Below are 122,072 nucleotides of genomic sequence, written 5' to 3' on the forward strand. Positions count from 1 at the left end.
GCGTAGATTTCATTTATTTTCCTGTAAGGACTCCTTTTCTTGCTCTTAGTCGTGCTTTTGTGGGCCATCTTTCCTGTCTGACGTTTTCTCTTTTATTTTCAAGCAGGAGAGATGATAAAAAAAAATACTTAACCATCATAGCATATGATTGATCAATCAGAAGAGATACCAGCCATAAACAACTGAAATAGCACTCCTTACAGGTTCCTTAACCTGAGTCTCAGTTTTTTCCCCTTTGAAATGGGAACGAGACCTACATTACAGAGTTGGTGCAGTGACTCCAAGAGATGTTACTTATAACGAATGGGACCCATGGAAAAATATGTTGTGCACAGAAGCTACCATTATAACCTTGCACTCTTTATCTCTGGGTTCATTTCATCTACATATTTTATACATTCTGTGATGCTTATGTTTAGTTACATTAAGCATATTTTTTTAAATCCTATACTGATTTCAGCAAGTATTTGTTTTACTACCAATTGATCTATCTGGTTTATTAGTTGAAATGTCCTTTTATCTCCTTAATCATCAACATCTTGGATTTCCTGAAATCTTCTTACATTTCATGAGGAAGTTGTTTAAAAGCAGTTGTGATTCTTTTTGGCCATGCTGGGTCTTTGTTGTGGCACATAGACTTTCTCCAGTTGTGGCTCAAGGGCTCTAGAGCACATGGGCTCACTGGCTGTGGCCTGTAGGCTTAGCTGCCCTGTGGCGTGTGGGATCTTAGTTCCCTGACTAGGGATCAAATCCATGTCCCCTGCACTGGAAGGCAGATTCTTAACCACTGGGCCACAGGGGAAATCTTTCCTCGTTCTTTTATGTACGTAGACAGTAGAATCAGACAGGCCTGGGTTTGGATCCCAGTTCCCCCACTTACTGTGCAGTTAATTGGTGTCCATTGTCTGCGTGGCTCTCTTTTCCTTCTTATTGTTTCTTCCTCCAGGGTAGGACTTTCTCCTTGAGTCCAACTCTCTGTTTTTTATTGTCCTTGTTTCCTTGGAATTATTCTCCAAACCTCCGTGAGCAAACAATATGAAAAACTTTAAAAATTCCTATCCCAGCTGTTTTCTAATTGACTAAAGGGAAGGCGACAGCTTGCTAGAGATATCTTTGAGGTTTCTGAAGAGGAGAAAGGGACCTTGTTAGGAAGCAGACCACAGCCGCCTTCCTCCTTTATGGTGGCAATGGTGTGAAACCCAAGATGCTTAGGATGGAGGAGAGAGTGATCCCTGGCTGATGGTGCTCCCTGCCCCTCCCTCTTCAAGAGTGGACCCCATCCAGTTACAGGATGGGATGCTCATCTTTGGGATAGGATTGGGAGAGGTAGCAGTTCCAAAGGGGCTGCCATCCTTAGCTTGAGTTGGCTCAGCATACTGCTTCCTAGAAGTAGGATCCATTCAATTTAAGGGATGGAGTCATCGAGGACAGGTCTTCATTTTACCCCCTAGCACAAAGTATTGGAGAAATTCTTATTAGAACCTAAGCTATTCTTGACTCTTGTCTACCTTTGAGGCCATCATGATTTTTTGTTCTTGGTTGAATGATATACTGATATTGAGGAGCCCTTCTACTTAATCTGATAACTCTCTAGACATTTGTGTTTAAGACTAGAGGATTTTGAACAATGGGGTGAAGGCAAGTGTTGAAATCCAAGTAGGCAAGTGTAATGTAAAACAGAGCTGCCTGCTCAGTACCCATGCAGCCACTCCTTTATCTGTGGCAGACATTACTAATCGATCACCACATTCATTCCTCCTCTCATCACACGTGGCCTCATACCCTCTGCCCTCAAAGTCCTTAAAGAAGCCACTACCAACCTAAGAGCTGGCACAACAGAGGAAAGCTTGGCCAAGGATGTCATGCTGAGAGAGGGAGGCAGAGGTGGCAGAGGCCCCTCAAGGCTTAACCAGTGTGAATAGCCCTCCCCTGTTCAATAAACGTGTAACCCAGGAGGGCATTCTGTGGCCACAGGTGGCCTCCTTTGGAAAATGATCCTTCTAGCTGCAAAGGGAGTTTTTATCTCTCTGCAAGGGAGGGGGTGGACCACACTCCCCCAAGCCTGGAGGAGCAGTATGTGTAATTTGACTCCCATTTCCCCGTGCTTAGCTATTACATAAGCTTCTTTAGAAGACTGGCTGGTTTAGCACCGTGACTGTGACTGACTAATGTGTTCGTAGACATCATGTCAGCTTTGCATGTGCCCCATCTTTGACACCTTTGTTCTGTCCCCTGCAGCCTCCCCCACACTGGCATTCTTACCCATACGTATGTGGGCCTCTCTGTGGGTTCAGATTCATGGGGAGAAGCTCAGCATGGAAGATGGGTGTGTTCACAAGTTTTCCTTCGCCCATTTGAGCTGTGGCTTCCTTTGAAGTTTTCTTGGAGCTGAGTCTGAGACAGCTGTTTCACCTTCGCAGGTAGAAAGAATCTAAAATATCACCAATCAATATCTATTTGGAATGGTTCTTCCAGGCTAGGCTCGTGGGTACCAAATGCCGGGCAGCAAATATGCATGATAGAGTCTTCCTCCTAATAGAGATGATCCCTCTGCCAGGCTGGATGTGGGGCTCACTGGACCAGTCCCCCCTCCAGCCCAGTATGGACTTTCTCTCAGCAGCCTCATGAGTGGCCACTGGAGTTCTCGGTGGCAGGGACCCCAGCATCACACCATGGCTGGACTTTGTTGAATTTCTGGTGTTGAGATGGTTTTTCCTCATTCCAGGCTAATCCTACTTCTTCCTTCTTCTTCTTTTCTTTTTTTTTGCTGTGTCCCTCCCCATATGGGATCTCTAGTTCCCCATCCAGGGATTGAACCTGTACCTCCTGCAGCAGAAGCATGGAGTCTTAACCACTAGACTTTTAGGGAAGTTCCAGGGTGATCCTTCTTCACTTTGCCTATGATCACAACTCTGCCCTCTAGAGAACAATGCTAATCCTTTCATTCATGGCTTTTATTAAGGCCTGGTTCTATTCCCAGTGCGGTCTCGCCAGTTCAGATAGAGGTCATCTGGGCTATTATCTCAATGCTGGACATGATTCTCTTCGTGAAAGAGAAGAGCATCTTCAGTGTGCTTTAGTTGATTCAGCACTCTGTTCTTGTTGAACTTGTGGTTTTAGAGTCCTGCCGTCTTGCCCTCTCCTCCACCCTTCTCCTCCAGTTCAGTTCAGTCGCTCAGTCGTGTCTGACTCTTTGTGACTCCGTGGACCGTAGCACGCCAGGCCTCCCTGTCCATCACCAACTCCTGGAGTTTACTCAAACTCACGTCCATTGAGTTGGTGATGCCATCCAACCACTCTTCCTCCAAGGTCTTGCCAAATCAGGTTGTAGTAAATGGGCTTGAATACAGTGACAAATGAAGGCCAAGCCCAGGATCACCACTCCGAGGTCTGAATGAAAGAGCCCAGGTGGGAGAGGCAGAGCTAAGGAACAGACGCTTGGAGACCCGCGTCCTACAACAGATTTTTAAATCGGAATGTCTGTCTAGGACACTGTGCCCGCAATCTAGAAGGTTCATGACAGCAGGAGTAAAACAGAGTCTACAAAATCCCATGAGAATGGAGTTGGTGGGAAGGACAAAGCTAATAATTTCTAATTCAGATATTTGGAGCACCAAGGGCCCCAGAAGTCTCTTTGCTCACGCCTACAGCATCTTTATACTGGGGGGTGGGGTGGGAGTGGGGGTGAGCAGGAAAGAGGAAATGACGCTATTATTCAAAGCAGTGTGTTGTGGGAGGGCGGGGGTGTGTATCCTTTAGGAGCGAAAGTGGGTCCCAAGTGAGCTCGGAGGAGGGAAAGCCAGTGCAGTGTTTTGTTTTCCTTTTCCCCTCGTGCTCAGTGCTGCAGGAAGCGCGAGGCGCAAGCACTCACGGCCTTCCTCCAGGGTGCTGCCAATATTGTGTGGAGAAGAATAGCTGAAGAACAAGAAAAAAAAAAAAAAACGTTTTCTTCTAACAGCGTGAACTTTGAGACACCGTCTGACTCATGCTTTAAAGTCTCTTCAATTTGAATTCACCTTCCTTCATGTTGTTTTTCTCAAGGCTCTAGGCTCGAGTCCACATTTGTGTCAGGCAGCCGCTACCCTCAACTGGAGGCGTTGCAAGGCCTAGGTCTCACCTCAGGGGCTGGACTGCGGTGGCAGCCTGGTGTTGACCTTCCCCAGCCCTTCTTCAAGGCCAGTCCTCAGCTTGGGTCAGAAGACCATAAATGGCCCTTTTAGAGGAAGTGGAGGTGTCTGGTGATACAGCCTAGCAAGAGACCACTCGTCCTGCTTCAGGCAACATCGCCTCCTGGGGCTCCCATTCGTGTATCCCTAAAAGTAGCATTAATATCTGTTAGGGTACTTTTGGCTACAAGCATCAAAATTCAGTTCAATTGGCTTAAAATAACAGGGATAAAGTCCAGAGGTCCCTAAATTAAAGGACCCTGTCTCCTCTGACTCCCAAATATTGGCTTTATCCAAAGGCCTGCTTCCTGCATGGCTGGGGGCAAGATGACTTACAGCGGCAGCGGGGGTTCACACTTCCAGTTCATGGGCGCTCATGGGCTTTGGCCAATCAGGGCCCAGCATGGAGTGGTACTGGGGGAACTACAGAAACCAGTACCAAACTGAGCCTTTCCATGGGCCCATGCTTTTCTTCCTCTTCTTGTTTTTTCAGAGACGTGTCATCCCCCAAACAGCATTCCTGTAATAGCCTTCTTTTCACTTTGGAGGAGGGGAGGGGTTCTGTCGTGCACCCCCACCTGGCCCCCAATCCCCCCCACAGGCTTCCTCGCGTTTGCCCTCAAGGCTCAGCTCTCTGGAGCACAGCCCTTGCTTCTCTCCATTGCTATTGACCAACAGGTATCAAGTTCAGCTTTGTCAGACAGCAACCGGAGGCTGAATCGAGGCTCATTCTAGTTGTCTGTTCTGGCCTCACTGAGAGTGACGGGCCTTGCCTTCAGACGTGGGGCTGTCCACATCAGGGTGTTTTGGCTCATCCACCCAGACTTCACACAGCTATTGGTTGGAATAATTAAGTACCCTACCCTATTTTTCCCTTGCTTCTGACTTCTCTTCTTAAAGCGCACACACTTCCTGGATGACCTCACCCAACCTGGCCTCTGTGGACCCCTTCCCCTACCCGCCTCTCCAGCGCAGACATTTGGTTGTCTTGCGTCCCCCATGTGCTCAGTTCTCTGCAAGATGGTCCATCTGGGTGCTCCTGCAACACTCTGGGCTCAATATGTCTCCATGGAGCTGGTTTTCCTTCAGATGAGCTCCTTCTTCAGGATCCCCTTTAAGAGTTGAGGATTGCTGGAATTCCCTGGCAGTCCAGTGGTTAGGGCTCCATGCTTCTACTGCTGGGGACCCAGGTTCGATCCCTGGTGGGGGAACTAAAATCCTGCATGCTGGAAATTGCAGCCAAAAATTAAATAAAAACTCCCCTACTCTTAGAGAAAGAGTTGAGGCTATTACTTCTCTCGCGTCCTGGCAGTTTCGGCTGTGTCCCCATCACCAACCAGGGCTGTCTCTGGAAATATGGGCAAATACACTGGGTCTCACAAAGGGGGCCATTCCACAGCTCATAGGAGCCAGTACTTCTGCGGGGTGCCCTAGCACCCAGGCCAGTGCCCTGCCTTGGGGGCTGCCTGGCTGCTGTGTTAGCAGCACTGATGGCAATTCTTTAATTAGATCAAGCAGGGTTTTCTTGGATGGGGGTGGGAGGAGGTGTGGGTCTATTGGGGGAAACTAGGTCACCTGAAAACCAGCAGTCAAGAGGGAGCTGTCCTGGAGCCCCAGCTCCAGGGAACCCAGAGGGGCGAGCCAGTTGGGGGCTGACAGAGCAAAGTCAGAGAAAGGTGCCCTGGCCCCCTTTCTTGGCCCTTGGGAGACACCGTCCTCAGGTTTCTCCAGGGGGCTGGGCAACTGCCCTTAATTCCTTTACTCAAGCAGACTCTCCAACCCAGGGAAGGCATAGGAGTGAGTGTCTCCTGTGTGCATGGGGTGCTCCACCCTGGGGCTCAAGGAGGGAGCACTATACTGGGAGTTGGGCTCAGGATTCAAGTTACTGCTCAGTCTTTGTTTCCTGTGAATGTGTCCTCCACTCCCTTGTACCTCTGTTTTGTCATCCATCCAATAGGCAGGGACCGTCCCTGTCTTTACCTTGCTGTATCCCTAGCTGTCTGGCATGTGACAGATGTTCAGTGAATATTTGTCAGCTGAAATAATGAGCTCTTAAGAGGGCTTCTTTTGTCAGATTGTTGTTATTGAGGATCAGTGACCAGGTGAGGGATTCCCAAACGTCAGTCACAATTTTTGCCAGCATTAAATGCCATCATTCTTTAATTTTTCTTTGCTACTCCCTTGCAGGATTTCCAAGGGAAATGAAGATTTATTTAAAAAGGAAATTTTATATCACCACCATAAATAAACAGTTACTGTGAAACCAGATCCACAGGGGAAAAAAATCACTGTCATTACATTCTGTTGTAAATACTCTCGCTTGCCCAAAGCTATGAGCCTGAGGCTGACTTTCTCTTTGTTTATAAGGAAATTGACATGTTATAAAAATGTTAAAGATCTATTAGCACCCAACTGATAACTTTCTTCTAAAGAAAAAATTGATAGATTATTAAAAAAACAAGTGAAAAGGAGGTAACTTGCTGTCTTTGAGTCTGGAATGGGTTCTCTTTCTACACTTAGGGAAACACCTGGCTGGGACAATGGCTGGGGAGGTTCTTAGAAAAGGATTAAAGGCTTTAATAGAGTGATTGATGTGACTATCCCTATCTTCAGTCTTAGCGTGTTTTTCAGTTCAGTTCAGTTGCTCAGCCGTGTCCGACTCTGCAACCCCATGAACCGTAGCACGCCAGGCCTCCCTGTCCATCACCAACTCTCGAAGTCCACCCAAACCCATGTCCATTGAGTCGGTGATGCCATCCAACCATCTCATCCTCTGTGGTCCTCTTCTCCTCTTACCCTAAATCTTTCCCAGCATCAGGGTTTTTTCAAATGAGTCAGCTCTTTGCATCAGGTGGGCAAAGTATTGGAGTTTCAACTTCAACATCAGTCCTTCCAGCGAACACCCAGGACTGATCTCCTTTAGGATGGACTGGTTGGATCTCCTTGCAGTCCAAGGGACTCTCAAGAGTCTTCTCCAACAACACAGTTCAAAACCATCAATTCTTCTGTCCTGAGCTTTCTTTATAGTCCAACTCTCACATCCATACATGACCACTGGAAAAACCATAGCCTTGACTAGATGGACCTTTGTTGACAAAGTAGTGTCTCTGCTTTTTAATATGCTGTCTAGGTTGGTCATAACTTTCCTTCCAAGGAGTAAGTGTCTTTTAATTTCATGGCTGCAATCACCATCTGCAGTGATTTTGGAGCCCAGAAAAATAAAGTCAGGCACTGTTTCCCCTGTTTCCCCATCTATTTGCCATGAAGTGATGGGACTGGATGCCATGCTCTTAATTTTCTGAATGTTGAGCTTTAAGCCAACTTTTTCACTCTCCTCTTTCACTTTCATCAGGAGACTCTTTAGTTCCTCTTCACTTTCTGCCATAAGGGTGGTGTCATCTGCATATCTGAGGTTATTGCTATTTCTCCCGGCAATCTTGATTCCAGCTTGTGCTTCCTCCAGCCCAGTACACCATTCTCATGATATACTCTGCATATAAGTTAAATAAGCAGGGTGACAATATACAGCCTGACATACTCCTTTTCCTATTTGGAACCAGTCTGTTGTTCCATGTCCAGTTCTAACTGTTGCTTCCTGACCTGCATACAGATTTCTCAAGAGGCAGGTTAGGTGGTCTGGTATTCCCATCTCTTTCAGAATTTTCCACAGTTTATTGCATGTTTTGACGCTTCCCAATTAGTAGGTGATCAGTGAATATTCAATAATGAAGAAATGGATAACCATCTGTGTACAGACTCTTACGGCTGACAGAAGATGTACAGAATACTCAGGCTGATCTGACATCAGTGGAAATTTTATTCTTCAGTGAGTGATGGAGAATTTGCCACCTCCAGAGACAGCTGCTGGACCACAAGCCCTGGTTCGGTTGCTTGTGGGACAGCTCTGGAGGCCAGGTGCCTGTTTTTGGGTGCACACCACCACTCCCCTGTACGTTGATCCTGGTCCTTATTGAGGAGACTCACAGACTGCCTTCCCTTGTGCATATTGGACCTGTGGATATTTCACCTGTGACCACAGGAGTTAATGGTGGTGGTAGTGGTGTTGGTTTAGTCACTAAGTCGTGTCCAACTCTTGTGACCCCATAGACTGTAGTCTGCTGTCTATGGGATTTCCCAGTCAAGAATATTGGAATGGGTTGCAATATCCTATTCCAGGAGATCTTCCTGACTTAAGGATCGAACCTGTGTTTCTTGTGTCTCCTGCATTAGTGGGCAGGTTCTTTACCACCGGGCCACCAGGTAAGTCCTATGGGAGGTAGCAAGTGATGCCAGTTAGTGACGGAGGTCAGAGGGGAGTAATGGGAGGTAGTGGGCACTATGGAGAGTGAGATGTGCCCCATCTAAACCAGGCAGTCCTACTGAGTACCAGCTGATCGTTGCCACGTGAGCTCGGCTTGGCCAGCTACTGAGATGTTTTAAGGAAGGCTGAAAATCTGATTTTGGATATCAAATCTTCAAATTTTAAATATTAGCAGTGAATGACAATACCATAAAATACAGTGTGGACCCCAAACCAACCAAGCAAACAAACAAACATGATGTGGACCGTGGGGGACTTCTGCTGCCTGGCCTTGAACCACAAGTTACTCGCTGCTTCCTCCAAGACTTCTCTTCCCTTGGGCTGGGCAGCCCCATCCACCTCTGGCCATGTTTTTATTTTATTTTTTAATATTTATTTGTTTGGCTGCATCGGTTCCTAGTTGTGACACACAGGATCTTGATCGCATCATGTGGGATCCTTTGCTGCTGTGCATGCGTTCTCTAGTTGTGGCACGGGGGATCTGGAGTGCTCAGGCTTCAGTAGTTGCAGTCAGGCATAGCCGCTCCACAGAATGTAGGGTCTTAGTTCCTAGACCAGGGATTGAACCCACGTCCCCTGCATTGCAAGGTGGATTCTTAACCACGGGACCACCAGGAAAGTCCCTCAAGCAAGGTTTGGGTGTGTTGGCTCCCAGAATTCCCTTCATGGCGTTCAGCCCCTCTACATGCCTTTGAACATTGGGAAGCTCCATTTCAGCTTGTGTCTGCCCTCCTCAGCGAGTGAACTCCTGCTCATCTTTGGAGATTCAAATCAATTGCCTCCTACTTTGGAGAGCCTTTCCTGACAACCCCAGCCAGAATAACACATCCATTTTCTAGCTGTGTGGTATTCGGTAGGTTAATTAGTCTCTCTGTGCCTCAATTTCCTTATCTGAAATAGGGATCAGAATAGTACCTGGTCTCATTAGGTCTCTCATTAGGTCATCAGAAGGATCAGGTTAATTTACAGGTAGATGACACCATGACAGACCAGTAGACGTGGTGTTTCCTAGAAGGCAGAGCTGATTCTTGATCCATCTCTGAACCAGGACTCATCACAGGGCAGGTTTCACTGTTTGATTCTTTGAGGAAGTGGGGAAAAGTAAATAGGTGGTCCCTTAGCTCCCAGTGAGTTCCTGCCGTCATGATGATACAGCATGGTTGTGAATTCAACTCCTCTGAGCTCCTTACTTTTAAAAAGGAGTATCTATCTAAGTGGCTAAAACACTGGGCATGCCAAGTTCTGGCAGAGAAACTGGACCACTCATAGATGGCTGGAGGGAATGAAAAATGGTACAGCCACTCTGGAAAACAGCTTGACAGTTTCTTATAAAACTAAACATGTAATTACTGTACAAGCCAGCAGTTGTACTCTTGGGCATTTACTCTAGCGAAATGAAAACTCATGTTCACACAAAAACCTGCGCGTGAATGTATTAGCCCCAGGCTGGAGACAACTTAGACGTTCTTCAGTGAGTGAATGAATAAGCAGACTGGGGCACATCCATAAAGTGGGGGTTGTTGGTGTTGTTCAGTCGTGTCCAACTCTTTGTGGCCCCATGGACTGTAGCATGCCAGGCTCATCTGTCCATGGGATTCTCCAGGCAAGAATACTGGAGTGGGTTGCCAGGCCCTCCTCCAGGGGATCTTCCCAGCCCAGGGACTGAACCTGCATCTCTTAGGTCTCCTGCTTTGGCAGGCAGGTTCCTCACCAACAGCACTACTGGGGAGCATTACGTCACAGCATGGGTGATCTTCGTTGCCACCCTGGAGCTTCTTCTCTTCAGTTGCCTCATGGGGGCTTAGTTGCCCTGTGGCATGTGGGATCTTAGTCCCCCAACCAGGGATCAAACCTGCGTCCCCTGCATTGGAAGGTGGATTCTTAACCACTGGACTCTTCAGAATAAGGTTCCCAAAGAGCTTGTGTTTCTGTAGGTTTTATCTGTCCATATTTACCAAGGTATAAATCAATACAGAGACATTTAAAATACAGTACTCGCTCCTTTAAAAATAGCAATAAACCCCTTCCATGTTATAACAATAAACTCCCGTGTGTGTTGTAACAATAAAACAACCTTATATGAAATTATAATATGACCACCAAAAGTAAGGATTATTGTATGACTGTGATGGAGGTGTTAACTAACAGTTGTAATCATATTGCAATATTTAAGTATGTCAAATCAACACGGTTGTACAGTTGAAACTTACACAATGTTATAGGTCAATTATATCTCAGTTAAAAAGAAATAAGGAAGGAAGACAATAAAATAGGGGCGAAAGCATTTGGGAGGTGGGACTGGGTGACGTCATCAGATTGGAGTTTTGAGTGTGACGCCTGTCCGTCTGTGCCTCTTCCGTTCCCTGTCACAGGCCCCAGCATGCCGCCCCAGCCTCGCAGGAGCCCGCATGCTGCCCCGGCCCCTGGCGCGCCGCGCTAGCCCCCAGCCAGGGCGCAGGGAGGCGCGGAGGCCATGGCCAGCCACGTGGACCTGCTGACCGAACTGCAGCTGCTGGAGAAGGTGCCCACGTTGGAGCGGCTGCGCGCCGCCCAGAAGCGCCGGGCCCAGCAGCTGAAGAAGTGGGCGCAGTATGAGCAGGACCTGCAGCATCGCAAGCGCAAGCATGAGCGGAAGCGCAGCACGGGCGGCCGGAGAAAGAAGGTGTCCTTCGAGGCCAGCGTGGCTCTCCTGGAGGCCTCACTTAGGAACGACGCTGAAGAAGGTAGGCCACTCCTGGGCCGGATTGGTGGGTGGCCGCCTGGGCCTCTTGGATTCTGGGTTCTGTGCTGTGGAGGGGAGAGTGGGGTGGGTCTGGCCCTTTGGGCAGCCCCAGGCATCTTAGGAGGTGGATGTTCCTAGGAAAGGCGCTGGAATCTGAGACTTTTTTTTTAGACAAGAATGCCAGCCTTTGGCTAATACATACTTATTTTCCTTCCCTCACACTAATACTGACTGCCAACCTATGTCTTGTATATTACAGTTCCAGGTACAGTGGTGAACCAGTTGGATCTGGTTTCTCTCCTCCAGGAGCTCAGTGCTCAGAGGACCCTGCATTTCCTAAGCCCCTTCTCTGTGCTTGGAAACTGGTCCCTTTTATTGGGTCTTCACTGCAGAGGTAGATGGGTTAGACAGGGGGAAAACAACATAAGTACTCTGAGGTTAGATGACCTGGGTCCCAGACTGGTTTTGTCATTTATTCCCGGGGTGACCCTGGCAAGTAGGCAAGTCTCTTCAGCTCCCTGTACCTTAGTGTCTGCCTCTGTACAATGGGGCTAATAATAGCATCCACCTCCAGAGCTTGCTCTGAGCATTAAAGTAGAGAATACCTGTAAGTTCTTGACATGGTCCCTCATACTGTGTGAGTGATTGCTATGTTTTATTTTATTATATTATTACTATGTTTTATTATGTACATTTATATAAAATGATGATTATATAAAAGTATATTTATATAAAGAGTGTCCAGAAAGTCTAGAAACAGACAGATGTACACAATGTTGTCTGGGACATTTCCAGTCTGTAAAGCAAATGAATAAATAAATATGAATATATACATACATTCATATAATCTGTTTCCAGATTTTTTGGATACCCTGTACTTGTTATGTTTTATTTAATTCTGTTATTATTATATGTCCTAACATCCAGATATCATAATGCCCAAGAGGCAGGTATAATAATACCCATTTTACAGATGGGGAAACTGAGACCAGTGAGGTTTGGAAACTTGAGCAAGGGAGGAGAGCCGGGATCGGAACTCCCAGAATCCAGGCTCTTGTCCCTGTGGCTTCACAGCCTTGTGGCAGCTGTAAGCTGTAAGAATGAAAGGAAGCTCTGTGGTTTGGCCGAAGCCCTCTTCCTTGAGCATGCTCCAAGGGCTCACGCCTGCTCTCTCTGCAGCTGAGATGTGTCCACGCATCCTGTGTTGCCTTTGGTAGGTGCTGGTGCCTCCCTGAATATGAATCCCCTCTGCCTGTCCTTGGAGGGACCCAGCTGTGTTTCTTGGGTCCCTCTGGTCTCCTGCCTTCCCACATCCTCCAGACAGTTGGTGCTAAAGCAGCCAATGAAAGAACGGAGGGGTGGAGGCACTTACCACACTGGTGGGTATTAGGGCTTATGTTTATTGCCCCTTAGATTCTAGAACCCTCTGAGAAGCACAGGTCCCTTTCTGGCCTGGTTACAGAGCGCCCTGGGACTGAGCAGAGAGGCGTCCCCAGAACCCCTCAGCTGCAAACAACACAGCCAGAACCTGGAGTGAGCAGCCCCTGTGAGAGAGGCATGAAGTGTCAGGCCTGGGGGACACCGCCCTGCGGGGCTTCTTCCTACATGTCATTTACTGGGTGACTCGGCAGGTCCCTCCCACTCAGTGGGCGGTACATCATGATGTGTGATTTTTGTCGTGGGCGGCGGTGCATCAGCCCTCCTTTCCCACTTGTCTTCCATTCCCTTCTCCCCTGAGCCTCGTTTCCCTTTGCGGAAGAGGTTTTTCAGAGTTTCTGTGAGCTGACGATGGGGATCCAAGCAACATCCACCACCCCGCCCTGGTGCACTCCCACTCGAACAGGTTAGAAAGAGTGCTGGGCTTGGGTCCAAGGATCAGAGGCCCCTCAGTCCTTCGGTCCTGTACGTGACCTTGAAGAGCTTGTTTCACCTCCCTGGGTTCTGTTTCTTAATCTATAAAAGGGGTTTTGAATACTTGCCCTCAAGGCAGTGTGGAAAGAATTAGACAAGATCCCAGATGTCACAGCTCTTTGAAAAGGGACCCTGAACCTTGCACCAGTAGGGTGATCATTTTAACACATTTTCCCACTCTGTGTGTGTGTATGTGTGTTAAACAGACTTTAGTGTTTTTAAGAATGCAAATACATGCTTCTTATAAAAACCAAACAACATAGAGTTATAAAAGTCCTTTCCTTCCTCCCTCCCTCCTTTCCTTCCTTCCACGATGGATGTATTTCCTTCCAGGCATTTTCTCATTTACCTGTGTTTGTAGACTTGGTGAACTATAGAGCTAGTTTCCGACTTTTGTTTGCTTTGTTTTTTATGTAACTGGTACATACTAGATACATTTTTTTTTTTCCCCACTCAATAATATGTCTTGGAGGTGTTTTCATGCCAGTACAATGGAATAATATATCTGCATTCTTTTTAACTGCTTCATAGTATTCCACAGTATGGATTCACCAGCATTTTTAGCTAGTTTCTTTTTGTTGGCACATAAGTTTTTTTTTTCCAGTAGTTTTACATTTGCCACAGTGAATGTTTTGTGCATACATGCAAATGTTTATCTGGATATTAAATTTGAATGAGAAGAGTGCTAGATCCTCCCCCCAGCCCCGGGCTGGTCCCCTGGCTCTGGGCAGAGCCAAGGGAGAGTGGAAGGCCAGAGCACTGTGCCCTGTGGCCTCGCTTTTGGGGTGCATTGAAAGGTGCCCCTGGGGACCACAGGTGTCCGGGTTTTAAGCGGGGTGTGGAAGCTGCTAGCAGGCATTCTCACCAGACTATGCTCAGCTTTCTGGCAGCACAACTGAGCCCGATGCTCCCAGCTGACTGGGATAGCTTCTGTGTGCTGGTGGGGCTGCCGGTGGGGTGGCTGCTGGGGCATTAGCTCCCAGTGGGATGGGAGTGTGGGGTGGCAGCTCCTCCGCTCCCCTGAGCTTGCAGCAGGGGCTGAGTCAACCTCCTCCGCCTGCCAGGGTGATGTGAGTCATTCCTGGAGTAAGGCAGCACTGAGGAACTCACTGACTTTCTTTCTCTAGCCCTGCATCGCCTGCAGGTTAATGTCCAGACACCAGGGACACTCTATGGCCTCCTGAGCCCCATTCTCAGCTTCCCACTGCTGGGTATCAGTTCACGCTCCAGCCACCTCCAGCTCTTCTGGCCTCCGCCCCACGCCCTGCATTCTCTTACCTTTCCACCTTGGCATATGTGGTTCCTTCTGTCTAGAACATTCTTCCACTAACTAACTCCTACACCGTTCAGGTTTGGGTTCCTGTGTGACCTTCTTGGGGAGCCATCCCTGATCCCTTTTCTGGACCTTTTTCCCCATCACTTGGTAGAGCAGTAACTCCACACCCAGCTGACATTTACTGAGAGGTGAGAAGCATAGTCTTTGAAGTTAGTTATCCAGGATTCTCCTCTCAGTTCTGCTGCCTACTAGCTAAGCAACCTGGGAAAGTTCATTAACTCCTTGGTGCCTCAGTTCCCCATCTGTAAAAATGAGGATGATCTAATATGCCTGCTAACCCTGTAGGATTACACTGGGTTGATATATGTGGGAGTGGTATGGTAAGAAGTGTTTATCATGGATATATAATTTATCTCACTTATATGTGGAATCTAAAATATGACACGAATGAACTAATTTACAAAACAGAAACAGATTCACAGACACAGAAAACAAACATGTAATTACCGGGTGGAAACGGGAGGGGGAGAGATAAATTAGGAGTTTGGAATTAGCGGATTACAAGCTACTATATGTAAAATAGATAAACAACGAGGTCCTACTGTATAGCATAGTAAACTGTAATGGCAGAGAAAATGAAAAAATGTATATGCATAACTGAATCACTTTGCTGTATAAAAGAAACTAACACAACAGTGTGAATCAACTATTCTTCAGTTTTTGGAATTTAAATGAGGAGTACATATGATGTAAATTGCTACCTTGCATTATCCACTATTCTACACTGAACACATTCTTCTATTTATGTGTTTATTTGGGCTTCCCTGGTAGCTCTTCTGATAAGGGATCCACCTGCAGTGTAGGAGACCTGGGTTTGATCCCTGGTTTGGGAAGATCCTCTGGAGAAGGGAATGGCTACTCACTCCAGTATTCTTGTCTGGAGAATTCATGGACAGAGGAGCCTGGCAGGCTGCAGTCCATGGAGTCGCAGAGCACTGGACACAGCTGAGAGACTTTCACTTTCACGTCTTTATGTGTTTGTTTTTGGCTTCACTGCTGCACACGGGCTCTCTCTAGTTGTGGGCAGTGGGGGCTACTCTTTGTTGCAGTGCTACACGAGCTCTAGGTGCTTGGGCTCAGAAGTCATGGCACACGGGCTTAGTTGCTCCATGGCACGTGGGATCTTCCCGGACCAGGGATCGAACCCATGTTCCCTGCATTGGCAGGTAGGTTCTTAACCACTGGACCACCAGGGAGATCCATTCTGCAGTATTGATATGCCACTGGTAATCCATTCACCAGATGCTGAACATTTGGATGGTTTCCATTTGGGGTTTTGATGAATAATGCTGCTAAAAACATTTGTATGCAAGTCCTTTTGGGGACATTTGTTTTTATTTCTCTTGGGTAGTTACCTAAGAATGGAATTGCTGGGTCAGATGGTAAATCTATGCCAAAGTTAAGTTTCTTAACTTTTAAGAAACTGCCAAACTGTTTGGCAAAATGGCTTCACTGTTTTACATTCACAGACCTCATTTTACAGCTGAAATTGTACATTGTATGAAGCTCTGAAAGGCTGTGTCACTTGCCAAGATCTCATAAGTTTGAAGTGTCAGACCTGAGACCTGAACCCAGATCTGTGGTCCCTAAAGCCCATGGTTTTAACCACTGGGTGGTCCTGGAACCTCTTGCTTTTGTTTTTTCTAGAAAATATGAGAATGATTCACTTGTGGTTCTGATCTGTGTCTCTGTGGGCCTTAAGGCCCCTCATGTTTTTGCTGTCCTCTTGGGCCCTTACTATTGGTGGGGGGCGGTCCCTGAATAACCTTTTCATCCCTACCTGTAACTTCTTTCCATGGCCACATGAGCCAGCCTCTCTTGAAACGACCAAACATTCATGAAATTGTCAGGGCTTCTGTTCTTCCCTCAGAATGTGTAGGGCTTTCTTTAGGGAAACCCTGAAAAAAACACTGAAGAAAAAGTTGAGTGATTCTTCTGCAGCCTGATTTTAACTCTTCAGCTATTATTCTCATGGTAAAGGTTTTCAAGCTTCTTTTTTTAAAGAGTGGAAACTTTTCTTTAAATAAACTGTTGTGCAGAACCCCAATATGTAAAACACATGAAAGAACTATTCTGGCTGAGGAGGTGGGGGATGCTGGCTCCTCTTCCCCTTGCCTCCCTCTCTGCTCCCACAAACCTCTCCCCAACCCCCAGCTGCGTTGGCGGACATCTGGGCCCCGCACACCAAGCTTCAACCATTGACTCATCTAAAGAAAATGCAGTTTGAACTTTCACTTTTGAATGATTTTGCAAAGGGAAGTTTCTTTTCACTTAATTATAAAAATAATGCATCCTTGTTTGTAGAAAAGTTTAAAGGGACAGAAAAAAATTAAGAAGAAAATAAAATCACTTATCCTTCCACTGAAGAGCAACAGTCATTGAAATATCAAAAAAGATTGTTTTGTTATTGTTTTATCCGTCAGAGTCCTATTGGAAACAAAAGATGCTCTCGCATAGAGTATTTTGAGTAAAGTTTAATAAAGAAGCAATTTGCAAAGAGTTTAGGGCAATAGTCTTCAAACATTTTGGTCTCAAGGCATGTTTATGTTATTAATAATGAAGAACTCTTAAGAAATCTTATTTAAATGAGTTTTATATCAATATTTACCATATAGGAAATTAAAACTGAGGAATTAAAATAAATGTGTATTCACTGACTAAAACATAAACATTAGCTGTTGTACTAGTTATTTATTGTTGCATTGCAGATGAGCTCAAAATTTAGAAACTTAAAACAGTTTTAAATATTGGGATTTCCCTGGTGGTCCAGTGGCTGACTTCGCTCTCCCAATGCAAGCAGCCTGGCTGTGATGCCTGGTCAGGGAGCTAGATCCCTCATGCCACAACCAAGACCTGGGACAGCCAAATAAATTAATTAATTTTAAAAACTATAAGAATTAAAAAAGATACATATTTACTGTCTTAGTTTCTGTGAGTCAGGAATCCAGGAGCAGCTTAGCTTATGTGGTTCCAGCTCAGGATCTCTCATATGTTTGTGATCACCTCAGGGTTTAACTGGGAGAAGGCAATGGCAACCCACTCCAGTACTCTTGCCTGGAGAATCCCAGGGACGGAGGAGCCTGGTGGGCTGCAGTCCATGGGGTCGCTAAGCGTCAGACACAACTGAGCGACTTCACTTTCACTTTTCACTTTCATGCATTGGAGAAGGAAATGGCAGCCCACTCCAGTGTTCTTGCCTGGAGAATCCTAGGGATGGGGGAGCCTGGTGGGCTGCCGTCTATGGGGTCGCACAGAGTTGGACGCGACTGAAGCGACTTAGCAGCAGCAGCAGGGTTAACTGGGGCTGAAGAATCCACTTCCATGATGGCTTACCCACAAGGCTCTTGGCAGGAGGCCTCAGTTTCTTGCCATGTGAGCCTCTCCCTCGGACTGCTTGAGTATCCTCTCAACATGGCAGCTGGCTTCCTGCAGAGCTTGTGATCCAAGAGCTAGAGCAAGGAGGGAATCACAGTGCCTCTTATGACCTGCCTGGTAAGCCACATACCATCCTTCCCTCACATTGTGTTCATTAGAAATGATTCACTAGGTCCAGCCTACACTCAAGGCGAAGGGGATTAGACTCCACCTCTTGAAGGGAGGAGCATCTGTGGACATGTTTTAAAACCACCACACACGTTAACATAAATCTTTTTATGAAAAATGATATTTTCAAAACAAAAAAAGTAGTGAGGAGAGTAGCCTAGTTTTATGCTTTTTCAAATCTTTTAAAGGTCTGGCTTAATAGAAGACAGCTGGATCCTTTCATCTGCTTCTGAATTCAATCTGTTCTGGTATGTTATTTTGGTGGAAGTAAATGAAGAAAGTCTTACCTCATACAGATATGGAGTTGGAAAAGAGTGGAAATATTTTACTTGCCTTTTCAGATAAATGTGGGTATTCTTTGAAACTTCAATCAAATGCAACAGGTAGTAGTTTCTCGATGGCTAATTGCAGTAATTTCTCGATGGCTAACTTCAGTAATTTCTCGATGGCTAACTTCACGGGAAATAGATGGGGAAACAGTGGAAACAGTGTCAGACTTTATTTTTTTGGGCTCCAAAATCACCCCAGATGGTGACTGCAGCCATGAAATTAAAGACGCTTACTCCTTGGAAGAAAAGTTATGACCAACCTAGATAGTATATTCAAAAGCAGAGACATTACTTTGCCGACTAAGGTCCGTCTAGTCAAGGCTATGGTTTTTCCTGTGGTCATGTATGGATGTGAGAGTTGGACTGTGAAGAAGGCTGAGCGCTGAAGAATTGAAGCTTTTGAACTGTGTTGTTGGAGAAGACTCTTGAGAGTCCCTTGGACTGCAAGGAGATCCAACCAGTCCATTCTGAAGGAGATCAGCCCTGGGATTTCTTTGGAAGGAATCATGCTGAAGCTGAAACTCCAGTACTTTGGCCACCTCATGCGAAGAGTTGATTCATTGGAAAAGACTGATGCTGGGAGGGATTGGGGCAGGAGGAGAAGGGAACGACAGAGGATGAGATGGCTGGATGGCATCACTGACTCGATGGACGTGAGTCTGAGTGAACTCTGGGAGTTGGTGATGAACAGGGAGGCCTGGCGTGCTGCGATTCATGGCGTCTCAAAGAGTCGGACACGACTGAGCGACTGAACTGAACTGAACTGAATTGCAGTGTGGAATCTGAAACTGTTACCAATTTTTAGCTTTTCTTATGCTCTTATTGATACCTTAAAATCCATTGGTTTGTCTTATATTTTGAATGACTATTTTATCCACACATACTTTTTAAAAAAAACATAATATATTGATCTGTTAGAAACTATCGGCTCACTTTTTTAGATACGATATCAAAAGCACAAGCAACAGAAGCAAGAGTAAACAAGTAGGACCATATCAAACTAAAAAGCTTCTGTATAGCAAGAGAAACGACCACTAAAATGAAGAGACAACCTACAGAATGGGAGATATATTTGCAAAATGTATATCAGATAAGGAGTTAATATCTAAAATATATAAAGAACTTTTACAACTCAATAGCCAAAAAGCCAAATAATCCAATTTAAAAAATGGGCAGAGGACCTGAAAAGACATTTTTCCAAAGAAGATGTAGAAGTAGCCAACAGGTACATGAAAATACACTCAATGTACAAATCATCAGGGAGATGCAAATCAGAACCATGGTGGGATATCACCTCATAGCTTTTCGATTGTCTATTCATCAGATAGATGAGAGATTTATCTGTTGGTAAGGATGAGTAGACAAGGGAACTCTGTGCATTGTTGGTGGGAATATAAATTGGCGAAGCCACTATGGAAAACAATATGGAGGTTCCTTTAAGAATTAAAATGCTCAGTAAAAATAAATAAATAAATAAAATGTAATTGTTCTCATAGAAAAAAAAAAAAGAATTAAAAATAGAGCTTCCATATGATCCAGCAACCTCACTTTTGAGTGATCTGACAGAGATCACTACCTGGGAGAGATATCTGCACAGCAGTGTTCATTGCAGCATTAGTCACTGTAGCCTAAATGTTCTTCATGAATGAGTGGATTTAAAAACGTGATGTATATCATTTGATCATAAAAAAGAAGGAAATACTGCTATTTGCAATAACATGGATGAACTTTGAGGGCATTATGCTAAGTGAAATGTCAAAGCAAGATAGATACTATTTGATACTACCTATATGTGGAATCTAAAATAACCAAACTCAGAAATGGAGTAGAATAGTTTTTGCTAGGGGCTGGTGAGGGTGGGAGTCAAAGGGTATAAACTTCCAGTTATAAGATGCATAAGCTCTGGGGATCTCACATACAGCAGGGTGACTGTAGTTAGCAATGCAATATATTTGGAATTTGCTAAGAGAACAGATCTTAGATGTTCTCACCACATACGTGTAAAAAGGACAATTTTGGGAGGTGATGGAGAAGTTGGCTAACCTTACTGTGGTAATCATTTTGTAATAAATATGTGAATCAAATCAACACATTGTACACTTAAGCTTTCACAATGTTATATGTCAATTATATCACAGTAAAGCTGGAGTTAAAGAGAAAGTATTGATTCAGTGAGTTATGTGCATCTTCTAAATGTTGACACATTTCACTATACAATGTAAAAAATTTTTATTTTCTAACCTATAACAAAATACAACCTGCAGAAACCCCCCAAATCACCATACTGTACATTGGAAACTAATGCAATATTGTAAATCAGCTATTGCATATTGGTGCTAAGTGCTCATCACTCATTCATGTCCAACTCTTTGTGGCCCCATGGACCGTAGCCTACCAGGCTCCTCTGTCCATGGGATTTTCCAGGCAAGAATGCTAGAGCGGATTGTTGTTTCCTACTCCAGGGGATCTTCCCGACCCAAGGATCGAACCTGTGTCTCCTGCATAGGCAGATGGATTCTTTACCACTAGTGCCACCTGGGAAGCCCAAACTACTTCAGTAAAAAATTTTATATATTTAACACCCGTCTCACCAGAAGATTCTTCAATTACTGGGAAACTATGAGGTCATGGCAGTGATACAAGTTTTACAAAATGCTAATTTTTACCTGAAAGCTAAAATTCTGTCATTGGCAATAAACAATAACAGTGAGAAAAATCTCTTTGTCCGTTTTAGAGGAAAAGACTGATAACCATTGTTTGCAAGTCATTCTTTAAGTGAAAATGGTGATCCAGGAGAGAAAGGACTAGCTTAGTACACAACTTAATCCTCAACTAATGTGGGTCCTACTTCATGCATACTTCTCATTTTGACATGCAGAATATTTATAAAAAAACATATACTCAAGGTTGCAACATAATAAGATTAGTACATTTATGGCATCAGCAAGGACATTTAAAAGTGAAATGTATTGATTTTTTTTATTGTGGTGTGTGTTTCGTTTTTGTGTTTTTATTAAGATTTTTTTTTTCAAAGCAATTTTAGGTTTATGGCAAAATTGAGGGTAAGTTACGGCAATTTCCCATAGACTCCGTGCTCTGCCCCTAACTGCCCACAGCCTCCCCCATTATCAACCATCCCCCACGAGAATAGGACATTTACTACAATTGGTGAACATACACTGACACATCATAATCATCTAAAGTCGGTAGTTTATAGCTCACTCCTGGTGGTGCACATTTTATGGGTTTGGACAAATGTACCCATCATCATGGGCTTCCTTGGTGGCTCAGTGGTAAAGAATCTGCCTGCCAATGCAGGAGACATAAGAGACTCGGGGTCAGTCCTTGGGTCGGGAAGATCCTCTGGAGAAGGAAATGGTAACCCACTCCAGTATTCTTGCCTGAAAAATCCCATGGACAGAGGAACCTGGTGGGCTACAGTTCATGGGGTTGCAAAAGAGTTGGACATGGTTTAGCAACTAAACAACAACATGAAGCAATGAAGACTATCATGATGACTAGAACAGTCTGACAGAGAAGACGATGGCACCCCACTCCAGTACTCTTACCTGGAAAATCCCATGGACGGAGGAGCCTGGTGGGCTGCAGTCCATGGGGTCGCTAAGAGTCAGACTTGACTGAGCGACTTCACTTTCACTTTTCACTTTCATGCACTGGAGAAGGAAATGGCAACCCACTCCGGTGTTCTTGCCTGGAGAATCCCAGGGATGGGGGAGCCTGGTGGGCTGCCATCTATGGGATCGCACAGAGTCAGACATGGCTGAAGCGACTTAGCAGCAGCAGCAGTAGAACAGTCTGACGCTACTGAACTCGCTCTATTAAAGGCACTTTACCCACTGTTGCTTTTGCACCATCAGTGCAAATGTCAACACAGGGAAAAAGACGAATAACACCTTAGTGCTATTATGAAAATGGTTTTAACCTGAATACCCTGAAAGAGTCTTGGGGACCACTTTGAGGTGCATTCCTTATGTACCAAGGAATGGTGCATCACTCTGGGGCTAGTAAAAGTGGGGGTGATGAGCCCCCCAGGCTTGAAAAGGCCAAGAAATGAGACCCTACTTACATCTAAGGAGGTATTTTGTGAGGAGGGCTGCCCAACAAGAGCAGTAGCTTCCTCCACCCACTGCAGCTGCACTCCAGTCTTCTGCCCATGCTTCCCATTACCAAACCAAACCAGGAAGCAGGGTGCAAGGAAGTCTGTGATGTGGTCCAAGTGGGTTGGCTTCCCCAAGCATGAAGAAGAATGGACCTCGGGGGTGGGGGCGTCGCATGGGGCGTACTCAACCCAGTTGTCTTCACTCTATGTATCTGCATACAAACACAGAGTGAGTAAGCGTGTGTTTACAAAATAACTTTCACCGTAGCATTTGTCTGCTCAACAAAATTAGGCACCTTCTCTGTGTTCTGAAGAACCTAAGCAAGTAGTGAGATAAATAAGGGCTGGGATGGGAGGCCATGTATATGCTATGGTATCAGGGTGAGCCCCTTAGAGGAGGTGATTTGGGCTGATTTTTGAGTGTAGAGAAAGAGGGAGTCACATGAGAATCTAGATGAAAGGGGTGGGAATGAACTTGCGGATGGAAAGAAGAGGGGATGCAGAGAGGTAGCCTGAAGGACATTGACCCCAGTAGACTGTGGTAGGATGTGTACATTTAATTGGGTGGAGATGAAAAGCCGCTGGTGGGTTTTGACAGGGGGAAGCATGCGATGAGATAAAGGCTGTAGGAGTCTATTCCTACGGGAGCATGAGTCGGAACAGGGAGGCCGCATCACAAGCTATCCCAGGGGCTTAGATGAGAGCCTGCAGCCTGGCCGTGGAGATGGAGAAATGAAGAGGTAGAGCCGCTAGGATTTGTGTGTCACGTGATAAAGGGAAGGACACGCAGGTGACCCTTGGTATTTGTCTTGAGCTTCTAAGTAGATGATGGTGCCATGTTTTGAGACTGGAAAGACTGGGGTAGGAGGGAGGTGAGAATTTGGAGAGAATCTAGAGTTCTGCAGAGTTACCCCAGTTGATACCATTTTAACATCCAAGTGGTCATCTTGAGATTTTAAAAATTTGGGGATCACCAGCTTAGAAATGAAACCTTTTTAAAGTGAAGGGATTGTCTGAGATCATTTAGGAAGCAAAACAGAGCAAAGAAGGGGCCCTAAGAGAAAGCCCTGGGTCACCTGACTAGCCAGTTATTCATCTAAGAAGAGAACAAAGGGGACCAAGAGCCATCTGGCAGTGAGGAAGAAAAAAAACTGAGATGATGTGACATCTCAGAAGACTAAGGAAGGAAGTATCTTTAGAAGAAAAGTCTATCAGCTGAGTCAAATGTTGCTTAGAGGTCAACTATTTTATTCTGTCTTTATATAGTCTTTGGAAAAGATATTTTAAATGACAACCTCATACATCCTTGTCTGAATGTACCATAATTTATGTAACCACTCTCCTATTATTGGATTTTGAGGTTGTTTCTAATTTTTGCAACTGTAAATTATGCCCTGGTGGTTATTATTGTATAAAAGTATTTGGACACAGCTTTTGATGACTTACATAGGGTAGATTCCCAGAGGGTCAATAGATTCAAAGAGATAAACACTGCAGAACTTCAGCGTAAACTGCTTTTTTGGTCACCAGAATAGTTATTATCAGTTTATACCCTTATCTTCACGGCATTCCATCACTTCATGGTAAATAGATGAGGAAACAGTGGAAACAGTGGCTGACTTTATTTTTCTGGGCTCCAAAATCACTGCAGATGGTGACTGCAGCCATGAAATTAAAAGACGCTTACTCCTTGGAAGGAAAGTTATGACCAACCTAGACAGCATATTAAAAAGCAGAGACATTACTTTGCCAACAAAGGTCCATCTAGTCAAGGCTATGGTTTTTCCAGTGGTCATGTATGGATGTGAGAGTTGGACTGTGAAGAAGGCTGAGGACAGAAGAATTGATGGTTTTGAACTGTGTTGTTGGAGAAGACTCTTGAGAGTCCCTTGGACTGCAAGGAGATCCAACCAGTCCATCCTAAAGGAGATCAGTCCTGGGTGTTCATTGGAAGGACTGATGTTGAAGCTGAAACACCAATACTTCGGCCACCTGATGTGAAGAACTGACTCATTTGAAAAGATCCTGAGGCTGAGAATGATTGAGGGCAGGAGGAGAAAGGGACAACAGAGGATGAGATGGTTGGATGGCATCACTGACTCAATGGACATGGGTTTGGGTGGACTTCGGGAGTTGGTGATGGACAGGGAGGCCTGGCGTGCTGTGGTTCACGGGATCGCAAAGAGTCTGACATGACTGAACGACTGTACCCTTTATCAGCAGTGGGTACCAGGCCTGCCTCTGCATTCTCCATCAACGCCAGTCAATAGCACTGAAAAGACAATTTGATGATGTATTTGATATATGAAAATTAGTTCTGTGGTCCTCATATGCATGTAATTGAGATTTTTAAGGTTAAATACCTATATATAAGGGACTTCCCAGGTGGCACTAGTGGTAAAGAACCTGCCTGCCCAAGCAGTAGAAGTAAGAGATGTGTGTTTGATCCCTGGGTTGGGAAGATCTCCTGGAGGAGGGCACAGCTACCCATTCCAGTATTCTTGCCTGGAGAATCCCGTGGACAGAGGAGCCTGGTGGGCTACAGTCCATAGAGTCACAAAGAGCTGGACACAACTGTAGCAACTCAGCACACACAGCATACCTGTCTACAAGCTTACTGGTCATTTCTTCCTTTCTCTGTGTATATTTTTGTCCATTTTTCTACTCTTGTGTTTCTTTTTCTTCTCGATTTTGATGATGGTGTGTATGTTTGTGTGTGAGAGGACAAGGAAAGGGAAGGAATGAAAACAGAGGAGATGTCGACTCTGGCACGTGCGGTGCAAATATTTCCTGCACTGTGTGTGTGTTTGCTTTATTATTTTGTTTATGGTATATATGCTTTATGCCCTGGAGTCTTTAATTTTTATGTAGCTAAACTATATGATATATTGCTTGTTTCCCAATTATTTTGTTCTTTGATTTTACCCCTCTAAAACAAGGATCAGAAAACTATGGCTGGAAAGCCAAATCTTCCCACCATCTGTTTTTGTAAATAAAGTTTTATTGGCACACAGCCATAGCCATTTGTTGACATGCTGTCTCTGGATGCTCTCACAGCACAGTGGCAGAGCTGAGGAGTTGCAGCAGAGACCATAAGGCCTGCAAAGATGAAAGTACTTACCCTCTGGCCCTTTACAGAAAAAGTTTGCTGACTCTGGCTCTAATGTGTTTCCTCATCTAAAGATGTATATTACCCTCAATGTTTTTCTAGATGTTGTGGCCTCGTTTAAATCAGTTAAATATGTAATCCTCCTGGAACTCATTTGAGCATAAAGTAATAACTGAAAAGTCTGCCTATCTCAATTTTGTTTCCAAAGAATTATCAAATGTTCAGAATCTTTCCCTTCCCCATGAGTTTGCCATGCCCCCCTCATATTCGAAACTGTTATCTGTGAAGAAGGGTGACTTTCCAAACTGTTTATTCTGTTCTAACCAGCTGGTTTTGTGCCAGTTACACACTGTTTTGATCCTCGTAGGTCTATATTGTGGCTTAATGTGTGATAGAAAAGTCCTTCTTCGTATGACTCTTCCTTTTCAAAATGTTCTTGGATATTTTTGCATGTTCGTGTAATACTGAAGGCTTTTGGGGTTAGTTTTCTGCCCACAGCTCAAAAATAGATTCCTCCAAAAATTGATTAGTGTTATAAATGGACACAGGGTTTCAGCTTTTCAAAATAAGAGGAGTTCTGGAGATGGATGGTGGTGAACATATTCAATACTACTGAACTATACACTTAAAAATGGTTGAGATGGTAAATTTTATGTTATACGTGTTTTACCATGAGAACAAAAACTGAAGAAAAAGAAAATTATCCAGGAACTAATGGGAGGAGAGAAAGAGACATTATTGTCTGTTGGGTACAGAGGTTCAGTTTGGGAAGATGGAAAAACTTCTGGAGATGGATGATGGCGCTGATGATTGCACAGCGTGAATGTGCATAATACCACTGAACTGAACACTAAGAATTGTTAAACTGGTAAATTTTATGTTATGTATATTTTACCACAATTAAAAAAAATTTTGGGGCTAAACTGGTATCTTTGTCATAATGAGTTTTTCCAAGCAGATGAGTAGTGCGTGCCTCTGTTGGGAAAATATTCTTTTCTTTCCTTTAGAAAAGCTCTAGGGTTTTCTTTTTTTTCCCATGTTAAGTTCTGTTTATTTCTTGAAAGGAGGGCTTTATGTTTGTGTATATTAACTTTGTATCAAGCCGCTTTATTGAATGTCTTAGTCTCAGTTTTTTAGTAGGTTCTTTTGGGGTTTTCTATGTAGAAAACTATATTTGCAGATAGTAGGGTTGTCTGTTTATCCAGACACTGTTCATTCCAGGGTTTCATTGAGCCTGCCCTCCCTGAATCCTCTCTTCCCATCTCTTCTCCCCCTGACCATTGTGAGGTATCACTTTGAGATTTGCAGACACATTCTGCTTTGTGTCTTTCTTGAAGTCTGATTTGACTCACCCTAAGGTGAATGGCGCTATCAGTTTCCTCATTCAGGTTGAGTCTGTCTGTTAGTATGACCTAAGTTTCCATTGGCTTGTTGGACAGCCACTGTTGACTCATAGTGAGTTTATGAGAAACTGAAACTCTCAAGTCGGAGTCTCATTAGTGAACTTACATCTTCCCCATCTGGTCCTTATGTAATTGATTAAAAAAAATAACTGTTTGTTGAAGTGTGTTATTCATACAGCAAAGGGAAAAAACTGGTTGCATTTTCATATGTTGAGCATCCCTATGTAACCAGCACTGACTCAGATCAAGAGGCAAAACAGCAGCAGCACCCCAGCAGCCTTCCTGGACCTACTGGTGATTTTCAACTTTGAAATCAAGGCTCTATGTTTATCTTGTTGAGTTATTTTATTTTATTTTATTGGCTATGCCGCGGGACTTGTGGAATCTTAGTTCCCCGACCAGGGGTTGAACCTGGGCTCTCGGCAGTGTAAGCAGAGTCCTAACTACTGGACTGCCAGGGAAGTCCCAAGCTTGCTGAGTTTTGAGCCCATAATCCACCCACTCAAATAATTTGGATGTCTTCAATGATAAGAGACAAGAAATCCAACTCAAACTAACACATGTATATATAAAACTGTCAAAAAGTGTCTCTGAGTAGATGACTGACAGCAGTTTGAAGTGTATATCCTACCTTTTTTGAAACTCCAAGGGGAATTATTTCTCCCAATCATGTCCTAGGTTCAACAAGTCTCAGAACTGAATCTCATTGGCTGAGATTGGCTATGTACTTACCTTTATGGCTCAGATGGTAAAGAATCTGCCTGCAGTGCAGGAGACCTGGTTTCAGTCCCTGGGTTGGGAAGATCCCCCGGAGAAGGGAATGGCTACCCACTCTAGTATTCTTGCTGGAGAATTCCATGGACAGAGGATCCTGGTGGGCTACAGTCCAAGAGGTTGCAAAGAGTTGGACATGACTGAGAGACTACTGCTAGAGCTTGAGTGTAAAGCTATAATTGGTCTGATCTGAGTGATATGTTCACCGCTGGAGTCAGCTCTTCCCAAAATACATGAACTGGTACTTGGAGGTTTGCTGTACCTACCCCAAGGAAAATTGGAATGCTGTTACAATAAGGAGGGAAAACGGATGTAAGCAAGATCATAGTTTAAAAACATGTCCACTTCCAATGAAATATTCATCAACAATTTCTATTCGATGTTGTTCATAAATGCAATGAGCATTTGCATTCTAGATCAGAAGGGTCCAATAGAACTTTTTTTTTAATGCCTTGTCCAATATGGCAATTGCTAGTCATATATGGCCAATGAGCCCTTAAAAGGTGACTAGTGTGACTAAGGAGCTGCTTCGATTTTAGTTAATTTAAAATAATTTAAGTAGTCAACTGTGGTTAAGCTGGAGGCTACTGTATAGGACAGTACAGCCCTTGACCATTTTGTCAAATCCTTGACAAAAATGTTGAACAGATCATGGCCAAAGACAAGAGCCTGGGGGCACAACCCCAGAGGCTGCCTTCCTGTTAAGGTTTCATGGTCAGTCATTACCCATTGGGGATATTTGTTCAACTGAAATGAGCTTAACTGTACTGTTATTTGTAGTTGGTATCTGGGAACAATAGAATCTACCTTCCTTTCCTACACTTAGGTGGAAGATGAGGTCTCTCTGAGAATTAAATAACAAAACATATAATGAATCAGAGTAAGAAATTCATGCACAAACATTCATGGAATACGATCTGGACATCTTCAGCCCAGCACTAGTGGTCGATAGTGAATAAGAGACCCAGCCAGGCCATGTTGGAACTGAGCCTAGCAAAGTCACTTTGAAGAAAGCGCAGTATTAACATGCTTCACAGTAGATGATATTATAAAGAGAGCTTTGTCAAGAACAGATGCCTAGATTATTCTAAGAGAAATAAGTAAGAGAAAGATAAATACAGTATGATATTGCTTCTATGTGGAATCTAAAGCAACCAAACTCACAGAGACACAGACTAGAAGGGTGATTACCAGGGACTGTGGAGATGGGGAAAACAAGGAGAAAGAAAAAATGAAAAACAGTTTCCTCTCACCTTTTAAAAATGTAATTTTGGCAATTTGACAGAGAGACTTGCTTATTTGTCTGACTGTTAAAACATTTATTTGTTTGGCTGCTCCATGTCTTAGTTGCGGCCAGTAGGATCTTTGATCTTCATTGCAGCATGCAGAATCTTTAGTTGTGGCATGTGGGATCTAGTTCCCTGACAAGGGATTGAACCCTGGCCCCTTGCATTGGGAACATGGAGTCTTAGGCATTGGACCATCAGGGATATTCTGTCCGATTTTTAGTAATATCAATACTTCTGTGCAAAGAGAGAATGCAATGTGTTTTTCAATGGCAGGGAAGAAAAAAGACAAGCCAAAGCTGATGTTGCTACAGATTGTTACAATTTATTTCCTTCATTTTACAACATTTGCCAGAGAAGTTATGATCTTGACACCCTTCCTAGTTTGCCCAAGCCTGTTTGAAAGCTATTATCCCATTCTCTTCAATATATCTCTGTTAAACTAATTTAAACTGAATGTCATTAAAGTAAAACAGGGAAGCATCATAGATAAAATTTATGCCCTGCAAGTACTGTTGTTGTCAATTCAACTTAGGTAGATATGTTAACAAACAATAAGCACAAGCTCATTTTTTACATTAAAAGCTTTAAATACCAATATAATAGTGTTTACTTATTTGAAGAGTGTATATAGACATTTAATATGGGGAATCACTGTTTTGCTCTTATCATAATTTTAAAGTGACAAAAAGTTCCAAGTGTAACAGTGAATCTTTAAAACAATTTGTATTTTATTGGGTATCATTGATTAACAATGTTGTGTTAGTTTCAGGTATACAGCAGTGATTCAGTTATACATCCATGTTTATCCATTCTTTTTCAAATTCTAACAGTGAATCTTTTTTTTATCAGCATATATACACACTTTTGGGGCTTCCCAGGTGCCTCAGTGGATAAAGAATCCGCCTGCAATGCAGGAGACACAAGAGAGGTGGATGCGATCCCTGGGTCAGGAAGATCCCCCGGAGAAGGGAATGGCAACCCACTCCAGTACTCCTGCCTGGGAAATCCCATGGAGAGAGGAGACTGATGGGCTACAGTCCACTGGATTGCAAAGAGTCAGACAGGACTGAAGTGACTGAGCATATACACACTTTCAGCAAATATACAGTTTTGTACTTTCTTCCTTTTCCCCTTTTTTGTTAGTTTGATTATATTTGTTTGTATAATTTCATGTCCACTGAATCCAATAATAAAAACAACAAGGACTTCCCTGGTGATCCAGTGGCTAAGAGTCCGTGCTCCCAGGGCAGGGGGCCTGGGATTCTATCCCTGGTCAGGAAGCCAGATCCCACATGGCACAACTAAAGATTTTGCATGCCCCAATGAAGATGGAAGATCCCATGTGCTGCAACTGAGACCCAGTGCAGATAAATAAATAAAGAACAGATGCCTAGGAAAAAAAAAGGAGGCTAGGGGATCATTTGTGAGCAATGAGATCTAAATGCTGTCCATAAGAGAGGACAATGTGAGCAACAACTTTGAAGATTGCCATCTTGTTGCTAAGGACAGTTTGATTATGGAAAAGGAGATTTCAACCCATGTTGACATAATGCCATTAAACGTGATGATTCTGTATCTCCTTGTGACCTTCTGATTATAATTTGGTGTGCCAACCAACCAAGTCTGCCTACAGACACGGAGTGAGTTGATCATGCTTAAATAAATTTCTGGCATGCAAGACAGTTCTCTTTATCACATGAAACTGGTATTGTGGCTTTATTCAGTAGCTTTATATGCTTGGATAGTGTGAGTTTACCCTTGGAAGAAGAAACCACTTGTAGTAGGCTGATAAACCAAGGTGATGCCATTCTGAGGGATTCATCCAATTTGGTTCTCTCCTGGAACCTTCTTAAACCCAACACACCATGGCACTCAACCAGTATTTCTCCTGGTCATTGATAAGGAGTTATATGAGATGCTTATCAAGTGCTCAGAGAAGTCTAGACAGTTCCTAATATTGGCATTTTTCCGGCTAGCAACCCTGTGGAGGAGATAAATGAAGTAATTTCTAGCATGATTTATTCTTGTTTGGCTTCTGGGAACCAGTGTTTCTCTTCTAATGGAGTGAGAAAATGGTCAGTATTTCTGTTTACAAGACTCAGAGGCTCTTTAAATGCCAAACTCTAAGTCCTTCTCTCAACAGTCACCAGCGCCAAAGTACCAAACATGGAGAGGCAGGTGGGATTTGAAAAACAGAACAGTGTTCCAGAATCTGCTCAGAGTATTGCATCATCCCGTGTATTCATCCCATGATTGTGCCAACAAATAGAGCTGGTCCCACTGCCCCATCCTGTCTACCATATTTGATGGAGGAATTTGTGTCTAGAGCAGAGGGGAAGACTAAGACAGGATAAATATGAAACCCACTGAGTTTGGGAAAGGGAAATGGTCCCATTGTCATTTACACAGGAAGAGTCAAGTGAAACCTACATCTTGATGGAGGAGTCAGAATTCCAAGTCCTCAAAAGAAACCCTAGTATACAGGCTTTTTGGCTTAAGGACTCTTTGGGATCCTTGGGCACCACAAAGAGAGTACTGATAGTCCTCTGAATGAGTCACCATCAAGAACTATGCTGTATTGGTTGGCTGTTATTGTATAACAAACTACCCTGAAACAAACCACCTAGCAGCTTAAAATAGCTTATTATTTCTCAGTGACTCTTGGGATTGATTGAGCAGTTCTTCCCAGTCTTGCCTGGGTTCGTGAGACTGCAGTTAGTTGCCTGGTAAGCCAATCCTTGGGCTCAGCTATGATGGCTGGGCTTCTCTCTTCAAGTGGTCTTCCTCTAGCATGGTGGTCTTGGGGTTCCAAGAAGGCGAGCTCGAAGCATTTATCAAACCTTTTCTGGCATCGTGTTTGCTGATGTCTCATTGGCTAAAGGAAGTCACATGGCCAAGCTCAGGGTCACTGTGGGAGGAATCTAGATAGCCTGTGGGTACTAAAAGTCATGATTCATTGAGGGCCATTATTTTTTTTTAATATAAATTTATTTTAATTGGAGGTTAATTACTTTACAATATTATATTGGTTTTGCCATACATCAACATGAATCCGCCACAGGTATTGTTACAATCTATTCCATATTCTAGACTTCACTTTGCTCTAGACTGGAATTCAAGCAACCCAGTGTGATTACCCTAGGCAAGGATCAAACACTGTAATGGACTGTTTATTTCCCTGGAAATATCTGGGATATGTTGGATAGACCAAATGCAGCTACCAGCGTCCACTATCTGGGAACCATGGGTCCTGGGTTGAGTATACCAAGTATGTGATTGACGTGGACTCAAACTGTGTGGCAGTCATAATTCAGCACTGGGGAACAGTGGTTATGCCTATTTAATTTTATTGCTTATTAGCTGCATAGCCATGACAGTGATTTATGTGATTTCATAATATTATGTTGAACCCCCAGTAATTGAGGTTAAAGTCTGGATCGATGTTGAAACAGAAATAGGAACAGAAAAATAATCATCAGCCAGATGGAACAAATTATTAGTTCACAAATATAGTGTGCTCAATAGATAAAATCTTTCAAAATGTGGATGGCATAGGGGATGTTGAATCAAAGGAGGGTTTTTGTGTGAAAGTTGAGAAGCTTTGCAGAGAGGGAGGCAGACTTCAGAGGTTAAGAACGTGGAGTCAGACAAAACTAACTTTTAATCTCTCTTTTGTGACCTTGGGTGAGTTACCTTAATCTCTTTGTGCTCAAATTCCCCATCTGTAAAGTGGAGAGAATAATGACTGAGGCAGTGGGATTGGGAAGATTCACTGACATAAAGGCTGGACAGCGAGCATAGTCAATGTCACTATTAGTATCATCTACCATTAGCTTCAGCTTTTTCTTTTTTCTTCTGCTCGCCCATGCTGCCTTCAGTTCAGTTCAGTTCAGTTCAGTCGCTCAGTCGTGTCCAACTCTTTGCGACCCCATGAATCGCAGCACTTACTCTCATTTTCTCTATCTCTGTTGACTCATTGCTAATCTCTTATTAGTCATTTACAAGAGACTATTCTGACTGTAGTCATTTTACAGTTTCGTATAAAAGAGTTACCAAAAAAATGTTTTACATTGATTTTCATTGTAAGCCAGCGTCAAGTGAAAGACTTTGACCACTCCACATAGTGTAACACTTAAAACCTGCTTGCATGAGAGAACCCTTTCAGAGTCCCTAAAATGAAAGGACTTGCCCCCTGAAGAACTTCTGTCAGGCCACTGATGGAAACCATAGCATTCAAGGTGCCTGGGATTTCCTGATTTCTGTGTGTCATCTCTTAACTTATTTTGCTTGGCTTGAGCCATTTGAATGTTTAAAACCCATCTATAATTACAAAACTCTTTGGAGGGACCTTAAATTGGTTTCTATACATTTCTTTTTCTAACCTTTTGTAGTTAATATGATCTGTTCCCTTGTTATTAAAAAAAAAAAAAAACAACCTTTAGATTATATCACAGAACTTCCCCCAAGTTCCTTGGCATCTACCATTTTGTCAAGGATAAATGGTGGCCAACCTTCATCTAAATGGGCTCGGTTTCTACATAGTCATTTCTTCCGGCTCATGACTTTCTTCTCCATTTGCTGCCCACGGATGCTGAAAATAACTTGTTTTCTGGCAAGCTTGGGATGAGGTTTCTTATGATTTAATCAGATTCATAATGAAGCTCTCCCAGCTTTTAGGAGAGAGCATCTTGAACTGCAGGATGCTTAGGGGCAGGGCCCTGGTGAGGAGGAGGAGCCTCTTGTTTCAGCATCCCACCTGGAACCAGGAGAGCTGCTCCAAGGCTATACCAGCCAACCCGCCAGCGTCTTCCTGTGTGGTGGAGACACCTGGCTCTGCTTGGCAATGTTCCAAGCCTTTGTACCATGTGGGCTTTGCCTTCCCACTCTCTGTAGTCCAGACCAAAGGGCTCAAAGATAATAGGCAGGAAACACTCCATCTCTAAACATCAACTGCTTGGTCCAGGAAGAGACAGTTTCCTGCAGAGAAGAGTATATATAGACTAGGACAGATTTGTCCCGATGAAAGCCAAGATTCCCTTGATTGTTCTAAGCTTGTGTTAAGTCAGAAGAATATAACTCGAGATAATATGAGGGTGAAAGGGGAACTGGGGAGTGGCAGGGTAACTGGGGCCTGAGTGGCCATCTGAGTGGTTGACTGAGAATTGGATAATGAAGGAGTAACTGAGGGAATGGGAAGTAGCAGGAGAGAGGGGAAGTGGCTGAGCAATGAGGGAGTAGCTGGAGGATGTAGCTAAATGGTGAAGGTGAAGCACGAAGTGGGAGTTACCATGGTGGAACAGTAACAGGTCCCAGACCTGAAGTGGGAGCAACTACTATTGGTAGCCCCATTTTACGGATGGATAAACTGAGGCTTAGAAAGGTCTAATGACTTCCCCAGGTAAAAGGCAGAGCCAGGACTGTCTGACATCAGAACATGCACTCTGTCTAAGCCTTGTGCTGCAGACATGGATCATACCTCTTGTGGAGTATTTATCCCTCTTCAGGAGGTTAGTCCTCCCCGTTCACCATTTAACTTAGCAAGATCTGGGCTGGGAATGAGGGCTCAGGGAGAGCATCCAACTTGAGGAAGGAAACTGAGAAACAAAACAAGTGCCCACGGCCCCCACCTGCTGGTGGACGCAGCCACCCAGCAGCCGGGTTCTAAACTGATTCCCAACGAGGTCTGTCTGAGAAAGCCACAGTTAAGCACTAGTCTCACAGGGCGCATCCACCACTGACAATCAGATCTCATTTGCACTGAGACATTTATAGTCCATGGTGAATTTCCATCATCTGTATAGAATGAGACGTAGGAAGAGAAAGCTCCTGGATTTGGGAAATTTGTCTCTCTCTCTTCCATCCTTTCCGGCACATCTTGAGACAGATACCATGTCAAGGGTCATGCCTAGCCGATGTTTTCAACCAGGCACCTGGAAAACATTATGTGGCAATAATTCCAGCCTCCAGAAAAAAAAAAAATTACTCAATTTACATTTGGGTCCTAAAGAGCCTATTCTTATTTCATGAAAACAATGCAGTCATATCATATCGTATATGACGTGGTGTCCTATTGCTGTCTCCAAGATAAGCCACTCACTCTGGGAAGCTCTTCTTTGGTGAAATAGTTTTTCACTTAAAGAAGCTGAAGGTTAAGTTCTAATTAATGGAAGGGGTTGGGTTTTATACAGATTGATCGGTAGGTGGGTTTAGGGGCATGTCAAATACACCATCTTTGTCTCTGCAGCTGAAAATATATTCATAAAACCCACACAACTCTGTAGATTTCTTCAAACTCCATTTTTGGCAAGTATATTCTGGTCTTGGTGTGCTCCGGCTAATAAACAGCTTCTGACTCATGGAACTCAGTGACTGATGATGGCATTGACCCGGGTGCCTGTCAGGGCACAGCTGATGGGGGCCCCAAACCCCCCAAGTCATTTCAACACAGTCTCTCCTGGTGGCCATGGCTTGGGGACTATGTCTTGTCAGCTCAGGCTGCCATAGCACTGTAACATTAACCAGATGGCTTAAACAGCAGAAATTTATTTTCTCACAGTTCTAGAGGCTTGAAAGTCCAAGACTGAGGGGCCAGCCTGGTCTGCTCCTGGTGGGAATCCTCCTCCTGGCTTGTCATTGGCCACCGTCTTCCTGTGCCCTCACATGGCAGGGAGAGGGAACCAGCAGACTCTCGTGTATCTTAGAAAGGCACTAATCTCATCATGACAAGACCTCATTTAAACCTCATTGTCTCCCAAAAGCACCACCTCCAAACACGCTGGAATTTGGGGCTTCATCAGATGACTTTGAGGAAGGGCATGGTTTAGTCCATGGTGGGCACATTCAATCGTCAGGCCAGATGCCTGGCTCTTTGGATGCTGCTTGGGTTTCCTGCAGTGTTGGAGAAGCTGGTGGGGATTCCCTGGGCCATGGGAGAACACAGAAGACACTCGAGGCTGCAGGACATTTCACTGCTGATTGGGTGAGCTTTGGGGTCCCTAGATCCTGGCTGACTTAGGATGTATTATATCATTTTTTTAAAGGTAAATGTGTATTTAAAAAAATAAGCTATTTATTTATTTTTATTTTGGCTGTGCTGGGTCTTCATTACTGCGAGAAGGCTTTCTCTAGTTTTGGTGAGCAGAGGTTACTTTTTAGCTGCAGTGCACAGGCTTCTCACTGTGGCAACGTCTCTTGTTGCAGAGCATGGGCTCTAGGGCGTGAGGGCTTCAGTAGTTGTGATGCATGGGCTTCATTGCTCAGCAGCATGTGGAGTCTTCCTGGACCAGGGGTCAAACCCGATTCCCTGCATTGTCAGTCAGATTCTCATCCAGTGGACCACCAGGGAAGTCCAGGATGTATCATTTTGAGGGGAGAACTTCGATCAAAGGGAAGGACTTAAACCTTATGTTATTGGGCAAATGAATGGGCCTGGTGGCTGTTTGGGTCATGAGATTCGAGGAGGGAGATATAATTCAGGTCCATAAAACCATGGAGACGGCAGTGGGCTTGTTCATCAAATCCCTGAAATTACTCAGAGCAACTGAGGACCCACACATCACGCACGCTGAGCAAGTTACCTTTCCCATCTGCACCTCAGTTTTTGCATGTAGATAGTCACTATGATAATAATAATAATAATTTCTCTCAATGAAATTATGAAAATTAAATCCAGCTGTGTTTGGAAGTGCACCTCGGACAGTAATTGGCATAAAGTGTTCAAGAAGGAGTAATTCCTTTCTTTTCTGCTGGGTGGTACCAGAGGAAATAAGGATGTTTTATTCAACAAAGACTTCTGTAAAGAACCAGTTAACTCCACTCTTAGGTATTTACCCAATAAAAGTGAAAACATATGTCCGCACTAGTACTTGTGCACGAGTGTTTGTAGCCACAGTGTTTATCATAGCCCCAATGTGGAAGCAAGCCAAGTGTCCATCATCTGATGAGTGGACAAACAAAATGTGGCCTGTCCATACAATGGAATGTCCTGCCGTGAAGAGAAATGATACATGCTGTCATGAGGATGAACCTTGAAAACATGCTAAGCGAAAGAAGCCAGACACAAAAGGTCATGTATGATTCTGCTCACAGGAAATGCCCAGAATAGCCAAATCTGTAGTGACAAAAGGTAGAGCAGTGGTTATCTAGGGCTTGGGGTGGCAGTGGGGAATGGGGAGTGGCTATAACGGGTATGGGGTTTCATTTAGGGGTGATAAAATGTTCTAAGATTGATTGTGGCGATGGTTGTACAATTCTGTGGGCGTGTGCTCAGCCACTCAGTTGTATCTGACTCTTTGCGATCCCATGGACCATAGCCCACCAGGCTCCTCTGTCCATGGGATTTTTGAGGCAAGAATACTGGAGTGGGTTGCCGTGCCCTCCTCCAGGGGATCTTCCTGACCCAGGGATCAAACTCGGCATCTCCTATGTCTCCAACATTGGCAGGCAGGTTCTTTACCACTAGTGCCACCTGGGAAACCCCAGCTTGCCTAGAATCATAATGTTGCGAAGAGACAGAACATGAGTCTGAAAAGTATCTGGTTCTTTCCATCATCAAGATCAAAGGGAACATGGGATGAGAACTGGGGCTGGTTTGGCAAGGGGGTGGGGGTCACGGGGCTCAGGGAGACAGAAATGAACGTGTGGGAAACCTACACCCTCACCCAGTGTAGTGGGGTCTGCTTTGCAGGAGTCCACAGTCATACAAGGAGTTGAACTTGCCAACAGGGACCTTTGGGCTGAGGCAGAATGAAACTAGCTAAGGTTCCGCTCCACAGGCCAGAGGGGAAGTAAGAGGTACACCATTTCTCTGTGGTCAGACCAGGATTGTCTCAGGACCAAAAACTCGGGGAACTTCTCTATTTCCACACCTTTTATAATCTGTGCTGTGGTTGATAAGGACAAGAGGCAACTTGCAACCAGAGAGACCCTTTGATGCTGTGCTGTCCAGGGGATCTCTGTGGCTGGGAGGCTCCAGTCCTTAGCCAGGAGAGTCCAGAAACTCTCTACTCCATGACTCAGAGCCACGGCAGTCTCTAAGGGCCAGAGGAGCAATGAGAGCCAGATACCCCTATGGTTGCCATTTCCTACTCTAGGAGGTCTTCTCAATCCAGAGATAGAACCTGAGTCTCTTGCATCTCCTGCAATGGCAGGTGGATTATTTACCACTGTGCCACCTGGGAAGCCCTGCACCACTCTTTAGATATAGGGGGGAAAAAATCATTGAATTGTATACTCGAAATAGATGGATTGTGTGGTGTATGGATTATACCTCAAGAAAGCTGTTTAAATATGAAAAGTTGGGGTGAAAAAACCTTGTTTCTATGGTTGTGGAAACAGAAGCACAGAGAGGTGAAGTAACTTGCTGGAAGTCACACAGCTAGCTAGTGGCACATCTGGGCACTGAACCCGGCATTCTGAGTTGTGCCCTCATCGCCACACTAAGCTGCCTCCCACTTTGCGGTAATCCAGACTGTGCATGATAGAGGGGTTCACAACCCCTCCCTGGCTTGGAAGACCTCCATGCTCCCCCATCCGTCTCACAAGGGGCCTTCTGGGTGGGCTGTGTCCAGGAGCAGAGCAGAGGGCTGTAGGTCACCCTCAGTTGTTGCTGTTGTGCTTTCTTGGTGGGAAGATGTGCAGCTTGTACTCCTGGTTTTCTGGGGAGGCAGCACCTGTAATTCATCTCCATTTCCCGCTCCTGCTCTCACAACCTCCTCTGTCAGCTCTCACTTTGCTTTTCACCCCTCGCACCTGCAGCCTCTTAGAATCTCCCCAACTGGCCAAGAAGAGCCAGCCTGAATCCTCCGCTTGCAATCTCCCCCCCGCCAGGCCTAACAGTCACTGTGGCCCCAGGCTCAGATGATTGCTCTCCACTGAAAGTTCCAGCTTAGCCGGCTTCCTTTGACTTTTGTTACTGTTGTCCAGTCGCTCAGTCATGTCTGACTCTTTGTGACCCCATGGACTGCAGCACGCCAGGCTTCCCTGTCCTTCACCATCTCCCGGCGTTTGTTCAAAGTCACGTCCATTGGGCTTCCCTGGTGGCTCAGACGGTAAAGCGTCTGCCTGCAATGCAGGAGACCTGGGTTCGACCCCTGGGTCAGGAAGATCCCCTGGAGAAGGAAATGGCTACCCACTCCAGTACTCTTGCCTGGAAAATCCCATGGACAGGGGAGCCTGGTAGGTTACAGTCCAAGGGATCGCAAAGAGTCAAACATAACTGAGCAACTTCACTTCTTTCTTCACGTCCATTGAGTCGGTGATGCTGTCCAACCATCTCATCCTCTGTTGCCCCCTTCTCCTCCTGCCTTCAATCTTTCCTGGCCTTTGAAGTCCTCCAAGACCGTTTGGAGCCTGACTCCTTGTCAGGCTGTCTCTTTTGGACAAGCCCATGAGGTCCACCTTCATTGTATCCCCACTGGTCAGGGCCCTGAGCCTTAGGATATGTCCACAGGCTCCTGCAATATGACCATGTTGAGCGCCGACCCCAGAGGCTCACCATGCTGACTCAATTCACAGTTGTGTCAGACTCCATGGCTCCGTGCAGCCCTCTCAGCCTGGTGGGCCACCGAGGATGTGCTGTGAGATTTTCCCATGAGCCAAGAGGCTGGACAGCACATGGCGGGAGGATTTGTGAGTCAGCCAGGCCTGAGGTCCAGCCCTGACTCTGCCATGGCCTCTGGCAAGTCACTCTATCTTGCTGAGCCTCAGTTTTACTGTCTGTAAAATGGGGTCACTGACAGGAAGCTGTGAGGTTTGAAGAGGAAATGTATGTCATGTGTGTGGGCACATTTCCTGGCGTGCAGCAAGCCCCTGATAAACAGCATCTTTCTTTATTATGAAAATATCCCCAGCCTGTATCTGGGCCATGGCTGCTGACTTCTTTTGAAGGCCTTGTATAGCTCTACCCCTTAGCCTGGGCCTTCTAGCTGGTAATTTTTAGCCCCCAAGATGCCACTTTTGGACTTTGTATTGGGCTGGTTTGTTCTCTTCTCATTGGTGAGCTCAGCAGGTTCTGCTCTCAGTCCCAGAGGCCTTGACTCTGAACTGTCCATGATACATGGACATGCCCCGCCCTCCCCACCCCCACCAGGTATGCTGTTAAACTCGCCCCGAACCTCTGAGCCCAGCCTTATTGGGTAGCTGGGGGCCTGGCCTCTCCAGAGAGGAGCTTAGTACCCTGGGGTGGGCTGGGCTGTTGGAGGGTCAGAGCTCGGTCAGTGACCTGAAGCCAAGTCCCAGGGTAGGGAGAGTGTGGAGGCTAGATGTGTCTGCAGAGATCCAGGTTCTGAGATGCAGATGGAAGTGGGCGTTCCTGGGTGACTCTGAGGGACGAAGAGTCTCTGACCCAGTTTGGGAGCTCCTGGCGCACAAGTCGATTTACAGACTGGCTCATTCCACTTAATTAGCCTGGCCTCCTTCTGGCTGGGGAAAAAACACCGTTTAATGGGGTGGGTTGGCCTGAAATCATGCCGGTGGCCTCAGCCCCCCTCCCGCGGGCTGTCTGTCCCTTAGGCTCTGTCCTCTTAGCCAGGCTGGAATTCAGGATGGCCCGCCTTTCGAATTTGGAGCATGAGACAAATCCTACCCTCATCTGACCCCAGGGAAATACCTCTGCGAACTGGCAAGAGTGAGACGACCTTGGGGCCTGGGGAAGAAGCAGGAACTTCGCCCCAGCACACCCTCTCTTCCTGGGCATCCACCCCCTACCCCAGGATGCTGACCTCTGATGGACACCTCCCCCATGCCCTGCACACTGCTGCATCCTCTGGCACATCACCTGGTACCAAAGCCCTTGGACTTCACAGGTGAGGAGAGGGAGGCTCAGAGAGGGCGTCTTTTGCCCAGGATTCACACAGCTGGAAGACAGCGCCTGTATTCTTCCCTCCAGAGCTTCTGGCTTCTAGTATGATTCCAACCTGGTCCCCGTAGAGCCCATTTCTATTTTGAGGGCAGCCCTGAACTTGAACTTGGGTAAACTCCAGGAGATGGTGAGCGACAGGGAAGCCTGGCGTGCTGCAGTCCATGTGGTTGGGGAAGAGTTGGACACGACTTGGCAACTGTATAAGAACAACAACGTCATCTTTCAGAAGCCCGTGAAGGCTTGATTCCTGCTCCTGGTTTCTCAGGGAGGGTGATCACTCAGGCTCTGGACTCCTGGGGGGAGAGAGGAAGTTTCAAATCCTGGGTGTGCGGTCCATTCGAGTGTGTGCCCAGTGGGAAGAGGCGGGTCCATGGGTTCTAGCACTTATTTGCTGGGTGAACTTGAGCGATGAACGTGACCCCTCTGAGCCTCTTTCCCTGTTCTGTAAAGCAGAGGAATCTCAGTAGGTATCTCGGGGTTCTGGTGAGGATTAAGTGAGATGATGTATCCATTGGGGCTTCCTTCCTTGGTGGTCCAGGGGTTAAAAATCTGCCTGCCAATGCCGTGGACGGGGGTTCAACCCCTGGTGTGGAAAAATCCCACGTGCCTGTGGGCAACTAAGCCTGTGCACCACAGCTGTTGACCCTGTGCCCTAGAGCCCATGCTCTGCAACCAGAGAAGCCCTCGCAGTGAGAAGCACACACACCACAACCAAAGAGTAGCCCCTGCTCGTCGAAACTGGAGAAAGCAAGCCCATGTGCAGCAAAAGATCCAGTGCAACCAAAAATGATAGATACATTTTAAAGAATTATTTTTAAAATGACACTTCCAGTGCCTTCCACTTAGTAAGTATCCCACAAACAGGACAGTGGCTCACCAGTGCTCTTACAGAGAGCTTCTGCAGACCTGACACAAAGCGCCGGTCTGTTTGCTTTCCTCTTACTCCGTGGATGTCCAGGGTGTGGGGCGAGACTCCTGTTTCCCCCTCAGGGAGGGCACAGTGGGACATACAGGGGGCAATCTGGCATGGAAGTGGGCGTCCCCAACCCAGAGCCCAGCTCTGCCTGGTTATGTCAGGAAGCCAGGCACCATCTGTAGAGTTATAGCACCCCATGATCTGGAAGCTACTGTTTTTCTTCTTAAAGAATTATTTTATTTATGACTGTACTGGGTCTTTGTTGCTGTGCGGGCTTTGCTCTAGATGCAGCAAGCAGGGGCTCCTCTCAAGCTGTGGTGCTCGGGCTTCTCATTGCGATGGCTTCTCTTGTTGCAGAGCCTGGGCTCTAGAGCACTGGCTCAGTAGTTGTGGTGCGTGGGCTTAGTTGCTCTGCGGCCTGTGGGATCTTCTCGGACCAGGGATCGAACCTGTGTCCCCTGCACTGGCAGGTGGAGTCATCACCACTGAGCCACCAGGGAAGCTCTCTCTTTCTCTCTCTTTTTTTTTAACTGAAGTAAAATTCATATAGCATCAAATTAACAATTTTAAAGTGGGCAAGTCAGTTGCATTTGGTGCAGTCACAATGTTGCACAACCATCACCTCTGCCTAGTTCTAGAATATTTTTATTGCCCCCAACCCAGCACCCATTAGCAGTTGCTCCCCAGTTCCCCTTCCCCCCAGCCCCTGGCAAAAAAACCAGTCTGTGTTCTGTCCCTATGAGAAGTGAAAGTGTTTGTCACTCAATCGTGTCTGACTCTTCTGAGACCCCATGGACTGTAGCCCTCCAGGCTCTTCTGTCCATGGGATTCTCTGGGAAAGAATACTGGAGTGGGTAGCCATTCCTTTCTCCAAGGGATCTTCCTGACTCAGGGATCTAACCTGGGTCTCCCACATTGCAAGCGAATTCTTTACTGCCACCAGGGAAGCAAACCCCTCAGTCCCTATGAATTTGCCAATCTGGACATTTCGTGTAAATGGGATCATACGACGTGTGAACTTTGTGTCAGCTTCCTGCCCTCAGTATACATGTTGTATAATATGTCAGCATGTCATTGCTCTTTATGTTTGGATAATAGTCCGTTGAATGGATTTGCCATATTTTGTTTCTCTGTTGATCAGTTGATTGAGAAACTGCTGTTTTTGAAAGGGACTTGAGGAGAGGGCAGGACTGGACCCAGAACACGCACAGGGACAGGCATACACACAAGCTGCACCCTCCCTAAGGCTGATGGTCGAAGGGCACTGTGTGGTCACGGGTCCTCAGGCCTCGTCAGCACGTTAATGCTCAAACAGTCAAGCTGGTGCTGATGGGAGAGACAGAGGAAGTGGTTCCAGGGCGTGGAGATGGTTAAAGATCCACCAGGCACAAGAGGGTCAGCCCTCTGTGTGGTCCAGCCCGGGAGTCACCAAAGCTCATGGGATCAGATTCGGGGCTCTGGAGCAGGACAGTCTGGGCTCACATCGTGGTTCCTCTGCTTTCTGGGTGACCTTGATTTCTTGTGCCTTGGTTTTTCTTTTAGTTAAATGGAAATAATGACATTATGGAGGAATAAATGAAGCCTGGCTTTAACACATGTCCAGCACAGAGGAAGTCCCATGAACAGAGGAGCCTGGTGGGCTGCAGTCCCTGGGGTCGCTAAGAGTCAGACATGACTGAGCGACTTCACTTTCACTTTTCACTTTCATGCACTGGAGAAGGAAATGGCAACCCACTCCAGCGTTCTTGCCTGGAGAATCCCAGGGACAGCGGAGCCTGGTGGGCTGCCATCTGTGGGGTCGCACAGAGTCGGACATGACTGAAGTGACTTAGCAGCAGCATCAGCAGCAGCAGCACAGAGGAAGTTTCTAATACATGTCAGCTCTCAGCTGTCATCATTCTTGGATTATGTCTGGTGATGTTTAGCCCTAAAGTTGCAGGCTTGTGGCTGTGCTGAGCCCCTGACTGGGTGGGTCCCTGCCGTGTACTCTCACGGAATGGTTCCCTCTGTTTGAGGGCTTGTCTGGTTACAGCGCACCCCTGTGACCCCCAGCAAGGCAAGGGCTGAGTCTGGTTTGACTCAGTCCAGTATGTACATCTGACAAAGGCCTGTGAACAGCTGCACGCCTAGGGCACTTCTGCCGCAACCTTAGGAATCCAAGGCCCCACCCCAGGGGTGAAGCCCATGCCTCGTCATCCTGAGATAATTTTAAATTCACCCGCAGACTGAAAATAATAAAGAGATCCCTTCTACCCTTCACCCAGTTTACCCCAATGGTGACAACATCTTATAAAACTGTAGTGTAATATCACAAGCAGGAAATTGACATTGATATAATCCATCAACCTGACTGAGATTTTACCAGTTTTCATACTCTCATTGATGTGTATGTGTGTACTTAGCTCTTTGCAGTCTTTAAAATCACAGATGCATACTTGTGTGACCACTACACACACGGTCATACACACAGAATTTTAAAATATTGAAGACATGTTGAAATGATACTTTGGAGCTAGTGGGTTAAAGAAAATATATTATCGAAATTTCACCTGTTTCTTTTTCAATGTGCCTACCAGAGAATTGAGCCTGACATATACGACCCGTATTGTTGTATTTCTACTGGACAGTGGTGATCTAGAGCATTACCGTCACTCCAGAAAGTGCCTTACCCCCTTGCCCAGCCGGTGCTCTCCCTAATCCTAGGCAAGCACTGCTCTAGTTGTTTGATTTTAGTGTTTGTTTATTTATGGTTGTGCTGGGTCTTCGTTGCTCTGTGGGCTCTCCTCTAGTTGCGTCGGGCGGGGCCTCTTCTTTGTTGCGGTGCTCGTGCTTCTCAGGGCAGTGGCCGCTTTTCGTTGCGGAGCACAGGCTCTAGGGTGTGCATGCTTCAGCAGTCGCGGAGCGTGGGCTGGTAGTTGCAGCTTCCAGGTTCCAGAGCGCTCAGTAGTCGTGGCCCATGTGTTTAGTTGCTCCAGGGCATGTGAAATCTTCCTGGACCAAGGATTGAACCCGTGTCTCCTGCTTTGGCAGGTGGATTCATTCCCATTGAGCCACCAGGGAAGCTGTTCTAATTTTTTTTAAAAATATTTATTTAGTTATTTGACTGTGTCGGGTCTCAGTTGTGGCACGTGGACTTATTTAGTTGCTCCGTAGCATGTGGGATCCCAGTTCTCCGACCAGGGATCGAACCCACGTCCCCTGAATTACAAGGTGGATTCTTAACCACTGGACCACTGGGGAAGTCCCTGATTTTTTTAACAGGTTTGTTGTAGTTTTTATTTTGGTTTTGACTCTTTTGAAGTGAAATCCACATAACATAAAATGAAACGTTTTAAGGTGAACAATTCAGTGGCATTTAGGACGTTCACTGTGCTGTACAACTATCCCTCTGTGTAGTTCCAAACCCTTTTCATCCCCCCAAAAGGAAACCCTTCCCCATTAAGCAGTCACCACTCACTTCCCCCTCATTCTAGCTTCTGGCGACCAAAAATCTGCGTTCCGTCCTTATGGGCTTACCTATTCTGGAAATTTCATTTAAGTGGAGTCATGCCATATATAACCTTGCAAGTCTGACTTCTTTTCACTCAGCATCATGTGTTCAACATTCACCCTCAGTGTCTGTACTTCATTTCTTTAGTGACCTAATGTATGTACACACTTGGGTTGTTTCTACATTTTGGCTTTTTTTTTTTTTGCTTTTGTGGATAGTGCTGCTATGAACATGAGTGTGTATATATTTGTCTGAGTTTTTGTTTCCAGTTATTTGGGAGTAGAATTCTTCCCTGTTAGCTCAGCTGGTAAAGAATCCGCCTGCAATGTGGGAGACCTGGGTTCAATCCCTGGGTTGGGAAGATCCCCTGGAGGAGGGCATGGCAACCTAGTCTGATATTCTTGCCTGGAGAATTCCACAGACAGAGGAGCCTGGTGGGCTAGAGTCCACGGGGTCACAAAGAGTTAGACACAACTGAGTGACTAAGCAAAGCACATGGTAATTCTGTGCTTAATTTTGGGGGGAACCTCCAGACCCCCTTACTTTCCACAGCAGCTGCACAGTTTTATGATCTTACGAGCACTGTAGGAGGGTCCTCATTCTGCTACATCCTCACCAATACTTGTTACTGTCTGCTTTTTGAGTATAGCTGCCCTGGTGGGTGTAAAGTGTATTAGTTTCGCTTGTTCTAGAACATCATGCAAATGGATGTTGGAATCCATTGCATGGAATCCATGGAATCACAGACTGGACTCTTGGGCATGAGACCTTCCTTCTCTCAGCTTGTACATGAGGAGACGGGACATGTATGATTTGAGTGCCTGAAATTTCCTGTAGTGTTCCATGGCGTATCTTAAAGGGGAAGATAAGGTTCTTAAAGGCCAAGGTGGCAATTCACTCCCCTACAGTGAAATTCCTTGCTAGGAAGGAATAGGTGCTTTGCAAAAGAGAAAAGGACTGTGACGTATTTAGCAAAGTCAGTCAGGGGCATTCTCTCCAAAGAGGTGATCTTTAGGAGACCTGAAGGATAAGAAGGAGCCAGCCATGTGGAAAGATCAAGGTTGAGCCAGAAGAGAGCATTTGAGACAGAAATAACAGCATAAAGGCTTTCCTGGTGGTACAGTGAGTAAGAATCTGCCCGCCGATGCAGGGGACACGAGTTTGAGCCCTGATCCAGGAAGATTCCACATGCTGCAGAGCAACTGAGCCCATGCACCCCGACCACAGACCCCGCACGCCTTGAGCCTGTTTCACACCAGAGTAGCAGCCTCTGTTCTCTGCAACTAGAGAAAGCCTGTGTGCATCCACAAAAACCCAGTGCAACCAAAAATAAATAAATACTTAAAAAAAAAAAATCGCATAAGCCAGAGCCCTGGGGAAGGGAAAGCCTCTGGTGGTTCAGTGTGAGGTTGGGAAGGGTTGGGAAGCAGTGGGAAGGCCTGAGGAAGTTTACGGCTGGCTGCAGGGTCGTGTTGCAGCGGCCATGACCTCGTGTGCGCTGAGTGGGTCCCAGGACACGAAAAGCCATGCCCCATGCCAGTCTTCTTGCTGCCTTCTCAGCTCCAAGGGGCAGCTCCTCTGGGATACTGTGGCTCCTCCCAGTGTCTTGCAGCCTCTCCAGTTGGAGGGGTGGAAAGTGGGGAGGGGTACAGTCAGAGGCAGCTGAATCTGAGATTCTGGAACCTGTTACTCCCACAGTGTTTCTTGCCCAGGGCCCAGAGCCAGGCTCAGAAGCCCGGGTCTCACTGACCCGTGTGTGCTCTCATCCTCCTGGACTCGTGGTGGCCGGTCAGGGTGAGCGAGGTGCAGTGCACGGCTCTGCCCACCTCGTGCCCTCCCCTCACTGGACAACTTGGCATTAAAGCTCCAAGCCCAGATTCTCGTGGAGTGTCCAGAACAAAGTGTACTGCATGTGGAGTCCTGGCCCGGGGACGTGAGGGCACCCGAGCCCCAAATGCAGGAGGAAAGCTGACTCTGGCCCTGAGTTTGAACAGTCTCTGGCATTGCCCTTCTTTGCGACTGGAATGAAAACCGACTTTTTCCAGTCCTGCGGCCACTGCTGAGTTTTCCAAATTTGCTGACATTGAGTGCAGCGCTTTAACAGCATCATCTTTTTTTAGGATTTTAAATAACTCCACAGGAATTCTATCACTGCCACTAGCTTTGTTCATCATAATGCTTCCTAAGGTCCACTTGAATTCGCACTCTAGGATGTCTGTCTGGCTCTAGACGAGTGACCACACCATGGTGGTTATCTGGGTCATTAAGACCTTTTTTTGTATAGTTCAAGGATATCTTTGGAATTTGGCTTCCTTTAAAATGAAATGGGAAAACTACACCCAAGCAAGCAGATATGGAAATTAAAGAGGAGAGGAACTTCCCTAGGGTCACCTGTGGGTCAGTCTGCATTCTGAGCGTTGATTTATCCATTCAGCAAACAGTGTTGGTGCTTACTTTGTTCTCAGTCTTATGGTGAGAGTCAAGAGCAGATGTCCAATAACTGTTTGTGGAAAGAAGGACAGAGGAGAGAGGGAGGGGAGGGAGAAATCAAGGAAGGAAGGATGAATGGATGGACAGATGGACAGAAATGCCCTCACAGAGTCTTTAGTCCTGAAACTAATATTTACAACCAGCACAGTGCTGGTCAAAACAAACAAACAAAAAAAAGTGAGCCGCATACTTAATTTCAAATGTTCTAGTAGCACCTTCAAGTAGAAAAGAAACAGGTAAAATTAATTTGTATACTTTAACTCAATCTATTCTTTTACCATATAATCAATAGAAAAAATTATTGAAATGTATGTTTTCCCATCTTTTTTTGGGGGGGGGATAATAAATCGTTCCAATCTGGTGTGCATATTACCCTCACAGTGCCAATATTTCAATCTGGGCGGTGCACACCTCGAGTGCTCCAGGGGCCCCTCGTGAAGGGTGACAGGTGGGTGGAAGTGCACACTGCTTCCTGCAGGCACTTAATTCAGGCTCAAGAAGGGTGGTGCATTCAGTCACATATTCGTCGACTCATTTCACGTTCGCCTTGTGATTGTTGAGCCTCTCCCGCACTGACGTGAGGGCCCAGTGAGGATCTGGCTGGTGGGAGGAAGGGAAGAATATTCCAGACTGAGGGCAGGGCAGGTTGCAGGCTTGAGGAGAGCAGGACTGATGTCTGCCATGTTCTCTGCTCTGTGCTCACACCTAGCACGGAGTTGGTAGCCAGGGAATATTCGTGGTGCTGGGGTGGAGCCGGGAGGAAGAGACACTGGGTGTTTCTGGAGCATGGGAGACACGGGAAGGAATGGGGAGACAGGAGATGGAGCATCAGGATCACTGGAGGCAAGTGTGAAACCGCTGAGCGCCCGGGCTTCCCCTAGAACTCCTGATTCAGTTTTTCTGAGGTAGAGTCACAGGATTTGCGCTTCTCGCAAATTCCCAGGTGCTGCTGCCACCACTGGGACCACACAGTGAGAATCACTGGGCTGGCTCCTGACAGTGTGGAGGCCATGGGCAGCCGTGAGAGGTTGTTTTTTTTTTGAGCGTGAGAGAAGCACATTCAGGTCTGTGATTTAGGAAACTGTGCAGCCGCTGTCTCCTCTCCCCTCTCTCTCCAGCCAGGTCATGGGTACCCTCAGCCCAGGAAGGTGCCTCAACACCTGCTCCCAACCTCACACAACAGAGAAGATGCGGTTGTGCCTCCAGAACGAGACAGAGACCCAGGTGACGTCTGACGTGTTTTCAGCCCTGTGGGTGGAAATAGAAACTCTTAGTCAGCTGTAGGGTTTACTGAAGAATTTCCCTGGTTAACAGAAATTTGACTGATGGGGAGGGGAGAGGGCACAGATTCTAGGGCACCTTGGAGGCCTGGGCTGGTGGCTCTGTGGTTCCTGCTCAGGGCCTCTCATGAGGTTGTAGTCAGCATGTCACCCAGATGCCCATCATCTGAGGGCTTGACTGGGGCTTGAGACTCTGATTCCACGATGGCTGCAACGTGGCTGTTGGCAGGAGGCCTCAGCATCTCATGATGAGGTCTTTCCAAGGCTGACTAAGTTGTCCTCACAGCATGGCAACTCCTTCTCCAGAGCGAGTGGCCCAGGGAGCGAGATGGAGCCTGCGGTGTCTGCTGTGACCCACCCTCGCAGGGCGCATGCCCTCCTGTGATGACACATGGCAGTCGGTCCCCTTCTGTGTCTGAGGCACCTGCACAAGCGTGGGAACCTTAGGAGGAAGCCATGCGTCCTGGGGACTGGATGCCGCAGCCACAATGCCCTTTGTCTCCACCTCGTGTCAGCCCACAAGACCTCCACAGGTGCCCACCACCTGGAGCCACCATTTGGTGGCTTGAAGACTGGGCTCCACGTTCCCGTGGGATGACTGTTGAGAAGGGGCAGAGCCAACTAGCTAAATCCTCCTCCTCCTGTTATTATAATGCCAGTAATAATCTACTCTGGAGCTTTCCTGGTGGCTTAGACCACCAGGGAAGAATCTGCCTGCAATGAAGGAGACCCGGGTTCGATCCCTGGGTGAGATCCCTGGGTCAGGAAGATGCCCCTGGAGAAGGGAATGACAACCCACTCCAGTATTCTTGCCTGGAGAATTCCATGGACAGAGCAGCCTGGTGGGCATAGTCCATGGAGTCGCAAAGTCAGGACACAACTGAGCAACTAACACACACACACACACACACACACACACACACATCTATCTACTCCATAATCTCTCTCTCAGATAGCCTCATGAGGTTATAACTCCTCTTTTACAGATGAGGAAAACTGAGGCTCAGATGGAGGCGGTGACATCCCTGAGGTCAGATCGCTGGGAAACAGGGTCTGGATTCTTAGCTGCTCCACCTGTGTTTTCATGGCAGGGGCAATGGGCTTAGGTGGATTTCCTGTCCCTCAGTGGGACATTTCCGTGGCCTCTGTCCAGTGTGGGAGTGAAGGTAGCAAAGGACAGCCCTTTTATCTGTCTGGCTTAGAGCCTGGTTCTGGGTGTGGTGGCAGAACAGGAAACAGAATAATGCTCTGGGCTATAGAACTCCCAGCTCTTGGACCTGGGATCGGATCTAGCTCTGAGACATGAAACCAACATGGCGGAGCAAGCCCAGAGCTCAAGTGTGGGGCTACTGGAGTCTCTTATCAGATGAGCGGCTTGGGGCAAGTTAATGACGCTCATGTGCCTCAGTTGTACAATATTAATAGAATCTATCAGAGAGGCTGTCACCCTCTTGCCCAGGCCAGTGATAGGGCTTCAGTGAGCTAACTCCTGCACAGTGCTAGGCATGCAGTGAGTATAAACTCCTGTTAATCACTGACTTGTTAGAAACTGATGTAGCTTCTTTCCACATCTGGCTGAGTCCTGGGGTCCAGAGGGTTGAAGCCAGTGCCTGTTTGTCTATTGCTGGGAACATCAGCAAATGATCCCCAAGTCCTGAGCACATTCGCAGCAAACGACTCCCAAGTCTTACACTTAACTGCCTCCAGCAGCTGTGCTGGTCCTTCCCCAGCCAGGCCTTGCTTAAAGCAGTGGATTCTAGAAGCTCTGGAAAACCTGCAGACTCGCTCCCCTCCTGGCCCAGGCAGCTCCTCTCAATAAGAGAGTGGATTTTTCCATTTCCTGCAGCAGAAATGCTCCTGTTGCCCCCACCCCCACCACTGGCCCATCCAACCACCCTGGTTTCTGCACCTGAGAGGGCAGAAGGTAGGGATCTCGACATCACAGGAGGCAGTGCAGCAGGAGGGGAGAGTCCTAGGGACCGGGCAGCCCCAGGGCAGGTGGGCCTGATGGCGGGCAGCATCCTTATTAGGACTCAGGCATCTCTGTTCTGATGTGACAAGGGAGAGAGTGTGTATCAGAAGCGACAAAACCGAACACCAGCAAATCAAACCCCGCAGCCGGCAAACAGGAAACAGGGTCTGGATAAAAATACCATCTTTTTTGCAGCTGCACCCTCCACCATGCAGGTTTCAGAAGGTCACGCTCTTGGCAGGAAATGCTTTTGGGGCTGGGGGTGGTGAGATGGTGAGTGAACAGCTGGCTCTTGGGGGCTGGTGCCCCCTTCATTCCTTGGCAGGTGAAGACATTGAACCTAATCCACTCATGCCGCTCCTGGCCATGACCTTGGACCTCCTGGTCCACCTTGGACATTCACTGATTTCTTCCTCTTCTACCTGAGGCTTTTATCATGAGAATTAAACGACTGTGGTTTTCAACATGCTTTGTTAGCGGAAAAGCGCGGCGCCAGAGATCAGCAAACTTTTTTTCTGCATAGGGCCAGATAAGAAATATTGTAGGTTCTGTGGGTGGTACAGTCTGTTACTACAGAAAAAGCAGCCGTAGACAATATACCAATATACAGAGTGTGTCTTTCAATTGCATTTCTCTCACGGACACTGATATTTGACTATCATGTAATTTTTCTGTCACAAAATATTATTCCTTTTTGATTTTCCCCCCACTATTAAAAAAGTACAGAAAGCATTCTTCAGTTCAGTTCAGTTCAGTCTCTCACTCTTTGCGACCCCGTGAATCGCAGCAAGCCAGGCCTCCCTATCCATCACCAACTCCCAGAGTTCACTCAGACTCACGTCCATTGAGTCAATGATGCCATCCAGCCATCTCATCCTCTGTCGTCCCCTTCTCCTCCTGCACCCAATCTCTCCCAGCATCAGAGTCTTTTCCAATGAGTCAGTTCTTCACATGAGGTGGCCAAAGTACTGGAGTTTCAGCTTCAGCATCATTCCCTCCAAAGAAATCCCAGGGCTGATCTCCTTCAGAATGGACTGGTTGGATCTCCTTGCAGTCCAAGGGACTCTCAAGAGTCTTCTCCAACACCACAGTTCAAAAGCATCAATTCTTCGGCGCTCAGCTTTCTTCACAGAGCAACTCTCACATCCATACATGACCACAGGAAAAACCATAGCCTTGACTAGATGGACCTTAGTTGGCAAAGTAATGTCTCTGCTTTTTAATATGCTATCTAGGTTGGTCATAAGTTTCCTTCCAAGAATAAGCATCTTTTAATTTCATGGCTGCACATACAAGCAATTCATAGTAGCAAGATTTGGCCATTGGACCATAGTTTGCCTACTTTGCGATACCAACAAAAGGGTTATTATTATTGTTGTTTGCTATGTAACTTCCTACCCAACATAAGAATCCTGGCTTCAGCATTTCCTTCATGGGGTCAACCAGCTTGAGACCTCATTTCTGCCCTAGAGACTCTTAGCAGAAATATATTTCTTACCATTTGGCTACCATTCTGTGTATGGATTTTGTTTTATAGTGAAAACAGAAAATCCTGATTATAAAGGTAATCTATACATAGTTTTAAGTGTTTGGAAAATTCTGGCAACCATAAAATAAGTCACTGATAGCCACAGTTAAAATCTTAATTTTTATTTCCAGTGAGACGTGTGTTTCTGTGTGGACACAATGCGGTTTTTCCTTTCCAGTTGAGATTGCGTTGAATGTATAGTTTTGGTTCTCTGTTTTTCCATTCTGTGTTATATATCAAGCGTTTTCCTATGTCATTAAAAATTCCTCTAAGATACCAGCTGTGGAATATTCCATTATATGGATGTTCCGTATTTTATCTAAGCTGTCTCAAATTGTTTAGACATTTGGGTTGCTTCCAATATTTCTCAATTTTAAGCAGTGTATATAGACAAAGCTGTTGTAAATATCCTTGTCAATACGTCTTTGCCCCTCACCCCCTACCTGATCATTTCTTTGGGGTGTGTATGTGCTGAAGATTCCTAGCAAAAATTGTGGTTTTGACTTCTTTACTGACAATTTGTGTTGCACTGAATTTTGCTTTACCGATTATGATTTCAAAAGGTTTCCTAACTGATAACAACTTCCCTTTTCCCCCGTCACCGCTAGCCCCGGACAACCACTGATCTGTTTTCTGTTTATTATTTCCTTTTGAAGTATTTTTTTAAAAATCGCCCTGAAGTTGATTGCCTCCTCTTCTTGCCCTGAATTCTATTCCACATCTCAGTGGTGTCTCCACCCCCACTTTCCTTGTGTTTGCGTTTGTTGGTTTTATATTTGAGCATCCCTTTATTTTCAGACTGTTATTTTGTTGAGTTGTATCTCTGGTTAGCAGCCCATAATCAAACGTTTTTCTTTTTGGCAATGGAATCTTCACGGCTTTATCGGGAGAATAAATGATTTTGCTTATTGTTGTAAGAGGTTTACATTTTGGTCATCTTATTTCAGGCTTTGTGGCATTTATGTTCCTATGTTATTTCTTTCATTTTGTGACTTTCATGAATACCATGGTTTTTTTTTTTGTGTGTGTGTTTATCTTTTCCATTGATCTGGAATATATAAATCCTGATGTTAATTTCTCTGGTGGTTACCTTTAACATGTTCAAAACTCTTGTATAATTTCCTTGGCCAGACAGGCAGAAGGAAGCCCAGACTGGGATTTGTTCCTGTCTTGTGTAACTCTGTGTTGAGGGAAGAAAGCAAGACCCAGCATCTTCAAGAGAAAATGTAGGAGCTGGGCAGACAGGCATAGTGGGTGGTATGGACAGCAGAGGAAACCAGCTGGAAGGTTCAAAGTGGACAGGTGGGAGCTGGAGGAATTTCCCCCTTCACAGGCAATTAGTTTTCTCTACCTAAATATTGATAGGCGTGGATTTTGGTTTTAATTATATTTGGGTGAGGATCTTTTATAACTAGTTATGCAAGAACCACCAGTTGGACCTAGAATTGCCCAGACCAGAACTGAGTTCCCTGGTGGCTCAGTGGTAAAGAGTCTGCCTGCAGTGCAGCAGCTATAGGAAATTCAGGCTCTACCCCTGGATCAGGAAGATGCCCTGGAGGAGGAAATGGCAACCCACTCCAGTATTCTTGCCTGGAGAATCCCGTGGACAGAGGAGCCTGGTGGACTACAGTCCCTACGGTAGCAAAGAGTCCGACATGGCTGAAGCGACTTAGCATACACATGCACTTAATTAGCTAAGTGAGCTTGGGCAAATCAGTTTTCTTTTGAATCAGCTGATAATAGCACCTAAGTTATCGGGTTGTTGTGGAAATGAACTGGGATGAGACATTTAATGACTCTGCATAGTGCCTCACACGTGAAAAATGTCCAATAAATGCTTGTATTATGATGGCTGTGAAGCCATTTTAGTGTTTATGTGTATGCAGCTCCCACCCGGAGGACTGGAAATATTTTTATCTGTTGCTTGCCTGGAGATATGAAACAATTGGGCCATTTAAAAAAATTGAGGAAAGAGAAGTGAGGTGAGAGAGACGGAGTTGGGGGATCAACAGGTATTCAAGAAGAGGCAGCGGCAGGGCATCTGGGGAGAGAGGGGAATTAGGAGCAAAGCGAGTACCTTGGAGAGTTCCCGGGTGGCCAGGCTCTGCGGGGCAGAAGGGAGATCAGGTTCTTGGGTCTGCAGAGGGAGGTGCTTCGCGAATTATGGAAGCAAAATTAGTGAAGAACGGGGACTTAGTACAGTTGAAGTCTGATGTGTTCATGAATACAATGGGGATGTTCAGAGTCGTGCTTCTGGACCAACAGTGTCCTTGCCTTGAGTCCCTGAGACCAAGTACGGCAGGTGTGTGGGTGGGGAGGGGCTTGGTAAGATGCCTATAACAGAGGGAGCTGACGAGGGGAGAGAGAGAGAGGAATGCGTACACAGGCAAGGTCTCTGCAGCTTTGGTGGAGAGACCTTGCAGACCCACGTCCTCTCCTCAGCAGATGAGTTAGCTCTCCCTCCCTTGGAGGAAATCTAGTACATAAATATCTGCTCCTGCATAATGAAGTGATTCCTCTCCCGCCCCTACACTTCACAAAGACTATGCATTTTTCCAAAGGATTAGCTGCAGCTTATTTTGTATATCGGCTTCCCTGGTTTCTTTTTATTTGTTTGCTTATTCACGTCATCTGTATTCTTTTCGAACAGTTGTAGTTTCACAGCAAAATGGAGGGAAGGTACAGAGATTTTCCATACACGCCCCCCACCACCTCCGGCCCCACATGTTATTATCAACAGCAGCCACCACAGTGGCACATGTGTTACCACTGAGGAACTTACACTGATAATGTCATACTCATCCAAAGACCATAGTTTCCATTAGGGTTCTCTCTGGTGTTGTACCTTCTATGGGTTTGGACAAATGTATGTAATGACACGTATCCATCCTTAAGGTATCATTCAGAGTATTTTCCGTGCCCCCCACCCCAAATCCTCTGTGCTCTGCCTCTTCAAGCCTTCCCCCTCCCCAACTCCTGGTAACTAACAACCGATCATCTTACTATCTCCAATGTTGTTTTTCCAGAATGTCATATAGTTAGAATCATATAGTATGTAGCCTTTTGCTTTCACTTAGTAATATGCATTTAAACTTGATAGATTATTTCTTTTTAGCATTGCGTAATATGCCATTGTCTGCATGTCTCAGAGTTTACCACTTACCTACGGAGGGACATCTCAGTTACTTCCCAGTTTCGGTGATGATGAATAAAGCTTCTATAAGTGTCTGTATGCAGGTTTCTGTGTGGACATAGTTTTCAACTCCTCTGGGTAGATACCAAAGAGTGAGATTGTTGGGTTGTACGGTAAGAGTATGTTTAGTTTTATAAGAAACCACTGAAAGTAGCTATATTATTTTGCATTCCTACCAGCAATGGATAAGAGTTGTTTATATGTATGAGGGTCTATTTCTGAGCTTTATATACTGTCCCATTGATCTATTTGTTTATTATTTCACCAATACCATACTGCTTTGATTACTATAGCTTTACACTAAGTTTTGAAGTCTGTTAGTATCAGTCCTCTAACTTTATTTCACTCCTTAAATATCTTTTTTTAAGTTTTAAAAAAATTTATTTATTTTTAATTGGAGGATAATTGCTTTACAGTATTATGTTGGTTTCGGTCATACATTAACATGAATCAGCCATAGGTATACATATGTCCCTTCCCTCTTGATATTTGTTGACTATTCTGGGTCTTTGGCCTCTCCGTATAAACATTAGAATCAGTTTGTCAATGTTCATAGAGTGATTTGCTGTGTTTTTGATTGGGATTGTATTGATTCTATAGCTCAAACTGGGATGAACTGACTTGTTGATAGTATGAAGTCTTCTTATCCATGAAAATAGAATCTCTCTCCTTTGATTGAATTTTTCTTTGACTTCATCTGAGTTTTGTAGTTTTCCTCACATAGATCTTGTTCTTATTTTGTTACATTTCCCCGATCACTTCAGTTTTATTTTCTTTAGAAGAAGACCAGAACTTTTATTTGTTCATTCTGTCTATGAATATTTATCGAGCTTTTACTCTAGGTGCTAGATATCCCAGATAAAAAGTCAGGCAAGATTTTCCCACGAGGAGCTTATAGTCCGAAGGGTCTGAAATAATTTTCCTGGCACCCTCCTAATGCTAGATACAAATTACTTATTTCCAGAGGCATCTGGATAGTTGACATGAGTCTCAGTCAACAGCTGCCCAGCTCAGCCGTGTGCCCTGGGCATGGGGGTTCTAGAAGGGAGAAAATTAGAGCTTCATGTCGGCGCATCCTTGGCGCTCATGTCCTCGTGATCATTTGGGTATCAGAGATGCTAAGAGAGAAACTGACTTCTTTGTTTAGGCCAAGGGATGAAGATTTTGAGACGGAAAGGTCTCTGGGCCAGCCTGGGAGCATTGATTGGAGAACAAAGCATGAAATAACCCGAGAGATGCTCCGGCCAGTTCTGCGGCTTGGTTAGATGCCAGGCAGGCTCCTCTGACTCTCATAACCATCACATATTGACCAGGAATCTATGCCACAGTGGCTAGAAAGTTTGTGGTTTGTACTTCTCCATTCCTCCAGAGTTGACAGTCTAGAAAAGACAGAGGCAGATTCATACGCAACTACATTATGGTGTTAAGTGTTCTTGTGGAGGGACCTGAGAAAACACCCGAGAAGGGTACTGGCCCAGCCTGGGGTGACTTCATGGAGGAAGCGACGTGTAAGTTGAGACATTTACACGGACGCCTGGTTAAGGTTTAACTCTGGTGGTCCAGTGGCTATGACTCTGTGCTCCCAATGCAGGGGACCCAGGTTCGATCCCTGGTCATGGATCCGTGCCCCTCCACATGCCGCAACTAAAAGTTTGCATGCAACTATGATGATCCCACACACCGCTATGAAGATCAAAGATCCCATGTGATGCAGCCAAATAAATAAATAATAATAAAGTAAGAATTAACCAGGTAAAGTGAAGGCAGAGAAAGAGGGAATAGTGTATGAGAAGGCTCGCAGATGCAAGAGAGGGACAGTGTGGTGCCTTGGTGGTCCTGAAACGGTCCATGGTGGCAGGGATGGATGATGCCAAGAAAGGTGGGCAGAAACCAGATCACTTAGGGTCCAAGTGGCCAGTGGCTTCCTCCTTCCTCCCCTTTCCATTAAGTAAGGATTGAATACCTATTGTGTGCTATCCTCAGCACATGGGTACAGCAATGAACTGGACAGATGCTGTAGTGACCTCTCAGAACTCCCAGGCTGGTAGGGAAATGAGTTTGTAGCGTGATGCTCCAGGCCAGCGTAGACCCCTTTGCTCTCCTTTTAAAATGGAGATATTGAGACTTCCCTCGGGGTTCAGTATTTAAGAATCCACCTTGCAATGCAGGGCATGGAGATTTGATTCCTGGTGGGAGGACTAATCTCACATGCCACGAGGCAGCTCAGCTCAAGTGTTGCAGTGAAGACCCAACACAGACAAAAAAGAAAAAGAAAATTGAGGTAGCATTCACATACTACAAAATTCCCTCTTTAAAGTATGCAGTTTGTGGTCTTTATTGCATTCACATTCAAGGTTGTATAACATTCAAGGTTGTATAACAATTACCACTATCTATTAATAGTTCCAGAGAAGTTTCATCAAAAGGACACCCTGTACTCATAAGCAGTCATTCCTCATTCCCTGCTCCCTTTAGCTCCTAACAACCACTAATCTACTTTCTATCTTTATGGGCTTACCTATTCTGGACACTTGCTATAAATGGAATCACACAATATGTGATCTTTCTTTACTGGCCTCTTTCACTTAGCATGATATTTTCAAGAAACATCCGTGGTGTAGCCCGTGTCAGCACTTCATTCCTCTTTGTGGCTACATAATATTCCATGGTATGACTATACCACATTTTATTTATCCATTTCTCCACTGATGAACATTTGGCTTGTTTCCACTTTGGGGCTATTGTAAATAATGTAAATAAACATCGAGATACTAGTTTTTGTGTGGACATATATGTTCATTCCTCTTGCGTCTATAGCTAAGAGTGGAATCGCTGGGTTATATGGTAAACCTATATTTATATTGGGAGAAACTGCCAGTTTTCCCACAGCAGTGCCCCGTTTTACATTCCTGCCAGCAGTGAACGAGGGTTCCACGTCCTCACATCCTCACCAACACTGGTTATTGTCCGGCCTCCTCCTCTACTCACATGGGCCCTGGAGTGGGGGTTCCCAGGGAAGAACAAGGGCTGGCTCCTGGGGCCTGGGCCTGGGACTGTGACTTTGAGGGAAACCCAGGTCTTCCTTGCCCATCCTTCACCTTGGCTGAGTCATGGCCCAGGATCCTGGGGTGAACTTCCTGCTGCTGGGATGGGAGGCACCAGCCCCTGCAGAAGCCACCATTAGACTTGACTCCACCCCCGGCCCAAGGCGGCTGGGCTCCCCTGAAAGCAGCTATTTCTGGCTCTTTCTGCTCTGAAGAGGAGCAGTGGTGGGCGGAAGGGTTGAAGTTGCTCAGTGGAACGACTGGGGAGGAGAGGAAAGAGACTGCTTCCTGAGAATGCTGGCCCTTCAGGCAGGGTCAGAGCAGCACACTGGGCCCCCTGCAGCCCTGCCAGCACCCTGGGGTGGGGGGGTCGGTGCTGCAGAGGGGGGAAGGGGGCCCAAGGACCAGCACCCTGGGGTGGGGGGGTTGGTGCTGCAGAGCGGGGAAGGGGGCCCAAGGATCTGGTTTGACCAGACTGCTGGTGCTGGATCCCATGAGACTGAGCAAAGCAGACCTGGGGCGTGAGGAAGGAAACGAAGTGTGACCAGTGGGGGCATGATTTTCCATGGAGGTGGTGCAGCCTAGTGGGTGGGGTGCAGCAGCTGGAGGCAGGCCCTGAGGACGCTTGGGGTGGGGCGCATCAAGGGAGGGGTAGGATGGAGAATGCATCAAGGGAGAGGTAGAGTCTGCCAGGAATGGAGATGCAGGAGGAAGACCAACAGAGGAGGTGGTGGTGCTCAGGGTCCGCCCCGAAGTCCCCAGTCCTCTGCCGTGGGACCTCGGGCTAAGTGTTAACCTCCTGCCCCACAGTCCTCACCTGCAAACTGCTCTAAAGAGAAGGTTCGGGGATGACGGTTAATGATCATCCTCTTTATTATCATGTACTGAATGCTGAACTGTTGGTAACAGTCTTGACCTTTCCTCCAGCTTTCTGTCATCTCTGTGGCTCTCTTCATGCTCACATCTGCATCCATCTGGCACATCTCTTGGCTGCCCACCTTCCCTTCCCCAGGTCCTTGTTTGGCATGATTTTAGGAAAATGGTTAAGCAGCCTTTGGAGACAGTCAGAATCTGGGAGTGAAAATCTCAGCTCTGCCATTCCTAGATACGTGCCCTTCGGCAAGTCATTTTCACGAGCTCAAGCCCGAGCCTCGGTTTTCCCACCTGTAAACTGGGGTGATAATGGCAGGCAGTTAATTGATAATAGCAGGTCACTGGTCGTCATAAGTGGATTTATGGAGTTGATAGATGTAAATGGAGGACTAACGAATTTGATAGACATAAAGTACCTAAGATAGTGCCTGTAACACAGTCAATGCTGAATTATAGAAAGAACACCAAATGTGTAGGGTAGACTAAGAGTGAGGACTGAGATCGGGGCAGAAGGGTCATGATGGGTGTCTGGTACCTGGGCTGGGAGTGGGCTGCTGGTCAACTCCCAGGTCTGGCTGCACCGCCACTGGAGGCTCAAGGAGGGGTGTCTCCTGTTGCATGTCTGTGCAAAATCCATGCTTGTTGCTTTTCAGTCCTTAAGTCACACTCTTTGTGTTGTGTCTGTGGGACTATGTGTATGTCCCCAGCGGGAGACCATGCCCCACAGTCCCATGGCCCCTGGAATGAGGAGCTGTAACAAGGAGCTCCGTGGACCCCCAGAGCCGTCCACTCTCCTCTCATTCCTTCCTACCTTTGCTCCTTCACATGATAGATTGTTTAAACTTTTAATAAAAATTGTACATATTTACGGTGTACAACATGCCGTTTATCTATCTACCTTTATATATAGAGAGAGAAACGGTTAGTACAGCTAAGCTAAGTAACACATCCATCTCCTCGGTCTCTCGCTCTCTTGAGTCGCCAAGTCATGTCCAACTCTTGCAACCCCAAGGACCGCAGCCTGCCAGGCTCCTCTGTCTGTGGAGTTCTCCCGGCAAGAATACTGGAGGGGATGGCCATTTCCTTCTCCAGTCTCCTCGTATAGGTTACGTTTTTGGGGAGATGTTGCAGACGGTACACAGTTGCCATCATGTAGGATGGCTGCATCTAGAGCTCCAGTGGGCAGCGTGGTGATCATAGCTAATAACGATGCTGCACTCAGTACTAGACATTTACTGAGACAGTAGGTTTTAGGTGTTCGCACTACAGTGGATATTTCTTGAGCCCCTGCTCTGAGCCAGGCTCCATTCTGGACACTGGGGACACCAATCAGTGGGGGATCCCTGCCCTCATGGAGTCTAAAAAGACTAAACATATAACTATATAATTAATATCTGCTCACTAATGACCCTGTAAGTATTGGTTGCAGTAGGTACTACTGCAAAGCAGAAATGCAAATGTCCAGGATACTATGGGAGAGAATAACTCAGGCAACGTGACTGAGATTGGGGTGATCTCAGAAGGCCTCTTGGAGGAGGTGACATTTCAGCTGGAATCAGAAGGATGAAGAGGAGTTTGCTGGGTCAAGTCAGGGACGAAAGAGGGTTCCAGGTGCAGAAAGCCCTGTGTAAAGGCCTTGAGGAACTCACTTTTTGTCTTGCTTTAAGAAATGGAAGAAGCCAGTGTGACTGAATTGGTGAGGGATTCAGGGAGGAGGTGCGGGTGGGATAAAGTGGGGGTGGAAAGGGGCAGAAACTAGATCACGCAGCGCCTAGGAGGCAGTGGGAGGATGAGGCTTCGTTGCTGGGTGCTGGGCAGGAAAGGAAGCGAGATGCAAAGGGAGGAGGGCCTGGTGAGTGGGTGTCCCGCGAACATGATTGTGGAAGTCATGTGGCCAGGCGGCAGCAGCTCAGCCCCAGGGCACCCCCGGCAGATGTAGATTGTCCAAGGTCCATCCATCCAGTGGGCAGATACCTCTTGCCTTGCTGTCCCCCACAGCCCAAGACAGGAGCCACAGCTGTGGTTGCATGTCACTGACCAGCCCGAGGTCAGGCAGTCTGCTCGATGGGGCAGAGTGGGTCAGGTGGCAAAGAAAACACAAGCTTGTCAGCAGTGATTTCTCCCTACAAAGGCAGCCGCCACCAGCTTCCTGCCGAGATGGGCCGGTTCAGCCTTGCTCGCTACAGCTGGAGACAGAGGGGAGCAGATGGCCCTGCTTGGCCCAGATTCCAGCCAGATTGCCAGGGAGGTGTGGGCGGAGCGACGGGGTTGGTGCCAGGCACAGGAATACAGGAGGGGAGGGCGAGAGCCATCTCTTTACCATCTTAGTGGGGTCTTGCCTATTTGGGCTGGGGGGGTGGCGGGGACATTGGCTGTGGCCTTACTTGTGGTCCTTGAACCAGCAGATGCTCAGAGTCCCCTGGAGAGAGAAGGTCATTGTCTTTTAAGACCAGGTCAGGGGCTTTTGAGAAATGCAAGATATTCACGGTTACATTTCCAGCACCCAGCACAGAGTAGGACCAAGCAGGAACTCAGTGGTTGTTGTTGTTGTTGTTTTTAATATAAATGATAGTAGTAGCTCTCAGGGGTTCTTAATTAACCCACATGGCATCCCCACAAAGGAGATGCTGTTGTGCTCCCCATTTTACAGATGAGAACACTGATGCCCAGAGAAAGAGGAATAACTTGCCTAAAGTCACAGCTGAGTAAATGCATGGGGACTCTTGGGTCATGTGGACAAACTGATGGGCAAGCCTGGTGTTTGTTGGGGCTGTGGAGGCAAGGAGCAGACGGCGGGGAGGGGTGGGTGACCAGGAGAAGTGGTGGGCGTGCCCAGCTGGAGAGGAGCACGTGCCCTTCTTGCCTTTGTTCTTTCTGAGCCCCCACCAACCCCTCAGATCCGCCTAAGCCAGCTACCTCTATTGTGCAAGGTGCTCAGAGAGCAAGAGCCTCGAGAGCTAGGGATATAGGATGGCTAGGTCCAGTTGAGCAGGCTGCACACTGCACAACTTCAGAGCAAGCCATTCCCATAGACTCTGATGAAAATAGCAAGATGGTAGCCCTGTAGGCAAGTCCACACCATGCAGGACCGTGAAGACCAGGGTCAGCAGGTCTTTTCTGTAAAAAGCCTGATAGTAAAAGTAAATATTTTAGGTTGTCCAGGCCGTACGTCTCTGTTGTAACTAATCAACTGTGGTGTTGTAGGGTAAAAACAGTCACAGGCAATATGCAAATGAATGAGTGCAGATGTGTTCCAAGAAATTTTTATTTATCGGAGCAGGCTGCCTGCCAGATACAGCCTATGGGCTGTAGTTTGCTGACCCAGTGAAGGCCGAGGAAGAATTCTGAACGCGATTCTCTTCTGTATTATTTTATTTATTTAGACTGTGCTGGGCCTTTGTTGCTGCGTTGTGGTGAGCAGGGCCTACCGTCTAGTTTCTTTGTGTGGGCTTCTCATCGCTGAGGCTTCTCTTGTTGTGGAGCACGAACTCTAGGGCGCACCGGCTTCAGTAGCGGTGGTGTCTGGGCCCGGTAGTTGCAGTTCCTGGGCTCTGGAGCACAGGCCCAGCAGTTGTGGTGCACGGGCTCCGTTGCTCCACGGCATGTGGGATCTTCCTGGACCAGGAATTCAAACTTCGTCTCCTGCATTGGCAGACAGATTCTTTACCATGGAGCCCCCAGGGAAGCCCTGAACTCTAGTCTAAGAGCAATGTGGAGCCAGGAGAGAGTTTTAAGTAGGGAGTGAGAGGAAGCGACTTTGTGTTTAACTTGTCCCTTGAGATGTCTCTCTATGCCCCATGGGGACTGCGGTATTTCTGCTGTCCTGGCTGTAGATCTCTGAGCCCCTCTGTCTGCAAGAAGAGGCTTGGGCTGGGACTCAAGGGCCTCTGATGCTTACAGAGCAGATGTCACTGTGGCCACGCTCCCATCCCCCTCCTCCCCACACCAGCCTTTAGCCCAGCTCTGAATACTCCAGCACTGCTGGTCGCCACGCCTGGCCCCGGGGGCAGAAAAGAGCAGTCTTGTGGTCAAGAGTCTGGGCGTAGAAATCAGAGAGTCTGATTTCCTCTACTCAGTCTTGTGTGGCGGTGAGCTGTACTTCCCTGACCCTCTGTCTCCTTTTCTCCATAGGAGGAATGATTAGACATGAACCCATCAAACAAAGCAGTTCTGCTTCGACCCAGGTGCATAGGAGGGGCTCAGTAAAAAGACAGTGTTGATAGAGGAATAATTTTTTAACATTAAAATTTTTTTATTTATTTTTGGTTGCACTGGGTCTTCATTGCTGCGAGAGGGCTTTCTCTGGTTGCGGTGAGCAGGGGCCTCTGTCTAGTTGCAGTGTGCGGGCTTCTCACTGCGGTGGCTTCTCGTTGCAGAGCACGGGCTCTAGAGTTGTGGACTCGGCAGTGGTGGCACATGAGCTTAGTTGCCCTGTGGCAGTGGAATTTTCCCGGACCAGGGAATCAAACCACATCTCCTGCATTGGCAGGCAGATTCCTAACCACTGGACTACCAGGGAAGTCCAGAAGAATCATTTTATTGTTGAACCCCAGAGGCAGGAAAGCCTTGCTAGGTCCTGGATGGTGGAGTCTTTGCTCCAGTGGGTTGTGTCCAGAACCAGGCTCCAGCTAAAGTATAAGAGAACCAACAGAGAGGGGCCTTGGGTCATGACTGTCGACGGCTCCTTAGAGACGGAGATGACTTGTCCCACCTCTTGGGCTGAAAATAACTGCCCGACATTGGAGTAATGATATGTCTTAGGTTCCCACATCGCACAGAGAACACCCCAATAATTACTGCACACAAAGACTGTTTTTGGCACCTGACGCTTAATTTCTGCCTCAGAGAGTGTCTCCCAGACCGGAAGCCTAGTTCACCAGTCACCCCCAAAGGATTTGAACCCTGGCCTAATGGGAGCAGAACCTTCCAGAACCTTCTGTGATGCACAGGGGCACTGTGGTCACTTCTCTTCCAAAGGCCAGTTGTCAGGCCCAGGACACCCCTTGTGGACAGGCTGGGCCACACTGATCAGTGGCTTTGCCATAGTGTTCTCAACATGGCCTTGAGGCTGAGACCAGTACCGTCCATCCGGGTAGGAAGTCCCCATGGGCCGCGCTGAATACTCCAGATGTGAGCCATTCAGGTCAGCCCTACAGGGTGGTCTGCTGTGCTGAGAGATGGATAAGCTGTGTCCTTGGACTGAGCTAGGAGGTCACCAAGTAAGTCAGGGTCCTGGGAGGGTTGTTGAGGATTAACTGTGTGCCAGACCTCAGCAGTGAGTGCCAGGTCACAGCAGACAGACCCAAAGCCCGCCATGATTACCCAAATAGGTATGTAATTATGGTTGTGATAAGGCTATATATATGAGATATGTAGATGCTGTGGGTGTGCAGAATGGGGGAGTACCTTCATCCGGGAAGTTTTAGCTGAGGTGTAAAGGATGAGGAGTGAGACAGGTGTGTGTGTGTGTATGTATGTGTGTGCGTGTTAGAGATGGAATGCATGGCTGTGGGTGGATGGATGATTGGTGGATAGGTGGATGACTGGATGGATGAATGGATGAGGGTGGGTGGATAGATGGTGGATAGGTGGATGAATGGATGCTGGTGGGTGGGTGGATGGGTGGGTGGATGACTGGATGGATGCATGGATGCAGGTGGGTGATGGATGGTGGATGGGTGGATGAATGAGTGAGGCTAGATGGATGGATGCAGGCAGGCATGGATGACTGAGTTGTCCAGGTAATGGAAACAGGCAGTGCAAAAGCTCAGAGATCAAAGGAGATTTGGTGACTCTGTAGCTGACAAAAGACCATTGTGAAAGGTGTTTGAAATTTAAGAAAAAGACTGGAGAGGCGGGTAGGTTGGGAGTACTGTACAACTGAGCAAACTCCTCTGCCCTAAGAGGAGTTCTCACAGGCCACAGTGTGAATGAATGGGCGACATGGAGGCCTGCAGACAGGGCAGACATCACACAGACCTTCTACACCATCGTCAGGGTTTTACACTTGTTTCCAGAGCTGCAGGGAGCCACAGAAGGGTCTGAGCAGTTGGTGATGCAGTTAATTTCCATGTGTAATGCCCCAAAGCAGCGATGTCCAATAGAACTTTCTGTGAAGATGGGAAATGTTCTATTTGTGCACTTTCTAATATGGTAGCCACCTGTGTTGTTGGGGGCTTCCCTGGTGGCTCAGACAGTAAAGAATCTGGCTGCAATGAGGGAGACCTGGGTTCGATCCTTCGGTCAAGAAGATCCCCTGGAGTAGGAAATGGCAACCCTCCAGTACTCTTGCCTGGAGAATTCCACGGACAGAGGAGCCTGGGGTCGCAAAACAGTCGGACATGACTGAGCAACTAACACTTTTGCTTTGTAGTTGTTGAGTCCTTAAAATGTGGCCAGAATGACTGATGGAAGTGAATTTTGAATTTTTACAAGTTAACATTTGAAAAACCCCAAGAGCTTGCTGTGGCCAGTGGTTCCCTAGTGGACAGGGCAGCTCCAGAGGACCTGAGTGTAAACTATATATAAGCCCTTGTCCCCCTGACCCCTAGCAGTGATGAAATCATCTCGGGCAAGTCTGTGGGAGATGTGTCACCTCTTGCCAGGAAGTTGGGTGGAAACTTCAGCCTCCCCCTCGCAGGGGGGACTGGTCACACTCAGGCCGAGGGTGCTGCTGGGCCTGTGGTTCCTGGATCTGAGCCTAATGAAGACAGCCCCCATCCCATTGAGTTTCCAGAGACCTCATCTCCCTCCCCTGCCTCCTCTGGGGTTGCCCAGCGGATATTCAGCGTGCAGAATGGATGGCCTGCCCTCTACCCTTCACAGTTCACTCGAGTTTGTCCCCCTGACAGCACAGGCAAATCGGCTAGGAAACCACAGTGGCCCTGCCCCAGCGTGTGGGTGGTGGCGTGGAGACACCGCCCCCCATGGGCATTAGGGGGTGCGCACTTCGGCTAGTGTTTTGAGGGAGCCAGACAAGGTGGTGTCTCATATGATAAAAGTATCTTCCTGAAATAAGGGAGACCAGATCCCTGGGTCGGGACGACCCCCACCCCCCACCCCCGGAGAAGAGAATGGCTACCCACTCCAGTATTCTTGCCTGGAGAATCTCATGGACAGAGGAGCCTGGAGGGCTACGGTCCATAGGGTTCATAGGGTCCATAGGGTCCATGGACCATATCCCACCAGGCTTCTCTGACCATGGGGTTGCAAAGAGTCGGACACAACTGAGATACTCACACTTTCAGACTAGGTGGGCATGAGAGGGGCTCTGAGAGGCCAGGGCTGGCCTGCTCCCGCACTTGCAGGACCCTGGCCTCTGTCCCTGGCTTTCTCAGCATCATGAGGGCCTCACACACACAAGCCAGCTTGTGTAGCCAAGTTTCTCCATTGGCTCTGCAAACAGCCATGCTGTGGTCTCCCCTTCAGCCTAGAGGTGCACTTTCTTGCTGCGTGGTCCACCCTTGGGCAGCTGGGTCTAGGGACAAGGCTTGCGCAGGCTCTACATTCGGCCCTGGAGCCATGTGAACAGGGAAGGGTAAGATGGGCCAGAAGGGAAACCATGGGCTTCATCCCACTGGCCTCAGGGACACCTCGCCCTGTGGGGGTGGCCTGGCTGGAGACTGACCAGAGACGGGTAACCTAAAGCGTGGAGGTCTGTGAAGGGTCTTGCAGGGCTGTTGGATTTGCTCATTGGATGTCGGTCTTTCGTTTCCCAAACTCTGAGCTGCACGAAGGCAGAATCCACACCTCTTGCTCCTTGGTGTATCTCACCACTCTTCCCCACGATGGCATACAGTAGGTGCTCAATATGTGCGTACTGCCTTAATGAATGAACTCGCTGATGCCTCCGTGTGCTGTGGTCCACTCTGAGTGGGTAGACTTGAATGTACAGAAGTTGTGCCCGAATGTGTGTGCTGACCCCTGCATCTTTCCCTTTGCACTTGAGTCCAAGATGCGAACTAGGGTTTGAATGGGTAGGGGAGGATAGAGGCAGGAGGTTTGTAAGGAGTAAATAAGACTGATGGTGCCAGGACCTGGAGGACAGTGGGTCTTACCTGGGTCCCCCGCACCCCTGCTCATGGAATGTGTGACAAGACAGTCACCTCTTTCCCCTCTGTTGCAGTGCGCTACTTCCTGAAAAATAAGGTCAGCCCTGATTTGTGCAATGAAGATGGACTCACTGCCCTGCACCAGGTAAGGACCCACTGGGACCCCTGACTCCCTGCTCCCCACCTAGACACATGCCCCATCTCCTCGCTTTTTCTTGCCCAGGACCCTCAGGGAGGAGGGGGAGGGGAGCCGCAGCTGCCACTTCTGAAAGGCTCTTGTCTGCCCGGGAGACGAATGTGTCTGTTACAGACACGCCCACAGAGCCCCGTGCCCACGTGCGTGGCACACACACTGCCTCCGGGGACAGGGAGCCTTTGTCCGCTGCATCCTCACTGCCTGGCAAAGTGTTTGACACACAAAGCAAGTTTGTTCGGAGCTTGACAGTGTATGAAGCACATTTGTTCACATCCACCAAGGCATCCGTCCACCCTGGTGACAGCAGTGATTGACAGGGAGGTTATGGGACCGGCCTAAGGTCACACTGCTTTGGACTCTGGTCAGGAACCATGTGCTGTCATAACACACAGCCTCTTTAGGGCAGTGAGATGGGCCCAGACCCCCACTTGGCTGGGGAGGGGCTGCTCTGGCTGACATTTCTTATCACCTCACGCTGCAGCAGCCCCTTCCCTGGGCCCCAGCATTCAGGCATCATGCCCTGATCCATCCTCCGTGCTGTGGCCGCAGGGATGCTCAGACCCAACATCTGCTGATGTTACTCAGAGCACTCCCGTGTCTTCGCATAACACTAAGGGTAAGGAGCACCCCAGTGTCCCTGCGGAGCCGGCCATGCTGACTGCCAGGCCTTCAGCTACTTGACTTTTTGGTCCCTTGCACACACTCTCTGCTCCCCATTGCATCTCACCCAGTGTTTAGGTGCATGCACAGCTAGAGTCTGAGAGCTGTGCGGTTATATCCTCTGAGCACCTCTGTCATTCCAGCCAGTGAAAGTGGAAGTCTTTCAGTCGTGTCCGACTCTTAATTCTCCAGGCCAGAATACTGGAGTAGATATCCGTTCCCTTCTCCAGGGGATCTTCCCAACCCAGGGATCAAACTCAGGTCTCCTGCATTGCGGGCAGATTCTCTACCAGCTGAGCCACAAGTGAAGCCCAAGAATACTGGAGTGGGTAGCCTACCCCTTTTCCAGTAGATCTTCTAGACCCAGGAATCGAACCGGGGTCTCCTGCACTGCAGGCAGATTCTTCACCAACTGAGCTATCAGGGAAGCTTTCCAGCCATTAGTGGGACCATTTAATGTTGGTCTCTGGTTACCTAAGACTGTGTACTGCACGAGGGCAGAGCTCATCATGTCTCTTTCTCATTGGTGTATCCACTTTGTCCCCCACCATGTCGGCATACAGTAGGTGCTCAATATGTGCCTGCTGAGTTAATGAGTGAACAGGCTGAACCTCCCTGCGCCCTGGCCCAAGTGTCAGAGCAGGTGGACTTGAAGGCAGCCTGGCCAGGCTCTGGAAGCCTGGGCTGGTGAGACCCTCTCCGTCTCCCTCTGAGGGCAGGAAAGGTAGCCACTGCCCTACCCATAAGCTCCAGGGGCAAGTCCCCACCCTCAGCCATTGGCTTGGAAGCTCCCTGTGTGTCTTCTTGGCGTCTCTTCCTGTCTCGTAGGGCTTCATGTATCCACAGAGTCTAGCTGTGTGACCTTGGGCAAGTTGCTTAAGCTCTCTGTGCCTCATTTTCCTCATCTGTAAAAGAGGCATAACCAGTACCCATGTCACTGGATTGTTGTGAAGATTAAATAAATATACATAAAACCCTATAAGCATCATCTGACACTGGATAAATATTAGATATTATTATTATGGAGGGACTTCCCTGGTGGCTCAGATGGTAAAGAATCTGCCCGCGATGCAGGAGACCCTGGTTCAATCCCTGGGTTGGGAAGATCCCCTGGAGAAGGAAATGGCAGCCCACTCCATTATTCTTGCCCAGAGAATTCCATGGACAGAGGAACCTGGTGGACTGCAGTCCATGGGGTCACAGAGTCAGACACGATTGAATGATTTTCATTCATTCTTATGAAAATCTGTCATATGTTCACTTCTTAACAAAACAACATCACATATGTGAAGCGTGGGTTGATCATCACAAGAACTCTGAAATACTATTATCCCCATTTTACAGCTCAGGAAACTGAGGTTCAGGGCAGCACCATCCAATACAGCCTTTATGAGGATGACATGTTCTGCATATTGGCACTGTCCAGAACCATAGCTTCTAGCCCTACATGGCTACGGAGCCCTGGAAATGTTTTTCTGAGGATTCACTGAGGCAATGCATGGCCAAAAGTTAGCAAAGTGCATGGCCCTAGTAACTCCTCAAAAAGCGTTAACTCCTATTATTGGCAATGTGACCTGTTACTATTACTGCTGTTCTGGGGCTGTTGTTATTGTTGTCATTGTCATCATCACTACTGCTCCAGGTCAACGAAGGAACAAGAGCTTCCTATGGATTTTCTGCTCTTGGCAACAGGGAGCCTTCAGAGGTTTTGTAAACTGAGGGCAGCATGGCTGGGTTAACAAGGAAGCTCTCTCTGGCTGAGGGTATGTGAAAGGGAAGTGACAGGGAGAGAGATGATGAAGCTCGGCCAGGGCAGTGGGGATGGGGACAGCAATCAGATGTAATCCACAGCCGGTGATGGACTGAACGTGGGAAGTGAGGGGGCGGGAGGAGTCATCCGGTGCCAGGTGCCATGGCCCACCTTGGGGAATGTGGGCGAGGACGCTGCCCTCCTCCACCACGTACCAGGCCCCACTGCACCAGTCCCAGCCCAGCCCCCACTGCACCCAGGTCCCAACCCAGCCCGTGCTCAAATCGTTTCTCAGCTGCAGACTGGCCCACCCCCTGGGCATCTTTCTCACAAGACTGCAATTCTATGTGCGAAATCACTCCACCTGTCCACCGCCCCAACTGTCTTATTTCTGCAGCCCCTCGTGGTTGGATCTCTGGCCTTCCTGTCCCCTCACCCCACAGTCTGGGCTGCTCCTGGCTCCTCCTATGGACCAGGCCATCCCAAACTCATCTGCCAGGGACCGCCTGCCGGGGGACCCTCGCCTTTCCAGGCTGCCTCACTCTGGTGCTTTTGGCGCCCTCTGCTGGCGGTACCATGCCACTGCACGTTTCTCTCGCCCACCTGAGGCAGTGCCCTGCTCCACTGGGTCACCCTTGACTCTCGTGTCCGGAGAAATGCCCCCAGACCCAGCCAACCTCAGGTCAGATGATGCATAAAGAGAACCTGGCACCATCTCTGCTCATTTCCTATATGTCCCATATGTCCAGGGCTGACCCCTGATTCTTTTTTTCTTTTAAAAAAATATATGTATGTATTTGGTATGTATATATGTATGCATGTATTTGTTGTGTATGTACGCATGTATTTGGTATGTATGTGTGTTTGGTATGTATATGTGTGCTTTGTTCGTATATGTGTGCTTGGTATGTATGCATGTATTTGCTGTGTATGTGTGTGGTATGAATGGATGTATGCATTTGGCTGCACCAGGTCTTACTTGTGAAATGTGGGATCTTTTAGTTGTGGCATGCAGGATCTAGTTCCCTGACCAGGGAAAGAACCCAGGTCCCCTGCATTGGGTGCTTGGAGTCTTAATCATTGGACCACTGAGGACGTCCCTCTGACCCCTGGTTCTGCAGGGAATGGGGGTGGGGGCTGTGGTGCCGCTCCATCCCCGCATCCCCCTGAGGCCCTGGGCTCCCACAGGTGCCCCCGCTCTTTCTGCTAGCATCCAGTCACTTCTCCCCATGCCTGCAATCACTTCTGTAGGTCAGGCTGCCATCATCTCTTAAATGGGGTGATTTTGACATAGTTCCTCACTCTCCCTCTTCTCCCTCCAGAAGCTTGTGATCGAAGTCTGTTCTCCGCATGCAGCTGGAGGAGGGATTTTTTTAAAAAACAAGTTTGAATTGTGCTGCTCCTCTGAGTATAACTGCAGCGTCTCCCGTGCACTGAGGGCAGAGCCATCCCTGGATGGGCAGTTCTGAGCCACAGGTCCGCTGCCCTGTGCCCTGCTGGTGTCTCCGGAGGTCATCTGAGATCCTTCCTGCAGCCTGCAAAGTGGCTCCCTGTCTCCTGCCTCCTCTGTCCTCACCTCTCTCTGCTCATGGCCCCAGCTTGAGCTCCCTCTGTCCCCTTGGAATCTTTCACTCTCCCTCGCTGGAGTTTGGGGGCTCCAGTGACTTTTGGAGCCCAGTATCTCTCTGCGAGCTGCCTTCTCATTGGGGCTGACCTACATGTGGGAGGGCATGACATGGCTCTCTCCTCGCAGGGACTCTGTCAGGACCCATTAGAGCCTTTGGGTGGAGCTGGGTTTTTGCGAGGAGGCTTCGTTACTTGGGACTTCCCCAAGAACTAGCTTCTGGGTCAGAAATTCCTAAGTCAGAGGTTTCAAACTATAATCTAGGGAGGCCACTGATGGGAAGAGGGACCTTCTCAACACCCCCACCCCCACACACCCCAGCTTCAGCCTGAGCTGCCCTGCTTGAATTTATTGGCTATCTAACTTAAGAGTTCTCCTTACAGTTTTGTTTGAAGAAAGCCTTCCGAAATTAAAAAGTAAAGGTTTTAAAGCCTCATTTGAAATTTCATCCCATTCCACCAACATTTGTGAAGCATCTTATAGCTGACTTTATTCTTTATATTATTTTATACTTTTATCTTGTACATTATTAACTCAGAAAGGTTCCATGGCTTGCCCATGAACACACAGCATGCACGTAATGGAGCTGGATTCAAACTCAGGCAGCTTGGGTCCATTGTCCTTCTCGGGAACTGGGTGTGCCCTCGTCGTGACCTGCCCGGAGCTGACCCTGCCTATGTCCACGTTACAGTGCTGCATCGACAACTTTGAGGAAATTGTCAAGTTGCTCCTTTCCCACGGTGCCAACGTGAACGCCAAGGACAACGAGCTGTGGACGCCTCTGCATGCCGCGGCCACCTGCGGCCACATTAACCTGGTGAAGATCCTCGTTCAGTAGTACGTGCCCCTCTCTCCCCCAGGAGCAGCCTTCCGTCCGCCTTTGGTTTATTTATTTGTTTTAATTGGAGGCTAATTGCTTTACAATATTGTAGTGGTTTTTACCATACACTGACATGAGTCAGCCATGAGTGTGCCTTTGGTGTTTTTCCGGGTTCTTGTTCTTGGTGTCGGGGCGGGGGACTTCCATCTCTCTCTCTTTTTTCCTGTCTCTTTGGTGCCTGTCCCTTTTCTCCCCACATTCCCTTTCCATCCCTGTGTCTTTCTCTCCTGTTTTCCCTCTCTGTCTCTTCTTTCCTCCTTGATCTCACTTTGTCTTTCCCCCTGTGTCTCTCTTAATTCACATTCTCTCTCTTTTCATTCTCTTCCTTTCTCCCGATATGATGCTCATAAAATACGCAACACAATTTACCATCTATGCATTCCAGGAATAAATCCCGTTTGGTCATGGCATATAATCCTTCTACTATGCTGCTGAATTTGGTTTGCTAGTATTTTCTTGAGGAGTTGTGCATCACTGTTCATAAGGGATATTGGTGTGTAGTTTTTTTGTAGTGTCTTTGGCCTTGTATCAGGGTATGACTCTCTTTCTTTTCATCTTTTTCTCTGTCTGTCCCCACAAGTCTGTATTCATCTCCATACTTATGTGTTGTTGCCGTTTTTCTTGCTATGAAAAAGCAGGCATATTTCCTTGGCTCTGCCCCCTCAAATCCCATCCACATGCTTTTCTCTGGGGCAGAACCTACTTTGGGGGACACCACATAGCAATGTCTTCCCAGGGATAAGGCCATTTCCCTCTGTAGAGTTCTAAACGGTCTCCCCCGATCCTGAACTTCTTTCCAGTCTGCTCAGGCTCTGCAAACACAGAGAAGAGGCAACCTTGAATTTCAAGTGTATTTCATTGAGTTCATCTAATGATTGGTGGGCATTTGAGCTGGGCCACGCCCTGTGCTGGGCACTGAACACTCAGGGACGCAAAAGTCCTGAGAAACTCAGCAGGAAATTAGGCAATTTCAGTCCCAAAACCAAGACAAAGTGAGATCAATGGTGGCTGGAGTCCCAGGACCCAGCATCTGAGCACAGGGATTCAGGTATAGTGGCCAAGGGCAAGTGGCCTTTGGCAGAGGTCTCAGCAGAGCAGCCAGGGCCCATCGGGTGGCTGCTTGGGTGATAGAGATGCTTTCCTGGCTTAGAGAGGTGGATTAGCTTACCCAAGAGCACACAGGAGCTCAGAGAGGTCCCAGGGGAGGGCTGTTAGGCCAGAGGACTGGCAGGTGGCCCGTGCCCACACCTCTGATGAACACCTTGGTGTGGCTAAGTCTGCAGGGGCATCAGATGGCCACCATCCAATCAGAAGTGATGCGAGAGGAAAAGGGAGAGGATACCAACATGGTAACAATCCCCAGCACCAATCTGTACCAGAATCATGGGTTTAAAATGTGTAATCCTCAACTCTGCCCCGTCCTCTTGAGAGACTGTTTCAGGATGTCTAGAGTGAAGCCCAGGAAGCTGCATTTTATTTCAGTGGCGTCTGAGTGATTCTGCCACAGGGCAGCCCAGGACCATGGATTTGGGAGCCACTGGCCCCAAAGGGGAATTCTCCCACAGGGTCCCAAGGCTCTCTCCTGCCCCATCCTGGTTTGCCTTTGGAGAAGGGACTTAGAGGAGGAATTGGGGGTATCCTTGGGTGTTTATGTACTTGGTCTAATATTGAAATAGGACAGGGAAAAGTAGAAAGAGCTGGCCCATGAAAAAGCCGGGTTTCCGTCTTGAACCTCTCACATCCTAGCTGTGTGACCTCAGACAAGTAACTGACCCTGTCTGAATCTTGTTTTCCCTTGAGTGATATGGGGCCAATAATACTGAACCAAGAAGACTATTATGAGGATTATGTCAGATGATGTAAAGGGCTTAGATCAAGCCTGGCTCTTAGCAAATGCTTGGGAGGTGGTGCTACCACCATTAATTTTGTCTTTTCTTATTTGACATCTATCCTCAAGTGCCCACCTGCTGGTTCAACAGAGGAGGAAGCTGGGGAAAGTGGCACAGCTCTCCTGAGATCCTGGAGATGCAGCTCTTGCTGGGCTGCACTGTGGTTGGGTTGTGGGTGTTGGGGTGCACAGCGGGGTGTGGGTGAGAGGCTGGACAGTAGAGGCAGTCAGACCAACCCTCTGCACGTTCCTGGCCCTCACCCTGGTCCTCTCTCTGCAGTGGAGCCGACTTGCTCGCTGTCAACTCCGATGGGAACATGCCCTATGACCTCTGTGAGGATGAGCCCACCCTGGATGTCATCGAGACGTGCATGGCGTACCAGGGTAAGGGCAGGGCCGCCGGCTGTGCAGTGGGCTGGGTGTGGGGCTGTGGCGAGCATCTCTCAGATCAGTGCAGATGAACAAGTTACCTAGAGGCATGCCCATCGCTTAGTGCTCAGGACCTGGGACGGGACCCCACGAAGGTTGTTACCCACGTGACGGACAAGATGCGAACACAGAACAAGCCTGGAAAACGAGCTGTGCACAAGGAGGGGCGTGGCTGTCTTCTGTGTCACCCACATGCATGGGCAGCCTCAGCTGGCCCCGTCTCTTCAGCAGCTGTGACAGTTCAATTCAAAACATCCACAATAAAGATATATTCCCATTTGGGAAAATACAAAGTCAAGAACATTCACGGCTGCCTGCTCTGTGCCAGGCACCACTTGGGCTGCCAGGGACCCCAGATAAACAAGATGTGGGCTGTTCTCAGCTCACAAATGAGCTTCAGAGAGGAAACAAATTCAGCCCGCCCCCGCCACCCCAGTACATGCTCCTGAAAGGCCTCCTCTTTAGAAATATATCTCAAATCCAGACCCTGGACTGCAGTCTGAGGTCCTCCCCTCATCTCTGCCCTTGTGTTTCTGCCCAGATGGCTGCAGGAACCTCCCTTTTGGCCTGCCCATTCCCTGGCGCTGGAGCTTTCCCTGTCCACTTTCTGTAGAACTTCCTAATAATTTTTGTGCCTGTCTGGTGAATCTATGGACCCACCCCTTCTGTATTTTTAAATGCATTTATCAAAGCCATAGGATTATAAAGGAAACCACTGCTATTAAAGTAGGGCTCCTCAAATACTTTTAAATGTATAATATAGAAACTTCATTGATTCACGAAACAATAAGATAACATGGTGTGAAAATACCTATAGTTTCTGTTGGTGACAAAGTCATGGGCACTGCCAGTTCTACTATGAATTTAGACTAGAAGGAAATGCTATATCTCATTGAAAAGTTAGTGAAAGTAAGACTTCTGGTGGTCCAGTGTATAAGAATCTAAGTATGCATTGGCAGGCAGAGGACGTGGATTTGATCCCTGGTCCAGGAGGATTCCACATGCCTCTGAACAACTAAAGCCTGTGTGCACCAGAGCCCCTGCTCCCCAACACAAGAAGTCATCACATTGAGAAGTTTAGACACCAAAACTAGAGAGTAGATCCCACTCGCCACAACTAGAGAAAGCCCGCACCCAGCAACAAAGACACAGCACAGCCAAAAAGAAACTAACAAATAAAAATTAAACAAGTAAAAAATTAGTGAAAATAGATCATTCTTTTTCTCCCTTCAAGTTTACAGCCCTCCCCTGAGTTTTATCCAAGAATGCTTGCTCTCATTGACCTTTTTTTCAGAGCAAATCACTCTCTCCTTAGTAGCTGCCAGTAACACTTAAATTTTAGCTAGAGATTCAGGCTTGAAAATGTGTTTCTGAGTCCCTCCACCTCAATTTATTCAGCTCTCCATTCAGAAGTGATATATTCAGTAATTCAGTCGTGGCTGTAATAGAGATTCACTGAGCGTGCCTGGTGCTGCAAACACAGCTGTGGATGAAGTGGAAGAAATGAACAGAGACCTGGTCAGATAGAGTGGGCAGGGGAGGCCAGCTGAGGAGGTGATCCAGGCTGGACCTAAAGGATGAGACAGAGCCAGGAATTTGAGCAGCTGGAGGTGGGTAGGTGGGTGGTCGGGACTGCCAGGTAGAAGAGCTGTGTATGTAACAGTCATTGATATTAATACAGTGCCAACTGGGTTCCAGGCTCTTGTTCGTGGCCCAATATGTGGTGTTCGTTTTCACTGGGCCTGGAAGAAATGATCTCTGAGCACATCTGTTTACCCCCTTGACTGGCAGACCCTAGGAAAGAGGAGTCATACCTCCCCACCTCTGTCCTCCCTCCCCTCCCCCATGGGTTCTCTGCCTGGGAGTGCTGACTCAGTCCCCCCCCTGCCCACTGCAGGCATCACCCAGGAGAAAATCAACGAGATGCGGGCAGCTCCTGAGCAGCAGATGATTTCGGACATTCACTGTATGATCGCAGCTGGCCAGGACCTTGACTGGGTAGATGCCCAGGGGGCCACACTGGTGAGGAGAGGGGCCAGGCTATATTGGGCTGGGGGGTTAGGACCAGAACTCAGACTGGCTGGAGCTGAACGGGGAGGTCAAGTCTACATAGCGGGGGCCTGTCTGTAGCCTTGGGCTTCCTCCCCCTTTAGGGGACAGGGTTCCCTCTGGAATGTGGAGCGTTAGCAGAGCAGGGATCAGCTGCTTTGAGAAGCTGGGGCTGGGAGTTGGGAGCTGTGGGTTGGGGAGGCTTGGCTCTGCCGTTCACCTCTTTGTCTCCAAGCTTCTCCTTTACCTCACGCTGCAGGTGTCCATTCTGAGTTCATTATTTCCACCTCCTCCCATGATGTCTCCTGCTTCAAGATGAGTGCCACATTCATCCACTCATCCAGGCCATCTTGCTTTGCACTGTTCATTCTCCTGCCTCAGTGTACCCTCTCCCACCTCAGTGCCTTGTTTCATTGTCTGTCCCTGATGTTGCTGCAACAGCCTCTCTTCTGGTTCCCTGACTTCAGAGCCCAGACACCCCAGGGATCCATCCTGTGGTTCACCCATCCATCCATTGGTCCTCCCATCCATCCATTGGTCCACCCATCCATCCATTAGTTCACCCATCCATCCAGCGGTTCACCCATCCATCCAGCGGTTCATCCATCCATCTATCGGTTCACCCATCCATCCATCGGTTCACCCATCCATCCATTGGTCCTCCCATCCATCCATTGGTCCACCCATCCATACATTAGTTCACCCATCCATCCATCGGTTCACCCATCCATCCATTGGTCCACCCATCCATCCACTGGTTCACCCATCCATCCTGTCAACATACACATCCTCTGTGCCACATACTTTACTAGACATTAGAGATAGAGAATGATGGAATCTTCTCTCTCTCTATCTGCCTCATTAGCTTCACTCACTGTTTCAATTCAAATGTCAGTGAAACCTTCTTGATCTTTCTTCATAGGCCTTCATAGCATGATACAGCTCAGTATTGGGGAAGTCTGCTTCTGCAGCCTCTAAACTGAGAACTAGAACATGGCCTTGGAAGCCCCCCTCAACCTTGCCCATGGCTGGGCCCATCCTGTTCTAGGCTTGGGGTCCATGTGATTGTGAGCACTCAGGGTCTCAGAATCTTCAGCTTTTCAGGTAGGGCTCAGCAGTACCAAGTTCCCTCACTGCCCCTCAGGCCTGACCTGGTAGCCCAGATGTGATCATTGGACTTCTCCCACCCCGTTCCTGAGTCCCACCCTCTGTCTCATCCCCCTTTCTTTTTTTTTTTTTTTTAAATAAAACTTCTAAAATTGATTATTTGTTTATTTCAGTGACATATAGTTGCTTTATAATATACTAGTTTCAGGTATATGACACAGTGATTCAATATTTTTTATAGATTATACTCCATTAAAAATTATTACAAGATAATGGCTATATTTTCTTGTGCTATACAACATACTTTGCTTATTTGTTTTATACATAGTAGTTTGTTCTCGGTCCTCTACCCCCATCTTTCCCCTCCCCCTTCCCTCTCTCTGTTAGTGAGTCTGTTTCTGTTTTGTTACATACATTCGTTTATTTTTTTAATTCACATATAAGTGATACCATAGAGTATTTGTCTTTGTCTTCTTTCATGAAACATAAGGCCCTCTTGGTCCCTGTATGTTGCTGCAAATGCCATTATGTCATCCTTTTATATGGCTGAGTAGTATTCCATTGTCTGTATATACCACACCTTCTTTATCCATTCATCTGTTGACAGACACTCAGCTTGCTTCCATATCTTGACAATTGTAAATGACGCTGCTATGAACATTGGGGTGCCTGTATCTTTTCCAATTAGTGTTTTCATTTTCTTTGGATATATATCCAGCAGTGGAAGTAGTTCTCTTTTTTAGGTTTTTGTGCCTCGTGCTCTTTTCTAAGGAAGGGGTCCCTGCTCAGCCCAGCACTCAAGAATTGAGTCAGGTAGTTGGATTGGACGCTGCATGAAGACTGGACGAAGTTATGGCCAGGCTGTGCCAGGACACTGCCTGCCCTGGATGGGGCTCCGTTGGGTCTGTGGCTCAGCCCTGTAGACACAAGGGTCTGCTCCTCTTGGCCTGGCCTCAGAGCGGCTTCACTCACATGGCTGGGCACACACTAGATCTCAGTTCTTCCCAGTGAAGCAGGGAGGCGTACCTTCCCCAGGGGGCTGTTGGGAGGACTCAATGAGATTCTGCATGTAGCTGCTCAGCACAGAGCCTGTAAACTCTCAATAGATTCTGGTGATTAACTCATGATTATTATTAACATGATCACTTCTATTTATATAATAAATAGCAAGGTCCTACTGTGTAGCACAGAGACCTATATTCAATGTAATTATAGTTGTAATCCTCTGTAATGGGAAAGGAAATCTGGGAAAAAATATATGCAGATGAATAACTGAATTGCTTTGCTATATACCTGAAACATTGTAAATCAACTATACTTTAGTAAAACAAAAGATCAAAAAACCCACCAATATCACTCTCCCAGTCATAACTTTTTATTCCCAGCTATGTACGTGGCCCTACAGTTTTTAATGTCTGGCTGGCTGTGTGTCATTCTTAATAGTTGGCAAGCATCAAACATTTATAAATCAGATAGTGATACCAGTTTTCATGTGTGCCTGTTCCAGATCATACCCTCTTTTTTTTTTTCTTTCTGAAAATTAAAAAAAAGAAAAAAACCCAAAACCTCTGTTTGCCAGAAACTTATAGCAACCTGACCCCTGGATGACACGGCATCTGTCCATTAGGGCTGTGTTCTGTTGGACCTCTGAGACCCGATCTACAGGGCTCAGTGCATAGTAAGCACTCAGTAAATGCTGATGCCTTAACGACAGGGGCTTGAAGACAGAAAAGAAGCCCCTTCTCCCTTACCTTCTGGTTCCATACTGCAGACTTACTAATGCTCTGTCACGTGGCTGGTATCTTCACCTCCTTCTATTCCATTCTACGGCCCCAAGTATGATCTGGGCCTTGGGCCGGGGAATGGCTATCCTGCTTCCAAATGAGGGACCAGCCCCCGTGGGGAGTGCTGACCCCTTTCCTCTCCTTCAGCTGCACATAGCTGGAGCCAACGGATACCTGCGGGCAGCCGAGCTCCTCCTGGACCATGGTGTACGTGTGGATGTGAAGGACTGGGATGGCTGGGAGCCCCTGCACGCGGCTGCCTTCTGGGGACAGGTAGTTGTCACCCACAGTGCTGTAAGAGAGGCCAGCTTATGGCCAACCTGCTGACCTTTGGGCTGGGAGTTGGTTCAGAAGAACACCCGACCCATTTAGGGTGTTGACTACAGCTAGTGTGTAGGATGTGAAAAGACCTACGGAGTTTACAAAAAGGATTGTCAAGTTGTGTCCTAACAAGATGACATCCAATTTGCCAAATTAGAAAATTTCCCACATTTCTGTCTTGAGTTTTTCCACTTGTTTCCCAGATAGAAATCTCTGTAGCTTTCGCCATTCCTCTTTAAACACTTGACAGCTCTGGAGTTATAGCTGACTCCTTCTGTCCCTTGGTATGGCTGAGTCATGCTGGAGGAGGTGTCAAGCCCATTGCATTTGCCGGAGTTCCCGGCTTTAGGGAGCAGAGCCTTCCCTGGGAGTCAGCTTTGCCCTACCATTCTTTGGATCACATCCTAAGAAGCTTTGAACTCTCACTCTCTCTGACTCCTAGGCTTTCTCAGCTATGGGCAGGGGGGAACCTGGGCTTCTTCCTGTGTTTCAGATGCAGATGGCAGAGCTGTTGGTGTCCCATGGGGCCAGTCTCAGCGCTAGGACGTCCATGGATGAGATGCCAATTGGTAAGTTCCGAAGGACCATGCCTGCACTCATTGATTTTTTTGATGAGTGGAGGATAAATGGTTGAATATATGGTTGGATAGATGGTAGATGGATAGTTTGATGAATAAATTAATGGGTGGTAGATTAATGGATGGATAAGTGGGTGAATGTATGGATGAATGAGTAAGAGGATGGGTGGGCAGAGGATGAACCTATGGATGACTGGTTCAGCGAATAGGTAGACAGATGAACTAAAGGATGAGAGGGATTGAGTGGGTGGGGATATATGATTTCAGGCTCTTTTCATAATGTCTTGCTTGGGCTCTGTGGGGTACCTTCTGGTTTCTCTTGATATATTTTCTATCAGTGGAGAATTGATGACTCCTCTTGGAAGCGATCAAAGGTGTATGAATCCTTCAGTCATACCTGTGAATTGGGACTGTGCATGGGACCTGGGGTTTCCTCTTCTTACACTCCTCTAAGGATTGGGTTGTAGCCCAGGAAATAGGGCTGGCACTGCTTTCTTCCCTCCACCCACACCCCAGAAGATGTGAATTTTAGTGGGTCTGGGGGGCCCTCGGGGATCACCAGCCCCTTCTCTGCCCCCTACCATGGCCTCCTCCACCCTTTCAGACCTGTGTGAAGAGGAGGAGTTCAAAGTCCTGCTGTTGGAGCTGAAACACAAGCATGACGTGATCATGAAGTCACAGCTGAGGCATAAGTCATCTTTGAGCAGGAGGACGTCCAGCGCGGGCAGCCGAGGGTGAGTTGGGGGCGGGACAGCCAGGGGCGCCCAAGGATGCTCCTGCCCATGGAGCCTGGAAGCAGCCTCCCAGTACCCTCCTCTCCCCTTAGGAAGGTGGTACGTCGAGCCAGCCTGTCCGACAGGACCAACCTGTACAGGAAGGAGTATGAGGGAGAGGCTATACTCTGGCAGCAGCGGAGTGCATCCGAGGATCAGCGGAACTCCACCTACAACGGGGACATCAGGGAGACCAGGACAGACCAAGAGAATAAGGACCCGGTGAGAGCTTGCCTCCCACCCAGCCCCAGTGAGCACTGCCGTGGGAGGGGAACGGCTGGAGCCCCAGCCTGGCGTTGCTTCTTTATCTCAGAGCCTTCGGAGGGAGGTCAGCTGGCCATCGCCCTTAAACCAGCTGGGTCCTGTCTGAGGGGGGTGCCTACCATGGTTACTGAGGCAAGTGTAGGACGTGTTCACGTCAGAGCTGGGTGATTGGCACACAGTAGGGGCTTATAACTGCCAGGGAGTGAGTGATCACCATGTGCCTGCTTGAGCTCCAGCAGAAGAGAGATTTTATTCTGGCTTCCCAGAGGAGAAGGTTCAGTAGGGCGGCCACTCTGGGAGAGAAGGATGCTAAAACTTTTTTAGGGGAAACCTAACAAGATGTTGAGAATTGTGTTGAGATATCGGGTTGGAAGAAAATTTTTGAAAAATATAGGGGCTGGCAGAACGTCTAAGAAGCTGGCTCTAGGAGTAGATAATGGTCTGGGCATTAAACCGCTTTCCTAAGATGCTGTATTGTTTTCTGAGAACTGTTGTAATGAATTACCGCAAACTAGGTGGCTTGAAGTGAGAGAAATGTCTTTTCTCCCAGTTCTGGAAGCCAGAAGTCTAAAACTCAAGTTGTCTACAGGCTTGGTTCCTTCTGGATATCGGAAGGGGACTCTGTTCCATGCCTGTCTCCTAGCTTCTGACATCTTGGGCATTCCTTGGCTTTTTGCTAGCGTGCCTCCAATCTCTGCCTCTGTCTCCATGTGGCCTTCACTGTGTATGGGTCTGTCTCTATTTTCTCTTAGAAAGACACCAGTCATTGGATTAGGGCCCACCCTCGTCCAGTGTGACCTCATCTTAATGTAACTGATTACATGTGTGAAGACCCTACTTCCAAATAGGGTCACACTCAGAGATGTGGGGTGGGTGTGAGTTTCGGGGGGACACTATTTGACTCAGTACAGATGCATTCAGGCCCGTGCCTGGCTGCAGTCTTGCTGAGTAGAATATGCAAGTTTGGGGCCAGAGCAGAACTACTGGGCACAAGAAGGAAGGGGCTGACCATACCAGCAGTGGTGTACCTTTGTGGTTCTACCATCACACAAAGAGCAGCTGAAAACATTTCTAGCTCCTGTTGCTTGGGGGGATGCAAAATGTCTCAGTGGGACCCTGCTTCCCTGTGTGAACAAGGAGATCATGTGAGAGCTTGTCTTGCCGGCAGGAGTGAAGGCATCTGCTCTAAAGAATCTCCATTGTGAGAGGAGTTTGGGGGAGAATAGATCCATGTATATGTCCAGCTGAGTTCCTTTGCCGCCCACCTGAAACTGTCACAATATTGTTAATCAACTATACTCCAATATAAAATAAAAAGAGTAAAAACAAAAAGAGGGACTTCCCTGGTGGTCCAAGGGCTAAGACTCCTCGCTCCCAGAGCAAGGGACCTGGGTTTGATCCCTGATCAGAGGATAAACCACAGCTAAAGACCCAGCGCAGCCAAATAAATGTTAAAAAGAAAAAAGATTCGATTCCAAGTGTTTTTTTAAAAAAGAGAGAATCCCCACTGAAACGCCGATTGGGATGGAGCCCGCACACTCGGAGCTTTTGTTCTGCCCCTGCCCACCTAAGCTTGGGGGTTAGGAAAGAAGAGTTGTAGATTGAAATCAAATCACATTTCAGATGCTTCCCCGATATGCTTTAATTCTCTTTTCTTTGTGATTGAGGTGTAACTTGTATAACCTACAGAAATCTTAAACGAATTTGTCAGTGACCTCTTTCCAATGCGTACACGCATTTCTGTCACCCCAGAAAGCTCCTACATTCCCTTTTCCAGGCAGCCCTTCTACCCCACAGATATGAGTGTGTGCTTAGTCACTTCAGTCGTGTTCAACTCTTTGGGAACCCATGGACTGTACAGCCCTCCAGGCTCCTCTGTCCGTGGGGATTCTTCAGGCAAGAATACTGCAGTGGGTTGCCATGCCCTCCTCCAGGGGATCTTCCCAACACAAGGTTTGAACCCAGGTCTCCCGCATTGCAGGCAGATTCTTTACTGTCTGAGTCACCAGGGAAGCCCAGCTCAACCTGGTGCTCTGTGATAATATAGAGGGGTAGGCTGGGGGGTAGGGTGGGAGGGAATTTCAAGGGGGTGGGGCTATATGCATACCTATGGCTGATTCATGTTGATGTCTGGCAGAAACCAACGCAACATAGTAAAGCAATTATCCTCCAATTAAAAGAGAAATGCAGGTTCTCAGGCCCCACACGAGATAGACTGAATCATAAACCCTGGGGCTGGGACTCAGGACTCTGTGTTTTAACCAGCCCTCCAGAGGATTCAGATGCATGCAAGAATTTGAGAACCACTGATCTAAGGGTGTGTTTGCTCACCCTGACTCCCAAGTCAGATTTCTGACAGGACTCTGCACTGATAGCCCCCAGGGCTGGCTGTGGTACCCACTTTTGGCAGAGCTGACTCCCTGATAGCAGGCACAGCCGTGATAAGACAACCCTGTCTCTTCAACCAGTGGTTCACGATCTAAATTGTACAAGAAAATCACCTTAGGAAGGTGTTTTGTTTTTGTTTTTAAAAAACTTGATGTCTGGACTATAATCTCAGTTAATTAAATCAGTCTCCAGGCTTCGGACTCAGGCATTGTATTTGTTCATTTATTTATTTATTTATTAACAAATAGGCTTTATTTTTTTGAGTAGTTTTTGGTTTACAGAAAAATAAGTGGGGGGACTTCCCTGTGGTCCAGTGTTTTAGACTCTGTGCTTACACTGCAGGGGGCAGGGACTGGGGAACTAAGATCCCACGTGCTGTCCTGTGGCCAAAAAAAAAAGTTTTTTGTGTGTCTTTTGACCTTGTTTATAGTGATTTTTGGTATGCTTTATATTTTTATTACTGTCAATGTATCCACCTTTTCCTTAGAGTTTCTAGGTAGCAGCTCCTTTTAAAGCTCTTGTTACCCAGGGATTTCTGGGTGTAAAAGATCTCTGAGTAAGAACCTCTCCCATTTGGAGACGAGCCATCCCAGGAATATAGGGAGAGGATTCTCAGTGACCAAAAAGCCCAACTAAGATTGACTTACAGACACAAAAAGAATGCACTGGCTTGGTTAACTGGAAAGTCTGGGCCAACTGGATGCGGGGGCTCAGAACATATCATCAGGGGACTTCCCTGGCAGTCCAGTGGTTCAGCCTTCACCTTCCAATGCAGGGGGTCTGGGTTAAATCCCTGGTCAGGAAGATAAGATCCCGCATGCCTCAAGGCCAAAACTCTAAAACAGAGAAACAGAAGCAATGTTGTAATAAATGCAGTAGAGACTTTCAAAATGGTCCACATAAAAAAATCTTAAAAAAAAAACAAACGTATCACGAGGGGGCAGTGTCTCTGTCTCACGCTCTCTCTTCCTTAATGGTTTCACAGCCAAGCAGACCTTTTAACGCACTGTCCCCAGTTTATGATTCTCACCCCTGCAGTTCCTATAGAAACAGAGCTGCTCTTCCCCAGTTTTTCTAGCAGTAAGTCCCAGGGTTGAGTTTCATGGAACCAATTTATGAACCCATTCCTGAACCAATTCCAATAGTGAGTTTATTGATTGGCCAGGTCCTGGGGTCATGGTTTATCTCCCGGAGCAAAGATGGGAGTCAGTTGGGTCTGTCAAAACCCACAACTGGTGAGATTCCCCAAAGGAAAACGGAGGTCTTATTACCCAGGAAGGGAAAATGGAAGAGGATGGGTTCAAGCAATCATGCCCTCAGTAGAGGCGCAAGCAGGGTTGGAGTTCAGATCCCCCAGCCGGCTGATGATGATGTCCTTCTCACCCTCAGAACCCCAGGCTGGAGAAGCCCGTGCTGCTCTCTGAGTTTCCCACCAAGATCCCACGCAGCGACATGGACGTGCCTGTTGAGAATGGCCTCCGGGCTCCGGTCAGCACCTACCAGTATGCGCTGTCCAACGGGGACATCTGGAAAGTGCACGAGGTGCCCGACTACAGCATGGCCTATGGCAACCCTGGCGTGGCCGATGCCACCCCGTCCTGGAGTGGCTACAAGGAACAGAGCCCCCAGACGCTTCTGGAGCTGAAGAGGCAGCGGGCTGCGGCCAAGCTGCTCAGCCACCCCTTCCTGAGCACCCACCTGGGCAGCGGCATGTCCAGGACGGGCGAGGGCAGCAGCGAAGGCAAGGCCCCCTTGATCGGAGGCAGAACTTCTCCGTACAGCAGCAACGGGACCTCGGTGTATTACACGGTCACCAGTGGAGACCCCCCACTCCTGAAGTTCAAGGCCCCCATAGAGGAGATGGAGGAGAAGGTCCATGGCTGCTGCCGCATCTCCTAGTCTCTGTGGGATGGAGGAGAGAGATGCGTGGGGAGAGGGACCCTGGAATCCAGGCCAGCCCAGCAGCCCTGGCTGGGGGCGGGCAGCTGGGGTGGGAAGGGGGAGGTGGGCTCTGCTTTCCAGAGGAACTCAGAACCCACCTCTCAGCCAGCTGCCCATAGCATCACCACTTCCCATGGTTCTGCTTCTTGCCGCATTGTCTGCCATCAAAAAACAAGGCCCCTCGTGGCTTCCTGTCTCATCCTGCTGTCAGATTTTGGAAGGGCGAGTTGGGATTCTAGTTCTGTTGTTGGTCAAGGCTTCTCTGGACCAGTACTCACACGTCACATATCAACACACATACACACACTCTCACACTCAGTCAAAATGTGTAGGGATGACACAGCTGGGCTCATGGGAAGCAGGTGGGACTGAAAATTTGTGAGCTCTTCCTAAGAGGACTGAGGTTAAGATTCAGAGTTTTGTCACCACTGCCAACGTGGCTTTAGCAGGGGAGGGAGCCTGCTAACCTGAGACCCGTCATCTTGCCTGGAGTCCTACAACAACTTGGTATTGTCATCTCCATCTGGTGGGAGCAGGAGGTCTTCTGTGTTTAGAGGGAGCTATGGTAAAGAATCTGCCTGCAATGCAGGAGATGGGGGTTCGATCCCAGGGTTCAAAGATTCCCCGGAGAAGGGAATGGCAACCCACTCCAGTATTCTTGCCTGGAGAATTCCATGGACAGAGGAGCCTGGTGGGCTGCAGTTCATGGGGTTGCAAAAAGTCAGACACAACTGAGCGACCAACACTTTCACTCTGATGCACCCACAGCGGGTGGATGAGGTGGTGTAGACCTGCCCCCCACAGCCTTGCCCATGCCCAGAGCCAGCTGTGTGAGCACCCAGGGGCCAAGGTGGAACACCAGGTAATTCTGCGCCTGGAGTAATCCAAATCTATTTTGCTCTTGGACGGAAGCTTCAAAATGTGACGAGGAGAGGGAACAAAGGTAGCATTTTCAAAAGTGTGTTGGATAAAATAATTCTTTTAGACTGTAAAACTCCAGGTTGTGGAGGGGGATCGCTGAATTAGCTTTCTTTCACAGACAGTATCATGATCACTAGGTTGTACTGACTGGTATTGAAAAAAAGGGAAGCTAAGGGAGAAGCTTCAGTTGGAAGGGCTTTTCCAGGGAGAGAGGTGAGTTCATGTTTTTAGTTTTTGCAGACATCTCTGTTCAGCATGACAGAGCCCAGTGCCCTGGCCGAGCTTTGTGACTGGTCAGATGGTTTCAGTCCAGCCTGTCTTACCCAGTCCTCCTCAGACTGAACTATCAGACTGAGCACTGAGGGGCTGCTGTGGCCCCCACCTCTCCCAGAGTGAATGTTCAGGACTCCCGGCCCAGCTTTGCTCTTTTAGGGATGCCCAGTGATGTGGGTTTGCAGGTTGGCTCTTGTGAGCTCCTGTCTGGCCCAGGGGCTGCTATCCTGCTCTGGCCCAAGCCTGCAGATCTGAGGTGCCCATCTGTGTTCCAGCATCGCGCACTGCATTCAAGTGGTGGTGCTGGAGTTGGGTCTTGCGCCAGCTTTACAGTTTCATGGCCCCCAATCTTTTCTGATGCTGGGGAGGGAAGACTACGAGGGACAGGATGTCTGCCTCCTCCCCACTGCATCCTCTCAGGAGCCCTTTGAAATTGTTGCCCACGAGTTGGACGCTGTCCACGGGCTTGGCCAAAACCTACTGGTGTAACTAACTAGCTGCAGGTCTGTTTCCTGCTCCGTGAGCCTTTTACTTGTCCTAAAACTACCTCTTTAGAGCTCTGAAGGAGGCCCCTGAGGTCCAGATTCGGAAATTTGGGGGACAAATCTGGGTTCCCTTTAACCCTTTTCTTTCTGAACCTATGAGAAATTCTCCCTGCGAGACATCTGGGCCAGAGGTTGGGGCTGGCGGGGGCCCCTTGTGCCACAATGCTAGTAAGGGGGTCTGCTCTCTGTCCCAGTCCTCCACTGTGGCCCCCAGGGCTCTTGTAGCCCAGAGGCAGACCTGGATCCCAAGGGCTCTGGCTGATGCTTCACCAGGTGCAGGGCAGCTGGACCGGAGAGCAGGGGCCTCAGGAGTCACTTCGCCCCTGGTGGCTCCTGGATGCAGGGAGAGTCACAGTATCAGACTTCCCACCCCAATTTCAGGGTGGATCCAATGTAGAGTGGAAAGTCAGGTCAGGTGACTGCAGACAGGTGTGCGTGACGCCTGCCACATCTCTGGGGTCTGCGGCTGGCTCTTATCATCTCATCCTATGACTGGGTCAGGGCAGGGATGATCCAAAACACACATACCTTTAGGCTTTAAAAACATGTTCAGATGAGACTGACACTGGAACTCCTCTTGAGCTGTGAGCTGGGAGGTCCCGAGGGAAGCCACACGCTTCTGGGAGAGAGCCGTGCAGGTTTTCGGATCTGTTTGCTCAGAGGCCAGAGACTGAAGGCATTTATTGCCCCCTCTGAATCCTTCTGGCTATTTTCTCCTTCCTCCCTTGCTTCCTGCTCCTGGGCCACTGTCTCCCACCCAGAAGGCTGGGAATCCCAGCTGATTGCCTGACAGGAGCCAACTGCAGGCTCTTGGGCGTTAGCGCACGTTTTCAGTCAGAGATAAACCATTCCCATCAAGTCCCAGGGGAACTTTCCCTGTGGATCTCCTCGGTGTCGAGGGACAAGCTGGGGCCAAGGTCATTCAGTTATTCACTCTAGTTTATTGAATAGCTGAGGCTCACCAGGCACTGTGTTAGGCTCTGGGGATAAAGGAGAAATGAGGTGGAGTGAGGACACTGGTCTTTACAGTTCTCATCCTTGGAGGACCAGCAACCCCCATTTGATTCAGAGACAGAAAAGCTGTGTCCTGGTCCATAACCCTTTGCTTTTCTGCTCTTGAGAATCCCTGGACTGGATTCCTTTAGTTTGGAGGTTGCTGACCTGGCCGCCCTTCGATAACATTTGCCGCTAAATGGTGGAGATGCTGGGTCTTGGGTTCCAGGCAGATGCCATCTGAAGTCTATCTGGAACTTTCAAGGATAGCTGCCTTCCAGCCAGCATCTTTTGGGCACTGTCTAACAGCAGTTTTAAGTCAGTGTCTGGAAAAACAAGGAGCCTGGAATTTGCTGCCAAATGCATCTCAGGTTCTTCAGCTCATTGTCTCTTGCTCGTTTATTACCTAATCCTCCTGCCCCACCAGTGGATAGTGGGAGGAAAAGGAGCTTCTTTAACATTGAAGCCTTTCCTCATAAATCTGCCTCTGTTCCTGGCAGATATGGAGCAAGGACCACAGAGAAAGCTGGCAAGATTGACCAGATGCCCAGCTCCTGGTTAGACCCAGGTCTGGTGGCAGTTCCTGGCAGATTAAAGGAGGCTATTTGTAAAGCATGTGCCACATAGCTCCATGTGAGCTTCAGCCCTTGCTCCCACCCTGAAAATTGGTGACTCCCACCAGAGACTGAGCTGCTGTCTAGTAGCTCCAGGAAGTTGAATGAACCCTAAGCCTCAGTCTTTTGAAGACTTCAGGATGTAATTCTCCATCAGATTATGCAGCATTGATGAAACTGCTCTGTACTGTTTCAATCTCAGCAGGCTTAGAAAAGTTAACAAGGGTGTGTCCCCTGAACTACCCACCAGTTGGCTGGCCTTGTCATAACATGAGACCCATTTTGGTTATTGGTGTCAGATACCTTTTGATCTGGAGTTCTCTCTCCCACTTGCTTTTCCAGAGCAGAATACTGGGATGCTTTCCAGAAGCGCACTTCTTACAGGATGCCTAGAAGGACTCTATTTAACTCTTGCTATTGTGACCTGGGGACAGCCTCCCCTCCCCCAGGGCACCTAAGAGCCAAGGGTCATGTGGCCAGTGGGTGACTCTGCAGAAGTGACTGCCTTTGCTAGAGGCACTCCTCGACAAGAGTCTCTTGTTGGCCAGTTGGTCAGAAGGCCTGCTTCCCATGGGCACTGTGAGTGCCAAGGTGCGGGGCCTGGCTCTGTGCACCCAGGAAAAGTCTGCAGATCCCCAGCCCCCCCCGCAATAATTCACCAGACCAGAAGCCACTGATGTACAGAGAACACTTAAGAAAAATGTATTTTATGTGAAAAAAAAGTTAAATCTCTGTATACTGTATCAGCAGCTTTGTGTAAAAATGGCAATCAAGAGAGTCTAATATATTTAAAACCTTTTTTAAAAAAGAATCCTCGCAGATCTTTGATATTGTATTGAAGTAACTTCCAGGCAAGCTCCTTGCCACACGTGGCAGTGGTGGGCCATTCGAGACCCTGGCTCAACCGCATCCCAAAGGGGCGTGCCCCTGGAGTCGCTTCCAATTGCCAAGGCCTGTGACAGAATTCGCTGTTAAAGAGTTTTTAATTAAGATGAATTAAATGCCTTTTAATAACACCTGCTCGGTGTGACTGTGGTCATTGCTATGAACTTGCTTGACCTATAAGGATTTGAATTCACAAAGAGGTGATGCCTGGGATAGATGGCAGGGAAGGCTTCCCCGTCCCTGCCCCCACTACAGAGGCCTCTCCTGGTTGGCCCCTGAATCACAGGGAGGCCTGAGGGCTTAGCCATGGAGCAGGTATCTTTCTAGACTGCAAGAAGGTGAAACAGGATGAAATCAAGAAAAATAAGAGTGGTTGAAAATGATCTTCAGGGACTTCCCTGGTGGTCCAGTGTTGAGAATCTGCTTTGCAATCCAGGGGGTGCGGGTTTGATCCCTGGCCAGGGAACTAAGATCCCACATGCCTCAGGGCAGCTAAGCCCATGCTGCGTGTGCAACAAGAGAAGCCCCTGCACCACAACTCGAGAAAGCCTGCGTGCCGCAACAAAGACCCAGCGCAGCAAAAATAAGAAAGGACCTTCATCCTATCAAATGTTGCTTTTGAAATTAACATGGAGCCCTGTGATAGCTCCTATAACATTCTCTCCCCCTACACTTTGTCTGATGACATATATAACAAGGCTGCCCCCTCTTCTGTTCTCTTGACCTGTCCTCTTCTCCCCACTCCATCCCTGTCCTCCTCATATAGTTTACAGTGGGGAAGTCAAATACTGCTTCACATTTTTACAACAACTCAGCAGGTAAGACCGTGGTTATCCTCACTTCTGACCTCAGGCAATGGAGAGATTGATAAGCTCTAGGGTTACATGGCCCCAGACAGTGGTCCTTGCTTTCATCACATACAGAAATTTGTGGGTATCTTGGGAGAGGATGAAAAAGGGTGCTCTCTTGGACCCTTCTGGATGCTGGCTGCCTGGACATGAACACAGAAGTTCCCACCACTTGGGCTTGAAAAACTTCACAAACAGGGCCTGTGAAGAGAGAGGATTTGGGTTTGGGGAGAGAGAGGATGAACAGAGATATCTGTGTAGCAGTGGACATACATTGATTTGAAAAGTATATTGTTTTTTAAATGCTAGTGGTAACCTCTCACATTTAGGAAGACTTTACAGTTGTACATATGTCTTCTCACACAAAGGGAATGAGGCATGAAAATGAGCTATTGGATTTAGCACTGTGGAGCTCATGATGATCTTTTAATTAATTAATTTGGCTGCATTGGGTCTTAGTTGTGTCTAGCAGGATCTTTCCTTAGTGGTACACAGATTCTCTAGTTGTAGCAGCATGTGGCAACTTAGTTTCCCAACCAGGGATTGAAGGTGGATTCATAACCACTGGACCACCAGGGAAGTCCCTCATGACAAGCATGACAAGAGGTTTTGGTTGAGCAGAATGAGTCTGATTGGACAGGATTCAAGACAGAATGGGAGGAAGACTGGAGATGGCAAGTACAGACAACTCCTTTGAGGCTTTATGCTATAAAAGTGAGAGAGAGAGAGAGATGGGGAGGAAGCTCTAGAGGGATGTAGGGTCAAGAGAGGGTTGTTTGAAGGATGAAACATATTTCATCATATTTGTATGCTAATAGAAATGAAACAGTAAAGCGGGGAGACTGATCATCCAGGAACGAGGAGAGAATTGCTAGAGACAAAAGCTTAGTAGTAGAGGGATTGGTGATTACTGCCCAAATGGAAGGTTATCAGAGACAAGCTCAGGGGCAGTTCATCCACAGTAATACAAGGCCCAGTATGTGGGCAGAGATGCAGACAGGTAGGAAGATGTGGGGGGAGCATGTGGAACTATCTTCTCTGACTGCTACTATTTTCCTCAGTGAAATAGGAGGCAAACTCTTGAGTAAGAAAGGAAGAGGTAGAAGTAGGGAAATGTAGGCTAGCAGGCAACCTTAAGGGCCCACTTGAGACCATGAATTTCAGGCACAATTGGTAGACATCGTTGTGTTTTCTTTTCTCCAGAATTGTATGTCTGCCTGGGTGCAGGTGGAAAGTAGATGGAGAGTGGGGTTTAGCCAGGGTTAGGGGTTCACCAGGCAGAAAACGGTGAGGTGAGAGAAGAGAAAGCTAGCTACCCTGAAGGGCAATCAGACGAGTAGCTATTATGATGGACCAGTATTTTTGAACGAATGAACGATTTAAATGCTGGGGATAAAGGCAACATGGCTGAGCCTCACTCAAACTCTGTGAGCCCTGGGGAGGCGCAGTCAGTGGGTCAGCGTGCCCCAGCAGGCTCCAGCCTCTCCTGTGTGTGCACATTCCTGACTTCCTTGGGCCTTGCGAGGGCCGCGCTGTGGGGCGGGCGGCAGAGGGCGCGCAAGGCTGGCGCGGGGGCCGGGCTCTCGGGTTTCAATCCAGGCTCTCTGCCTGTCCCACCGCCCCGGGTACCACAGCCACTTAGGCCTGGCACCGGCTATCTTGATGAACTCAGCTCCCCCCAGGGCTAGAGTGGGAACGCCACCTCGGAGCAGGCACGTAGTAGCCAAGATTTAAATTCCACCAAGCAACTCTGGAGCGAGAACATGGTCTCAATCGCCGTCTAACGAAGGCCTGGGAGGGGCGGGGCTTCGGGGGGAGGCCGGGCCGCGGGGCACCAATAGCAAGTTAGGTGGTGGAGCCGTAGAGGCAAGCACTGCGTCCTGACGGTGCCGTTAGAAGAAGGCAGCCAATGGGAGAGCCCGGGCGGGGCGGGGCGGCCAATGGCGCGGGCTGGTTAGATTCAAAGGTGACTATAAAGCGTCCCGCACGCCCGTACTGGCCCTAGCAGGGTAGCGTCCGAGCGCCGCCATGGCTTTGAGATACGATGGCTTGGACGAACTGCCTGCCGCCTGCTTGTCGCCGTGTGGGCCGCCCAACCTGGCTGAACTGTACAGCGAGGAGCGGCGCTTGGCGCTCGAGGAGCTGCTGGCGGGCGGCCCAGACGCCTTCTCCGCGTTCCTGCGACGCGAACGCCTCGGCCGCTTCTTGAACCCAGACGAGGTGCGCGCCATTCTGCGCGCGGCCGAGCGGCCCAGCGAGGAGGGCGCTGCGGCGGCGGCCGAGGACTCCTTCGGCTCGTCGCACGACTGCTCGTCCGGCACCTACTTCCCCGAGCAGTCGGACCTGGAGCCGCCGCTGCTGGAGCTCGGCTGGCCCTCCTTCTATCAGGGCGCCTACCGCGGGGCCACGCGCGTCGAGGCGCACTTCCAGCCCCGCTGCGCGGGCGCCGGCGGCCCCTATGGCTGCAAGGACGCGCTGCGCCAGCAGCTCCGCTCGGCGCGAGAGGTGAGCGGCGCGGCCCGGCCCCTCGGGTCTCTTCGGTTCCCGGTCGCACGGGACACCGTCTTCAAAAAATGGGAAACTCAGGTCTGCTAGGAGCTCGGGCCGGTTGGTCGAGGGGTTTCCCCAACTCTCCCCACTCTGTGTGTATCCCCTCGGATCCCCGATCCCCTCCCCGTCCGCTCCTTGTGGCCTGGGAGAGTGGGAGGAGTCTCCATCCCCAAGAATGCGAATTGTGCTCAAGTTCAAACTCCTAACATTTACATTCCCTGGGAGGGTGACCGGAAATCCTGTCCGTTCCAGCTTTCAGTTAAAAACCAGTTGTTAGATTGGCTGTCAGCCAACTCTAGATCCCACTTTCAGGAGTTCCTTAAGAGGTGTACGACCTAAGAAGCGCATAACCTAGGGGGAAATTCCTGAAAGATTGTCCCCAGAGACAGCTGCGGGGAGTTTCGAGTCTTTCATTGCTAGTTACCCCCACGTGTCTTGTAGAAAGCAGATGCAAACCAGAGGGGCCAAGAGCCCTGGCCCTTTCCCCTCCTGCCAGCCTGGAGGGGAAGTTGCACCTTCAGTGAATGGGTGGGGCAGGGAGTTTGCATTTCCATAGGCTGGAAAAAAAAAAAAAAAGGCAGAAAGCCATGCATTAAGTCTTCTCTCCACGGTGGGTTTTGGTGCCGTTGTCTGGCTCTTAAGTGTGATAAGGTATTGGGGTGCGGGGGGAGATTTTGTCTCCCTGCCAGCCTGGATGAGACTGCACCCAGGGTGCTGGGTACAGAGGGATCAGGGAGAAAGCATGTGGCACCCAAGGTGGCAGGGGCGTAGGGTGTAGCAGACACCTCCCTCCAGAGCCATGATCAACTGCCAACTTGCTTGCTGACTGGCAGTGCCCCAGCTTCCTGGCTGTTTGCCTGTGACAGAGAAAATACAGTTAAAGCTCCAGGTCGTGGTAAGACTTGGTAGGGCTTATAGCTGAATGTGTCTGACTGTGGTTATGGTATCTGTACATCCGATTGGTTGAAGTAGACAAGCTGGGGACAAGTCCTGACTTACCAGTGTTCCTGATGCCCAGTGCCCTTTGCCTGTTGGTGGGGTTGCAGTGGGTAGGGGATCCAGTAGGCTACTGCCTTACCATTGTGGGAGGATATATGGGTGCCACCTAGGCTGTTATCAGCCCTGCGGTGCATTAAGTATGCTGAGGGTCGTTTTGATGCTACAGACATTTGTGAGTTCAGTGGGAAGATTGGAAAGATGGGAAAACGCACCTTTTTAGAATAGGTGTGCATTCCCACGGAGAAGGCAATGGCATCCCACTCCAGTACTCTTGCCTGGAAAATCCCATGGACGGAGGAGCCTGGTAGGCTGCAGTCCATGGGGTCGCTAAGAGTCGGACACGACTGAGCGACTTCACTTTCACTTTTCTCTTTCATGCATTGGAGAAGGAAATGGCAGCCCACTCCAGTGTTCTTGCCTGGAGAATCCCAGGGATGGGGGAGCCTGGTGGGCTGCCGTCTATGGGGTCGCACAGAGTCGGACACGACTGAAGCGACTTAGCAGCAGCAGTAGCAGCAGTGCATTCCCAATGATCACCTCTAGGGGGAGAACTTGGGCACTTGGAACTTGGGAAAAGTAATGAGTGGGTCTCTATGAGAGAGGAATTGCCCTAACCTCTTGCTTACATGGCACCCCACTCCAGTACTCTTGCCTGGAGAGTCTCATGGGCAGAGGAGCCTGGTGGGCTGCAGTCCATGGGGTCGCTGAGAGTCGGAACGACTGAGCGACTTCACTTTCACTTTTCACTTTCGTGCATTGGAGAAGGAATTGGCAACCCACTCCAGTGTTCTTGCCTGGAGAATCCCAGGGACAGAATCCCAGCAGCCTGGTGGGCTGCTGTCTATGGGGTCACACAGAGTCGGACACGACTGAAGTGACTTAGCAGCAGCAGCAGCTCACTTACATTTGGGCTTCCTTGGTAGCTCAGATGGTGAGGCGTCTGCCTGCAATGCTGGAGACCTGGGTTCAGTCCCTGGGTTGGGAAGATCTCCTGGAGAAGGAAATGGCAACCCACTCCAGTACTCTTGCCTGGAAAATCCCATGGACGGAAGAGCCTCGTAGGCTACAGTCCATGGGGTAACGAAGAGTTGGACACGACTGAGCGGCTTCACTTTCACTTTTTTCACTTGCTTACATCCCGTTTTCAGTAGTACTGAAGGGGCGCTAGAGCTAAGACCAGTCCATCAACTCAGTGCTGGCCTTAGAAGGGGCTCAGGACTGATGCTCAGACTCCTTTGTCTTGTAGGCATTCTGTAATGCCTTCCTGGGTAGAACCTCCTGCCTTGTTCTCTGCCCTGTATCTTCAAGATTCTGTATTTGGAATGTGAACAGTTGTAAGTGAGAAAGTTGGTATGTACCTTTAAATCTGATAAGTGTTTTCAATGTCTTTTCCATATGCCAGATTACTTGCTTATTCAGTGCCTACTGTATATCAGACACTATGCCCCAGGGGCTGGGGCCACAGGTGAAGGACATAACCCTTGCCTGCACTTGAGAGTTGATAGTCGGCTGGTAGGAAGCAGTGAGGAGGTTGCTACAGGCTGAGGAAAGAAAGCTTTAAGAGGGGTAGCGGCCTTGGAGCTGGGTCCAAGTGGAGTAGTGGGGCTTGTCAGAACAGGGCATAGGGACCGGCCCAGAATGGTGAAAACGCCTGGCATTTTTTTGAGGCTGCCACGTTCCTCATAGCTGGAGCACCAGAGTATGTGTAGGTTAATGGTAGGAGAGAAGGCTAAATGGGGAGATGGGACCAGACTGTCGAGGGCTTTGCACACTACTGGAAGGACCAGTGGGAGCCATCGAAGGTTTAAAGGGAGGAGAGGGACATGATCAGATTGGTGTCTGTGAGATTCTGGTGGGAGCCTGCAGGAGGATGGGTTAGAGAGGGGTGAGACTGGTGTCAGATGGTTGTAAGGAGGGGTTGTAGAGATCAATATAAGAGAAGAGGGTCTGTGCTAAGGCACTGCTGGGGGTTGGGCAGGGGAAGAGTTTCTGGTAGAACTGACAGGACTTGGTCATTTGATGGACCAGAAGAGTGGCGAGGGAGGAGGGCAAGAGAGGGGGCAAAGCCAAGGAGAAGGTATGGGAAGAGTTGGGATTTTTTTTAGCTTGGGTGGGCAGTGATGCTACCAAATTAGAATATGGAGGGGAATGAGGCTGAGGGTAGGGATGGGGAAATGAGTTGGATCTGAGACACCCTAAACTTGAGGTCTCAGAGACTCTCTTTTGTTCAAAACAAAACAAAACAGAAAAGCATTGCTTTCTCCGCCAAGCACTGTTCAAGTAACTCCAAGGTAGGTGTGATTATGATTTGCATTTTGCAGGTGATGAAATTCAGGCATAGAGAAGTTCCCTTGCCCTGAGGTCATGTAGCCAGGGAATGACAGAGCCCAGGACTCAAACCAAGGCGTAGCATCTCTTAAGCACCGTTAGCCACCATGCTCTGCCTTGTGCCATGTAGAGATACCATCACTATTCCCAGGTGGAGAGACATCTGTGGAGGGATAAGGTGTTAGAGAGCTAATCCGGTGGCTGGTCTGTTGCTGCTGTTCCAGGTAGAAGTGTGTGTTATGTTCACAGGGGTGGCCGGGTCACTCTGGCCACATTCTTTGAAGTTCAGGATCTGTGATGGCGAGGACTGTGAAGATGCAGGTCTCAAGCTGTTTCTGGATAAGTTGAGAGGCCATTCCGCGTCTGTTCAGACGGTGAAAGCACTTGATGGTGTGATTGAGTGCTTTGAGTGGGTCAGTGTCTGTGCTAAGCCCTTCCCCTGGATTCTCTCATTTAACCCTCCTCCCAGCTGTAGGAGGAGACCACAACTAAGACGAGACCAGGCACAGAGAGGTGAAGCGGCTTGCCCTCTAAGTTCGTGTGTGACAGAACTGGGTGTGAACCCAACCCAAGCTTGGGCTCTTGACCACTCACCACTGCACAGGGCCCCCCTGCCACGAGGGAGTGTTGGTTCTTTGGTAGCTTTCAACAGTCTGGGTGTTTTTAAGGGTTTCTCAAGATGTGGACTTTTAGTTTCCACATTGCATATCAAAGAAACAGGAAAATGACCGCAACAGTTCTAGATCTGCCCTTAGCAGGAGGGAGACCGGAGTGGTCAGGGTATGGGCAGGAGAAGCCAGGCTCAGATGGTGAACAGCGGTGTCTGATCCTGGCTTTGCAGCCTCGCTGGATGGTTCTGGAATGGGTTTCATCCTCACCCAGGACTCAAACTGCAGTTTGAGCTGTTTAGGCTTGCAGGATGTCTGGCACCGAATAGTGCACACCACATATTGTGGAGACTGCTCACCTGCAGCCTTGATCATTCAGCAGGTGAGTCTGCCTGCCTTTCCACTCAGCAAGGACTTGTCCCAGGGTAGCTGGGTCCGAGGCTGTGAATCTGCCAGTCCCGCTCTTGGGAAAAGTTTCTGTGCACTTTTCAAAATGTGGGTCTGTTGTGTTGAGTGTGGTCCAGCATCTTATGAACAGCCTGGCTTCAGAGGACAGCTAGCTAACTTAGGGCTCAATTGTAGGAAATACTGTTTTGTACTTTTTTTCTTTTGCTTTGGACTGTTTGAGATCTGAGGTGTTTGCTTTTAGAAGAACTCTGTACAGAATCTCCCCTGAAATACATACTCTAGAATTTATCCCTGTACTACTATATTTGTTGATGAGTCATTCATTTCTTTGTCTCTGTTACCATGTGAATCAGGGTTGGCCTGGGCTCTGGGCCCCATGGATCGGGTGGGGGGCGTGGAGACTTTGCCTGGAGGTTCTCTGTGCCCTTACATGGCGGTGTGCTGTTGCCGTGGCTCTTGGAATATTCCTAGTGTCCGGATGGGAGCTCCCAGGCAAAGCTCACCCTTCTAGGGAGTCCTGCATTCCCCAGAGCCATCGTTCTTACCAGCCACCCATTCCCTATGTGCTTTTGTTCCAGAGGGACATTTCTGCTATGACCTCACCCTTGGGCATCCTTTTGATAACCTGAGCATTAGAAGAAGCTGTCATCGTGTTGACACAGAGTCCCACCTCCTAGGAGGAGTAGCAGTTGAGGAATCTGTCGGAGGCCCCCCATGTGCACGTGGCTGTATCTAAATTAGGGCCCTCCTGATCTTACACAACCCTCCTCAGAGTTGCAGTAGAACCCGTGCAGTGTAATCAGTTACTGTGCGGATGCCCCTCTCAACCAGGGCAGGCTTTCTCAACCTCGCCACTATTGGCGTTTTGGACGCTCTTTGTCCTGAAGGATCGTCCTGTGCACTGTAGGGTGCTGAGTAGCATCCCTGGCCTCTACCCAGTGGATGCCAGAAGCACTGGCCCCCACTGAAAAGCAGTGCTCACATTCAGAAATGTTTCTCCCAGGGAGGGGGTCAGGGGAAGAACGAGTTGCTGCTTTGATGGTTAGTTTCTGTAGGAGGTGATAAAAAGTTTTGTAAACAGACAGTAGTGATGGTTGACAATATTGTGAATGTAATTAAGGCCCCTGAAATATACACTTAGAAATTATTAAGATGGCAAATCTGTATGTTATATATTTTTCTACAGTTAAAAAAAAATCTCCAGACATTGCCAGATGTCTTCTGGGGGGCAAAGTTGTCCCCGGTTGAGAACCACTGGCCTAGGAAGTGGTTTAAGACCTTACCCACCAGACTTAAGTGTGGCTACTTTTTATTCCTTCCTTTTGATTTTATGCTTTAGCCTAAGGATTTCAGAAATCTTTCACCATTTCATCTTTCATCTTTTTAAATTGTGGTGAAATATATGTAACGAAACTTACCGCTTTTTTAAAGTGTACCGATCAGCGGCATTACGGACATTCACTATCACCACTGTATCCATCACCACCATCCAGGTTCAGAACTTGTCTCCGCAACTGGAACCTCTGCTCCCATCGAGCAGCAGCTCCCCACTCCCTCTGCCTCCTAGCCCCTGGCCCCCACCGTGCTGCTTTCTGTCTGCCGTCTCATTTCCTGGTTCTTTTTACCTGGCATCTGTCAGGCAGTTGAGAGAAGCTGCAGAATTATTCTCTGGTTCCTTTATGCATAAAAAATAAGTTCTCTCAGGAAGAGAAGTATAGGTATATTGGCTTTTTAAAAGCCCTAATGCAAATGATAGAACCTCTGGAGGGGAATTTGGCAATATTCAGCAAAATTCCAGTTGTATTGACCTGTGGACCTAGCTCTTCTGTGTCTGTATATCTGTCCCAAAGACAGATCTGATACTTAAATTGCTAATTTTGTAATAACAGCCCGTGAAACTTAGAGAAAACAATAGATAGGCACAAGTTCAGGTTTCTCTGTGAACACAACAATCTTTTTTTTGTCTTTCAAGTTGATATCAAGATTGTTATTTAAAGATACACTGGTGAAAAATATGAATAGGCCTGTGCAGTTAGCTGTTTGTTCCAGCACTGAGTATAACAGCAAAAGGCTGGAAGGGCTCAAACATCCTTCAGTGGTGGATTGGTGAGTAAACGAACCCTTCTGCACAGTGGAGTGCTTCCTGACCAATGCAGCAGCCTTTGGCCACCTGTGGCTATTTACATTTATGTGACTTAAAAGGAAATACAATTAAAAAAAACTCAGTTCCTCTATTATACTAATCATATTTCAAGTGTTTTAATTGCCGCTGGTGGCCAGTGGCTCCCGTGTTGGACAGAGCAGATACAGAATATCTCCGTCATCTCAGAAGGCCCTGTTGTGTGCAGTGGCCTAGAGCAGTGCGTATCATATGCTGCCTTTTATCTACAGGGGGATTAGAACATGTATATGTATACATATACACACATATGCATACTTCTTCAGTAATACAAGTGAGGATGTGTACACATATATGCTTATGTATTTTTTTTTTAATGGGAGAATAAATAAAAAACTAGTTGAAGTTATTATGTTAGTGGGGAGGGCAGAAAGGAAGGGACAAGAATGGAAGCCAGATGTCTCTGAATGTAGTGTGTTTTGTCAGTTGGACTTGGGAGCCAGGCAGATGTTCTGCATAATTAAAAAATAAAACTAACTCACAGTGGTAAGTCCCTGCTCCCACAAAACACCTCTTGATGCTTTCCCCTCCCTTTGAAAAAGCCCAGGGACTTCCCTCGTGGTCCAGTGGTTAAGACTCTGTGCTTCCAATGCAGGGAGCATGTGTTCCATCCCTGGTTGGGGAACTAAGATCCCACATATTGCACAGCATGGCCAAAAAATTAAAAATAATACTAAATTTAAAGAGAAAAAAGAAAAAGCCCAGTCCACCTGTGTACTTCGTGCTGGAACAGTGCAGAGGAAATGCCACCATATGTGCCTGGCCCTCACTCCTGGGGCCAGTGAAAAACGGGTTCTGCCACCCCAGCCTTCCCAGAGAGGCCCCAGGCCACTCTCTGCAGACAGAGGCTCCACTAGTACTTTAATCTGGTACTTATATTGCTAATTTTATAATAACAGCCCATGAAACTTAGAGAAAACAACAGGCACAAACAAATTTAGGTTTTGCTGTGAACATTGACATTTTTTTTGGTCTTCAAACTCTGAAGTTGGTATCAAGATTGTAAAAGAAATCTCCAGGAGGTCATTTCTGTTCTATTAAAATCTGTAATACTTGGGGAGAAAATACAGGTCTTTTGCTTTTTTTTTTTTTTAAATTTTATCAAGAAGCTCTCCAGAAGAGACAAGAGCCCTGGGAACTTCAAGGAAGTTGACTTGGGTGTTGTGTGCTCAGCGTGAGGAATTCAGCAGACAGGCTCTTGTTGACCATCAGACAGGCTGATGCTTCTTTGCACATGCGCAGACCTCTGGTAGAATTCTAAGCATCTCCAACACGTGTCTTTGCTTTATGATCATGGGTGGGAAGGGAAAGAAACTGAGATGCAGTGAGAAGTGGTGAGTGACATGGACCTCTTGCTCCAGGCAGAGGAAGAGCAGAATGAGAACAGGAATGACCCACCCTGTGTGGCCCCATGAAGCTCTCAGAGCCCCACCCTGCCCATGGTGGGTGCATGAATCAGACAGCAGAGCTCAGAGCGGCTGTGTCTGAGGATGCTGAGCTCAGGTAGAATGACTTACCCAGGAAAGGTGACAAAATGAGAACTAAGACTGTGCTAGCTGCCATGTGAAGGCTTTCTGCATCCGAGGAACCGTCAGGTGACCAAACCCACTGCAGACGATGCAGGTGGGTAGCGTTATTTGCATGTGATAGAAGCCAGCACAGTGGAAGTAACTTGCCAGAGGGTACATGGTGCTTAGAAGTGGGGGAGCCTGCATCTGTGTCCAGGTCTAACCCTGCAGCCTCATCAGATGTGCCTCCCAAGGTTTCCTGATTTAGTTCATTCAGAGTTAGCAAACCCGCCTGCAGAAAGAAGTGTCTGCTGCTGTCCTAGGGCATTACAAGTGTTGTGTCCTTGGTGATCATCCTCCCTGGTGAACTTAATCTTATACTTTCTGGAATACTCTACTTGATCCTTTCAGGATCTATTCTAAGCTCTCAATCATCTGAAGACTGAAATTAGATTTGCTTGGGATAATATTTAACACCTTTTAACAGGTAGCTCTGGAGGCGCCCAGACAGGGCTGAAATTCCAGCTCCTGCATTTGACTAAGTGTGCCACCTTGAACAAGACACAGAACCTCTGTGTGATTTATTTTTCTTTTCAGTAAATTGGAGATAACGATTAATGGGGTTTTCAGATCTCAAGATACTTCTTTAGAGCTTTTGGCAAACAGAAAAGATTCCAGTTGTACGTGGAAAGTAACATAAATGAGGGGGTCTGTGCAGGATACTCCAGGGGCTGCTGCCTGTAACCATGTGGATCACCAGGCCCCATGGTATAAGTCACTGGGGGATAGCTGGAGTGACTGAAGGAGGTAACTTGAGGTTGTGTCATCTGTGATGACGTGGGACTTGGCAGGAGTGGCTGCTCTAGATGCGGCTGCAGAAAAGCAGGAACAGCATGAGGGCCGGCAGCAGACCAGCCGTCCAGGCTCCGACAGCGGGGTGTTTCCTCTTTAGGTGTCATGTTAGGACCGACAGGCACAGATGGGCTTTGACCCGGAAAGACATTCACGAACCACTACTTGCAAAGCTTTCCAGCCCTAAGAGAACAGACAGACTCTGCAGCATGAGCTGTTACAGGGCAATGCCCACCTGCCCATGGGTCTCTCCTTGTCCACCCCGTGGTATGACTCAGGAAGTGGGAGTGATGACCACTTTCAAGTTCAAGTGTATCTTCTAGGGCATAAACACCAACGCCTCTGAGATGTGGCCAGCCCTGGAGAGCAGGTACTCAGCTGGCTAGTGGATGAGCCCAGGTCATAGCTCAGTTCAGTGAAGAGGCGGTCCTTTTGAGAAGCCCCAGGTCTAGTTCAACTCTGCAGGGCTTGGTTGCATGGGGGTGGGGTAGGGGGGTAGGGTGGGGGTCTGTCTTGAAGGAAGGCAGGCCTTACTGAGACTGCTTCCAGAAGTCTTTTAAGGGCCCTGCTCTAGAAAGAGGAGGCGATGTTGGCTACTGGGGGAATCAAAAGGAGAAACACCTCCATCCACCCTCTAACTACTCTGTGGGTGTGAGAGGCCAGTCCTAATCCAGTTATTTTCAATACACAGGAAATGTTGAGGCCTCAAAACCAAACAATGAAACTAATATCAAATTAGATACTTACTCACTACCTAACAATGGTGGTGTTTGTGCAGTTGTTTTGTAGGGTGATGAATCAAAATTCAGTTTGGCAGGTGCCTTATATACTATGGGCCCCACTTCTGGGGCCCTGCCCAGCAACCCTCCAACCCTCTCTAGCCTGGCCAGCTGGGCTGGCCTCCTTGGCTCTGTCCCGGTGGTGCCAGGGTGTACATCCAGCGACTCCATCATGCTGGGATGCCCCGCCTCATCTCCTGTCTCTCTTGAGGATGGGGACTGCCCCTGGATTTGTTTTTCTCTCACTTCTTATGAGTTCGACTCTCTTCTCACACGTGTGCATTCAGAACCCCTTTGAGATTTTATGCCACCTCACAATCAGTTTTGAAACCTCCCTCTCGGGATTGTTTCTTTTTCTGTTGTGTGGACCTGAGTTCGCATCTGACTCCTCTGTGACCCTCATGGTTTCCCACCTGGCCCCCCATTGCAACCTCTGTTGCTGATTTTTGTTCTTTTAGTCTTTTCTTTTTTTGGCTGTGCTGTGCTACCCACTCCAGTATTCTGGCTGGGGAATTCCATGGTCTCCATAGTCCATGGGGTTGCAAAGAGTTGCATACGACTGAGTGACTTTCACATGCAGGATGCAGGATCTTAGTTCCCCAACCAGGGATTGAACTTCGTGGAGCACGGAGTCTTAACCACTGGACTGCCAGGGAAGGCCCTCTTCCAGTCTTTGTGTGCTGTGCGCTCAGTCATGTCCGACTGTTTGTGACCGCATGGACTGTAGCCCGCCAGGCTCCTCTGTCCCTGGGATTTCCCAGGCAAGAATACTGGAGTGAGTTGCCATTTCATTCTCCAGGGGATCTTCCTGACCCAGGGATTGAACCCATGTCTCCTGCATTAGGGGGTGGGTTCTTTACTACTGAACCACCTGGGAAGCCCATTTCGGTCTTTAGTCCTCCTAAACATTTGTTGAACCTAGAAAGCAATACAGTAGGCGCTTAGGTACGTGGCCTTGAGTTGGAGGAGGGGGCCGCATCTTCAGCCTACGCCGCCATCAGTATCTTCTGTCCTGTTGGCTCCACCACTGCCCTTGTCACTCTTTAAACCTCCTCCTGTCCGTGACCCGTATGATCCTGATGCCTTGCTTGGCGTCCGAGACCTTCCGTGCTCCTGCACACTCTCCTGTCTCTTAGTCACGTGCTGTGGCTCCCTCTCCTGCATAATCTGCATTCCAGCCAGACTGGGGCAATACCCTGTCATTTCCTGCCTCTTCCTCTGTCGTCACGTGGCTTCCTGCTGGATGCCTTCCCGCCCCCTACCCCTTCACTTCTCTCCTAGCTAAATTGTCCTTATCTGTGGTTCAGCTCAAATGCCGTCTCCTCCAGGAATCCTTGGCTCTCCTCTGGGGGCCTGTGTTGGGTCTGCTGCTCCAAGGGAGCTGCTTTACTGTCTCCCATTCCCCGTGAAGTGTTCCCCTGATTTCATTGCCTCTTACCATGTATGTACCACTTGCCTGCATCCCAGGTCCTCGCTTTGTGGGTAAGTCAGGTGTGTGTCGAATTCTTTATAACCATTTTCCTACCTAGCACAGGCTTCCGCTCACTGTAGACCCTGAAAGAAGTGCTGGCTGCATAATCGAACACTGATTTCATGCTGAGCTAAGCCCTTTCTAGGCTTTGTCTCCTTTAATCCTTGCAACAGCCCTTTGACGTAGATACCAGATGCTGTTATCCATATCTGCTGGAGGAGGAGACTGACTGAGGCTCAGAGAGATTAAGCAATTTGCCCTGGGTCACACAGCTAGTAAATCACAGAGCTGGGGTCTGCTCCTAGGCCTTTCTGCCTTTCAGCCACTGAATTACATGGGATAGATACATCCCCAAATAGGATGTATAAAAACACATTCGAGAATATAAACTTCTGGAGATGCCACCAGTTTAGAAAGAATGCTTGTTTTCTAAGTCACTGTCTTCAGTGGGTTTTATAGCTCACACCTGGAATTTTGGCAACATTGGAGAAAGGGAGCCGGAGAGAGAAATACTCCTTCCCAAATTCACTCACAGCAGTGACTTCCCGGGAGCTGGCGTTTCAAGGTCCCTCCTCCTGGTATACAAGACTGTGCAATGTTAGAGAAAGATGGCGAAATCATCCCTTTGTCTCTGCGTTTCTTTGACATTCAAATATTGAGCTGGCCAAAAAGTTCATTCGAGCTCCCTGTAAGGTGTCATTGGATAATGACCCTTGAGTATTGTCCTGAGCTCTCTGGGACCAGAGGGATGGATCAGTCTTGTTCAAGGGCCTCTGCCCCCACAGAAGAGGTGAGACCTGTAAGTAAATCAGGAGTTAATGTGATGGGAAGAGTCCTGAGTTTTTACTGGTGAGGTTTTCCAGCCCGCAAAAGAGCTCCGAACCTTGGGCTTTGGGAGTTGTTTCTTAAGCTGACAGCCCCTCCCCACGCTGGCTCCCAACCCTAACTCTGACCTGAAGCAGGGGCTTATATGAGACCTGCATGTTTTGATGCCCCCACGGCCTTGCCAATAGTTAGCTGACAACCACGCTTTCAACCTGCAGAGGATGTGATGAGAGGCTTTGCCACTGGAGCGGCCTCTCTTGAGCAGGAAAGCTGGGAGCTGGTAGATATTTCTCTGCCCTGAACTGTCTGGACGGCTCAGACTCAGGACTGGTCACGTAAATCAGTGAGCAGATACCCGAAGAATCTCTTTTTACAGAGCACTCCATGTAACGTAGTCATTTAATGCTCACTAGGAACCAATTTTGCAGCTAAGGAGTAAGATTTTTCGAAGCAGCTATAATCTGCCTGAGGCCACATGGCAGCACCTAACTAGTCTGTGCTGAGTGACATTGATCAGCACAAAAAGAAATTGATCAGGAGGCAAAATGGAGCCCGGTCCTTAGGAAGAGGGAAAGGACTGGTCCAAGCTCCAGGGAAGCATCTTTAGGACATATTTCCGTGTTCTTGTTGTGGGCTTGCGCTGTGGACAGATATAAGAGAGCTGCAGAGAGCACGTTTTAGAAAGGAGAGTCTGGCGCTCTGGAAGCCATTTGGTTAGATCCTGACTGGTGGAGGGAATAGATGTCATGAGGATGTGATGGGCCGAGGCAGAAGGTGGGAGGATCAGCCTGCCTGGTTTGATCAGTTTCAAGCCTTGAGTCAGTGGTAGAAGGGGTGGTCCTTTCTAGATTATAATAGAAAATCATATTATGATCCAAAATCAGACAATAAAGTCAGGCTTGGAGACTGGTACACCCAGAAGGGGGCCTCTGAGAGACTCTTAAGGTTTTATATACATGTGTTAACAGACATAGACAAAAAGCCATCTGTCTAAGATAACAATGTATTAGCTGCAGAACCTGGATAACTTGCTGGTCTGAGCTATAAGACAAGGGTTTTAGTAAAGGAAGAGAATTGAATGGAACAGGTTCATAGAACGTCAAGGTAGTGGTTGAATTTACAGTTTTGAGAAATTTTTGGTGTGGAGGAGAGGGGCTGGGAGGCAGTTGGGAGGGTTAGCTGGGTCAGGTCCAGATTTGTAGGCTACAGTGGCCTGAGCATCTTTGAAAATGGAGAAGAGTCCATGGTGAGGGGAAAACTGATACTGCATAAGGAGAAGGAAGGAGGGATAGGGAGGATGGGATCCTTTGGCAGCTCCGAGAGGGGGTCTAGAGTCCTGACAGCCGGCTGTAAGGTGATGTCCTTATGGGTTGACCGCTGGCTTTTCTCCCTTCCCCACACCCTAGGTGATTGCAGTGGTGATGGATGTTTTCACGGACATCGACATCTTCCGAGACCTGCAGGAAATCTCTCGGAAACAGGGAGTTGCTGTGTATATCCTACTGGACCAGGCTCTGCTCTCTCAGTTTTTGGATATGTGCATGGATCTGAAAGTTCATCCTGAAGAAGAAAAGGTTTGTGTTACAATGTCTCTAGTTTCACCACAATCAGCAAGTAATGACGGTCAGTGAGCTACAGGGTAGTTGGTGGTGGTCTCCCCACTGGAAGCGGGGAGGGACTGGAGGTGTGAGCAAAGTCTTCTGCCTGAAGTCTCATTGGAAAGAATGGACAGAGTCAGGTTCAGACCTTGGCCTCTCCTGGCAAAAGGCTGCCTTGGAAGCTGCTGCCTTTTTTTTTTTTAGTGTAAAAATGTATTATACAATGATCGTAGAGAATGTTTTTTAATCTATAGAGAAAAAATGGCTAGTATTTTTCAAAGGAAAACCCCAAAAGTAATATCCTTATTTTCCAAAATAAGGATGTTCCCAGAAACATAAAATGAGATGGAAATCCTGGAAAGAACTAGACTGGTTTCTTACACACAAAGTGCTATTCTGTCCATCACAGTAAATAGCATTTCTCTAATGGGGAGGAAGGAGAAGCTGCTGCTTTTGGCCCCAGCACTGGTAGGCTCCGATTTTAATCGTGATGATCACCGTTTATGGAGTCCTGCTCTGTCCTTGGCGCTGTTCTAGGCTGTTGACAGTGTTATGCCACTCACATCTCACAGCAGCCCCATCAGGTGAGTGGTATAATACCTATTTTCAGATTGGGAAGTGGTGACACCAAGAGCCCAGGGTCTACAGCTAAAAAGTAGTGGGATGGAGTTTCTCCATCTGTCTGCTTGCCTCCAGCCCTGGTGTTCTTTTTTTTTTTTTTAATTTTTGACGGCAGTGGGTCTTTGTTTTTGTGTGTGGGCTTTCTCTAGTTGCACTTACACAAGCTCAGTCATTCTGTCATGCAGGCTGAGCTGCCCTGCGGCATGTGGGATCTTCTTGGACCAAGGATCGAACTTGTGTCCCCTGGATTGGCAGGCAGATTCCTAACCACTGGACCACCAAGAAAGTCTCAGCCCCAGTGTTCTTAATCCCTTTCATTTCTTGTGATTTTGAAAGTAGACTTTTTATATCCTTTGCACTGAGCATGAAAGAATTTGAGCCAAGTATCTAAGTGTAAGCTTATATGACTTCACTAGCTTGTTTTCGACAGTCAGTTTAAAAATGCGTCTGGTGAACCCAAGGGACATGCAAGTCAGGCCTGGAAAGTGCATCATGATCTAACCAGACGTTCAGTCTGCTCTGCCGTAGAGCCTGGCGAAGAAATTGAAGGTGTCGATGTTTAATTTCAAAGTGCTGTTGCTCTAATTGAGGCTGTGTGTGAGCAGCAGGCAGATCACAGAATAGCCTGGCCATGACTTTGAGTGATTGGCTCTGATTCATCCACTCAGCAGAAATCTAGGTGTATTTGCCAACTCAGTTGCCTGCTGTTGGTTGCTGCCTTTGGGGGGGGTGGTCTGCATCCTCTAGGAAGGGTCATAAGGAGGCCTGTCCCTTTGGCCTCACCTGTGGTCATATTCATGTCCTAACTTATTCCTTGGGATGCACCACCTTGCCCTGGTGCCTTCACTCACCAGGGCCTGCCTGTGCTGCTGAGTCTGCCCCTCACCTCTTGGGGGTGGCTTCTGCCCGGTCTGCAGGAACTTGGTCATACCTTAATGTGCAGGCACTCAAGGGTGCTTTGATTGTAAAGCAACTATACTCCAGTATAAAATAAAAAGTTTTTTAAAGTAAAAATTAAATAAAAAGTGCTTTGGGCTTCCCTGGTGGTCCAGTGGTTAAGAGTCTGCCTGCCATTGCAAGAGACACGGGTTTGATCCCTGGTCTGCGAAGATTCCACATGCCTTGGGGCAGCTAAGCCTGTGCACACAACTACTGAGTATGACTCTCAACCCCATGCTCTGCAACAAGAGAAGCCCCCGCAATGAGAACCCCACGCACTGCAAGTAAAGGGTAGCCCCCACTCACTGCAACTAGAGGAAGCCTCACAGCATCAAAGACCCAGCACAGCCATAAATAACTAATTTTTTTAAAAAATGTGTTTTGACCACCATCACCGAGGCCTATATAGTATTCAGATAAATGCCAAAGGGAAAGTTGCACAGAATCACACTGAAATCTGCCCACAGTGACGTTCTTCGTGTTTGTGTTATATGCAGATCCCTTGAAGCTCTGCTCAGGAATATTATCCAGGAACCCCTCCCCCGCCAGGACCATGTGCACCTCTATGGAAGTTTCTAGTTTTTTTTTTTTTTAATTTTGAAATAATTTGATTTACAAAGGTGTTAGAAAAACAATATAAGGCATCCCTGAATACTCTGTGCTCAGAGTCTCTAAATGTTAACATCTTGACAAACTTCAGAACAAATTTCAAAATCATGAAATAAACTTGATATAGTCCTATTAACCTATTTTACACACATCGTGAATTTCACGAATCATTCCATGAATGCCTGTTTTCTTACCTAGGATACAATCTGGGACCATATCTCGCATTTAGTTGCCATTTCTCCTAGCTTCCTCTCATCTGCAACTGTTCGTCTTAGAGTCTTAACGCTTAATGGAATTTGTCTGACTGTTCGTGTTAGAGTCTTAACGCTTAATGGAATTTGTCTGATGTTTCCTCATGGTTAAATTCATATTACGCATTTTGGTTAAGAATAGCACAGAAACAATGTTGTGTTATGTCATAGTTTGTTTTGTCTTTTGTCTTCATTATGAAATAACGACGGAAGTTGTGAAGAGAGGAAGATAGTATGAGCACATACAGGTTTCCATGTATCCTTCACAGTTTTCCCCAACAGTTGTAGCTTATATAACTTACAGCACAACACCAGAACCTGGAAATTGACATGGGTACCAGGTGGGCCTGCTGTTCTGTGCCATTTTATCCCGTGTGCACATCTGTGTGACCACCGCTGTCAGAATTCAGAGCTGTTCAATCACCACGAAGATCTCCCTCACGCAGCGTCTTTATGGCTGCATTCACTCCCCTCGGGCTCCCTCCCCTGGGTCTTTCATCCCTGGCAACCACTAATTTGTCCCCCATCTCTGTCATTTTGTCATTTAGAGAACATTTAGAGAACGGTATGTAGATGAATTCCACAGTGTGTGACCTTTATAAAAAATATGTATTTTTTTTAATTGGAGAGTAATTGCTTTACAGTGTCGTGCTGATTTCTGCCATGCATCAACATGAATCAGCCTTAGGTATACGTGTCCTCTCCTTCCTGTGTGTGACCTTTTGAGACTGGATTTTTTCATGCCCTTGAGATATGTCCAAATTGTTCTGTGTATCAACAGTTTCTTCCTTTTATTGCTGAACAGTATCATAGAGAATGGTTAAACCACAGTTTGTTTAACTGTTGACTCACTGGTGGATATTAGGGTAGTTTCCAGTTTTTTACAATTATGAATAAAGTTGCTATGAATATTTGTGTACAGGTTTTTGTGGAGATGTAGGTTTTCACTTATTTGGATGATGTTATGTCTTGCTAAATTAACTTAATCATTAATTTTCTGTCTCTTGGTCCTTGAAGGTAAGGAGCATGCCTTATATCTATTGTCGCAAGACTTGGTACATAGTAGGAGCTTTTGTTGTTTGTGGAGTGAATGAGAGAATCAAACAAAAATCTTAGACATTTACTTTTAGTGTGTAAGATTTCTAGAGATACAGAGCCACTGTTCTGCTCCAAAGAATTCAGATTGGCTTAGTATTTTGCATTCCATTGTATATACATTTATGTGTGTCATTCTGCAAGGATAATTTTACAATATATGGCCCCAGTGCATCACCAGAGCACCTTTTTGGTAAACGCATACTTGTGGGAGAAGTAACATTGCTGATTAAGCCACATAATATGAGTGTTTCCGCCTCAGAAACCCTGTATTTAGAGAAGGCTTGTCCTCTCTTCCTGTTCTCCATACCCATTATGGGGTGGGGATAAGTGTGGATGGGCTGTTATTTATTAGCAGTGCTGTTATACAAGAGGAGAATTGTCAGCTTAGCTTCTTTGAGTCTTTGTTAAAATGTTACTTATTACTAGCATGTTTTCTTTGATGATCTTGTCCCCCACATTTTGTTTCAAAGTCATTGTTTGAATTCTGTTGTTCAGTGTCTCCAAAAAGTGAATCTTCTTTTAGAGCACACGTCCACATGAACTGAAGGTCTCAAAAATAAATATGCATGCATAAAAAAGCATGCAAGAAGATGAACTTACGTGAAGTAGCATTACTTAAGTCCTGAGACTCACCTGGCTCCTGTACTGTGGGCGTTGTTACCCAGCAGTGTAACCTCTCATCTGCCAGTACGTTTATCTGTTCAGAATCGTAAACTAAGGCTTCTTCTACCATGTGCTCACTGGATCATTCATTTCTTTTTCTCCCACTCCCCTACCAACAGCTGATGACTGTCCGGACGATTACAGGAAATATTTACTATGCCAGGTCAGGAACTAAAATTGTTGGGAAGGTTCATGAAAAGTTCACACTGATTGATGGCATTCGTGTGGCTACAGGCTCCTACAGGTGAGTTTCTGACCCATCCATGGTTATTAATGTAAACTTTTAAGAGGAAGTGCACTCTATGAAGGTGAAAGCCGCTTTTGCCTCTCAATGTGAGCCTTTATGGGCAAGTATACCTCTGTGTGTGCATCTGTGGGTGTGAATAGATGTGAATAGGTTAGTCAGAGCCTCTTCTTCTTGGAGTGGGTCGGGCCGGGGTCCCCTCCATTGCTTTGTGGTTCACAAACCTAAAGAGCAGAGGTTGAAGCTTATCTGGAGACCTGACAGTGAGGGAGTCCTTGATTCAAGGCTTAGCCAGGCTTGCAGTGGATGAATTAGGGATTAACAGTGACTGGAATAGGGGGGCTTCCCTGGTGGTTCAGCATGAAGTATCTGCCTGCAGTGCAGGAGATGTGGGTTCCATCCCTGGGTTGGGAAGACCCATCCTCTTGGAGAAGGAAATGGCAACCCACTCCAGTATTCTTGCCTGGGAAATCCCACGGAGAGAGGAGCCTGGTGTGCTACAGTCCAAGGAGTCGCGAAGAGTCAGACACGACTAAGTGACTAAACAACAGCAGTGACTGCATCAGTCTCAAATCCTGTCTCTCCAGGCCTTCTACCCACCTTGTCCCTGCCCACTTGAATTAAGGGTGGTTGTAGGCATTGGGCTCAGGATGGAGGGCACAGCTGAAGCTGCCTGCTTTAATCCTTCACCTTGATTCAAGCCTCATGATTTGGTGCTTTAGTCTAGAAAGCAGATCCGTGCTTTTGGCTCCACCTTTGAGGTCTCCTGTTGGCGTGGCATCTTAGGGTAGAGAGCAGGGAATTTGAATGGAGGGTGAAGATAAGGAGTGGTAAATGATAATCTTCAGAGGTTAAGATATACCATTTTTATGGATGTGGCTCTGATGGTGGTGTGTTTTGCCATCTCTGTGTTAGACTGTCTGATGGTATATGTGAGCTAAGGTGTGTCTCTGCAGTTTAAAGAAGAAAAACTATATTTGAAGAAGCAGGCAGCCCTGAGTGATAACTGAGTGTCAGCCCTGGGTAAAGGTGGGTGTGTAGAGGCTTGTGTGAGAGGAGGCAGGCAGATGAAGAAACTCTTGGTGTCTTTCTTTTCAAACAGTACCATTATTTCTCAGAACAATTCAAACTCCTCCTCAAGACTTCCTTTTATAAGAAGTTTGGCAATAATAGGAGGAAACGAAGATTTTTACCCACAGTAGGATTAATCTATATTAACCAAACTTTCCAATTGATTTTTGACTGTTCTGAACTATAAAAACTGTTGCTGAAACTCAGCCTCTGTTCACCAGTGCCAAATAGAAACACAAAGACAGAGTTTTAGGTGAAGTAGAAAAGAGTAGCTTTCATTGCTTTGCCGAGCAGAGAGGGCTCTTGATCTCAAAACTCTGTGACCCACCCTGGAGGGGCTGGTGAGAAATTTTATTGTGTTCAAGGAGCAGGGTGTAATCAGCTTGTGGACAGTTTTCAGATTGGTTGGCATCAAGGTGAAGTTTCAAGCTTCATCAGCCTTCTGGTTTCAACCAGTCTGGGATCTATGTTCTTGCAGTCAGCAGTTTTCATATGGAGGGTTTCTGCTTCCTGTAGAAACAATTTGGGATGTGCATCAGGCCTTTATCTCTATCTTTCAGGGAACTAGGAGTTCCGTGATTCTGCTCTGTGGCAGATTTATAGTCTAAATTGTTACCGGTTCCCCAGCCCAACAGTTCTTTGTTTCTACATCTTCACATTTCCCAACCATTAACTCTTGAGTTGGCATTTTACTTCAAAAGACAAGGACACAGTGGCTCCAACAACTACCTCCTAAAAATGAAATATGCTTCCATTGAGAATGAGAATAAGGATAGGTTTCATTTGCTGAGGACTTTTTTAATCCTGGTGCTGGATAAGGGTCTTGTTTACATGATCTTACTGATGGTTTTCAAAAGGATCTTTCTTCTCCAGCTCTGAAGGCAGTTGTCACATGGTGAATTTGCTTTAGCCTGGGTTCTTGGTTACAAGAGACAGAGTTGCTACTATGTTTTATGATTTCTTCTGTAAACACCCTACTCCTGATACAAATTTTTCTGAGTCAGTGGGGTGATTGCATTGGTACAGAAAGCTGGCTCAAACTACTTTATGCAAAATGGAATTTACTGTCTCACCTAACTTGAAAAAGGTACCGTTGGTTTTCAGTTCATCTTGACCTAGGGGCCATGCATTTATCAGAGCACCATGTCCTATTTCTGCTTTTTTCTAGTTGATTTTTTTTTTTTTCCGACTGTGCTGGGACTTCATTGCCACACATGGGGTTTCCCTAGTTGCGGTGAGTAGGGGCAACTCTTCATTGCAGTGTGTGGGCTTCTCACTGTGGTGGCTTCTCTTGTTGGAGAGAAGGGATTCACCTGCTCCATGGCACAGGGGATCTTCCCGGACCAGGGATTGAACCCATGTCCCCTGCACTGGCAGGCAGATTCTTAAATCACTGGACTACCAGGGAAGTCCTCTCATGGATCTTTATTTAGTCAGGTTTTCTACTTGCAGACAGAGGTCCAGGCTCCCTTCATGTGAACTTCAGTAGCTATTTATAAAAGTGAGAGACTTCCTCTCTCTCTCTCTCTCTGATGGTATCATGCCTTGCAAAATTCCTTGGCTCTCACTGGCTTACCACCCACCCTGCGTAGATCCCCTCGTCTAAGGGGTGGGATACTCTGGCCAGCCTGGGTCACCTGCCCAGCCCTGCTGTACCTGGAGAGGGTGCCTCCAGGCAGCTGGCTGGGCTGGCATGAGTGGGGCCCTGTCACCATAGGAAGGAGGCGGCACACTGAACCGCCAGGGGTGCGCGGCCTCTAATCAGCTCTGCACGTGTGTTGAGCAACAGTGTCATCATTCGAATGACAGGCCTGTCTCCTCTTTGGAAACAGCAGCGTGGGCGAGGTAGTGAGGAGCACTGCCTCTGTGGTTCTCAAGGCCTGGGGCCCAGTCTAGGCTCTACCACGAGCTTCCCCTGGGACATCGCTAGGCACGTACCTCACTCCTCAAAGGAGAGCGCTGCCCTCAGCATCTTAGGAGCCCTTCTAGTTTTTAGCAACTCTGAGGCCGAGGATCATACATTTTAGCCTGTTGGTTGAATACTGGTCTTTTTATTTTTTAATCTTTTGGCTGAGCCCTCTAGCACGTGGGATCTCAGTTCTCTGACCAAGAATCCAACACGTGCCCCCTGCAATGGGAGGTTGAGTTTCAACCACTGGACCGCCAGGGAAGTCCCTTTTTGACTTCAATGTTAACATATTCCTAGGTTATATCCTGTGTTAAGGCTAGCTGGAATTCACACTGCATGGTAGGGTGCTGTCACCTGAATTGTGACTCTTATGTCACAGGATGTTTGGGCTTTATAATCAGGTTGACAGTAAGTAAATGAAGATCAATCATCCTTATCAGCTTCTGTTTGTTTCTAATCCTGCAGTTTTACATGGACGGATGGCAAACTAAACAGCAGCAACTTAGTGATTCTGTCTGGCCAAGTGGTTGAACACTTTGATCTGGAGTTCCGAATCCTCTACGCACAGTCAAAGCCCATCAGCTCCAAGCTCCTGTCCAGCTTCCGGATCAGCGGCAGGTTTGACCATCTTGTCGACCAGAAACCGCTGTCCAAGGAGCTCACGCTGGGCAACCTGCTGCGGCTGCGGCTGGCCAGGCTCTCGAGCACTCCCCGGAAGGCTGAGCTGGGTGGCGAGGAGGGCCGGGCAGAGGCTGGGTGCGGGGCCTCCAAGGCCTCCACCATCAGCGAGGAGGACTACTTCAGCAGCCGCAGGGACAGGCTGGAGGGCAGGAGGGCGACTGATGCCGCTACTCAGACAGAGCCCGGAGAGGAGACTCCCGCTGTGAGCACAAGTGACATGGGGACACAAGCCAGCGTGGCCGCGGCATGCGCCGGGACCCAGACCACAGTGGCCACCAGGGTGGTGAGCTCCCAAACTGTGGTCCCCACCACATCAGCCACCACCCAGACTGACGTGGACGAGGGTGTTCTCGCCTCTCCCGGAGGCCAGTCTAAGGAAGGGTCACCAGTATCAAAGATGTCTGTGTCGTGCTCCTCCAGTTTGAGGTCCTCCTCCTCTCTGTCCTCCCAAGGCTCTGTGGCCAGTTCCATCGGCTCCCAGACTTCCTTCAGATCCACTGACTTTGCCACGCCTGGACACCCCAAGTACTGGAGCACCCCCCACTTCGATCTGTGCTTCAGAGACTCATTCAGAAACTTGAATAAAGAGAGACAGTTTCACTTTGCTGGGATCAGGTCCCGGCTCAACCACATGCTGGCCATGCTTTCAAGAAAAACATTCCTTACCGAAAACTACCTCGGTTTTAATTCCGGAAGTTTTGCCAGATCATCTGCTAACTTGCTGGCGGTTAGAGAAATCACGCTTTATCCATCCTATCAGTGACGGCTCTACGCATTCAGAGCTCCTGGCCTCAAACAGGCTTGCAGTAGATGTCACTGGAGCATCCTGCTTTTTGGAATGTCTCCTGTCCTCATTGCCTTTCCTTCACTCTGATTTTCTTTGAATTCGATGAACTGCATAGTATTTTATGTGCTTTATCTTTATTTTTATCATGTATAAACCCAGTCTTGGTTTTATGGTTTAAACACTATGGGTACAGCTTCTTTGCACAGTTTTAATATGGATAGCTCTTCAAGAGAATGTTTCAGGGTTCTCAGGTAATTCAGGTAAGAGGTTAAATATGTGTTACATTTTTAGACTTATGTGCTCTATTGTTTTAGAGGTTTGAATTGCTAGTTTTCATGATCAAAATCCTGTTCAGGAAAAAACCTCAAAACTCTGTTTCTTAGGTGTGTCCCTTTTTGAGGATATCTGTGTTCTTAGCATTAAATAGATGTAAACAAATCTTGTTTGGTGGTTGCTCGTGTCTTTTTTTTTTCCTTCTTTTCTGGCATTTTTCTGTTTAACTCTAGGAATGTGTTACAAGTAAACGCACCTCATAGCTATTTATGCATTTGTTTTTTTTTTTAATAGTCTTGGGTGGAAAAGTAGATGACCGAAATTATAAAAGAAAATATTTAAGTTAGATGACATCAAAAAAGTGTCAGGGTCACACCTTCTCTAGAGATATAAATATCTATGTCACTAGTTCTACAGTTTGAATGAGAAAACTTGCCAGCAATCTCAGGTCTCTTCATGTGCTCTGTGTTGTCTTTTCAGAGAAAAAGCTGTTTAGACAAGGACTTTAGTTCTGTGCTTCTCTGCCAGAGAAGGCCTCCGTTGTGCATCCTGGATTCACCCTGATATTAACTGTAGTGGCCTCATGGGCCTAATTTCATCAGATGGGTGTATTGGCAATGATTTAGCAATCGGATATCCTGCAGTAGGGGCAAAAGAGGGCAGTGACAATTATCCCAGATTCCTAGTCCAGTGGCAGGCAATGAGACTAGTTTCTACACCCTGCTCGTCAGCGCTGGCATGCCAGTGGAATCCTGTTTTCATCTAGTCTCTTTTGTGCATGGGCAAAAGAAAGTTAGTTGATGGCTTCCTCCTTCTGATTTGATTGGAGCAAAAGAGATCTGTAATAGTGGAGGGTGTTGTCTGCCACTAAGCCACAGGCTGATGCACCTGGATCTGAGCAGGCCTGCGGGCTTTCACGCGTGCACTAGGACTCCTTACTGGTCAGCAGGTTATTTGCTGGGTTAGTGCCATAATCTGAGCTGGAAAGCAGACCAGACAACTAGTTCCTGTCTGTCTGTAAACAACTCTGGCCCAAACCTCAGATAAACATATTGTTATTCGAAATTATTTCCAGACTTAGATAATTTCCTATGTGCTATCTGTGACCCTCTCATCAGAGGAGCAGTTGAACAGCTCTTACTCCCAATTTTCAGGCGAAGGGACTGAAGCTTAGATTAAGTAGCATATTCAGAGTCACATGATTGGTAAATGGTGACAAACATTTAAACATAGGTTTTCAGATTCTGAGTTCAGTGCTTTGAAATGTGACTATTTCTCTACAAGGAGTAGAGAAGCATTGGAGTACCTTTTTTTGTTGTTAATTAAAACATCTATGGATGTGAGAGTTAGACTATAAAGAAAGCTGAGCGCAGAAGAATTGATGCTTTTGAACTGTGGTGTTGGAGAAGACTTTTGAGAGTCCCTTGGACTGCAAGGAGATCCAACCAGTCCATCCTAAAGGAGATCAGTCCTGGGTGTTAGTTGGAAGGACTGATGTTGAAGCTGAAACTCTAATACTTTGGCCACCTAATGTGAAGAGCTGACTCATCTGAAAAGACCCTGATGCTGGGAAAGATTGAAGGCAGGAGGAGAAGGGGACAACAGATGATGAGATGGTGGGATGACATCACTGACTCAATGGACTTGGGTTTGGGTGCACTCCGGGAGTTGGTGATGGACAAGGAGGCCTGGTGTGCTGCGGTTCATGGGTCGCAAAGTCGGACACGACTGAGCGACTGAACAGAACTGAATTAAAACAATTTTCTTTTTTTGGCCACACTGCACAGCTTGTAGGATCTTAGTTCCCTGACCAGGGACTGAACCAGTTCCCTCAGCAGTAAAAGCATGCATTCCTAACCACTGGACTGCCAGGAAATTCCCAGATGCACCTTGAGAAATAGCAGTTAATGCCATGGTGAATTGAAAACATTAAAACTTGAGCTCATTCACAAATGCAGGTATGTTTGAAATTTCAACTCAGTGTGTTCTACAGAGCTATTAATAGGCATTCATAAAAAAGGATCTGTGTTCACTTTGGCAAATGGATCAGATAAAGTTAAACAGAATTCTTTGTTGCAGGACTACTGAGACTTTGGAATGAGGTATTTATCACCGTGACTTTCTCAGATGAGGGCAGGTATATGGCCCATCACATACTAATGACTGCAGAGCCCCTTTTTTGTGTGTGGAATAGGATGCAAAAACCCATTATTTTCTGAAAGCAATGCCAGTGATTAGAAATAAGAACAAGAGGGACTTCCCTGGTGGTCCGGTGGCTATGACTCCACTCCCAATGCAGGGGACCTGGGTTAGATCCCTAGTCAGGGAACTAGGTTCCACATGCCGCAACTAAGACTCTTCATTGCCAGAACTAAAGATCCCGCATGGTGCAACAAAGATCAAAGATCCTGTGTGCTGCAACTAAGACCAGACACAGCCAAACAAATATTTGTTAAAGAACAACAAGAGGTACATGGAATCCTAAGAAAACGGCCAGGACTGTCAGAGGGAGCAAAGCGTTTGTGGTGCTTGAGCTTTCTGAGGGGGAGATCTAAGGACCACCTGCAGCAGTAGTCATCTGGGGTCCTCGTTCAAAATGTTGATTTGTTGACCCCAATTCCAGGGAATGGGAGGGTGAGTATGGCAGACTGTTTGGTTCAAAAATATGTGTTGCTTTGCATGTGGAAATGTCTGCTTCTCATTCCTTTGGAAGCAGGAATACATCCATAACATGCTACATTAAAAAAGGAGTTCTCAGGGCTGCCAACCTTCCAGGAGAGGTTGAGTAGTAGTATATTTCTCCTACATTAGGAAAAAAAAAAAAAAGTCCCTCCCTGGGAGAGAGTTATACTTCATCTGTTTAATGTCAGACTTAGCCATTACAACTTGGCAGTAAATATTTTAGTGTATATCTGAAAGATTTAAAACAAAAAGCATAACCACAATACCTTGATCACACCTAAACGTTTTGTAGAAATTTCCCAATATCAAATAGTGTTCAGACTCTGCTGTCTCATTATTTTCTCCCTGATGAGCTGTTTGAATTAGCTATACAGTTGCAAGGTCAACCCAATCATATGGCAGAGTTGGCACTTGAAAAACTGAAGAAGTCAACTGAAGAGATGGCCACGCCACTTCTGTGGGCAGTTGGGTTGGGGAGTATCTACCTTTTCCATATAGGATTCCAAGCAGCTGACAAGAAAACCTAACATACAAGAATCACATAAGTGAGAAGTTACATGAGAGAAACCAGAGGGTAGGAAGTTAGGAAGGACACTGTCAATACACACCACCATGACTGACACACTTTGGGCAGAGCACACACTTTAAGCTTCTCAGTAGCCAAGGCAGAGAAGCCTGGTCAGATCCAGCACCCACAACGTCCATAAGATTAACTCCAGGTACAGGAAGAACAATTCTTGGCACAAAGATCAGGTGAGAATTTCTTAGAAGAATCCTTTTATAAAAATGATACCGTGAAGTATTCTGATAATAAACACGACGACATGTTCTGGGGTGTGCCCAAACACCAGACTCCACAAGGTGTTTGTCTAAAGCTAGGAAGCAGTTGAATGCATTCACACATTCTGTGAGTATGGAATACATACCTTATGTGAGTATGTTCACAGAGACAGTTATTCTAGGATCCTGGTGCCATGCACCTGGAAATATATCCCAATTTGCCTGGCAGAGGTCCGGTTTACGCCCCTGAACCCGGCCTTTCACTCTCCAATAAAACATACTGTTATCTTACCTGGAAAGCACCTGGCAGACCTTGCCCTCCCCAACTCACCTTGTTCCATAGATGAACAAAATTTCTCAGGCCTACATGATAGAGACTCTCCTAGTATTTAGCTGAGTCTCTCCTGGTGGATTCTCCACACCCCTACCCAGATTCCTGGAGCTGAGTAAACACTTGTTTATGCTAACACCTGTATGAACCTGATCATTTGTATGCAAGTGAACAAACCAGACAGGTTTATATATGCTATTAAGTACCAGAGGGCTACACCTTAAAGTCTGGAAAATCCCTGTTGTACAATTCAGGAAAGGCAGTTATGCAAAGAACTGTCTCTTTTCAAGCTGGGGGATAACTCTGATCTGGCTTCCTGAAGGAGACCCAAGGGCAGCTAGGATTTTTCTTAGGAAGCCAGAAATTCTAGTATAGTACATGAATACATAGGAGGCTACTGCTGCCTTCATTCCACCTCTGATAATCTCATTCTCAGAAGACCCTCTGAGGGACCATTTTGTTTCCAGTTCTCAGTCCATGTGGTTCTGGTGAAGCTGAGCACACTTGGGGAGTGTATGACCAGGTTTAAGCCAGTCAGTATGCCATATTTCTTTGCCCTAGTGATTGATTCAGGGGGGGATTTGTGCCCAGCTAGATGTTTTTGCCAGGAATTTTTGGAAAAAGGCTTGATGCTAAGAGGATGTGATGTGAGTTGACATGACCATCTAGTTACCATGTGACACCTGAGTCAGCAGGAGGCAGAATGTTATGATCAGAAGCAAGTCTTGATTATGTCCTAAGTGCCTCAATGCAGCTGTGTCTCAAATCAGAATTACTTGGACTTTTAGATTATACGAGCTATTTTTGCCTAATAAAAATGAATTGGGTTTCCTATTACTTGTAACATAAAAGACTTTACTGGTACAATGATGAAAACTCCAAATCCTATGCCTCCTAAACATTGCCAAGACAGATGGGCTATATTTCAAAGCAGAAAGTACCAGTTAACCATCAGAGGCAGAGAAAAACTTCTATAATATACGCATGGAACATTTTGAGGACTATCTGTGGAAAATCTATCATTTGGAAGTTGCAAAATGTAACACAACCAAACGTTCATGCGATTGTTGGCATTGAGCTAGATACTAGATGCCATCTCAAGAAACAATGAGTTTTAATTAGTAGTTATTTTAGGCCATTCTTTCTCAAATAGTTAATTAGGACAGATAAGATAGTCCATGGAGACCATTCCTAGTTTGTGGCAATAAAACCACTCATTAACATCTAGGGTATTACTTAGATGCTTTCTGTAGTAGAAGTCTTTGAAAGCACAATGACCCATTAGAGACAGTTGGGCTAAGAGAACTTTCTGAGGCAGATGAACTAATTCTCATCAAGCAGAGCTAAACTCTAATGGTCTTAAATGGTCCATGTGGTTGAAAAACCACTGAGCTGGGAATTAGAAAGCCTAAAGTCTAGTTTCAATTCTGATAATAAATTAGCCCGTTCATTCTGACCAAGTCCTTTCAACTTCCATAGGCTGTTTTTGTTTTCTATAAAATAAAGAATTTAGATGATTAAGTCTCCTCTAGCTTTAAGATTATGATCTGGTAATTTCCACATGGCCATTACACTCTCTCTGTAAACAGGAAGTCTT

The 122,072-nt window shown here is 47.4% G+C and overlaps 2 protein-coding genes and 1 non-coding gene across 3 annotated transcripts; all 3 read left to right on the plus strand.

Annotated features, from left to right (window-relative positions):
• Positions 1 to 10,960: 10,960 nt before the first annotated feature.
• PPP1R16B (protein phosphatase 1 regulatory subunit 16B) lies at positions 10,961 to 86,310 on the plus strand. The gene is made up of 9 exons (XM_068987490.1): positions 10,961 to 11,210; positions 67,795 to 67,865; positions 72,642 to 72,787; positions 74,999 to 75,102; positions 77,045 to 77,169; positions 80,902 to 80,977; positions 81,591 to 81,720; positions 81,813 to 81,981; positions 85,801 to 86,310. The coding sequence occupies exons 1-9, from the start codon at positions 10,961 to 10,963 to the stop codon at positions 86,308 to 86,310; spliced, it is 1,581 nt and encodes a 526-aa protein (XP_068843591.1).
• Positions 86,311 to 93,459: 7,149 nt separating this feature from the next.
• FAM83D (family with sequence similarity 83 member D) lies at positions 93,460 to 116,652 on the plus strand. Its single transcript, XM_068987652.1, has 4 exons — positions 93,460 to 93,936; positions 107,345 to 107,512; positions 111,837 to 111,961; positions 115,407 to 116,652. The coding sequence occupies exons 1-4, from the start codon at positions 93,460 to 93,462 to the stop codon at positions 116,383 to 116,385; spliced, it is 1,749 nt and encodes a 582-aa protein (XP_068843753.1). The 3' UTR covers positions 116,386 to 116,652.
• Positions 116,653 to 119,357: 2,705 nt separating this feature from the next.
• On the plus strand, positions 119,358 to 119,492 carry LOC138091936 (small nucleolar RNA U109). Its single transcript, XR_011145966.1, has one exon. It is a non-coding gene; the product is annotated as a small nucleolar RNA U109 (small nucleolar RNA).
• Positions 119,493 to 122,072: the final 2,580 nt, after the last annotated feature.

The sequence above is a fragment of the Capricornis sumatraensis genome, chromosome 15, assembly GCF_032405125.1.
Source record: "Capricornis sumatraensis isolate serow.1 chromosome 15, serow.2, whole genome shotgun sequence".
NCBI classification, from domain to species: Eukaryota; Metazoa; Chordata; class Mammalia; order Artiodactyla; family Bovidae; genus Capricornis; species Capricornis sumatraensis.

Coding starts and splice junctions, on each gene's coding strand:
- PPP1R16B (XM_068987490.1), top strand. CDS start 10,961: ATGGCCAGCCACGTGGACCTGCTGACCGAACTGCAGCTGCTGGAGAAG. Junction 67,866..72,641: donor GACTCACTGCCCTGCACCAG/GTAAGGACCCAC, acceptor TCCACGTTACAG/TGCTGCATCGACAACTTTGA. Junction 72,788..74,998: donor GTGAAGATCCTCGTTCAGTA/GTACGTGCCCCT, acceptor CTCTCTCTGCAG/TGGAGCCGACTTGCTCGCTG.
- FAM83D (XM_068987652.1), top strand. CDS start 93,460: ATGGCTTTGAGATACGATGGCTTGGACGAACTGCCTGCCGCCTGCTTG. Junction 93,937..107,344: donor AGCTCCGCTCGGCGCGAGAG/GTGAGCGGCGCG, acceptor CCCACACCCTAG/GTGATTGCAGTGGTGATGGA. Junction 107,513..111,836: donor TTCATCCTGAAGAAGAAAAG/GTTTGTGTTACA, acceptor CCCTACCAACAG/CTGATGACTGTCCGGACGAT.